We start from the raw sequence: 143,672 nt of genomic DNA on the forward strand, positions 1-143,672 counted from the left end.
CGGCGAGAGAGCGAGCTGCAGTGGCCACGGCCTGCTCTCTTGCTGCGGCCGCCCCTGTGCAGCCGGCGCCGGCAGAGACAAGGGGCGTGGCTGTGGCGCCACCGCCACCACTGCAGCCCTTGTCGCTGCTGGCGCTGGCTGCACAGGAGTGGCCATGGTGAGAGAGCGGGCCGCGACAGCCACAGTGGCAGCAGTGAGAGCAGTGTGCTCTTGCAACCGCTGCCTGCTTTCTCTCTGCCACCGCCACCACCTGCTCTCGTGGCACGGGAGTGCACCCCACACCCAGGGGTGCACCGTGCCACTCCGGGAGGGGGCATTCCAGGGAGCACACCCCCTGCTGGCCAGGTAAGTGGGCATGGGGGGAGGGGGGATTGGGGGATCCCCCGGCCCAAGCGGGGGGATGGCAACCCTAGGTTCAGCACACAGGAGCACTCTAGGGCCCATCGAGCTGCCCTACCAACGTTCCTGATCATCAGGGCTGAGAAAGGTTGCACAGGCAGGTCAGGCATTCCTGCCTCCACCACACACCAAACGGGGCTGGAAAGAACTGCCAGACAGGCCGACTATTCCCGCCACCACCATGGTCTGATAGGGGCTGGGGAGGGGTGTGCTGGCGGGCCTGGCTTTCCCGCTGCTGCTGTAGCCTGATTAGGGCTGGAGAGGGGTGCACTGGTTGACTGGGTATTCCCATCGCTGCTATGGCCTGATTGGGGCTGGTTGGCATCCTAGAATTATCTGACTTTCTCACTTCTAATGTAGAGTTCAAGTTGGAAGGGATGCAAAACATTTTATCTGCAAAGTGCCGAACAAAATGGTCACAGCAGGCCTCCAAGCAGCCCACCTCCTCCAGCAGGCTAGATTTCAAAAGGCCTCTGAGCATTCGGAACAGCTCCTCTCACCTACCTTGTGTGTGGTGGTGGTGAAGTGTGGTTTCTTTGCCACCATCATCACCACAGAGTAAGCTTCAAAATGAGCTTTTGCTCAAGTCTTCTCAGATTTGTTCTGAGTCTTCCTCTGCTGTCACTCTTGCCATCTCTCTTATCTTTTCATTGCTCACAGCCCATCAGTAAACCAAGGGGCTGTCTTGGCTCAGACCCAAGAGAGATGGGAGCCATCATGTCAAGCTCCCAGTCCCCTAGAAGAACCAGACTAGGGAGCTTCATCACCACCTGCGAGACCACCTCCGTCAGCTCAGGCAGGGTGATTGATGGGCACTGGGGTGGGCAGTACACTAAGAGAATCCCAGTCTGGCCTCTCAGTCCCAACATAATGCATGGACCCTCAAAGCCAGAAGTGTCCTGGATGGGTCACCATGCTAGGAGGACACGATCCTTATATGGAATACAGTGACACCACCTGCCTGCCAAACCTACACTGATGTGTCACTGAGAGCTGAATTAGACAAGACAAAATACAGAAGTCTATGCATGTGTTTATCATCATGTTTGTTCCTACCTGCCCATGTCTAGTCTGTCCATGGTGAGGATGTGCCCTGTAGCTCTACTCTGTGTGTCAGGTTCTAACAGGTGACCCTCCAGATACTTCACTGCATCAGACAAGCCTGTAGGAGTTAAAGCTCTTTATTACTGGATCAGTTTCATTACCCTAACAAGGCATTGACAGGAATAGTGATAAATGGCAAAGCATCAATTCTTATACTTTTCATTGGTGCTCATGTTCAGTATTTCCTTGGGTTCCTCTTCTCCGTCTCCATCCCCATCCTTCTCGGGGACTGGCTCCCCTTTTCTGAGGCTCAGCTTGAACAATTGACCCTTTTGGTGATCCCTTAATTCCATTCCCTTTCTGGCCGAAGCCATTTATGGGATCCATCCTTGGACCGTCATCACCAGCCAATGTCTGTAGTCAGTTGTCGAAGGCTTTCACGGCCGGAGAACGATGGTTGTTGTGGGTTTTCCGGGCTGTATTGCCGTGGTCTTGGCATTGTAGTTTCTGACGTTTCGCCAGCAGCTGTGGCTGGCATCTTCAGAGGTGTAGCACCAAAAGACAGAGATCTCTCAGTGTCACAGTGTGGAAAAGATGTGGCAGGTCATTTATATCTACTCAGGAGGTGTGGGACTGAGCTGAGTCATCCTGTAAGAGTTTCCCAGGGTGTGGGAACCAAGGAAAAACAACCAAGGAAAAACAGTCTCCTGCAGGAAAAGTGTTTTTGCCATATATCAAAGGAATTACTGATCAGATGGGAAAGCTTATGAAAAAGCATAACCTCCAAGCGGTATTCAGACCCACCCGAAAAATACAACAGATGCTACGATCAGCAAAAGACAGTAGAGACCCCCTCACCTCTGCAGGAGTATACCGTATACCCTGCAGCTGTGGACAAGTTTACATCGGGACCACAAAGCGTAGCATCCAGACAAGAATAAAAGAACATGAAAGACACTGCAGACTTGGACAACCTGAAAAATCAGCAGTGGCTGAACATAGCCTAACTCAAACAGGGCACAGTATCTTATTCCAGGACACCAAAATACTGGACAACACTTCCAACTACTTTGTCAGACTGCACAGGGAAGCCATTGAAATTCACAAGCATAAGGAAAACTTCAACAGGAAAGAAGAAACCTTAAGAATGAACAGAGCATGGTTTCCAGTTCTGAACAACACCAGGCTAACAAAACACTCCACACCCGACAATAGCCCTGCAGAGAAGATTAGCACATCAAGCACCAATCCATATGCAAAAGAACCTCCTCAGGATACAGTGAAGCCTCCCGCCATTAGCATTCCACACCCTGGGAAACTCTTACAGGATGACTCAGCTCAACCCCACCCCTCCTGAGTAGATACAAATGACCTGCCACATCTTTTCCACACTGTGACACTGAGAGATCTCTATCTTTTGGTGTTACACCTCTGAAGATGCCAGCCACAGCTGCTGGCGAAACGTCAGGAACTACAATGCCAAGACCATGGCAATACAGCCCGGAAAACCCACAACAACCATCTGTAGTCAGTTCCTCTCTTAGGTATCACCCCGGCCCGAATTGGTGCCGCTGCACCGAGCCCATGCTTTTCTGTGGGGTCTTTGAGTGGTTCCTTAGTGTTCCCAGGAGTGCCGCTGCACTTAGCCCACGCTCCTCCACGGGGTCTTTGAGTGGTTCCTTAGTGTTCCCAGAAGCTCTGGTGTCCTCTCCTTCTGCTGCCATAGCACAAGTAGTAGGAACTCTCAGATACTCAGGGTCCGAGGGGATCAGTGATTCCTGTCAAAATGTCAGGTTCTGATGGGTGACCCTCCGGACACGTCACTGCATCAGACCAGGCAGTATGAGTAAAAGGTCTTTATTACTGGGTCACAGTTTCATGACTCTAACAAGGCATTGACAGGAATGCTGATACATGGCAAAGCATCAGTTCTTATACTTCCTCTCTCTCCCCTCTTCCTTTTCCCAAGCTGGGGACCGTTAGTTTTGGTGCAGAGCTTTCAGGCGGGAAGAGCAGTGTCAGACCTGTTTGTGAGAAGAGTTCTTCAAGGCCAGCTCTTCTCAGACACAGCAGAAAGGCATAACATAAATGATACGGCATCAGCAGAGAGCACTGACTAGTTGAGCTTTACACTACGTTCCTCTCCCCCCAATACAAGCAATGCAGTTGAACCATAGCCCCCCATTCAGGTAGCCATTTCAGCCTACAACAAGTCATGGCAGACATCTACTGAGCATGTCTGACAGTCTTACTCGGGATTGGTTGTGAACTAGAAAGTTTAAAGGTTATTGGTGGAGTTTAGGTTACCAGGTTGATGGGGAAAGTTAGAAAAAGAGAAGGAGATTGATGGATGTTAGAGGATTCCTGGGATTACAGCTTGAGACAGAAAAGCTTAGAAGTGCCAGTTAAGGGTAGATTGATGTGGGTAGGGGTTTTTGATCCAGATTGGATGCCGGCAGAGAAAATAAACTGAATGACATTGGATTCTTTGGTACTAATTGCATACCCAAAGAAAGACATGGGAAGGGGATATAAAAGGATCTTCCATGAAGATTGGTATACTTACATGTCAGGATTCGATAGCCAATAGATTCTTGCATGTAGTGAGGACTACAAAGGGAACCAAATGATTAAGACATAACTGTGGTTGTTGTGGATTTTCCGGGCTGTATAGCCGTGGTCTTGGCATTGTAGTTCCTGACGTTTCGCCAGCAGCTGTGGTTGGCATCTTCAGAGGTGTAGCACCAAAAGACAGAGATCTCTCAGTGTCACAGTGTGGAAAAGATGTTGGCAGGTCATTTATATCTACTCAGGAGGGTTGGGGTTGGGCTGAGTCATCCTGTAAGAGTTTCCCAGGGTGTGGAATGCTAATGGCGGGAGGCTTCACTGTATCCTGAGGAGGTTCTTTTGCATATGGATTGGGGCTTGATATGCTAATCTTCTCTGCAGGGCTATTGTCAGGTATAGAGTGTTTTGTTAGCCTGGTGTTTTTCAGGACTGGAAACCATGCTCTATTTAAAGGACTATAGCTGGACTGAGTTTCCATCAAACCTAGCAGTTTATTTGTGTACTGCACCGACTGTAGATATTTGTGTGTTGAGGAATTCTGTGCATGAATGAATTTGTAACATTGCTTAAAGAAGTAAGAGGCACTTGCACTTTGTAAATCAAGTATTTATTAATAAGAGAGGCTTTGCACGTTGAGTGTTGTTGTTTCCTGCAGGGAACTTTCCCTTCTTTGCTTCAACCCGTTTAAATGTTAACAGCATGCCCAAGGATTATAGAAAGAAGAACCAGGTCTAGAAAGAGGACAAGTTCACAAAGATGTCAAGAAGCAAATAGGGGTTTATTTGCTGACTCATCTGTAGCCCAAACAGAGGCGCAGGGTGGCACAACTGAACTCATTCAATGTCGATAGAATGGACCTCGAAGTCATCATCCACTTTGATGTAGTCGATGTGGTTCAGCTTTAGCGGGCTTTTGAAATCAAACACCTTGCCGTCAGGGTATTCACTTTCACTTCGTCGGCTTTTATGGTGAAAGTGATCTGAGGAGGAGAGATCAAGGCATTAGCTGATTGCAGTTTTCTTGGGGAAAAGAGATACATACCCTCCAGATGGGGAGGACTCGGCCTCACTGGCAGTGCAGTTTATGGAAGGCAGTGACCAGGCCACACACAGTCCTACCTTGGGAGCATCCATATGCCTGGGGTCTTTATGGAGAGGGGTCTCATATCCCCTAAGTGGGAAGCTATGGTGGCGTATCTTTCCCAGGACTCTGTGGGAGAAGGCCATATTCTACCAGCATTTTACAACCAGAGCCTAACCTGGGTGACCTAGGCTAGCCTGACCTTGTCAAATCTTGGAAACTAAGCAGGGTTGGCCCAGGTTAGTACTTGGATGGGAGATCATCAAGGAAGTCCAGGGCTGCTATGAAGAGGCAGGCAATGGCAAACCACCTCCATTAGTCTCTTGCCTTGAAAACCCCAGCAGGGGTCGCCATGAGTCAGCTGTGACTTGATGACCCTTTCCACCTCTACCAAGAGCTGGCAATGTGATTTCTGAGGGAATGAGGGACATGGTTCACATCACAGGTTTTCACATTTTCTGCCTCAGTTCCCCAGCCTGACTTTCATTCCATCAGGGCCAAGCTAGAAGTGACGAATTTACACTCGAATGGCAAGTGAACAGACTCACGTGTATTCCTCCCTGTTCACTTGCGCTCCACGTGATTGAGTAGAGCACAAGTGGAGTGCAAGTGAACAGGTAGGAATACACGTGAGTCTGTTCACTTGCCATTCGAGTGTAATTCGTCACTTCTAGCTTGGCCCTCTGTCACACGTCAGCTGTGGGGAACTCAATCCCCAAACGCAAGAAATTCTGATTCAGAGTGGGGCATTTGTGCAAGGAGTAAAGTGCCTTTTACCCGGCCCTCCCCCCACTTTTCCAGACCCCAAACAGCCACCATGGGGGGGGCATTTCTTGCCCTTGCCTACATGCCCCTTCCTCCCATGTGCCGTGGTCCCAATCCAGATCAGGCCCACACATGATTGGGAATGGTTACAAGCAGGGCAACTGCTGACTGAAAGAGAGCTGCAGGAGAAGAGGGCCACACCAAAGACAGAACGAAGGAATAAAACAAAACAAAGGTGCAGCGGGAAAAGAATTTCCCCCCCATTATACTGCTCCTTTCATCTATGCTTCCCCCCACTCCTGTGAGAGATAGATAACAGTTCAAAGCTCTCATGTAAGCCTTGAGGGACCTGACCAGTGCATTTCCCCCCCTGAAATGCTGTGGGAATTGCTTGAGAGTATTATACAGGTTAGTTTTATATGCATTTTTACATAAGAACATAAGAGTAGCCATCTTGGATCAGGCCAATGGCCCAGCCATTCGTTGGACTTTGTGTCACACAGTGGCCAAAAACCAGGTGTCCTCAGGAGGTCTGCCAGTGGGGAAGGAACGCTAGAAGCCCTCCCACTGATTGCCCCCCCCCAAACACCAAGAATACAGAGCATCACTGCCCTAGACAGAGAGTTCCATCTGTACCTTGTGGCTAAGAGCCACTGATGGACCTCTGCTCCATATGTTTACCCAGTCCCCTCTTGCTTGAAGCTGCCACCACCTCCTGAGGCAGTGAATTCCATGTGTTAATCATCCTTTGGGTGAAGAAGTACGTCCTTGTATCTATTTTAAACTTAGTTTAGAAGTGCTGTGTGCCAATTCACCCCGAGAAGATGGCTGCTCTGAAGGTGGACTCTATGACATTATACCCTACAAACCTCTCCCTCCTCCAAATCTCCAGCAGTTTCCCAATCTATGGCATGTAACTCTAGCACTCACTGAATGTGCCATGCCCAAGGACACCCCCCCCCCCCATTTTTGGAGCCAGCCATCACGGCTTTTCCCTCAAGTCCTTTCCATTTTCCACTCACCCTGGTGACTTCTCCTTGCTTGAAGGGGAAGTGATAATCCCGCATCTCCTCACCCCACCCTCCATCCTTCCTGGAGTTATACACAATCAACCCTTCAGTAAAGCGAGGGTTAAAGTGAATCAAGGAGGTCAAGTAATCTTTGCCCAGGTTGATGGCAAATCTAAGAGGAAAGGATACAAAGACAGCACGTTTAGGCTTCTGGGTTAATATAACAATTCAAGCTAATGCTCTGTTTTTTTGTCTATTGGTAGTCTGTGCCCCCTTCACTTCAGAAGTGTAGTTGCACAAGGCAACAATAAGCATTTAGTGTTCAGACACAGCCTTAGAGGTGGGTGGGAATGTGGTTGGTATTGTAAGTAAGCCAGCCTGCTGGGCTCCTGTCTTCTGGAATAGTCAGGAGGAAGAGACCACAGATGAGCTTGGAGTTAAAGCACTGGGAAACCTGGTGGAAAGATGGCAATCTTACTGGGGGCTAAAGCAGGGGCAGAGGAAGGAAGGAAGGGAAGGAAGGGAAGGGAAGGAAGTGTGGTTTCTGCCTTAGATGACTGGAAGAAGTCCCTGGCCATGCCCCATAGACCATTTTTGGTTCCAGTGCATTTCAGATGTTTTACGCGACTAATATGGGAAACTTCCTAATATGGAAGACAGAACCCAGCCCATTTCTAAAACCTGCCCAGGACACAGATATGCCCAGTTTTCACCCACCAATACAAACCTCTTAGCTCCTGGTGCCACCCTTCCCTGCACAGTGATCGAATCATCCACATGGAGCTTCTTCAAGTTGCTGATAATCAGTTCCTGAAGGAGAGGGAAAGCAGGAGCATTATTGGTAGGTGGGTGCTCTCTAGCCTGTGGACAACTTGCCTACACCCATTTCTCTAGGAGAAAGGTTAAAGATTTCTGGCCCCAGAAACACCATCAACCAAAGAGGGACCTTCTCCATCCAACTATGCAAGCAGATGTCATCCTGCAAAATGTGACATCAGATATAAAAGCCTTTTAGTGCTCAGGGTGCTGCAAGGCCATTGTCCCCCCCCCCAAGACATCTGCTAATGAACTGTTGTAGATAAGTCATGCTAGTCCTTTAGCGAGGAGCATAGAGGACAAGCTGTGCCCCACCCCAGATAGAGGAAGAGGGCCAGCTCCTCAGCAATCCCCTCATGTGAGACAACCAGCAATCTTCTGGAGTAATTCAAGACTTCCATTTTGTCTCAGAAATGAAATTCTGGTAGTATAGCTATTGAGATGCACTACATGAAAACACACAACACTGGAGGCAGAAGTACTGTTACTAGCTTTGTCCAGTACTTCTGCAAGGATCTGTCTAGGAAGTTTCACTACAGCAGCAGACTTACTTTGGCCATAGCAGATGAAGGCTGCAATTCTTCTGAAAACCTTTACCTAGAAGGAAGCACCACTGAATCAAATAAGAGCCAAGCTACAAGTGACGCCTGACACAGGTTGGACACTTGTCAGCTTCCCTCAAGTTTTGATGGGAAATGTAGGCATCCTGGTTTTACAGCTTGGCTCTCCATTACAGCTGCAAGACCAGGATGCCTACATTCCCCATCAAAACTTGAGGGAAACTGACAAGTATCCAACCTGTGTCAGGCGTCACTTGTAGCCTGGCTCTAAGGCTTCCGTCTGAGGAAATATGCTTTGAATTCCATTCACTCTCTAAGTACTGCTTCAGAGTTGCCCATCTACCATTCACCCACCGACAAGCATTTCAGCTCTAATAACCCATTCCAGTTAACCACTCAAGAAAGGTTACAGTGCACTATTGACATCTAACAGTTCAAATACACTAAGTTATCAGTCAAGGACTATCCCTACAGGCCATCACCTAGACTTTCGCTCTACAGACAACTTACGTTTGCCATTGCTAAATCTGTAGAACTTTTCCTTAGGACTGCTAAGGCTTGACAAGGCAGCTTCCAGCAGATACCCTGCAATGATGCTTGATTGGGCTGTCTGAACTTCAAATTGAGGCCTGGAGCCCGCCCTTTCTCTTCCCCAACCAATCAGACATGAGGTTGTGAAATCTTTTTTTTTTCAAAATTTTTTATTGGATTAGATTATAATATTATTCAAAACATACATTACCCCCTTATAGATCTTTTTCTAACCCCCTCCCTTTCCTCCCCCCTTTTTGTTGACTTCCAACAGTTTTCCAACCCTAAGTCTATCTTATTATTTAATTACGTAATATCTCATATATCCTATTATACACACATTTAATACTCTTTTCTCTAAGCTTATTTAATCTCTACTAAAAATACTCTATAATATAAATTTCCCTTTGGATGCCTCAATTAAACCACATATCCTACATAAAATAATACTGGCATAATAATATATATTAGCAATCAAGATATTAAAAGATATAACATTGTATTCATTTTACTTTCCAATCACCTATGTTCTTTGCTTTCCACCATCATCCTAACTCTAATATTAGCTTAGACTCTAATACTCTATTACTCATCCATCTTTTACTATTTATGTTCTAGGCTTCTTTTAAATCTATAAGGTAATTGTTATATTCAAATATCTCTTACATACACTTTACTTAAACTATATATTGTAAATAATATCTAACTATCTTAATCTTATATATCCATAGTGAAACATCCATTATAGGGATGTGCGTTTCGGCATTCAGAATGCCGAAAGAATGCCGAAATAAAAGTGTTTCGGCTTCTTTCGGGGAATGCCGAAACGTTTCGGGGAATGCCGAAACGTTTCGGGTAGCCGAAAAAAAAAAGCCGAAACGTTTCGGGATTCTTTCGGCTTTCTTTCGGCTTTTCAATGGGAAAATGCCTCCGTCTTCCCGGACGTCTGGGGGAGGCATTTTCCCACCGAATAAGCCCAAAATTGGTGGGGACCTTCCTCTAACCCTTCTCTAACAACCACCCAAGTTTCAGACAGATTGGACTTTGGGGGGCCATGTTATGGCCCCCCAAAGCAGGTCCCCCCATCCTCCCATAAGAAAGCGAAGGAGCAGCATATTGTTAGCATGCTGCTGCTAATCTTTCTTCATTATTTCCTATGGGGAAAAAATGAAGAGGCAGGCTTCCTTTGCCAGGGGTGGCATTTTGCATGCAAAATGCCCCCTCACCCTCAGGAGCCCTTCTCCCACCCCTCCTCCCACCCCCCACCAAGGCTCAGCCTGCTCCCACTTGGGGGGGCCATTTCATGGCCTCCCCAAGTAGGTGCTCTAATCTCTACCACTGACAGCTGGGGGAGGCTTGTGTTGCCAGGGGTGGCATTTTGCATGCAAAATGCCCCCAAGCCCTCAGGGGCCCTTCTCCCACCCTTCCCCCCACCCCCCACCCAGGCTCAGACTGCTCCCACTTGGGGGGGCCATTTCATGGCCTCCCCAAGTAGGTGCTCTTTTCTCTACCACTGACAGCTGGGGAAGGCTTGTCTTGCCAGGGGTGGCATTTTGCATACAAAATGCCCCCCAGCCCTCTGGGGCCCTTCTCTCACCCTTCCTCCCACCCCCCACCAAGGCTCAGACTGCTCCTACTTGGGGGGGGCATTTCATGGCCTCCCCAAGTAGGTCCTCTCAGCCCCTAAAGTCCACCCCTTACAGCCCCACACAAACCCAATTCCCCCCCAGCTGCCACACACAGACCCAAATCCCCACATTAGCCCCTCACAGACCCAAATCCACCCCCACCTGCCCCACACCCATAACCACAGGAACAGGCTGGCAAAGGCCAGCCCTCTCCCTTTGTTCCCTATGCTGGGAACTTCTAAACTCTCTTTCCCTGGGCAATTCTGCACAGCCCAGGGGTGCCACAATGGTGGGCACACTTCTGAGTGCCAGCTGGTCCCTGTGAAAGAGCACCTGAACCACAGACACCCTCCCTCAAATTCCCCCACCACCTACAGAGATGGCTGGCCAGCCAGCCCCATTGTTCCCTATGATGGGAACCAACTGCACAACAAAGAATAAAACAAGAACAACACAAAATAAAGTTTTTAAAAAATTATTTTCTCCCTTCCAAAGTACAAGTAGGCAAAGCATTATGACACATTACACCAGCAGTCCCCCACACAGAAAAATTAAAACAAAACTCACTTAACATCAGAGAATCACAAAGCATGATTCCTGTCAAAAACACTTTATTTCTTGAACAGCTTTAGGTTACACAGCAGGGGGGAACACCAAAGGGCATGGCAGCACTATCTTACACAAAAATAACACAACTCACTTAACATCAGAGAATCACAAAAACACAATTCCTGGCAAAAACACTTTATTTCTTGAACAGCTTTAGGTTACACAGCAGGGGGGAACACCAAAGGGCATGGCAGCACTATCTTACACAAAAATAACACAACTCACTTAACATCAGAGAATCACAAAAACACAATTCCTGGCAAAAACACTTTATTTCTTGAACAGCTTTAGGTTACACAGTAGGAGGGCACAACAGGGCATGATAGCAATGTACTACAAAAAATGATACAACCCACTTCACTGTTTTTGACAGCAATTGTGTTTGTGTGATTCTCTGATGTGAAGTGAGTTGTGTTATTTTTGTGTAGTACACTGCTTTCCTGCTCTGTGGTGCCTTCCTACTGCAGTTACAGAAATAAAGTGCTGTAACCTAAAGGTTACAGAACCTTTAGGTTCTGTAACCTAAAGCAGTTACAGAAATAAAGTGCTTTTGACAGCAATTTTTTGGGGTGATTCTTTAATGTGAAGTGAGTTGTGTTATTTTTGTGTAAGATACTGCTTCCATGCCCTTTGGTGTCCCCCCCCTGCTGTGTAGCCTAAAGCTGTTCAAGAAATAAAGTGTTTTTGACAGGAATTGTGCTTTTGTGATTCTCTGATGTTAAGTGAGTTGTGTTATTTTTGAGTAAGATAGTGCTGCCATGCCCTTTGGTGTTCCCCCCTGCTGTGTAACCTAAAGCTGTTCAAGAAATAAAGTGTTTTTGACAGGAATCGTGTTTTGTGATTCTCTGATGTTAAGTGAGTTGTGTTATTTTTGTGTAAGATAGTGCTGCCATGCCCTTTGGTGTTCCCCCCTGCTGTGTAACCTAAAGCTGTTCAAGAAATAAAGTGTTTTTGACAGGAATCGTGATTTGTGATTCTCTGATGTTAAGTGAGTTTTGTTTTAATTTTTCTGTGTGGGGGACTGCTGGTGTAATGTGTCATAATGCTTTGCCTACTTGTACTTTGGAAGGGAGAAAATAATTTTTTTAAAACTTTATTTTGTGTTGTTCTTGTTTTATTCTTTGTTGTGCAGTTGGTTCCCATCATAGGGAACAATGGGGCTGGCTGGCCAGCCATCTCTGTAGGTGGTGGGGGAATTTGAGGGAGGGTGTCTGTGGTTCAGGTGCTCTTTCACAGGGACTAGCTGGCACTCAGAAGTGTGCCCACCATTGTGGCACCCCTGGGCTGTGCAGAATTGCCCAGGGAAAGAGAGTTTAGAAGTTCCCAGCATAGGGAACAAAGGGAGAGGGCTGGCCTTTGCCAGCCTGTTCCTGTGGTTATGGGTGTGGGGCAGGTGGGGGTGGATTTGGGTCTGTGAGGGGCTAATGTGGGGATTTGGGTCTGTGTGTGGCAGCTGGGGGGGAATTGGGTTTGTGTGGGGCTGTAAGGGGTGGACTTTAGGGGCTGAGAGGACCTACTTGGGGAGGCCATGAAATGCCCCCCCCAAGTGGGAGCAGTCTGAGCCTTGGTGGGGGGTGGGAGGAAGGGTGGGAGAAGGGCCCCAGAGGGCTGGGGGGCATTTTGTATGCAAAATGCCACCCCTGGCAAGACAAGCCTCTCCCAGCTGTCAGTGGTAGAGATGAGAGCAGAGCACCTACTTGGGGAGGCCATGAAATGCCCCCCCCAAGTGGGAGCAGGCTGAACCTTGGTGGGGGGTGGGAGGAGGGGTGGGAGAAGGGCCCCAGAGGGTTGGGGGGCATTTTGCATGCAAAATGCCACCCCTGGCAACACAAGCCTCCCCCAGCTGTCAGCGGTAGAGATTAGAGCACCTACTTGGGGAGGCCATGAAATGGCCCCCCCAAGTGGGAGCAGGCTGAGCCTTGGTGGGGGGTGGGAGGAGGGGTGGGAGAAGGGCCCCTGAGGGTGAGGGGGCATTTTGCATGCAAAATGCCACCCCTGGCAAAGGAAGCCTGCTTCTTCATTTTTTCCCCATAGGAAATAATGAAGAAAGATTAGCAGCAGCATGCTAACAATATGCTGCTCCTTCGCTTTCTTATGGGAGGATGGGGGGACCTGCTTTGGGGGGCCATAACATGGCCCCCCAAAGTTCAATCTGTCTGAAACTTGGGTGGTTGTTAGAGAAGGGTTAGAGGAAGGTCCCCACCAATTTTGGGCTTATTCGGTGGGAAAATGCCTCCTCCTGGCGTCCTGGAAGACGGAGGCATTTTCCCTTAGAAAAAAGCTGAAAGAATGCCGAAATAATGCCGAAAGAATCCCGAAAGCCGAAAGCCGAAAGAGATTCTTGTTTCGGCTTTCGGCTTTAACGATAGAGAATCTTCTTTCGGCTTTCTACTTTCGGCTATAGCCGAAAATTTTTGGCTTGCACACCCCTAATCCATTATTTAGTACTCTATAGTTTTTGATTTTATCATAACTCCATTAATAGCTTAGATTTTTATAATTAAATTCCCCCCTCGGTAAAGTCACTTCTCTCTTCTTCTGTTACATTTCAATAATTCTCGAACTGCCACAGTTCTCCTTTCACGTCCCATTTTTTTTCTAAATATTGTTTCAATTTCTCCCAGTCTACGTTATACTGTCCTGGATCAAGATCTTTAAGTTTTCTGGTCATTTTATCCATCTCAGCCATGTACAACAATTTATACATCCAATCTTCTATAGTTGGTATTTCTTGTACTTTCCACTTCTGCGCATACAAGAGTCTCGCTGCTGTAATCATGTAAAATAACAATGTTCTATACTGTGTTGGAATACCTTCCATTCCCAAGTTTAGTAGCAACAATTCTGGGATCTTATTTATTTGGGTTTGCAAAACCTCATTAATTACTTCAATTATATCTCCCCAGTATTGCTTCGCTACCTCACAAGTCCACCACATATGATATAGTGATCCTTCATGTTTTTTACATTTCCAGCATTTATTTGACATGTTAATATTTCCTAATGCAATTTTCTTTGGTGTCAAATACCAACGATAAATCATTTTATAGACATTCTCTTTAATACTTGTACAAGCCGTAGTCTTCAGAGTCGTTTTCCACAAATATTCCCACGCCTCCATTGTTATTTCTTTATTAAAGTTTATAGCCCACTTCACCATCTGTACTTTTACTGTCTCATCTTCTATAAACCATTTTAAAAGTACTTTATAAATCCTTGAGATTTCCTTTTTACCTTCTTGTAAAATTACCTCTTCTAGTTCTGAGTTCTCCGTTCTTATTCCTCCTTTCAAGCAATCCGAATTGTAAAGATCTCTGATCTGTCTATATTGAAACCAACTGTAACATGAAGACAACTCCTCCTCTGTTTTAATTCTCAATTTTGAAGATTCTACTCGAGTTATCTCCTTATAGGTTAAGCATTGCTGCTCATTATCGACAGTCCTCGGATCTATTACTTCATATGGAACCACCCAAGAAGGAATTCCGTCCTGTAGGTAATTTCTATACTTCTTCCAAATTGTGAAGAGGCTTCTTTGAATATAATGATGTAGAAACATAGAGTCTGCTTTTACTTTGTCATACCACAAGTACACATGCCATCCAAATATTTTTTTATGTCCCTCCAAAGCCAGCAATTTGCGATTCTTCAGTGTCATCCATTCTTTTATCCATGCCAAACATATTGCTTCATAATATAGTCTTAGATTGGGCAGTTGCAATCCACCTCTCTCTTTAGCATCCTGTAATAATTAGCTTCTCTCCAAGTATCGGGGACTTCCTGGTCTTGCATAACTCCATTAATCACCTCTTTCAGGAAAGGCACGAGTTCATTAGCCATTACCTTATAAAATTTAGCTGTTAGTCCATCCGGACCTGGTGCCTTTCCTAATTTTGTTAGCTGAATTGCCTCTTTTATTTCCTCTTCCGTCACTTCCCTATTCAATTTTTCTCTCCAACCTTCAGAAATTGCAGGGAGCTTCATCTTTTCCAAATAGCTCATTATAAAGTCTTTGTTCACTTCCTTTTTTTGATACAGCTTTGCATAAAATTTGAAAAATGCTCTACTAATGGCTGCTTGTTCCAAATGTGTCTTATTTTCCTCACAAATTTTATTTATGGTTGTATTGTCGAAGGCTTTCACGGCCGGAGAACGATGGTTGTTGGGGGTTTTCCGGGCTGTATTGCCGTGGTCTTGGCATTGTAGTTCCTGACGTTTCGCCAGCAGCTGTGGCTGGCATCTTCAGAGGTGTAGCACCAAAAGACAGAGATCTCTCAGTGTCACAGTGTGGAAAAGATGTAGGTCATTTGTATCTACTCAGGAGGGGTGGGGTTGAGCTGAGTCATTCTGTAAGAGTTTCCCAGGGTGTGGAATGCTAATGGCGGGAGGCTTCACTGTATCCTGAGGAGGTTCTTTTGCATATGGATTGGTGCTTGATGTGCTAATCTTGTCTGCAGGGCTATTGTCGGGTATAGAGTGTTTTGTTAGCCTGGTGTTTTTCAGAACTGGAAACCATGCTCTGTTCATTCTTAAGGTTTCTTCTTTCCTGTTGAAGTTTTGCTTATGCTTGTGAATTTCAATGGCTTCCCTGTGCAGTCTGACAAAGTAGTTGGAAGTGTTCCACTTCCAAAATACTGGACAACACTTCCAACTACTTTGTCAGACTGCACAGGGAAGCCATTGAAATTCACAAGCATAAGCAAAACTTCAACAGGAAAGAAGAAACATTAAGAATGAACAGAGCATGGGCTCCAGTTCTGAAAAACACCAGGCCAACAAAACACTCCACACCCGACAATAGCCCTGCAGAGAAGATTAGCACATCAAGCACCAATCCATATGCAAAAGAACCTCCTCAGGATACAGTGAAGCCTCCCGCCATTAGCATTCCACACCCTGGGAAACTCTTACAGAATGACTCAGCTCAACCCCACCCCTCCTGAGTAGATACAAATGACCTACATCTTTTCCACACTGTGACACTGAGAGATCTCTGTCTTTTGGTGCTACACCTCTGAAGATGCCAGCCACAGCTGCTGGCGAAACGTCAGGAACTACAATGCCAAGACCACGGCAATACAGCCCGGAAAACCCCCAACAACCATTTATTTATGGTTCTCTTCTCTTTTCTTTTCTTTAATTGCCACGCCAAATATTTCCCAGGTTTATTTGCACCCTCAAACGACCTCTGATTCATTCTCTTGTGGTTCCATTCCAATTCTTTATTATTCATTGCCGTCAATTGTTCTTGTAGGATTTTAATATCCTGATATATCTTCTTTTTCCCTGGTCTCTTCTTAAGTTGTATCTCTTTGGCTTTTATTTTCTCCATAATCTCTAACCTCTTCTTCTCTTTTTCTTTTCTAGCTCTTGCATTTAAGTCCATTAGTATGCCTCTGGTCACTGCTTTATAAGTGTCCCATACCTTATTAGTCGAAACTTCCCTGTTCATATTATGTTGTATAAAGAATTTGGTCTCCCTTCGCAACAACTCAATGTTGTTTTCTTCTTGCAAAAGATCTTCATTTATTCTCCATCCTTTTCTTTTATTTCTTTTCCCAAATCTCCACATGATTGGGTTGTGATCTGAGCCTACCATGGGCATTATTTGCACCTCTTTAGTCCATAACGCTAAGTCTTTGGAGGCCCAGATCATGTCAATTCTTGATAAAGTAGAATGTCTTGCAGAATAAAATGTATATTGTCTAGATTTGGGATTCTGTCTCCTCCACACGTCTTCTAAAGTCTCTTGTTCCTTTATTACAAAAACGGATTTTGGTAGTAGTCCTCTTTTCTTTTGTGCAGTTCCAGATTTCTTATCTTCCTCCAAATTAGTAACTCCATTGAAGTCTCCAGCTAAAATTATCTGGTCATAAGATAGTCCATCAAATTGTTTACTCAAGTCCTCAAAAATTTTTTCTTTTGCTCCATTAGGTGCATATATTCCAATCACCAACAGCTTTTTTAAATTCCACATAATTTCCACTGCTAAATATCTAGCTTCTGCATCACTCACTACTAATTTAGGCTGTAATTCTTCTTTTATATACAGCACCACGCCTTTTTTCTTTTTTTTTGAAGCAGCCACAAATTCACTTCCCAATTTTGCACACTTTAAATATTTTGTATCTTGCTTTTTAATATGGGTTTCTTGCAAACACACAATGTCACATTTTTGTTTTAATAGCCAGTGGAAAATATTTTTTCTCTTGTTAGGAGAGTTAAGTCCATTTACATTCCAAGATATTATTTTGCACTCCATACTCATAATCTTGTTGTTGGTAAGTCCTTTACATTGTCCCTAATAAACTTTTCCATCTCCAATTCAGATCTGATGCGCTTTTTAACTCCTCCAAATTCGAAGGACAGCCCTTCTGGTATTTCCCATCTGTATCTTATCTTCATGTCCTTCAAGATCTGAACCAAGTCTTTATATTTTTTCCGTTCCAACAGCATCAATCTGGGCAATTCCTTCATAATAATCACCGCCTTGCCGTCAACCTTCAATGGATCCTGAAATTGTTTACTCACAATCATTTCTCTTATATTTCTAGTCGTGAATTGCACAATCATATCTCTTGGTAATTTCCTCTGGGTCGCGAATCTTGAGTTTATTCTGTATACCACATCTAGGAAAGCCGCAATTTCATCTTCCTCTTTCCCCAGGTATCCAGCCAAAACTTCTATAATCTGTTCTTGGGCAGATTTTCCCTCAATTTCCGGCAAAGCATGAAATCTCAGTTTTCTCCATATGTTTACTTTCTGCTACAACTATTCTGCCTCTCATCTCCCTCATCTCAGTTCGTTGTGTGTCTGCTACAGTGTCCATTGCATTTTCTACTACATTAACCCTTTGCTGTGTGGCTTGCAGTTCATTTTGTATTTTTTCCATACCTTTCGTCAGTTCCGCCAATTCCTTCTTAAGTGTCTCTTTAAACTCCTTCGCCATCACCTGTATCATATCTTTAACTTCTTTATTTCCTTCTGAAACTTTTTTATCTAGACTTTCAATTGCTGCTTGCCACTCCTTTTTTGACATCGTGGGGCTGGCTTTACCTCGCTCCCACGAGTCCGCTCTTTTCCTTAACTCCGTGGCGTTTAACTTTGTGTCCTTTTACTTTTAAAAGTCCCACATTTAATTTATTTCTTAAAAAACACCTTTACACAGTCCAAAATGTCGGGCGTCTTTTCTCAATGGTTATTTCAACTCTACTTTCAATCCAAGATGGCCTACTTCCTCTTCTGCTGAAGCCACGACCTTTCCCTTCTTCAAAATGGCGTTCTTCTGCTTCCTGTCTCATAGAAAGGGCCGCTTCTCTCCAGCTTCTCTATCGTTCTGACGTACTTCCTGTTCCTCTGCCCCACACAGCAGTTCTTGCGATGATGAGGCTTTCCCACAGTCCACTATCTCTTTCTTCCCGCAGGTATGTAAACAATTATCAACTTTCTCTGCTAACTTCGTTATACATAGTCCTTTTAAAAAAAAAAAAATCTTGCCGGAGTTTCCCCTCGTTACAGTCAACCTGCGGCAGTTTTTAAAATCACTTTAATACTTTGCTTCTTAAAGTACTCAGTCCCGTTTCAAGAGATAGTAATCTTTACCTTCTTAGTCATTTTCTCGGGTTGTAATCACTGTTTCAATATTCAATTCACTTCAAATCCCCTTGTCTCTGTATGAAGCTTGGGTATGAGGGTCTTATGCCAACCGAATTGGCTCCAAGACTGCTGCAGAGATCTTGGCAAAACCTCTCTTCGGGTGGGACCTCAAAGGACAAGAGGGAGTCCGTTGCGTAGGACCCCCCCTCGCCCGAGATCAACGCGCCCTCAGGTTCTTGAGCGTTCTACGCCTGTTCTCCGCCTGAGAACAGTTGGCTACGGGCAAATCCTCGCCCCTCTAGCCTCCAAAACAGCAGCCTGGACAGCTCAGCTCTTAGAGCTGCATTAGACCTTCATGGATTCCAAGCCGGAAGTCATGAGGTTGTGAAATCTTTACGAGAACCTCATCAGAAACACTTTGGTTTTCCACCTTACAAACACAAGCCAGTGTTGCAATAGTTAAATAACACATTTATTGCATTGCGATTTCCCTCTCCATCTACTCTATATTATGTTAACAATAACCAGGTGCACAGAAAAACAAGGCAATTTCTTTGAGAAGGGACAGCATTGTCATTGATAGCAAAGTTCCACAGAAGTCTTTTCTGAGAGTTGTAGACTTAAACAGCAGCATAATCAAAAAGGGTCCAGTAGCACCTTTAAGACTAACCAATTTTATTGTAGCATAAGCTTTCCGGAATCACAGTTCTCTTCGTCAGATGCACAGCAGCATGACTCTACAAAGTAAAGGATGAAAGTCCAGGGCACAGAGCCGAGGGAATGGATGGAGACCTGTGACAGAGACAGAACTGACTATTCCAGAAAGAGAGAGAAGACATTTTTTCACAGTCACTGTTGATCCAACAAGAAATGCATACGCTCATTATGTGGCAAACATAGAAAAAGTATGTGCAAAATTCTTCCAGTTTTCTGCTGAGTTACCACCTTTGTCTTTCTGCCTCCAGAGTTTTATCCCACTTATTGGGGGAAACTTGCTCTAAAGCAGACACATGGCAAGTAAGAGTCTCCTTGACTGTTTCAAAGCAGTACATTAATCACTAAACCTCAAGGTGGTATGATGATGTTATCTAAAATGCTAACAACCAAATGGCCCTGACACTGGATACTTAAATCTGGAGCTTTGAGCCATGAACGGTCAAGACAGATCTTCCCACATACCTAAAAAATGCCCCAGGTATGCAGAAAAATCTGAAATCTAAAAAAAATGCATTGGGTGGTTAAAATAAAACTCCAAATGATAAAAGGAGTGCCTGAAGCTTTAATCAGTGGATATAGCTAGGCAGCCATAACAGTTTAGCCAGTATACCAACTTGATTTCTATCAGGAAAAGGTGGGGGCAGGGCCATTTCCAGGGCTGTTTTAGCCTTTAAGGGAGGACTAGGGCTGCCAGGACGGGGGCATCTCTGGGGCAGCTGAACAGCAGGGTCACTGCCAGTGGGGCACGACTTCACTTCCAGGAGTGACATCTTCATGCTGGATGAAGGAATGCTCCTGTGATTCTTAAAGAATTGGCCCTGTGCAAAGTGCATGAAGATCTTGAAAATGATGAGTACCGGGTAAGGGGACCTGGCACCTCTAGGGAGGACACATTGAGGCCAGTTCTTGAAGCAACCACCACGCCACTTGATACTACATCACTTGCATGATTCACCCAGACCTGGCTGCTTGTTACTGTTCATCAGCAGCCCTTCCTCCAAAACCAGTGGTTCGAGTTTCAGAGCAGGATCCAGGAGACCCAGGTTCTAATCAGCACTCTGCTGTGGAAGCTCAGTGGCAGACTTTGATCCAGTCAAACACTCTCAACCTAACCCACCTCTCTGGGTTGTTGTGAGGAAATTGCAGGGCTTTTCAGGTCCAGAACTCTCTCTGGGATTCTGCCCTCAAGCAAGCCCCAGAGACTGGCCAGCCAATCAGAGATGCTGAGTAGAGGGGGAGTGACCGCCTCAGTTTAAATGGAGAGCAGAGATACATTTCTCTTTGGACAGGGATATCCAGAGCTTTTAAATTATTCTCAACTAGAAACAAAGCCCGTTGTGGGAAAAAATACAACGGGCTCTAGAAAGGGAGAGCAGGCAGACAAGTATTCCCTCCTCCTCCGTCACTGATCCCGGCCAGTGAAGGAGGGGGGTAGGCATTGCCACCTGCTCCGCACCTGATCTCAGCAACGTGAAGAGGTGGTGGGCTTTGCTGCCTGTTGCATGCCTGATAGAGGTTGGGTAAAGGGGGACAGGCATTGCCACCTGCTCCACTTCTGATCCCAGCTGGGTGAAGGGGGTGGGCATTCCACCTGCTCTGCTCCTAATGCCAGTTGTGATAAGGAGAGTGGTGGTAATTACCACCTGCTTCACTCCTAATACCAGCTGGGTTAAGGTGGGGAGTGGGCATTGCCATCTGCTCTCCTAATAACAGCTGAGTTAAGGTGGGGGTGTGCATTGCCGCTTGCTCTGCTCCTAATACCAGCTGGATTAAGGCAGGGGCGGGCATTGCCACCTGCTCTGCTCCTGATCTCAGCTGGCTGAAAGGGGCGGGTATTGCCACCTGCTCCGCTACTAATATCAAGACCAGGGAACCACAACTATGTATAAATTTTTGTTAATCAATTTTTGAAGTGCAAAAGTGCAAAAGTGCCAATGTGAATAAATACAAAAAGATAGTTACAATATAAATACAAAATACAAAATACAAAATTACAGAGTCCATCCATGTATATCACATAAAATCCTGAATAAATATTCAAAATATTCAAAATATTCAAATATTCAAATCCTGAATATTCAAATACTCATACACAATGGTGTATGATTATTTGTTTGTTACAATATATTTTTATGCTTGCAGTGTGTCCGGTCTGAACTGTTTTATGCCCAGGATGAAGTGAGTTTTTACTCACAAAACGGGTTAATGAAAAATTGCCTGCATACTCCCGTCGGTGATTTTTGATGTATTAATTCAAGTTGTTGGACTGTGAAAGAAATAACATCTTGCACTATTCCCCACCTACTGGCTTTTCTATTACTGCTGGCATCTTGCACTTTAAATGTGTTGAAAGAGCTCTACGGACTTTGAATATTTATTCAGGATTTTATGTGATATACATGGATGGACTCTGTAATGTTGTATTTATATTGTAACTATCTTTTTGTATTTATTCACATTGGCACTTTTGTACTTTTGCACTTCAAAAATTGATTAACAAAAATTTATACATAGTTGTGGTTCCCTGGTCTTGTTGTTCTCCTCTGGTTTCATATCAGGGTTGCCCGTTGTTTTCCTCCGCTACTAATATCAGCTGGGTTAATGTGGGGGGTGGGAATTGCCACATGCTCCACTTCTAATACCAGCTGGTTTAAGGTGGAAGACGAGCATTGCCACCTGCTCCGCTATTAATACCATCTGGCTGAAGGGGGCAAGCATTGCCACCTTCTCCGCTATTAATACCAGCTGGGTTAAGGTGGTGGTGGATGTTGCCACCTGTTCCACTCCTAATACCAGCTGGCTGAAGGGGGGGCAGGCATTGCTACCTCCTCTGCTCCTGATATCAGCTGGGTTATGGTGGGGGGTGGGCATTGCCCCCTGCTCCACACCTAATATCAGCAGGGTTAAGTTGCAGGGAGGGCATTGCCACTTGCTCTGCTCTTGTTCCTGGCCTGGGCTTCTCACCACAGCATGTTCTCTGGAGTGATATGGTGAGTTACCTGGGCTTTCCTCTGCGGCATCGCCCTCTGGTGGTGCACCAGGGTATAAAGTGAGTTGTTTGAAACACGTTTACTGAATTATCAGGGATTAGGAACGGTGGATAAGAAACTGGAACCAGCTTAGTCGCTTCTCAGTTCCCAGTTTCTTATTTGCCATTCCTAGTTCCTTATTCGTAAATGCAAACACAATTATTAAGGAAAATTGAAAAGCTCTGCACTCCAAAATAAATTTTGGAGCAGCACATATCATATACCTCCATATTCAGGGACACTGCCCTCCAAGTGGACCTATGCTGGGTCCTGCTCCAAAGCCCAGTTCTTGTGGTGTTCACTCTTTCAAAATAGGGTGCCCCAGAACAAATGCACAGGCAGAAAGGGGGGAAGCTGCACCTAAAACAATCTTTGGATCACCCTGAATCACACAGCCACAATCTGCAGAGATTGTCCCCTACAGGAAGACATGCACTGGTGCCAGTCCAGATGTTGGTTCTGGCATAAAGAGCTGTTTGGGCTCTCTTGTCAGGTGTTGTTTGCATCTGTCATATTCAGACTGAAGCTTGGGACTGGATGTTATGGTTGTTCTGGCCTACGCTGTAAGAGGTTAATAAGAGTTAGTAACTTTGTCTCTCAACCCCACAATGTGAAAGTATGTTTGTTATCTCATATAGACTCTGCATAACTTTAAATCCTGCTGCTGTTTCCTGCATAGATGTTTACCAATGGATTTAGCCATCCTTTAGGAAAGGGAGGGGTAGCAAAGAGGGAGTTTTAGCCTTTAATATATATGCCTAATACCTGCTTGTACCCTCATTCCTGGCAATGAATAAGTATGAACCAGTATGATCCTGGTTAGAGGTGGGCATGGTCCAGAAAACAGACCTAAATTAGACATGGTCCTACCCGATTTTTGGTTCACTAACACACAGTTTGTGGGACTCACTATTCATGAACTTTGGTCAATTTGGGCTGGTCCATCAGTCCGTGGTCCATGAGTCCAGACTAGAGATGGGCACGATCTGCATTACGATCGAAAAAAACCCACGATAATGGCAATCGCACGATCATGACATGGCGGATTGTTGTCTTCCATGGCGAACGATCCAGCGGTCGGGAGGGGGTTGGACCGGGGCTGGATCGGGGCGATGGTGATAGGATCGGGAAGCCAGACATTCAGGCACCAGTAATCTATTCCCCTGGCAACGGAGCCAGGGGAATTCCTGAGCTCTGTTTGCCCTCCTTCTGTCACGGAGGTTTCATGCTGCACACGGAGGTTTCATACTGCAGCTTGAGGTTAACTTTTTAGCAAAAGAAATTTAAGGCAAGAAACTTGATAATATTTCCCCTAGGGAGGAAAAACAAACAGTTGTGAGTGAAAAGGTGGCTTCCTGAGAAAAATATAAGCAAAGTGATTGGGAGAGGAAGGGGTTAAGAGAGAGAGAAAACAAAAACCCCTGGCTTTGAGAGCGGCTATCAGCTGAAGCTGTTTTGCGCTCCTCTCCTCCTGAGTTCATTCAGTGCGTTGAAAGAGTTAATACTGAAAAGAGATCTCTCTCTCCTCCTGGCTTCTCAGCCCAGTGCCTGCATCCCTTTTGCAAGAAGTTAAGAAGGAGAAGAGGGAGAAGTTAATGTGCAAAAGAAAATACAGCCGTCTTTAAACTCTCAGCTGGTGGAACTCTAATTAGACAGGTGGTACAAATGATTTGGCTTTTTCATGACTAGAAGGGTAATACTTGGTAAATAGAGGGCTCAGAGGAGCTGAGCGGGAGTGTTTGCACGTGCCCAGCGCCCGCCACTGATCCACGGATCGGGAAACGGGAGATGCTCGGCACGAATCGTTAATTTGGGATCGGCGCCAGCACCAATCCACGATCAGCTTGATCATTAATTTTTTGGAGATCGTGCCCACCTCTAGTCCAGACATCCTGGCGCTGATCTGTCAATTCCCTAGGCAATGGAGGGGATGTCCGCAGACCTTTTGCAGCCCAGAAGTGACATCATCATATGGTCCCAGGAGCACATGCACGCACTTCGTGCTTACATATGGTGACAGGGTCACCACCTCCTGCCAGGAGTTGCCCCAAGTGCTGGCAAATAAGTTCTACCACCTCTTTCCCTAGAAAAAAAAGCCTTGCTTGTAAGTGCTTAATTGTCTGATACAAAATATGCTGGCAGATATATAATCACAAAGCAAAATCATATACAATATACAGAAAATATTATCTCCACAATGGCAATCTTCAGTCTTCAGTACTTGTGTTGATGAACACACGTGTGCTAAAATCGAATGTGCGTAGGTCGTGTGATCATTAAAACAAGTACTTGTCAGATAGGCCTTTAGCATATCTGCCATGTATCAGGTGTGTTGTGATAGTATTGTGTCTCTGAGTAAAACCAGTATTCTGTTGCTTTGTTGCAAACTACTTATCTTCCAGACAAGGTGTTTTGGTTACCAGTTCCTGCTGAAGCCTGGGAACCCGACCTTGGAATTAACGCAGAGACTGAGCAGAGCTCCTCTCTCCCCCCCTTCCCTTCTTCCCAGGCAATGCGCGCCAAAACCTCCATCGGCCTCTCCTTCCCACTGGGGGTGGGGGTGGAGACAGTGACCTATAATTGATCTTGCTTTACTACCTTTAGGCATTCCAGTCAATTCCATTGTTACAGCTTCTTGAACTGATATCTTTCCTTAAAAAAATAATCTTTAACTCATACACCACAGTGATGCAGTGAAGTGATTGGCGAAGTACCTGGCAAGACTTGACAGTACTGAAGACTGGCGACTGACATTATGGAGAAATATGGCCTGCATATTTTGTGCCAGACAATTAAGCACTGTTACAAGTAAATTTTGTATTGTGTTTCATTAGTCCATAGCACGGTGTTATTTTGTGTTTGCAATGAAACTCTTCTTTCTTAATTTCATGCCCTTGCTGGGATTTATTTGGTAATATTTTCATTTGTCATTTCATAATGCAAGTGCTATTATTAGTGAGGTCTTCCTCTTGCAGTAATTTCTCCTGAATTTCGGGATACTGTTAAAATCTTCTATCATGTCATTGCCACCAGGAAAACCACAAAGTTTAGCAATATGGTGTGGCTATGCCTCCCACTCCTCTACTGGTTCTGATACCCTTTGGTTAATTTACGTTGAATGGAGTCCTTTCTTCTGGGTGTTCAGTATGCCTCGCTGTGAACAGAACTGGGGGTTTCTTTCTATCTTCTTTAGGCATTTTGCCAGCAGCAATCCAGGCCTTGCAGAGATCTTTGCCTTCTTGTTCATCACTGATTTGAAACTGTGGCTTCTTCCTGCAGCCAAGTTCTCTTTTCTCAGGTACACTGGAGGAAACCTGGTCAATCCAGCCCCAACATTCCCATACTTCCATAGCTCCCTCAGCACAGGCCACTATGAGAAGCCATCTCAGACCCCCTCCAGCCAGCATGACCTAAGCCTTGCTCAAGATAAACTGAAGTCACATGCTAGGACCAAAATCATGGGGCATACTTAGAGTACGGAATCTTGCACTTTGGGATTTTTTGTTTTTAATTTTTTAAAAATTTATTCGTGCAAAGCAAAGAAAAGGGGGAAAGTGGAAAGAAGAAACAATAACCACAGGGAAAAAACCCCAGTTAAACAATGATGGTGAATCTATACATAAGTGTCTATAAAAGGTCTCCAAATATCTAAAAATAAGTCCATTTGCAGGTCATCTATATGTGATACATTCAAATGTTGATACGTTAAGGTTTTCAATCCAATCAGCTATTCCTTAGGATCACTCAAAAAGTTCATAGGATCCAGCTTCAAGTATAGGTCCAAGGGCTTTCCTTAGGAGCAGCAACCGACGCATGTTTAAATGTAGTTTGAATGAGAGTTTCTGAATATTGAAAATAACGTCGGTGAGATAACTATCTTTGAAAAAGACCCTGAAACGGGACCCCCCAAATGAACCGGTCTGCCCGTTAGATGGGGAAAAAATTCCAACCTGCATGTACTTGGACCTATACTTGAAGCTGGATCCTATGAACTTTTTGAGTGATCCTAAGGAATATTAATGGACTTTAAAAGTATCAACTATTTATAGAGAGTATCATCATTGCTTTGCACTAGCACTTTATGTATAGGTCTATATATGAAGACTGTGTGTATTGACATATATTGAATGGCAAATTAAACTATGCAATAACAATAAGAATATTTTTGCAGTTGTTATAAGTGTTTATTTCATTAGGTTGTCACAATTATTGTTTTCCTTTGCTATGTTAGTCTGTAGTAGCAAAATAGAAGAGTCCAGTAGCACCTTTAAGACTAACCAACCTTACAGTAGCATAAGCTTTCGAGAACCACAGCTCTCTTTGTCAGATGCAGTTTCATGTAGGTGTTGGGGGAGAGTTGCCTGGTCCCCCAGGGACCAAACCCAAACCAGGGAGCAGAGGCTTGGGAGGTGGAGGGAAGCAGGTATATAACTCCTGTACATGTGTTTTGCACACACGTGCTCCCGAGCTCCCCTGTTGTGCTGGAAATGGCATCATTCTGAAAACAGATTCATTAAAAATTGCCTGCTTGGAGGTATATTTTTTAAAATTTTTATTTTTTAAAAGCATTGAAGAGATACAGAAAAAATGGGGGAGACGTACAAAAAATTAAATTTAAGAAAATATAGAAAATACACGTTACAAGGATTATTAGAATGCTACAGCCATATAACATTTTTCAGGTATGCAATATAGATGAATTAATAAAATATTTCCTCTTTCCTTCCTAATCACTTCTCTCTCAGATCACCAATATTAAACTATATAATCAAATTAATCCATAATGAAATTTATTCATCATTAACTATTGCAAATTATAAAATATTTAACATTCTATACAAAAATGTTATTACTACATTGCTATAATAACATCTCTGTATTTTATAATTGTTGATTTAATAAAGAACCAATACATTTTCAAATAGGTTATCATACATCTTGTTGAAGGCTTTCTCAGCCGGAGAATGATGGTTGTTGTGGATTTTCTGGGCTGTATCGCCATGGTCTTGGCATTGTAGTTCCTGACGTTTCGTCAGCAGCTGTGACTGGCATCTTCAGAGGTGTAGCACGGAAAGACAGAGATCTCTCAGTGTCACAGTGTGGAGAAGATGTTAGCAGGTAATTTATATCTACTCAGGAAGGTGGGTTTGGGCTGAGTCATCCTGTAAGAGTTTCCCAGGGTATGGCATGCTAATGGAATGCTAATACTTCACTGTATCCTGAGGAGGTACTTTTGCATATGGATTCTTTTGCATATGGATTATACATCTTCTCCACAGTTTGACACTGAGAGATCCCTGTCTTTTAGTGCTACACCTCTGAAGATGCCAGCCACAGCTGCTGGTGAAACATCAGGAACTACAATGTCAAGACCACAGCCATACAGCCCGGAAAATCCACAACAACTATCATACATCTATTTATAGAATACCATGTCATATTAAAATTATTAATGTTAATTACTCTGGGTGTAAACAGTATTGAATAACATGCAACTTACATCAGAACAGACTTAATGTTGCTGTGTTGCACTGGTTGGAGTGCTCTCCTGCTCGGGCACCGCTCTGTCTCTGCCACCCTACTACTGCTTTGCCAGCCAGTTTCCTGTCATAGTTTGCACCTTCTGCCACTCACCTTTTTGGGTGCCCTTTGTTGTTGTATGCAGGCATGTGTGTAGCATAATTGAGGAAAAACTGCTGTGGATTGATGTTTTAGAGGGAGGGTTGATGTAGTTTTTGGTTAAGAGTGAAAATAACTGTCCCAGAGACCCGTTTCCCCAACTCCTCTTAAACAGTGTGCATATGCACAGCTGCCAAACACTTGCCTCGATACTGTTCTCAAAGCATTCTTCAAGATTTGTAAAAAATGAACCCCATTGCTGTGTGTGCTCAAACTTTGTGGGCTGATGGTTTAGAGAAAAGACTGTGTTCTGTGAAATTATGACAAAATTAAGTGCCAGTTTGGTGTTGAGGCCCAGTTTGGTGTAGTGGTTAAGAGCACGGGACTCGAATCTGGAGAGCCGGGTTTGATTCCCCACTCCTCCACGAAGCCAGCTGGGTGACCTTGGGCGAGTCACAGTTCTCTGGAGCTCTCTCAGCCCCACCCACCTCACAGGGTGATTGTTGTGGGGTAATAATAACACTTTGTAAACCGCTCTGAGTGGGCATTAAGTTGTCCTGAAGGGCGGTATATAAATCGAATGTTATTATGTTATTATTATTAAAAAGAGTTTCCCCTAAGAGAGGAAGCCTTCATTGCAAAGAACAGATCCAAAACTCATAATAACAAAAAAAATCCCACATGTATTAGACCCAAACTGGCAACGCCCCACATGGAAAAAAACAATAACAATTCATACTTTGTTTAGAAACACCAGATTCAAAACTAAAATTGAAATTTTCTCAGTGCACACTCTGGCTCATGGGTTCCCTTAATGTAGCAAAAAGTTCTCAATTCCAAGGAGCAGTAAAAAGTTTAAATGAAGGTGCCATCTACTGGCTAACATTGGAATTGCAGGGAAACCATGAAAGATTTTATGATGTGCTCATATCAGGTGATACATGTTCTTAGACCTCTTTTTTACTTTGGTGAAATATGATGATGGTATTTAGTTATGTTGTGGTACCTCTTTCCATTTTATATGTTTACAAATCAATACGATGCAAAACCAAATTATTCAAAAAGGCTTTTTACTCAGATAGGAGGGATGTATTGTAGGGAGGGGGTCTCAGATGCTTCACTAATGAGTTAGGGACCATAGACTTCATCACTATATTGCCTTATGTCCTATCTGTTGCTTTAAATATATGCTCGGCTCCTATGAGCTACCTGTGCTTCATGCTGTCTAAAGTCAGTCCTAGAATTGCTTATGTTCTCTTTCAGAATTTCTTCCACTCTGTATTGGATTCTTACTAATGGTATGTCTTTGTGAACTTGTGTTTATGAACCCTATGGCATTATTTATGGAAGCATCCATGATATTGACTGTACTCATCTTACACTGTGTGATCTGCCTTGAGTCTCAGTGAGAAAGGCGGACTATAAATGACATAAATAAATTAAATAAATAAATTAAGAAGACGAAGAGGGGGACTTGCAAGGGCTTGCGAGGGATGGAGCGGAAATCATATTCATCTCTTGCCAAGTTCTATTCCCCCCTTCTGGCCCCAAATCCTTCCTCCCTTGCCTCCTCCTCCTCCTCCTGTTAGGGAACCTCTAGCACATAGCTACATGTCAAAAAACCTACCCAGATGTCAATTCTATTTTTTCTTTTTATTTACTTACTTATTTATAGCCCTCCTTCTCCCTGGGGCTCAAGGCAGATTACCCAATGTAAGTCAAATGCAAACAGTCCAATGGGACATCCGATAAACAATGCAACAGGATTTGGATTTGTAGAAATCTGCCACCACCTAGAAATCTGAAGCTGTCCTCTGCTTGGGTAGATGGTCTCCTCAGGAATCAGTTGCTTGGCAAGCGGGCCTATGAAGAAGCTGGAGGCTCGGGTCCCAGAGATGGATCACAATAAGCTTGCAATAAGTGAACCGGTTGGTCCAGCACTGAAGCTCTGCCAAGCCTCAGGCCAAGTAGGCTCAGCGGTATCTGCCACCAGGTGTTGGGGCCCGGGAGACCCTGCTCTGCTCTGGCCATGGTCCTGAAAGGAAGTCTCGCCGCCAGAGTCCTGAGTCTGACCTGAGTCTGCAGGGAGATGGCGTGCAGCCAGCCTTGCACTTTGCCTTCTCGGAGCCACTTCTGCCTGGGTCCTTAACCCTTTACCCGAGAAACTTTCTCAACTGTTTTGTTATACTGGCTTCTGCCTGGCTCCAGCTTAGGGACAGAATGCCGAGCTTCAGAAAAGAGACAGCAGTGAGCACGTTTACAAATAATTGCTCTACATTCAACCAAAGCTGTTATCAGGGCTACTTCCACACACATTGGATAATGCACCTTCAATGCTCTTTAGCGATCATTTGGAACTGGGTTTTTTGTGTGTGAAACAAAAAACCCACTTCCAAAGCATTGCTAAAGTGCATTGAAAGTGCATTATCCAACGTGTGTGGAAACAGCCCAGGAGACTGACATTAATATCAGAGTCTAGCAACATCACAAAAGGCACCACCGGAATCAAACTCCCTCCCAGTCCACATAATTCTCTCTTTCCTGCTCTGACCTGGAGAACATCGAGCAGAGGAAGGCTTGTCGGGCCCTCCTGTCTGAGGGGATGGTGCTGGGACCTTCCGTATACAACATGTGCCCTCTGTCCCTAAGCTTTTGATCCTTTACTACTGGGGCGCACACCACTTAACCTGTGCCCTAGGGAGCCTGCTGCTCCATCCCGATTGCTTGTGTAACCCTTGGTCCACTAGAGGGGGGAAAGGGGGCAATTTTCCTGGAGAGATTGGAGGGCCTGAAACTGTAGGAAGAAGCACTCTCACCTCAGGAGTACTCCTTTCTATGAATATCCTATATTAATATTTTAGATGTGAGAATTTCTTATACTCATTACTGGAAGGGAGGATTGTGTTCATATTAATTGGCTGTTACATGAATAATTTTCCCTGAGAGATTCCAGGGCCTGAAACTGGAGGGAGAAACACTCTCACCTCAGGAGGAGCACTTCTTTCTATGAACACTTTCTATTAATATTTTAAAAACTCCTGTAAAGAACAGAAGACACCGAATGCAAGGCATGGCTACAAGTTAGTGCATTTTCAAGGGACTGGCTAGACAGAAAGACTGAGACCTGGGTCTGCTTGAATACAACATGCATGATTTGTTACATGACTGTTATTGTATATGCTTAACGACAGTTCCAAATAAGATTTTTTTCCAAGTGGGTTCATTGTTATTTTTATAAATGCAAGTGTTTTAAATTAGATATATATATTTATTCGATGTTGCACCTTGTACTAAACAGGTTACACTTGCTTGCAGTTAGATTGAGACTTGTCCTTAAAAACCACCTTTGGGTGATTTTAGGTGGTTAGCCATGTTGGTCTGCAGTGGAACAGCAGGATTTATGTCCAGGGGCACCTTAGGGACCAGATTTTCAGGCTGTTAAGCATTTGAGAGTCTTATCTCTCTTCTTCAGACACCTCTCTAAAGAAGAAAGCTCTGACTCTTGGATCTTACACTGAAAAAAAAACTAGTCGGTCTCTAAGGTGCCTCGGGACTCAAATCCTGCTGTTCCCCTTTGGGTGCTGTCTCCTGATGTACCACACAGGGGCAGCCATCTCGCAGATTTTTAAAAACAAGAGCTACATTTTATTTTATTTTTAAAAAACATCAGTTTCCCCCACATTTTTATAAGGCTTACAGAATATGCTGCTTCACCTCATCCTGATAGTCACCTAAAGTATAATAGACAGTTGTAGCTTATTCTTTTGCCTTTCCAATGAGCCATAGCATGAAGAAATTCATTTTGATATGCCACAGGTAGGTACATGAGAATGGATCCATGTGTTGTGTGGTAATTCAGCGTAACTGCATAATAGACAACTTTGTGTTATTGCAAAGGGACATCTTTGTGAGTTCAGCTACTGTTCAAAATGCACACATTTTCATTTTCAGATCTTTCATCATCATCATTTAATGAATTTTATTTTCTAAGGGACTGTATATCACAGGGGTGGCCAAGCTGTGGCTCAGGATACCCAGAGGTCTCTGAGTATCGCTGTGGCCATACATTTTCTTTAGTCTAGTTTATTTCCCTCCCTCCCTTTCTCCCTTTCATCCTTTCTTTCCATGCCTTTCCCTCCCTTTTCCTTTTTTCCTTCCTTCCTTCTTTCTTTCCATGTCTTTCACATTTTCAGTAAATAAATTGGGGTTGCCAGGTCTGACTTAGGAAATATCTGGGGACTTTGAGGGTGAAGGCTAGCAAGGATGTGACATCACTTTTGTGATGTCACTTCCAAGTCAAAGGTCAGGTGATGACTCTTCCCAAGCTCCACCCCTTCCAATGATGTCACTTCCAGCATACTGCACCCAAACCCCACCCCTTCCTGTGATGTCACTTTCAGGACACTCCCCCAAACCCACCTCCTCATCTGAAGTCACTTCAATGTATCATGTCTTGCGGCTCTCAAACATCTGACGTTTATTCTATGTGGCTCTTACATTAACTAAGTTTGGCCACCCCTGGCCTAAGATGTAATTGGCAGAAGGATACACCACCCACAATTCTTCATTATCAGAGCAGGATTTGAACGTGGGTCTTCCTGCTTTACTTAAATGCTATCCACTAAAAGAAAAAGCTCATATGCTTTGGAGTAATTATCCCCCCCTTGCTATTTCTAGCTTGTCTGTTTGCTACACTTCAATAGGTTTACCTGTGGGTTTATGCTGAGGTAAGGCCCATTATGTTCTACGGGGCAGTTCAAGGCCTGTCGCAAGCCTCACATACGTCTTCTTAGTGCTGATCTCAATGCATTCAGTACACAGTGGAGAAAAGAGTGTGAGGTGCAGCAGCCAAGGAATAGCTTGGTAAAACTTGCAGCTAAACTGGCATTTGAATGATAATAGCATGCAAAAGGATTCTAGAAAGAAGAAGAATGACAAGAAAGAGGCCAGGCTCACGCAGTGGTCAATGCTGGTTTATTGGCAGACTCATCTGCAGCCGGAAGAGAGGCACAGGCTGGCACAACTGAACTCATTGCGTGCGGTCAGGGTACTGCTGGAAGTCGCCATCCACTGCCACATATTTGTTAACGTGCCGTCTTACTGGGCTGCTGAATCGAAACTGAGTGTGGTCAGGTAATTCTACGGTCACAATGGTGTTATTGTCTCTCCCCTCAAGGAAGAAAGTGATCTGAGGAGAAGAGATCGAGGCGTTAGCTGACTGCAGTTTTCAGGGGAAGATAAATATGTCCCACCTGCTCTAGATGTGGAGGACCCAGTCTCACTGGCTGGGTAGTTTATTGAAGGCAATGACCAGACCTCACACAGTCCTGCCTCAGGAGCATCCATGTTTCTGGGCTCTTTATCTGGAGGGGTCTCTGCTCATATCTCCTCAGTGGGAAGCTACGGCAGCCTATCCCAGCATTCTGTAGGCAAAGACCGCTCCCTAACCAGCATTTTACAACCAGCTGTTTGGCCCAGGCTAGCCTGATGTTGTCAGATCTTGGAATCTCAGCAGGGTTGGCCCTGATTAGGACATGGATGGGAGATCATCAACGAAGGCCATGGTCGCTGAACAGAGGCAGGCAAAGGCAAACCACCTCCGCTAGCCTCTTGCCTTGAAAAACCAGCAGGGGTCGGCCATACGTCACCTGAGACTTGACAGACTTTTTTGCCTCTGCTGAGAGCTGGCAACGTGATTCCTGAGGGACTGAAGGCCAAGCTACACGTCACAGGTTTTTCGCAGGTTGCGTCTCAGAGCCAAGCTGCAAGAGACGAGTTACACAAGGACAAGCACGTGAAGAGAGTTGCAATGCTAGCCAGGAGGCTGAGTTTTAAAAGAGATTGGGAGGCTTTGTCAAGTTCCTCTCTCTACAGAGCCAGGGAAGAGCTCTGAGAGGGTTTGTCCATTTCCTCTTTGCCTCCTAGTACAGAGGTGAAACTGACAGACCCTTCCACAGGCAAAGAGGAAATTGACAAATGCTCTCAGGCGCCATCTCTTTTAAAACACAGCTTTCTGGCTAGCATTGCACTCTCTTCATGCGCTTGCTCTGTGTAATTCGTCTCTTATAGCTCGGAATGCCATGCTGGAAGGCACAGCACACACCCACATGCTCCGGAGCACCCCCACGTTCCTGCGTCATGCTGTGGGATGAGTGTGTGAAAACTGGGTCGGTTTTCACACAATCAGAACCAGGCCCCACCCATTATCTCCACGTCATGGCAGGAATGGCACAGGGCACTCTAGAGCTGGCTTTGTATGCAGACGAGATAAGACCCTCCGCCCCTCATATGACTAGCGTTGCCAGGTCCCTCTACCCTCCCACCCCAAATGAACCGGGGGACGTCACTTCTGGGAGTGTTCCTGACATGCTTGCCAGTGGTGATCGGTAGACAAGGGGGCAAATCCCCAGGAGTTTGCCCACCACTGTTGGGCACCTGGAAACCGTACATGTGACTCCCTCCCATGCCTCTCCCACCCCCTGGCTTGGCATTAGGGTTGCCAGGTCCAGCTTGTTGCATTCCTGGAGATTTGGGGGGTAGAGTGTGGAGAAGACAGGGTTTGGAGAAGGGGGGGGCCTCAGTGGGTTATAATTTCATACAGCCCACCCTCCAAATCAGCCTTTGTTTGTTGTCTGTTAGTTTGTCTGTTTGTTTGTCTGTTTGTTTATTCCACCCTCCCCGCATCAGCAGGCTCAGGGCGGATTACAACTAAAATTTAAATTACATATTACAATGTATACGATTTAAAACCATTAAATATTTAAATACCATAATTAAAATGCTTATATATAAACACAGCGGCACAATGATCTAGCCGACCACCTTTTTAGCCATCTCCAGAGCATTTCGGCAGGGAAATATGTGGGAGATGGAGGGTGTCACTAGTAGGGAGGGCATATGTTGTATTCCCCCGGCTAGGAGGCACCACCTTGCATCAACCAAATGCCTGGTGGAACAGCTCTGTCTTACAGGCCTGGTGGAAAGATAACAAATCCCTCTCGGTCCTGGTCTCATTAGACAGAGTGTTCCACCAGGCTGGGGCCAGGACTGAAAAGGCCCTGGCCCTAGTCGTTGCCAGGCAGGCATCCCTGGGACCAGGGATCTTTAATAGATGTTTATCACTGGAACAAAGAGTCCTCTTGGATTCATATGGGGAGACGTGGTCCCACAGATACGCCGATCCCAGACCGCATAGGGCTTTATAGTTTAATACCAGAACCTTGAACCTGATTTGGTACTCCACCGGCAACCAGTGCTGCTGATGCAGTACCGGTGTTATATGCACACACATTGGCGTTCTGGTGATGACTCACGCCACCGCATTTTCTACCAGCTGTAACCACCGGATCAGGTTCAGGAGAAGCCCAGTGTTGAGTGTGTTACAGTAGTCTAGCCTAGATATGACCATTGCCTGGACCACTGTAGTCAAGTCGTGGGACAAGAGATAAGGGGCAAGCTGCCTGGTCTGTCAGAGATAGAAAAAAGTTCTGGCAACTGCGGTGACCTGGTCCTCCATCGCCAAGGAGGAATCCAGGATCACCCCCAGGCTCCTAACTCTCAGAGCTAGTGTAAGCACCACCCCATCGAATGTAGGAAGCCGGGGTCTCGAATCCATGTTTCTGCGACCCAAGTACAGGGTCTCCATCTTCGCCAGGTTTAATTTCAGCCAACTTTGCCTCAACCATCCAGCCACAGCTTCAAAAGCACACTCCAGAACATCTGGAGCCGATCTAGGCCAGCCGTCCAACAACAGATACAGCTGGGTGTCGTCCGCATATTGATGACACCCAAGCCCAAAACTTTGCACCAACTGGGCGAGAGGGAGCATATAGATATTAAATAATAAGGGGGAGAGTATCATCCCCTGCGGCACACCACATATTAGTGGCCTACGGGATGATAACTTCTCCCCCAGCGCCACCCTCCGTCCCCGATCATGAAAAAAAGAGACTAGCCACTGTAGCACCGTCCCCTGAACCTCCACATTGGTGAGGCGGTGGGTCAGAAGATTGTAATCAACCGTACCAAAGCTGCTGAAAGATCTAATAAAATCAGCGGTGCCGATCCGCTTCAATCCAGATACCTGTGAAGATCATCCATGAGGGCAATCAGCAATGTCTCCACCCTGTGTCCTGGGCGAAAACCGGACTGGAAGGGATCTAGGGCTGAGGTCTCCTTCAGGAAACTCTGCAGTTGTTTCTCCACCACCCGCTCAATCACCTTACCTAGAACCGGGAGGTTCAAGACCAGGTGGTAGTTGAGCAGGTCGGCGGAGTCTAGAATGGTTTCTTTAAAAGGGGCCGCACCACAGCCTCCTTAGTGCCATGGGAAACACCCCAGAGCCCAGGGACAGGTTGACAATGGCCTCCAAAGAATCCCGTAATCTGTCGACACTGGCTTTTACCAGCCATGACGGACACAAGTCCAGAAGGCATGTGGTAGGCCTCACCACCTGCAGAATCTGTCCCCCCCTTCCCCAGAAAGAGGCCTGACATGATCGAATATCTGCCCCGAAGACAGCCAAGGGGCCTCTAGTTGACGTACTGTATTAACTGTGGCTAGTAAGTCGTGGAAGAGAGAAGATTTTATCAGCAAAAAAGCTCGCAAAAGCCTGACACCTTATCGCCAAATTCCAATTTTGATGGTCTCCACCTGAGTGGGAGACCAATGAACGTACCACATTAAACAATTTAGCCCGGCGTGAGCTAGCCAATGCATAATATTCCTTCTTCACAGCTTTCACTGCCATCTCATAGGATTGCACATGCAACCTATAAGATGTTCTTGCTTCCTCGTCACGAGATCGCCACCACATGCGCTCAAGTCGTTTTCTCCAGAACAACTTATCTCTGTCATCTGGAGATCAGTTGTAATTCTGGGAGATCTCCAGCCATCATCTGGAGGCTGGTAACAAGGGTTCCCGTGAACGTGAGCTCCTGCGCTACGGTGCAGGAATTGTCACAACTCAGTGCAGAGCTGAGAAGCCTCAGCGCACGGAAGGCGCTGGGCGTTGGAGGAGGCACCGCCGCAGGCACCCACGTGTCCTTTCCCCAGCCCCCCACCAGGCTTGGGGGGAAAAGCCGCAGCAGACACCTGCGTGTCCTTTCCCCAGCCCCTCGCAAGGCGCTGGAGGAGGCACCGCAGCAGTCGCCCTCGTGGCCTTTCCTTGGCCCCTCACTGGGCTCTGGAAGAGGAGCCGTGGCAGGCGCCTGCACAGCCTTTCAACAGCCCCTCACTGGGCTCTGGAGGAGGCACTGCAGCAGCCACCTGCACGGCCTTTCTCCGGCCCCTCGCCAGGCTTGGGGAGAAAGAGCCACGGCAGGCACCCAGGCAGCCTCTCCCCAGCCCGTCGCCAGGCTCTGGAGGAGGCACCGCAGCAGGTGCCCACGGCCTTTCCCTGGCCCCTCACCGCTCTAGGGGAAGAGCCAAGGCAGGCGCCCGTGCAGCCTTTCCCAGGCCCGTTGCCAGGCTCTGGAAGAAGAGCCATGGCGGGCACCTGCACGGCCTTTCCCCAGCCCCTTGCCAGGCTCTGGGGGAAGAGCTGTGGCAGGCACCCGCACAGCCTTTCCCAGGCCCCTCGTTGGGCTCTGGAGGAGGCGCTGCAGCAGCCGCCGACACGGCCTTTCCCCAGCCCCTCAGAGGAAAGAGCTGTGGCAGGCATCCACGCGGCCTTACCCAGGCCCGTTGCTGGGTATGGAAGAGAAGCCACGGTGGGCATCCCCAAGGCCTTTTGCCAGCCCACCAACCAGCCCACCGAGCAGCCTCTCTGGCCAAGTGCAGGTGCTGGAGGAGGAGGAGGAGATGGCGGTGGTGTTTCACACTCCTAGGGTTGCCAGCTCCAGGTAGGGAAATACTCTTTTTGTGTGTGTGTGTAAATTCATGACTAAGGACATCTATTTCACATGCACAGAGAACATTGACTCCCTCGTCACAAGGACTTGCATGGCAAGGAAAATTCATGGCAGAGCTAGGGCCTGAGTCTGGGAATTTTACAGGGGCTGGTAAGACAGGCTGTCCTCTAGTTAAATTACTCCATGGGGAGTGGGGAGCTGCGGCCTCAGTTTTACCCGTATTTTTGTACATCAATGGCATTCTGCTTATATCTTCAGGGGAGAATAGATCATTGCAATACAGTGTAATAAAACAGAATGGCAAGCAAGGAGAAGGCAGGACTTCAGTGCTGACTTTACGCTATATGACTTGATTTCATTTCAAAGATTCCATGACCAGAACTCACAAAGAGAAAAGGAAAGAGTTTCAAAGCCATGAAGCGTCTAAGGTGACTAAAGGCCAGTTCTAGGCTGTTCCAATGAGCAGCTCTCAGCTGGAAGCTACATAGGTGCTCCCCCTGCAACTTCAGCCAGCTTCCTTCTTCTTTCTGCAGACCTGGCCACAGAAGAGACAGGAAATGCCAATCGACAGAGCAGAGGTAGAGGGTGTCAGGTTCAGAATGCTATATAGTATACCTTTACTTAACCGACTCCATATTTAATCCTCTCAGTGTTTAAGTGCTCTCTTCACAGGTGCCAAGGTTCCCAGGCAGCTATCTCACAGAGGAGAATTGTTTTGGCTACTGATGTTCCACCAAGAACCAGCCTTGGGAAACTCTTGCTCTCCCTACTTCAAAGGCGTTGTTTTGAGAACTGTGGGGGGAGGATGGGCCTGCTGTGATCTGTTACTTTGTACCTCATGCTTTGCCTGTCATTGGTAACAATGCATATGTACCATCCTGAATATTGCATTCAGGCCAGTGGACTATAATGAACTATTTCTTCAGTAAAAGCCTTTTGGAAACAACGGACTGTTGTCTGATTGCAGAAGGTAGTCTGGAGTAAGGACATTATCTAGCCACAGTTCTGACATTTTGTTACCAATCACAGGCAAAGCATGAGGTACAATGGTATCTGCAATGCCTCCACCTACGACCCAAGCAAACCAACCCCCAAGCCTCCCGAGAGGAACTACACCACGAGTCATCCCCGGGACGGGCACGCTGAGGCCGCGCGGGGGTACGGCTCCTCTCCAACCCAGCTCTCCTCAACCATCTCCGTTACGGCCGGCTCCCATTCCTCTCCTACCTGCGCCTCGAGGCCCACCGCAGGAGCGGCTGGCACCATTACGGCCAGCGCCATTACAGCCTGCACCTAGAGGACCTCCCCAACCGATCCCAGGAGTACCTCCACTGCATCAACCTCAGCCTGCACCTAGAGGACCTCCCTAACCGATTCCGGGAGCACCTCCACCGCATCAACCTCAACCTTACCCACAGCAACCTCTGCCGCAGCAACCGCCAACACCGAGATAACCTCCTTTACAACTCGCCCCACTCGATGTCTACCCGATGCCAGCACCAGCCCCCAGGCAAGATCTTCCCATGGGTTGGGTCAAACTGGACGCTACGTTTGATGGAGACTCTTCCAAATTGGGATTCTTCCTTGTTCAAGTAGTACAATTTTTCAATCGATGGGGCCATCTATTCGGGAGTGAAGCCAGTCAAATCGAGCATCTGGGATCACGTCTCCAAGGCAAGGCAGCTGACTGGTATGTAGGACTTTATGAGATTGGGGCCCCCGAGTTGGATACACTCCAAGGGCTAGTGGATGCCATTCGAGCCCAATATGAGGACCCCCTAGAAGAAACTAGAGCCCGAACTGAGTTACAGGCTATTAGGCAAGGCGGCATGTCGGCTAGAGACTATGCTACTAAATTCCGACAACTTGCTGCCAAATGCCCAAGGTGTGAAGAATCCACCAAGATCATTTTATTCAAACAGGGCTTAAATCCCAAATTGTTGGATAGAGCTCTCATGCAAGATAACCCTCCTACGCTGTTAGGGTGGATCCAATTAACCTGCGAAGTAGAAAACCGCTTGCTGGAAGTTCGGTTGGTGGAACAACACCAACAACCCACGGGCCAAAGACACTCCTCCACTCCTGCCAGAGGAAGTCGGGGGACTGGATACGCTACTCGTGGAGCAAGAGACGCTAGATGGCAACAAGGGCTGTGTCTGCAGTGTGGCCAAAGTGGTCATTTTGCGGCGCAATGCCCATACCGGCCTGTGCTCCAACTAAGACGTCCAGCCCCCGCAACCTACCCGGCGCCACCGCGCCCTACGCCAGCTCCCAGAACAGGGAGAGGTAGAGGAGCTCCGCGAAAAAACCCACCCGAGAGAGGATTAGAACTGGATGAAGTTATGGAATTTGATCCAACCGCCCTAACGGGGGGGGGGAGAATCCAGAGAGTCCCTCTTCGGGAAACGAAATGGATCTGTCATAAAAGGACCCAAACGGCAGGTCAAACCTCAGTCAGGTCCGGTCTTGAACCGACCGCACGGGTCCATACTCTTCATACCAGTAACTTTGGTGAACCCTGACAAAAAAATGCACATCCGTGTACAAGCCCTAATAGACTCGGGCTGCTCCAGGGACATTATTGCACCAGCCCTAGTAAATGGCCTAGTACTTCCAGTGAAAGAATTGGAAATACCTGTCATTTTTGAGCAAATGGATGGCACTAACATGAATCCAGTCACCACTGAAACCACTCCGATCATAACAGGCATGGGGCATCATTGGGAAGTAAGATCATTCGTTATTAGTGCCACTGCCAAATACCCCTTGATCCTGGGAAGCCGGTGGTTGTGCGATCACAACCCCTACATCAACTGGGCAGAGGGAAGCATCACGTTCACCCATGAATCTTGCAAAAATCATTGTTGTAACCAAAACTGGGGAAAAAACCCTACCATCACTGAGCCGGCTCTCCTCACCCAGGAAGAAATCAACCAAATACCTAAGCAATATAGAGTGTACACCCAAGCCTTTACAGAAGAGGAGGCTAATACTTTACCTCCTCACAGGAGGACAGACTGTGCCGTGGAAATTCTGCCGGGCGCTGCACTGCCCAAAGGGCGGCTATATCCTATGAGTCCTAACGAGAGGGAAGAGCTCCGTAAGTTCATTGACCTCAATCTTCAAAGAGGATTCATCTGTCCTGCTAACAGCCCCCATGCCACGCCAGTTCTCTTCGTCAAAAAGAAGGACGGGGGTTTAAGACTGTGCACCGATTTTCGGGGACTTAACGCTGTCTCTTCCAGCAACGCTTACCCCATCCCGCTCATCAAAGATCTACTCAACGTCGTGGCTCAAGGTAAGGTCTTTACGAAATTAGATTTAAAAGACGCTTACTTCCATGTTCGTATCAGAGAGGGGGATGAATGGAAAACCGCTTTTAACACGCCCCTCGGCCAGTATGAATATCTGGTTATGCCATTTGGCCTGGCTGGGGCCCCCTCGGTGTTCATGTCCATGATCAATGAAGTACTGCATGAATTCTTATATAAAGGGGTCGTGGTGTACCTAGATGATGTGTTAATCTATTCAGAGACTGAAGAGGAACACGTGGACCTTGTAAAAAAGGTCTTAACCACCCTTATGAACAACAAACTGCCCATTAAGCTCTCCAAATGCAAGTTCCACAAAACAGAACTCACATACTTAGGCTACTGCATTTCCCAAGAGGGCTTGAAAATGGATCCCGGCAAAATTCAAGCAGTCCTGAATTGGCAAACCCCAGCGACCCGCAAAGAACTACAATCCTTTTTGGGCTTTGCCAACTTTTATAGGGAATTTATTGCTAATTTTGCTCAAATTACACTCCCCCTAACCGAACTGTTAAAAACCAAAGACAAGGGGGAACAAGCCAAGAAACCAAAAGCAAGGTTGTCTTGGACACCTGAATGCCAAAGGGCATTCGATCACCTCAAAACGCAGTTTATTTCGGAACCCGTTCTACAACACCCCGATGAAAACCGCCCCTTCATAGTGCAAGTCGACGCCAGCGATACTGCCATTGGGGGTGTACTGCTGCAGCGGGGGGAGGACGGGAAGCTCAAACCCTGCGCCTTCCTTTCTAGAAAGTTTTCAGAAGCTGAAAGGAATTGGAATGTTTGGGGAAAAGAGGCCTTTGCCGTAAAGGCTGCTCTCACCACATGGAGACATTGGCTAGAAGGAGCCTGTCACCCGTTCGAAGTGTGGACGGACCACAAAAATTTAGAGGCCCTACGCAGCCCCCGTAGACTTAACGCCAAGCAACTACGATGGGCGGAATACTTCTCCAAGTTCAATTTCACATTAAACTTTTTGCCGGGCAAAACTAACTTTCTGGCAGACGCTCTATCACGCATGCCCCAGCACAAAAGCAGAAGGGAGGAAACAATTGACACAGTCTTTTCGCCTACGCAATTAGGAGGCGTGGTAACCACACGCAGCCGCACAACCCAACCCCACCAACCCGATCAGGAATGGAGGCAAAAGCTGAAAGCTGAAGTGGATAAGGAGGGGGGGGGACGTGCCCAAAGACAAGCTGCAACAATCCGATCAAGGGGAATGGCTTTGGGGAGACCGCTTTTATGTACCCAGAAGTTTAAGAAAAGAAGTCTTGCAATGCTGTCACGATGCCCCCACAGCAGGGCACTACGGATACTTGAAAACGCTGCACTTAGTGCAACGACAATTTTGGTGGCCAGGCATGCGCAAAGACATTTCCCAATATGTAGCATCTTGTCCTATCTGTCTCAGCGCCAAATCCCGAAAGGGCAAACCCCCAGGACTCTTACAGCCTTTAGAAACGCCTAATCGACCATGGGAAATAATCTCTATGGACTTTATCACTGACTTACCCCCCTCAAAGGGGCACACTTGCATTTTAGTCGTGGTCGATTTGTTCTCCAAGCAAGCTCATTTTATACCTTGCACCACTATATCTTCCGCTAAAAAACTAGCCGACATCTTTATAAAAAACATTGTAAAAATACATTCTTTTCCCTCAAAGGTGATTTCGGATCGCGGCGGACAATTCGTTGCCAACTTCTGGCGGGAGCTTTTGCAACTACTGGGCATTGAACAAGGATTAAGTTCAAGCCATCATCCAGAAACCGACGGATAGTCGGAAAAGACTAATCAGATATTAGAACAATTTCTACGTTGTTATATAAATTTCCAACAGGATAATTGGTTTGATTTACTCCCCTTAGCAGAGTTCTCCTACAACAACAGTGTACACGCTTCCACTGGAGAAACTCCCTTTAAAGTCGTCTACGGCTTCCACTTCAAACCCTTCCCGTTTGAAGCGCTCCCCCCTCCTACTGCCGTTTCCAAAGACGTCTCTGAATGGTGGGGGGAAGCAGCTCAACAATGGACTCAAATAAGAAAACACCTTGTCAAAGCCAAGCAGGATTACAAAAAATACGCCGACCGCCACCGTGTGGCGGAATGGGATTTACAACCAGGAGATCTCGTCTATCTTTCTACAAAGAATCTGAAAGTAACCCAAACCAGCCGCAAGCTAGCATTAAAGTTCCTAGGACCTTTTCCCGTTCGCAAAGTAATCAACAAAGTGACTGTTGCCTTAGATTTACCAAAGAACTTACGCCATGTCCATGATACCTTCCATGTCAGCTTGCTTAAAATGGCTCCCCCTGCAGACCAGTGGCACATCCGTGCCCCTCCAATCCCGACCTTAATAGACGATCAAACCCACTATGAAGTTCAACAAATATTAGACTCCAAAATAAAAAGAAATCAGCTGTTTTACCTCATTAGATGGAAGGACTTTGATTCTGGGTTTGATGAGTGGGTGAATTCTGTACATGGTCATGCTCCTAGATTGGTTAACGCCTTCCACTCTCGCTACCCACATAAACCTGGGGGGGGGACGTCTTATGGGGGGCAGAATGTCAGGTTCAGAATGCTGTATAGTATACCTTTGCTTAACCGACTCCATATTTAATCCTCTCAGTGTTTAAGTGCTCTCTTCACAGGTGCCAAGGTTCCCAGGCAGCTATCTCACAGAAGAGAATTGTTTTGGCTACCGATGTTCCACCAAGAACCAGCCTTGGGAAACTCTCGCTCTCCTTGTTCTGGTGGCTGTTGCGGCCACTGTTGAATAGGGCCCTCCAGACGAGGCAGAAGACTTTGCAGGTTAGACAAACTTTGGCTGATGTCTGGTAGACCAGCTGGCCGTTCACGACCTCTATCCCCCGCCACGAGCACTGATAGCAGGTGAACGGCGTTTGCTAAACTCTCTTGCATGCTTGCTAGTCTGTTCTCCAACACTTGCACTCTATCTGTGGTTTCCTCTTCTTGTTCAGTATACTCCATAGCTCCGGTAGTCTGCGAGGTCTGCAATGGTATCTCCTACCCATCACATTCTGCCCATCACATTCTGTTTAGGATTTGCTTGTGGGCAAAGAGGAACCCTTACTGAAGCTCATCTGCCTGATGTTGCCCAAAGAAAACTCTGGCAATACACTGATGCCTGTGGAAAGAAATGGTGTCTGAGCCATTTGCAGGCATGCTTCACAACACCTTTTTATATAAAACATAGAAGGGAATAGCCAGAGAGTGAGTGCACTGCAGGGCTGGATGATGCACAATTCTTCTTCTCTGTAGATCCAGAGGAGTCAGCCATGTTAGTCTGTAGTTGCAAAATAGTAAAGAGTCCAGTAGCATCTTTAAGACTAACCAACTTTATTGAGGCATAAGCTTTTGAGAACCACATGCCTAAGTGGGTGTCATCAACATATTGATGGCACCCAATACCAATGCCTCAGGCAACCTACATCAAAAGTCTTTTAATCAAATGGATTCTGGTTTTCGAAAAGGCGCGCTCACAACTTGCAAGTTGCTGCTCACAAATTGGATTTCTGGCTCACAACACTGCACCGCTTAGAGGGAACATTGCTGGTAACCCTACTTGGCCCCCAAGAGACCTAGCAATCCTTTCCAGATGACAGAGATCAGTATCCCTGGAGAAAATAGCTGCTTGGTAGGCCGGACTCTATGGCACTTGACCCTGCTGAGGCCCCTCCCCTCCCCTCACCAAACTCCTCCCTCCCCAGGCTCCACCCCCCAATCTCCAGGAGTTTCCCAACCTGCTTTTGGCAAATCTGGCACCCGCTGAGTGAGCCTTGCCCAAGGACACCTCCCCTCAGGTTCAGAGGCAGCCATCACAGCTTCTCCCTCACGTCCTCTCCATCTTCTACTCACCTGGACTTCTTGTCCCTCGTGGAAAGGGCATGAAGGACATGTCCGCTCCGGACCACACTTTCCGTCTTTTTTGTAATGGCACTTAATAATCCCATTAGCTAAGTCAGGCTTAAAGCAAATATACAAGTTTGAGGCATCCTGGCCCAGGCTGATGGCAAAGCTACGAGGAAAGGATGAGACAACACAGTTAGGCCTCTGATTTAACAGGAGCAGAAATATAGCAAATCAAGCGAACCCTCTCGTTTTCCTTCTATTTCGGGTCTGTGCCCCCTGCAGTTCAGAAGTGTAAGTGCACCAGGCAACAGTAGGCATACAGTGTCCAGGCACAGCCTTAGTGGAGGGTGGTGGTCCTGTCCGTATTGCAAATAAGCCTGCCTGCTGGGCTCCTGGGTCTTCTGGAGTAGTCAGGAGGAAGAAACCACAAATGAGGCTGGAGTTCAAGCACTGGGAAAGCAGAGGGAAAGATGGCAACCTTACTGGGGGCTGAAGCAAAGGGGAGGGAAGGAAGGAAGGAAGGAAGGAAGGAAGGAAGGAAGGAAGGAAGGAAGGAAGAGTGGTTTGTGCTTTGGATTGATACTGGGGGAGTTCACTGGCCAGGCCCCATAGACTGGTTTTTGTTCCAGTGCATTTCAGATGTGTTAAGCAACTAACAAGGGAGACAGGACAGGGAGCATTTCTAAACCCTGCCCAGGACACACATGTACCCTGTTTTCACCGGCCAATACAAACCTCTTGGCTTTTGCTGCCACCTTTCCCTTCACAATGATAGACTCATCCACAAGGAAGCGCTCCAGTTGGGTCATCTTCCATATCCGAATGGGACGGGAAGCAGCAGCATTATTAGATGGACACTGTCTAGCCTGTAGACAAATCAGTAACACACACACACCCATTTTATACAAAAAAGGTTAAAGATTTCTAACCCAAGAAACACCATCACTCAAAGAAGCACCCTCTCCACCCATCTGTGCAATCAGATGCCATGCCCCCAAATGCTACACCTTTTAGTCCTTAGAGGGCTGCAAGACAATTGTTTATTTTCCCACAAAGAACTGTTTGTGGGAAATGAACTGTTACAGATAAGTCTGGGGTAGCCCTTTAGCAGAGAGCATAGAAAACACGATGTGCCCCTCTGCACAGAAACGGAGGGACATCTCTCCAAGAATACCCCCGGGGGGGGCAGGCACTGCCAGCTGCTCTGCTCCTGATCCCACTTAGGTGATGATGGAGGGTGGGCATTGCCACCTGCTCTGCTCCTAATGCCAGGTGGGTGAAGGCAGGGGGGGAAGGCATTTCCCCCTGACCCATGCCACAATGGACTCAGGCTCTGTGCACCTGATGAGCTGGGGGCGGGGCATTGCCAGCTGCTCTGCCTCTGATCTCAGCCGTGTGAAGAGAGGAAGGCATTGCAATCTGCTCCGCGCCTGATTCTGGCAGAGTGAAGGGGGGCAGCCATTGCCACCTGCTCCACTATTGATCCCAACTGGGTGAAGGGGGTGGGCATTGCCTCTTGCTCGTCACCTGATCCCACCTGGGTAAAGGCGGGCAGGTGTTGCTTCCTCCTCCGTGCCTCATCCTGGCTGGGAGAAGACAGGAGTCAGGCATTGCTGCCTCCTCTGCTCCCGAACCTGGCCGGGTGAAGAGGGGTTGGACATTGCCTCCTGCTAAGTGCCTGATCCCACAACCAAATAGGAAGCTCTCCCAGTTAGATTGAGCAAAAATAAATAGTGGATACCCACAGCTGAAAGTGGATACTATAACACAATTCTTAAAGTTGTTTTTTATAATTGATCCCAGCTCGGTGAAGATGGATGGTGGGCATCTCCACGTGCTTTGTGTCTGATCTAGGGATGTGCGTTTCGGCATTCAGAATGCCGAAAGAATGCCGAAACAAAAGTGTTTCGGCTTCTTTCGGGGAATGCCGAAACGTTTCGGGTAGCCGAAAGAAAAAAGCCGAAACGTTTCGGGATTCTTTCGGCTTTCTTTCGGCTTTTCAATGGGAAAATGCCTCCGTCTTTCCGGACATCTGGGGGAGGCATTTTCCCACCGAATAAGCCCAAAATTGGTGGGGACCTTCCTCTAACCCTTCTCTAACAACCACCCAAGTTTCAGACAGATTGGACTTTGGGGGCCATGTTATGGCCCCCCAAAGCAGGTCCCCCCATCCTCCCATAAGAAAGCGAAGGAGCAGCATATTGTTAGCATGCTGCTGCTAATCTTCTTCATTATTTCCTATGGGGAAAAAAATGAAGAAGCAGGCTTCCTTTGCCAGGGGTGGCATTTTGCATGCAAAATGCCCCCTCACCCTCAGGGGCCCTTCTCCCACCCCTCCTCCCACCCCCCACCAAGGCTCAGCCTGCTCCCACTTGGGGGGGGGATTTCATGGCCTCCCCAAGTAGGTGCTCTAATCTCTACAACTGACAGCTGGGGGAGGCTTGTGTTGCCAGGGGTGGCATTTTGCATGCAAAATGCCCCCAAGCCCTCAGGGGCCCTTCTCCCACCCTTCCCCCCACCCCCCACCCAGGCTCAGACTGCTCCCACTTGGGGGGGCCATTTCATGGCCTCCCCAAGTAGGTGCTCTTTTCTCTACCACTGACAGCTGGGGAAGGCTTGTCTTGCCAGGGGTGGCATTTTGCATGCAAAATGCCCCCCAGCCCTCTGGGGCCCTTCTCTCACCCTTCCTCCCACCCCCCACCAAGGCTCAGACTGCTCCTACTTGGGGGGGGCATTTCATGGCCTCCCCAAGTAGGTCCTCTCAGCCCCTAAAGTCCACCCCTTACAGCCCCACACAAACCCAATTCCCCCCCAGCTGCCACACACAGACCCAAATCCCCACATTAGCCCCTCACAGACCCAAATCCACCCCCACCTGCCCCACACCCATAACCCCAGGAACAGGCTGGCAAAGGCCAGCCCTCTCCCTTTGTTCCCTATGCTGGGAACTTCTAAACTCTCTTTCCCTGGGCAATTCTGCACAGCCCAGGGGTGCCACAATGGGGGGCACACTTCTGAGTGCCAGCTGGTCCCTGTGAAAGAGCACCTGAACCACAGACACCCTCCCTCAAATTCCCCCACCACCTACAGAGATGGCTGGCCAGCCAGCCCCATTGTTCCCTATGATGGGAACCAACTGCACAACAAAGAATAAAACAAAAACAACACAAAATAAAGTTTTAAAAAAATTATTTTCTCCCTTCCAAAGTACAAGTAGGCAAAGCATTATGACACATTACACCAGCAGTCCCCCACACAGAAAAATTAAAACAAAACTCACTTAACATCAGAGAATCACAAAACACGATTCCTGTCAAAAACACTTTATTTCTTGAACAGCTTTAGGTTATACAGCAGGGGGGAACACCAAAGGGCATGGCAGCACTATCTTACACAAAAATAACACAACTCACTTAACATCAGAGAATCACAAAAGCACAATTCCTGGCAAAAACACTTTATTTCTTGAACAGCTTTAGGTTACACAGTAGGAGGGCACAACAGGGCATGATAGCAATGTACTACAAAAAATGATACAACCCACTTCACCGTTTTTGACAGCAATTGTGTTTGTGTGATTCTCTGATGTGAAGTGGGTTGTGTTATTTTTGTGTAGTACACTGCTTTCCTGCTCTGTGGTGCCTTCCTACTGTGTAACCTAAAGCAGTTACAGAAATAAAGTGCTTTTGACAGCAATTTTTTGGGGTGATTCTTTAATGTGAAGTGAGTTGTGTTATTTTTGTGTAAGATACTGCTTCCATGCCCTTTGGTGTTCCCCCCCTGCTGTGTAGCCTAAAGCTGTTCAAGAAATAAAGGGTTTTTGACAGGAATTGTGCTTTTGTGATTCTCTGATGTTAAGTGAGTTGTGTTATTTTTGTGTAAGATAGTGCTGCCATGCCCTTTGGTGTTCCCCCCTGCTGTGTAACCTAAAGCTGTTCAAGAAATAAAGTGTTTTTGACAGGAATCGTGATTTGTGATTCTCTGATGTTAAGTGAGTTTTGTTTTAATTTTTCTGTGTGGGGGACTGCTGGTGTAATGTGTCATAATGCTTTGCCTACTTGTACTTTGGAAGGGAGAAAATAATTTTTTTAAAACTTTATTTTGTGTTGTTCTTGTTTTATTCTTTGTTGTGCAGTTGGTTCCCATCATAGGGAACAATGGGGCTGGCTGGCCAGCCATCTCTGTAGGTGGTGGGGGAATTTGAGGGAGGGTGTCTGTGGTTCAGGTGCTCTTTCACAGGGACCAGCTGGCACTCAGAAGTGTGCCCACCATTGTGGCACCCCTGGGCTGTGCAGAATTGCCCAGGGAAAGAGAGTTTAGAAGTTCCCAGCATAGGGAACAAAGGGAGAGGGCTGGCCTTTGCCAGCCTGTTCCTGGGGTTATGGGTGTGGGGCAGGTGGGGGTGGATTTGGGTCTGTGAGGGGCTAATGTGGGGATTTGGGTCTGTGTGTGGCAGCTGGGGGGGAATTGGGTTTGTGTGGGGCTGTAAGGGGTGGACTTTAGTGGGAGCAGTCTGAGCCTTGGTGGGGGGTGGGAGGAAGGGTGGGAGAAGGGCCCCAGAGGGCTGGGGGGCATTTTGCGTGCAAAATGCCACCCCTGGCAAGACAAGCCTCTCCCAGCTGTCAGTGGTAGAGATGAGAGCAGAGCACCTACTTGGGGAGGCCATGAAATGCCCCCCCAAGTGGGAGCAGGCTGAGCCTTGGTGGGGGGTGGGAGGAGGGGTGGGAGAAGGGCCCCAGACGGTTGGGGGACATTTTGCATGCAAAATGCCACCCCTGGCAACACAAGCCTCCCCCAGCTGTCAGTGGTAGAGATTAGAGCACCTACTTGGGGAGGCCATGAAATCCCCCCCCCAAGTGGGAGCAGGCTGAGCCTTGGTGGGGGGTGGGAGGAGGGGTGGGAGACGGGCCCCTGAGGGTAAGGGGGCATTTTGCATGCAAAATGCCACCCCTGGCAAAGGAAGCCTGCCTCTTCATTTTTTCCCCATAGGAAATAATGAAGAAAGATTAGCAGCAGCATGCTAACAATATGCTGCTCCTTCGCTTTCTTATGGGAGGATGGGGGGACCTGCTTTGGGGGACCATAACATGGCCCCCCAAAGTCCAATCTGTCTGAAACTTGGGTGGTTGTTAGAGAAGGGTTAGAGGAAGGTCCCCACCAATTTTGGGCTTATTCGGTGGGAAAATGCCTCCTCCAGGCGTCCTGGAAGACGGAGGCATTTTCCCATAGAAAAAAGCCGAAAGAATGCCGAAATAATGCCGAAAGAATCCCGAAAGCCGAAAGCCGAAAGAGATTCTTGTTTCGGCTTTCGGCTTTAACGATAGAGAATCTTCTTTCGGCTTTCTACTTTCGGCTATAGCCGAAAATTTTTGGCTTGCACACCCCTAGTCTGATCCCAGCTGGGTGAAGGTGGGGGGTGGGCATTGCCATCTGCTCCGCTCCTGATTCCAGCTGGGTGATGGCAGCAGGCAGGAATCATCACCTGCTTCGAGTTTGATCTCAACTGGGTGAAGGTGGTGGGTGGGCTTTGCTACCTGCTCCATTCCTGATCCCATTTGGTTATGGCGGCGGGGGGGGGAGGGGAGAGGCATTGCCATCTGTACTGCTGCTGATTCCAGATGAATGAAGTTGGGGCAGGCATTTCCACCTGCTCCGCTTCTGATCCCAATTGTGGCAAGGTGGGGTGTGGGCATTGCCACCTGCTCCACGCCTGCTCCCAGCCTGGCCTTCCCGCTGAGACATGCTCTCAGAGGGGTGGGATACCTCATCTGGGCTTTCCTCCACAACAGCGCCCTCTGGAGGCATACCAGGTTAGGAAGTGAGTTGTCTAGAACACAGTTAGTCTTCTACATAGTAGGATTACACTAGGTCAACGCAGCTACCCAGCTGAAGCAAACAGGCTAGGATGTTTCACTATCAGAGCAGACTGTCACTTTGGGCATAACCAGTAGCTATGGACATAGCCAAAATCCAGTAACACTTATAAGACTAACAAAATTTGTGGTAAGGTATGAGCTTTCATGAGTCACAGCTCACTTCTTCAGATACAATTATTGCAATAGCAACTGATAACGAAGCTCAAGACAATGCATCCACCTGGACTGAATTGAAACATTGGCTTCCTGTCTCATTACCAATGCTAATTTCTCCACACCTACTGCCCCTCTGCATGCCCCCACCCTATTCAATAACACTTGCCATTGTCATTCACTGACTATTATCATTCTACTTCTGCAATCACTCCACTCTTCAAGATATAAGGACAGATGGACTCACGTACTAGCTGTGTAAGCAGCCAGCCTGACCTCCACCATATTTAATAGCTACTCCATAGCTACTTTGTTTTATAAAATCACAAGATCCCTGGATTAAATGCAGTTTGATTTGAAGCAAGAGAATTCCAGCCAGCATTGCTGAAGCCAGGCATGAATGAAATGCCACTTGCAAATGCAGAGTGGCCCGAGGTGATTAGTTTACTATCCTCTCAGCTCCTGATGGAGTCAGAGCAAGAAAGGTCTCTCTGCATCACCCTCTTTAACACATTCCTTTCCCCTTCTTCTGTGATGAAATCCCCAGCCCAAGATTGAGTAGAAATCAATTACCACCAATAAGATTTATAATTCATTCCTGGGAAGGTGCATTCCTCCAACTAAATACATCAAGTCAGCTCAGGGAGTGTCATTTGCAAATTGCCTCTTTTGTGAGACAGCAAGAGAGATTTTACATTTTCTTTTACACACCCTGGCAGCACCAATCAAGAAGTAATCAAACCTTTGTAATTCTCAGGAACTGACCATTGGGGCCTTTTTTCCAACAGCTGAGGAGGCTTCCCAGCCTCAGGGCATGTTTTTCCCTATAAGAACTGGGGCTTCAGCCCCTTTCAAACTGTGCATGCTGTGCCTCCAGATCTCTGTGTTGTAACCTTGGGGTCACTTCCCTAAGCCTCAGTCTCCTGGCCGAGAACGTGGGATGTTTGAAGTTACTCTCGTCCTCTGTGGACTACCCTACTTGCCTGGATAGGTAAGTATACTTCCCCTCCCTCTATTCCAAATCTCTGGAAAACTTCCTAGGACTCTGTGTGTGTGTATGTGTGTGTGTGTATTGAACTATTTTATTGCTCCTGTGTGGGCATGTTTCCTCTTTAAATAAAATTACTCTTTGACCTTGAAACACCAAGTCTCGTCTGCTACCTTGGGGGAAAGGACCTCGCAAAGACTGGTGGAGATTTTCTCGTTATTACCCCTCTCATATAGGGGTCTTCCTTGCCACGAATTCCCCCCACTTCCTTGCAAGCAGACCCATTTCCGGTTACAGCTGTACCTGAAGAAGTGAGCCATGGCTCACAAATCTCCTGCCCTACCACAAATGTTGTTAGTCTTATAGGCACTACTGGACTCTTGCTCTTTTCTACTGCTACAGTCAGAATAAAATGGCTACCCATCTTGATCTATCTCTTTGATCATAGCAGATTAAGGCTATCATCCTTTTGAAAATGTTTGCCTAGAATGAAGCACCACTGCATGAAGTAGGCCTTCCTTCTGAGAAAACGTGCTCTGAATTCCATTAGCTCTCTAGATCAACTCAAGCCTGAATTCTCCAAAGAAGCTAAAATAATGAGACTGAGGCTATCATACCTTGGTCACAGCGTGAGAAGACAAGACTTTCTGGAAAAGACAATAATGCTAAGAAAAATAGAAGGCAGTAGGAAAAGAGGAAGACCTACAATATGACTGACATAATAAAAGATGCCACATCCTCCAGTTTGCAGGATCAGAGCAAGTCTGTTAATAATAGAACATTTTGGACATTTCATTCATGGGGTCATCATAAGTCCAAAGCACGTAACACAAAGACACACACAGAGCTCTCTAGGCACTGCTTCAGAGTTGCCCAGCTACTATTCCTTCCACTGATAAGCATTTTGATTCTAACAACCCATTCCACCCAAGCACTGAACAGAACAATCATCCAGTGCACAACAGACAATCATCAGTTCAAATACACTAAGCTATCTGTCAAAGAACATCCCTACACACCATGGCCTAGACCGTCCCTCCACAGACAACTTACATTTGCCATTGGTGAGTCTGTAGACCTTCCACTTGGGATTGCTAAGGCTTGGCAAGGCAGCTTCCAACAGATACGCTGCAATGACGCTTGATTGGGCTGTCTGAACTTTAAATAGAGGCCTGGAGCCCGCCCTTTCTCTTTCCCAACCAATCAGACACAAGGTTGTGAAATCTTTAAGAGAACTTTATCAGAAACACTTTGGCTTTCCACCTTACAAACGCAAGCCAGTGTTGCAATAGCTGAATAATAAACCCGTTTCATTGTGAGTTCCCTCTGTATGATGTTGACCATTAGCTGGTACCAGTTGTGAAATAATGAAAGAAAGCTGGGCTCCACCAGAACTGATCTTCTGTGGAAATGTGGAATCTTTTACTGGGGAGGTATTCAGGTTTATATTTTCTTTTAATCTGTAATATTTTGATGATTACTTGTAAGTCAACTTGAGCCAAAAGGAAAAGCAAGGTATAAATGTGTGTATTATGTGCCATCAAGTCCCCTCCAACCCATGGCGACCCTGTGAATGAAAGACCTCCAAAATGTCCTGTCAATAACAGTCTTGCTCAGATGTTGGAACCCAGAAGACGTGGCTTCCTTTATTGACTCAAGCCATCTCATTTTGGGTCTTCCTCTTTTCCTTCTGCCTTCCACTTTTCCTAGCATTATTGACTTTTCCAAATAACCTCGTCTTCTCATAAATAGTTTTAATAATTAATAAACAATTTCATTAATTAATAAAATCTGAGAAAGACTCAAACAGCATTTATCACTGTATTAGAAACAAAGCCCATTGTAGCAAAAAACACAATGGGCTCTAGAAAGGGGGGGGGGCTGGGCTGGGCATTTCCTCCTCCCCAGCAACCCGATCTGGTTTGGGGGAAGGAAGGCAGGGCAGCAGTGCTGGTCATTGCTCCCTTCCTAGAGCCCTAATCTGGGATGGGGGAAGGAGGGTAGGGCAGTGGGGCTAGGCATTGCTCCCTCCCTAGAGCCCCTATCTGGGGGTGGGGAGGGTGGCCTGGATGGGTATTTCCCCTCCTTAGTGCCCTGATCTGGGGTGCAGGAAGGAAGACAGGGTGGCCTGATGGCATAGTTCACTCTCCAGTACCGCAATGTGAGGGGTGGCACCAGGTGCCCTGACGGGCTCCTACACCTGGCAGTGACCACAGCGGACGGAAAGCGTGCAAGGGGAGTGGTGACTCCAGCTTGTCCAACCAACAGCCACCCAGATTAGGGCTGCTGCAGGTGAGGAGCGCGCAAGGGAAGTGGCTCCAGATCCTGCGCCCGGCAATGACTTGTTCCAGCCCCACATTAGCACATCAAGCACCAATCCATATGCAAAAGAACCTCCTCAGGATACAGTGAAGCCTCCCGCCATTAGCATTCCACACCCTGGGAAACGCTTACAGGATGACTCAGCTCAACCCCACCCCTCCTGAGTAGATACAAATGACCTGCCAACATCTTTTCCACACTGTGACACTGAGAGATCTCTGTCTTTTGGTGCTACACCTCTGAAGATGCCAGCCACAGCTGCTGGCGAAACATCAGGAACTACAATGCCAAGACCACGGCAATACAGCCCGGAAAACCCACAACAACCAATGTGGGTCATGTCGGTGGCCACCAGGCCTGGTGGGCTGGGGGAGGTGGAGGTGGGCCCCCTCCCCTCTAGGGGGAGGGGGGTTTGGCTGCTCACCGGCAGCACCCCCATGTGCCCACCTGCTGGGCATCCCAGAGGCTACTTTCCGCCAAGTCCGGAAGGTGGGTCAGATCAGCAGATGCCGGGCCTGACAAGCTGGGGAAGGCAGAGGTGGGCCACCTCCCCTCTAGGGGGCGGGCTATGTGGTCTCTCACCGGCGGTACCCCCTATGTGCCCACCTGCCAGGCTTCCCAGAGGCTACTTTCCGCCAAGGTATGAATGTGGGTTATGTTGACGGCCGCCAGGCCTGGTGGGCTCGGGGAGGGGGTGGTGGGCTGCCTCCCCTCTAGGGGCCGGGGGTGTGGCTGCTCACTGGTGGCACCCCCCATGCGCCCACCTGCCAGGTTTAACTCAGACCACGTCCTTCTCTCTTTCAGGACCCTGCAACTTCTTTCACCAGGTATCAAAGACCAGTAAATAGCCCTGATGTTATGTTGTGTCAAAAAGCGGGAAAGGAGTTGTGTGGTACCTTCAACAGATGTATTGAAACTCAGCTTCTCCATTTTGAAGGCGGAGCTGAGCGTCACACACCCTCTTCCTGAAGGGTCTACATTTCTCCGGAGTAAAGGGGAAACAAAAGACAGGAGCAGGACGAGTCATACCCAGATGGAGCCTGATGCTGTCTGGAAGCTTCGTACACTGCAGACGCTTCCTGTGTTCAGTGCGGGGTGGGGGTGGGGATTCCTGGGGTGGAAACAGCCTAAGATGTAATTGGCACAAGGACACACCACCCACAGTGCTTCTTTAGCAGAGCAGGATTTGAACTTGGGTCTTCCTGCTTTACTTGAATGCCATCCACTAAAAGAAAAAGCTCTTCTGCTTTGGAGTAATTATCCCTCCCTTGCGATTTCTAGCTTGTCTGTTTGCTACACTTCAATAGGTTTACCTGTGGGTTTACGCAGAGGTAAGGCCCATTATGTTCTATGGGGCAGTTCAAGGACTGTCGCAAGCCTCAAGTACGTCTTCTTAGTGCTGATCTCAATGCACTCAGTCTGCATCTCGCAGAGAAGCCTTTCCCTGAGCTTTGATAACAAAGACAATCCCGTCCCTTATCAAAGAATCTGCTGATGCCCCAAAATTGCAGGACTGGCTCAAGCATTTCAAAGCAGTGAGAAATTAGCTAGTTTTATATTCTGTTTGAGCTTTGTGATTGGAAATGCATGTCCGTTGTACGTGAGCTACCGTTCTCTTCACTGTTTTGCAGATGGTCAATTAATTGTAAGCTGTTGGATCCACCGAGAGCTTCAGGCCCAGCAATTTTGATGGTTTTTGATTGTTGACACCAATGCAGGCCAATATAATAACACATGCTCTTGAAGTCTTTCCCAAGTTTTATTAGTTAATGGAACTATTTATATTCCCCTTTTCTTTTTGGCTCAAGTTGACTGTAATCATCACAATGTTACCGATTAAAAGAAAATAAAAACCTGATCACCTCCCTCCTAAAACATTCCATAGTTTTCCAGAAGATGGGTTCTGGGCGAGCCCAGCTTTGTTCCATTATTTCTCAACTGGTACCACGCAATGGTCAGCATCATTCAGAGGAAACTCACAACGCAACGGGTTTGTTATTCAGCTATTGTAGCTATTGCAACACTGGCTTGTAAGGTGGAAAACCAAAGTTTTCTGATGTTCTCTTAAAGATTTCACAACCTCATGTTTGATTGGTTGGGGAAGAGAAAGGGCGGGCTCCAGGCCTCTATTTAAAGTTCAGACAGCCCAATCAGGCCTCATTGCGGGATATCTGTTGGAAGCTGCCTTGTCAAGCCTCAGCAATCCCAAGCGGAAGATCTGCAGACTCACCAATGGCAAACGTAAGTTGTCTGTGGAGGGGGGGCGGGTCTAGGCTACGGCATATAGGGATGGTCTTTGACAGATAGTTTAGTGTGTTTGTGATTGTCAATTGTGCCCTGGATGTTTGTTCTGTTCAGTGGTTGGGTGGGATGGGTTGTTAGAATTAAAATGCTTGTCAGCGGAAGGAAGAGTAGCTGGGCAACTCTGAAGCAGTGCCTAGAGAGCTCTCTCTCTCTCTCTCTTTGTGTGTTATGTGCAGGCTCATAGTAGCCCTATGAATGAAAGACCACCGAAACATCCCATCATTAACAGACTTGCTCAGATCTTGCAAACTGGAGGACGTGACCTCTTTTACTGAATGAAGCCATCTCATTTTAGATCTTCCTCTCTTCCTACTGCCTTCCACTTTTCCTAGCATTATTGTCTTTTCCAGAGAGTCTTCTCTTCTCATGCTGTGACCAAAGAATAATAGCCTCAGTCTCATCATATTCGCTTCTAGGGAGAATTCAGGTTGGATTTGAACTCATGGAGTTCAGAGTACGTTTCCTCAGAAGGAAGTCCTGCTTCATTCAGTGTTTTTCTAGGCAAACGTTTTCAAAAGAATTGCAGCCTTGGTCTGCTATGGCCAAAGTGATAGATCAAAATGGACAGCCATGTTAGTCTGTCTGTAGCACGAGAAAATAGCAAGAGTCCAGTAGCACCTATAAGACTAACAAAATTGGTGGTAAGGTATGAGCTTTCATGACCCACTGCAAGAAGGCAATGTCTCTATTCATACCAGGTGGATGCTTTGTCTTGAGCTTCGTTATCAGTTGCAATTGCAATAGCTGTATCTGAAGCTGCGACTCATGAAAGCTCATAACTTACCACAAATTTTGTTAGCCTTATAGGTGCTACTGAACTCCGGCTATGTCGAGAGCTACTGGCTGTGTCCAAAGTAACAGTCTGCTCCTGTAGTGAAATATCCTAGATCGATTGTTTCAGCTGGATAGCTACATTGGTCTAGAGCAGCAGCAGCAGCAGCAGCAACAACAACAACAGTTTATATACTGCCCTTAAGGACAACTTAACACCCACTCAGAGCGGTTTACAAAGTATGTGAGGTGGTTGGAGCTGAAAGAGCTCTGGAAGCCCTATGAGGTGGGTGGGACTGAGAGAGCTAGAAGCTGTGACTGACCCAAGGTCAGCTGGGACAGCCGGCTTGCTGCGTGGGCAGGGGCGACTCAGGAGCATGCGCGCACGCACATGCAACAGCCTGACTACGGTTGCCCTGGGTGCTGGTTTCCCCGATCCCGATTTCGGACCGGAAACATGACTTGATCGGTTAGAATCGGGAACCTGCGTTCAGCGGCAGCCCAGATCCATGATCGGCTTAATCGTGATTTATTTTTGGATTGTGCCCATGTCTACTCTTCACCACTACACCAAACTGGCTCGAGGAGCAAAAGTCAGGTTTGGTAGCATCTAGTTTGTCTTTAAGATGCTCCTGGACTCGAACTTGCTTTCCTAGCCAGATTGTTACAGAAGACCTGGACAAAGCCAACAAGGGTATTTTCTCTGCCTCCCTTGTTGACTGTTTTCAAGTAGTAGAGCTCAATACCCATACCACCTCAATGTCTTTCTGAGACAAAATGAAGTCCTGTATTACTACAGAAGATTGCTGGCAGCCTTGTGTGTGTGTGTGGGGGGGGGGGGTATTGTTGGAGAGATGACCCTCTGTTTCTGTGTAGGGGGCACATCTTGTTCGCTCTGCTCCCTGCTTAAAGGGCTAGCCCAGACTTATCTGTAGCAGTTCATTAGCAGATGTTTGTGGGGAAAATAAACAATTGCCTTGCAGCACTCGAAGGACCAAAAGGTGTAGCGTTTTGTGGCATGGTATCTGCATGCACAGATGGGTGGAGGGGGTCCTTTTTTGGCTGAAGGTGTTTCTTGGGTTAAATAGAAAAGAGTCCAGTAGCACCTTTAAGACGAACCAACTTTCCTGTAGCATAAGCTTTCGAGAATCGCAGTTCTCTTCGTCAGATGCATCCTCTGGATCTATTCCTTGGGATCTGTTTCTTGTGTCAGAAATCTTTATCCTTTTCTCTAGTGAAACGTGTGTGTGTGTGTGTTACTGATTTGTCCACAGGCTACAAAGCATCCATCTGATAACGCTGCTGCTTCCAATCTCATTTGGATACGGAACGCGAACCAACTGGAGAGCTTCCCTGTGCATGGTTCTTTTGATGTGCGGGGGAAGGTGGCACCAAAAGCCAAGAGGTTTGTATTGGTGGGTGAAGACAGGGTACATGTGTGTCCTGGGCAGGGTTTAGAAATGCTCCCTGTCCCGTCTCCCTTATTAATTGCTTAACACATCTGAAATGCACTGGAACAAAATCCAGTCTATGGGCATGGCCAGTGGCCTCCTCCAGTATCCATCCAAAGCACAAACCACTCTTCCTTCCTTCCTTCCTTCCTTCCTTCCTTCCTTCCTTCCTTCCTTCCTTCCTTCCTTCCTTCCTTCCTTGCTTCCTTCCTTGCTTCCTTAGCCTCCAGTACGGTTGCCATCTTTCCCTCAGCTTTCCCAGTGATTGAACTCCAGCCTCATCTGTGGTCTCTTTCTCCTGATTACACCAGAAGACCCAGGAGCCCAGCAGGCAGGCTTATTTGCAGTACGGACAGGACCACCACCCTCCACTAAGGCTGTATCTGCACACTGTATGCTTATTGCTGCCTGGTGCACTTACACTTCTGAACTGAAGGGGGCACAGACCCCAAATAGATGGGAAAACGAGAGGGTTTGCTTGATCTGCTATATTTCTGCTGATGTTAAATGAGAGGCCTAACTGGGTTGTCTCATCCTTTCCTCTTAGCTTTGCCATCAGCCTGGGTGCAAATGCCTCAAACTTGAATATTTGCTTTAAGCCTGATTTAACTAAAAGGATTTTTACATGCAATTACAAAAAAGATGGAAAGTATGGTCAAGAGATGATTGGTCGTTCATGCCCTTTCCACGAGGGAAAAGAAGTCGAGGTGAGTAGAAGATGGAGAGGACGTGAGGGGGAAGCCATGACGGCTGGCTCTGAAACTGAGGGGAGGTGTCCTTGGGCAAGGCACACTCAGCGGGCACCAGAGTTGCCAAAAACAGGCTGGGAAACTCCTGGAGATTGATGGGGTGGAGCCTGGGGAGGGTGGGGTTTGATGAGGGGAGGGGCCTCAGCAGCATCCAATGCCATAGAGTCCAGCCTGTCAAGCGGCCATTTTCTCCAGGGCAGATCGTGAGAAAGTGGGGCACTATTTTTAAGATGCGGGGAAATGGCCAATGTCTTGGCTCCTTCTCCAGAGACCTTCTACTAGAGGTCTGTGTGTGCAAAAGCCCCATTTCCTTGACAACCTTCTTCCTGAAATGGCAACAGAGGACTGAGTGACTTCTCTTCCTTGACTGGCCTTGGCTGCTCTCTTGCCAGGGTCCATCTTGGCTTGTGTCAGGGAGGGAGTCGCTGAGGTGAATGACAGAGGACCCGCACAGCCTCGGTTCTTTGCCTCTGCAACTGAGTTCCCAGCCCTCTCTTTCAGGCAGAGCAAAAGAACAATGGTGAAGTGGGGAAAGGAATAGTTTTATTCTGTTATGCTGCCTCTACGCATTTTGCATGCGCTTCTTGAAGGGGATCTATAAAAATATAAATAATATTTTGTCATTAAAACAATAATTTCACAACATGGTAAAAATTCATAGTAAAAGATGCTAAGATTGTGAAAAGTGCTTAAATGCGTACAGAACCACCAACATTTGTACACCATGCACCTGTGGTGTGGCCCTCTTCTCCTGTAGACTTCTTACAGTCAGCCGTTTCCCTGCTAGGCACCATTCCCAACCATGTGTAGGCCTGATTTCGTGGCCACCAAAGAAGAGGCATGTTGACCATCACTACATGTGTGGGTGCACAACAGGGAACGCTCCCCGTGTGGGGCTGCTTGGGGTCTGGAAAACTGAGGGGAGGGCAAGGCTGAAGGCACGTCACCCCATGCACAGATGTCCCACTTTGAATCAGAATCAGAACTCCATGTGTTTAGGGATCGAGTTTCCAGCAGAGATCTCATAGCTGGGGTGTGACTGAATGAATGAAAGTCAGGCTGGCCAACTGAGAGCCAAGCTACAAGAGTTGAATTACACAGTGCACGCACGTGAAGAGAGTTGCAGTGCTAGCCGGGAAGCTGAGCTTTAAAAGAAATCGGGAAGCTTTGTCAATTTCCTCTCTCTACAGAGCCAGGAAAGATCAGTTTGTCACTTTCCTCTTTGCCTCTGGAGAGTCCTGTCCTTTGACCTCTGTTCTAGGCCCCGAAGATGAAATTGACAAACCCTCTCAGAGCTCTTCCCTGGCTCTGGAGAGAGAGGAAATCGACAAAGCCTCCCAAATCTCTTTTAAAACTCAGCCTCCCAGCTAGCATTGCAACGCTCTTCACATGCTTGCCCTTGTGTAATTCGTCTCTTGTAGCTTGGCTCTGAGACGCAATCCGTGAAAACCTATGATGTGTAGCTTGGCCTTCATTCCCTCAGGAATCATGTTGCCAGCTCCCTGCAGAGGCAAAAAAGTCTGTGGTGATATACGGCCGACCCCTGCTTGTTTTTCAAGGCAAGAGGCTAGCGGAGCTGGCTTGCCTTTGCCTGCCTCAGTTCACCGACTATGGCCTTCGTTGATGATCTCCCATCCATGTCCTAACCAAGGCCAACCCTGCTGAGATTCCAGGATCTGACAACATCAGGCTAGCCTGGGCCGAACAGGCCAGGCTCTTAGCTGGTTGTAAAATCCTGGTTAGGGAGTGGTCTTTGCCCACAGAATGCTGGGATAGGCTGCCGTAGCTTCCCACTGAGGAGATATGAGAAGAGACCCCTCTAGATAAAGAGTCCAGATACATGGCTGCTCCTGAGGCAGGACTGTGTGAGGTCTGGTCATTGCCTTCTATAAACTACCCAGCCAGTCAGATTGAGTCCTCCACATCTGGAGCAGATAGGCCATCTTTATCTTCCCCTGAAAGCTGAAGTCAGCTAACACCCCGATCTCTTCTCCTCAGATCCGTTTCTCCCTTGAAGCGACAAATAGTGGCTCCATTGTTACCGTGTTCTTGCCTGACCACACTCATTTTCGATTCAGCAACCCAGTAGGAGTGAACTTGTACAAATACGTGGCAGTGGATGGAGACTTTCAGCGCTTCTCTGTCTTTGCGAAATGAGCTCAGTCCGGCCAGCCTGTGCCTCTCTTCTGGCTGCAGATGAGTCTGCCAATAAACCAGCATTTGCTTCTTGACCACTGCGTGAGCCTGGCCTCTTTCTTGTCACGCTTCTTCTTTCTAGAATAATAATACTAGGAAAAGTGGAAGGCAGTAGGAAAAGGAAAAGCAAGGTATAAATGTGTGTGTTATGTGCCATCAAGTCCCCTCCAACCCATGGTGACCCTGTTATACACAAACTTGTGCCTTAGGTGTCCCTCTCACCAATCACAATAAGAGACACACACACCACGGAGTCCTGTAGAATGAAGCAATATATGATTGTTTAATTTAAACAATGGAGGAGCCCATTTTCACAGGAGTAGGTGGTCTCCTTGTGTCCGGAGCTCATCAAAATTACAATAGAAGCACAGGCAATTAATACTTTCAGATAATCATAACAATATTACAATATTCTAATATTTGATATCTTACTGGCTCGTAACATATCTAGGGTCAGTTCTGATTTGAAGATGCAATTCTGGGCTGGCCCCTCTATTTGGGGGAATTCCAGTCTTCACAGTTTTTTTCCCTCTTCCCTCATTTTGGAAGGACACTGTCTAACCTTTTACCTACTTTCTTCTGGGCATAATACTTTCAAGGGCGCCAATGAGTCTCAATCTGGTGCCTTGATATCTTCTGATAACTGAAATCTGTGGATAGGAAGGGATGTTTTCCTATTCGTGCCTTTTTCCCCAGTTTCTTCTCAGCTTTAAGGAAGATAATACCACAGGTGGCCAAAACCAGCTTGCTGCATCAAATCAGTTTTCTACAAAAGGCTCTCTGGTACTGAAATCTATTGGAATCTATAGAATAATATAACATATAATATGTGCAGCCCTAAAAGCAGTATATCAGTTCTTACAGAGTTTCAAGTCTTCTTGTTTCAAGTGTCAAATTCTTACAGGTTACACTACAAGTACTACTTTGGCTCCTGAGCATAGAAAAAGTGCAAAGCATGTAATACTGAAAAAGCATAGGTTTAGTATATAAAAATAAGTATATAAAAAACCTCCAAATCTATATCCATCAACCCTGTGAATGACAGACCTCCAAAATGTCCTGTCAATAACAAGTCTTGCTCAGATGTTGGAACCCAGAAGACGTGGCTTCCTTTATTGACTCAAGCCATCTCATTTTGGGTCTTCCCCTTTTCCTTCTGCCTTCCACTTTTCCTAGCATTATTGACTTTTCCAGATAACCTCATCTTCTCATAAATAGTTTTAATAATTAATAAACAATTTCATTAATTAATAAAATCTGAGAAAGACTCAAACAGCATTTATCACTGTATTAGAAACAAAGCCCATTGTAGCAAAAAACACATTGGGCTCTAGAAAGGGCGGGGGTGGGTGGGCATTTCCCCCTCCCCAGCAACCTGATCTGGGTTGGGGGAAGGAAGGCAGGGCAGTGGTGCTGGTCATTGCTCCCTCCCTAGAGCCCTAATCTGGGATGGGGGAAGGAGGGTAGGGCAGTGGGGCTAGGCATTGCTCCCTCCCTAGAGCCCCTATCTGGGGGTGGGGAGGGTGGCCTGGATGGGTATTTCCCCTCCTTAGCGCCCTGATCTGGGGTGCAGGAAGGAAGACAGGGCGGCCTGATGGCATAGTTCACTCTCCAGTACCGCAATGTGAGGGGTGGCACCAGGTGCCCTGACGGGCTCCTACACCTGGCAGTGACCACAGCGGACGGAAAGCGTGCAAGGGGAGTGGTGACTCCAGCTTGTCCAACCAACAGCCACCCAGATTGGGGCCACTGTGGGAGAGGAGTGCGCAAGGGAAGTGGCTCCAGATCCTGCGCCCAGCAATGACTTGTTCCAGCCCCGCTGGCCAATGGAGCGACTCCCCTCTTCTCCCGCTAAGGGCACACTAACATGCCTGTGCTGTGGAATCCCAGTGAGTCATCGGAAACCCGCTTACAGAATTACATAGTAGGACTGGCATGCAGCGGATGCCAAAAATCAAAAAGACACAGGAAGGATGGCTTCATTTCTTACATTGCTGGGCCCGAAGCTCTCCGTGGATCCAACAGCTTCCAATCACTGACAGCGTGCAAAACCATGAAGAGGGCTGCAGCTCTCATGCAATGGAGGTACATTTTCAATCACAACCTTCAAACTGAATATGAAAGTAGTTAATTTCTCACTGCTTTGGAATGTTTGAGCCAGTCCTGTTACTTTGGGGAAGCAAGAGATCCTTTGATAAGGGACGGGAATATCTTTGCTATCAAAGCCCAGGAAAAGGCTTCTCTGTGAGATGCAGATATAGAAACAGCTTCCGGGGTCTGCAAAGCAGAGGATGAGAATCCTGGGCACAGAGCAGACGGAAGAGATGGAGAGCTGAGACGGGGGACAGAACTGACTATTCCAGAAAGGGGGGGGGGATGTTCTTAGGGAGTTTTATTCTGCTTGGGAGTGAAACTTTCTTTTAAAACAGATCCACAGAAAACAAGAGACTCCTTGACTGTTCCAAATAGTGCATTAATTACTAAACCTAAAGGCTGCATTAAGATATTATCTTATACACTATTATTTATTTATTTATATATAGTCCACCTTTCTCACTGAGAACCCAATCTCTAAAGTCATCAACTAAGCTCTGGGAACATCTAACTCACTGCTGTTTCTTTGTAAAGTACCTGAAGAAACCAACCCAATTCTTTTGCTAAACCCCGACAGAACCCATTAAAGGTATTCAAACCTTTGCCATTCCCAGGAGATGACCTTTCAGGTCTTTTGTCCCGCGGTTGGAGTGCTCTGCATCCTCAGGGTTCATTTTTCCCTATAAAAACATGAGCTTTGCCCCACTCAAGGTGTGCACGCTTTTTCAGATCCAAGCACTGTACCCTTAGAGACTCCTTCCCTAAACCTCTCCTGGCCGAAAACGCTGGATGCTTGAAGCCTCCTTCCTCCATGGACTACCCTGCTTCCTGGATAGGTAATTATCACCCCAAACCCCTCAAATCCAGCATTTTTTTTCCTGGGAAAATAGGTGGCGGAACACTCAAGAGGGAAATGAGGAAGAATCACACGGGGTTCTTTGAAATAATATTATTTTCACGCCCTATTGCCAAGTATTTTCAAGAGGTGGCGGAACTCCGTTCCACCACGTTCTGGCTGAAAAAAAGCCCTGCTCAAATCTATCCCAATTTCACCACTGCTGTCCTAGAAGTATTGTGTGCTTGTGAGTTACTTCTTATGTGTGTGTGTGAGTTTTCTTCCTTAAATAAAAATTACTTCTGTTTTTGAAGAACCCATGTTTCGTCAGTTACCTTGGGGAGGGTCCCCCATTAAAATTGGTGGGAAGTCTCGCTTTCTTACTCGTCTCGCATAGCCTTCTCCTTGTCGCTAATTCCCCCCCTACTTGCAAGGAGACCCAGTCCGGTAACAACTCTGCTGTGGAAGCTCATTGGGTGGCTTTGAGCCAGTCACACACCCTCAGCCTAACCTACCTCTCAGGGCTGTTGAGAGGGACTTGCAGGTCGTTGGAGGTCCAGAACTGACTCTGGGCTCCGAACCAATCCTGGGGATTCTGTCCTAAAGCAATCCCCAGAGACTGGCCTGCCAATCAGAGACCCTGACTGAAGGGGGAGTGACTTCCTCAATTTAAACAAAGAGCAGTGATATGTTTCCCTTTGGACAGGGATATCCGGAGCTTGTCAGTTCTTCTCATATTTAAGAGGCTGAAAATGGTTCCCAGCTCCTTAATTGCATTTCCTAATTCCTTATTTGTGAATTCAACCACAAATATTGAGGATAATTTAAAAACTCTGCATCCCACAATAAGGTTTGAACATCCACATATTACACCATCCCACACATTCAGAACACTCTGCCCTTCAAGTGGACGTATGCAGTTTCCTGGTCCAAAGCCCGGTTCTTGTGCGAACTGCTCCAAAGTGGAGTGCCCATGGGACAAATGCATGTGCAGAAACTGGGGGATGCTGCACCCCAAAAGAATCTTTGGACCACCCCCAAATAATAACTCTCCAGGCTCCAGAGACTGTCCCGTACAAGAAGACATGCACTGGTGCCCAGTGCATTTTTGAGGTTTGATGGCTCATAACACCACCTTTTTTTGGAGTAATACCATAAAATTATATATCAATGGAAAGATAACTTAATCAAGAATGTAATGCAACAAAGTTTGTTCAATTATCTGTATTCTATCAAATGTTATAGCCAAATGACCAGGAAAAGGAAGCACAACTTGCTTAGGTTGATATGAAGTAGCTTTCCTTCATTTGAATGTAGCCAATGAGCATGAGTCTTTAGAGAGCCAATCAGGTGTCATCTTGTTTTGGCAATGAGCCAATCAGGTCACAGTAGGATTCGGCTATTGATGTCATGTATCGGAGCTGAAAGGAGGTCATTTGTCAGTGTGTTATGTGATTGCTATCAAGTTGGTTTGTTTGTTTTGTGTTCTTTCATTTAGTGAGCTTATAAAACATAATAATTAAATAAAAAAATAAAACTAATTAAAGAAATGGCACAAAGAGTTGACTGGTCACCCAGAAAGCAATGTAAAATAGTACTATTAAGTGAACAAGGCTACAGTTATGAAGAAATTAGAAGAAAAATTGGTGGAAACTTAACCAAAGGTGGCATTTCTAAATTTTTGAAGAAGTATAAGGCAACTCAGTCCCTACAAAACCAGACTGATAAAGGCAGGAAAAGGTGCACACAAGCAAGGGATGATAGAAGAATTGAGAGACTGAGGGCCAAGCTACGCATGACGAATGACACTTGAACGGCAAGTGGATTGAGTGGAGGGCAAGTGAACAGGGAGAAATACACTTGCCGTTCAAGTGTCATTCATCATGTGTAGCATAGCCCTGAGCCTAGGGCCGTTTCCAGATTGCTTACCTTCACGCGGGACGTCGCGCCTCGTTGTGGGGAAAATGCGAAATATCGTGTTTCCTCGCACGAGTTTTGCACGACATCGCGCAAAACTCGCGTGAGGAAACGCGATATTTCGCATTTTCCCCGCAACGATGTGCGACATCCCGCGTGAAGGTAAGCAATCTGGAAACAGCCTAGGTGACAGAAGAAAATCATCGGGTGTATACAGAACGAAATGGCGCAATTCAATGTGAAGTTGAGTGCAAGGACTGTTCGGCACAGACTGGAGGAATTTGGTCTTAATGCTAGAATTCCATGAAAAAACCATTGTTATCTCTCAAACAAAGGTTGAAAAGATTAAACTGGGCTAAAACCCATGTTAACTGGACAGCGGAACAATGGGACAGTGTTATTTGGAGTGCTGAGACCAAAATCTCCCTGTTTGGTAGTGATGGCATAAAATACGTGAGGAGAAGAATCGGAGAAGATTTGCATCCTGATTGCATTACACCTACCGTGAAACACCCAGTTAGTGTTATGATATGGGGTTGTATGACATCAAAAGGTGTGGGCAGAATTTGTGTGATAAATGGCAATATAAATGCCCCAAAATACATACATGAAATACTTGAGCCCAAACTGAAGCCTTCCACACGTGATCTTTTCCAAGATAATGAAGCATTTATATTTCAACAAGATTCAGTTCCATGTCATGTGGCTGCTGTGTGCGAAAAGTGGTTTCAGGATAACCATATTCCACTGTTGGAATGGCCTGGGAATAGCCCAGACCTTAACCCCATCGAAAAGCTATGGAGCTGACTAAAGAAACTGGTTAGTGAGAAGCTATCCAACACTAAACCGCAATTAATAGAAGCAATAACTCAATCGTGGTTTCACATTATAACAGCTGCAGAACTAAAAAACTTGGTTCACTCCATGGGAAGGCGTTGTAAGGCCGTAATTAAAGCAAAAGTTTACCCAACTAAGTATTAACTGACATGGTGAGAATTGTTGTAGAACTCATTCTTTCTATGTGTTTCAATTTTCTTCTGTATAACTACTGTTCTAAAAAAAAATCCTTCATAAAAGTTATTGTATTACATTCTTGATTATCTTTCCATTGATATATAATTTTATGGTATTACTCCAAAAAAAAGTGGTGTTATGATGAGCCATCAAACCTCAAAAATATACTTTTTCCAAAAGGTTTCCACAATTTTGGCCACTAGTGTATCTATGTTGAATTGCATCCTGTTCACAACCTCCCACTTCTCCAGAGTATTCTGGTCTTGTTGAATTTTAACTCTATCTTCTTGGGTGTTTGCCACTCCTCCCAATTTGGTATCATCAGCAAATTTAATAAGTAGCCCGTTTACCCCTTTATCCAGATCATTGATAAAAAGTTTGAAAACTACCAGGCCCAAAACCGAGCCCGGGGGCACCCCACTGGACACCTCCCTCCAATCTGATGAAATGCCATTGACCACCACTATTTGGGCGCAGTCCTCTAACCAGTTCCCTATCCACTGAACTGTCCTATATTCCAGTCTGCAGTCTTCCAGTTTACCCATTAGAATGTCATGGGGAACCTTATCAAAAGCAATACTGAAATCCAGGTAAATCACATCAACAGAGTTCCCACGATCCAGTAAGCTTGTCACTCGATCAAAGAAGGAAACTAGGTTGGTCTGACAAGATCTATGGGGGACAAAACCATGTTGACTTCCCCAGATCACTAAGCCCGCCTGCCCACCAACGTGCTGCTCTGGAGCACTGGGTATGCTCAAGCAACAAGGCTGGGCCATGGTATGGAGTAGACATGGGCATGAACGGGGGGAAAGAATAAACACGTTGTTCGTTGTTCATTGCCGTCAACGAAAATGAACACACAGTAATGAACATGTCTCATTAACGAACATGTTCGGCGTTCGTTGTTCGTGGGGGCCAGAATGGCACCCTGTTGGCTTTAGAGAGCCCTTATTCACAGGGAATGTTCAGCAGGCTGTCCTCCAGCCATCACCCAAGCTTGGTCAAGATTGCAAATCTTGAAGTTATACATTCCCAAATCCAACACCCCCAGGAAACTCCCATTCGATACAATTGGAGCCACCAGTTGACTTTGGCCCCGTTTGCAAGCGGTGGACCACCCCCCATGTGCCCACCTGCCAGGTTGCTGAATCCCAGAGTCTGCTTTCTGCCAAGGCATTAATGTGGGTCATGTCGGTGGCCACCAGGCCTGGTGGGCTGGGGGTGGTGGGCCCCCTCCCCTCTAGGGGGTGGGGGGGTTGGCTGCTCACCGGCAGCATCCCCATGTGCCCACCCGCTGGGCCTCCCAGAGGCTACATTCCGCCAAGTCCGGAAGGTGGGTCAGATCAGCGGATGCCGGGCCTGACGAGCTGGGGAAGGCAGAGGTGGGCCACCTCCCCTCTAGGGGGTGGGCTATGTGGCCTCTCACCGGTGGTATCCCCTATGTGCCCACCTGCCAGGTTTAACTCAGACCACGTCCTTCTCTCTTTCAGGACCCTGCAACTTCTTTCACCAGGTATCAAAGACCAGTAAATAGCCCTGATGTTATGTTGTGTCAAAAAGCGGGAAAGGAGTTGTGTGGTACCTTCAACAGATGTATTGAAACTCAGCTTCTCCATTTTGAAGGCGGAGCTGAGCGTCACACACCCTCTTCCTGAAGGGTCTACATTTCTCCGGAGTAAAGGGGAAGCAAAAGACAGGAGCAGGACGAGTCATACCCAGATTGAGCCTGATGCTGTCTGGAAGCTCCCTACACTGCAGGCACTTCCTGTGGTCAGTGCGGGGTGGGGGTGGGGATTTCTGGTGCTGAAACAGCCTAAGATGTAATTGGCACAAGGACACACCACCCACAGTGCTTCTTTAGCAGAGCAGGATTTGAACTTGGGTCTTCCTGCTTTACTTGAATGCCATCCACTAAAAGAAAAAGCTCTTCTGCTTTGGAGTAATTATCCCTCCCTGGTGATTTCTAGCTTGTCTGTTTGCTAGATTTCAATAGGTTTACCTGTTGGTTTACGTAGAGGTAAGGCCCATTATGTTCTACGGGGCAGTTCAAGGACTGTCGCAAGCCTCACGTACGTCTTCTTAACGCTGATCTCAGCGTACTCAGTACACAGTGGAGAAAAGAGTGTGAGGTGTAGCGGCCAAGGAATAGCTTGGTAAAACTTGCAGCTAAACTATTATTTGAATGATAATAGCATGCAAAAGGATTCTAGAAAGAAGAAGCGTGACAAGAAAGAGGCCAGGCTCACGCAGTGGTCATTGCTGGTTTATTGGCAGACTCATCTGCAGCCGGAAGAGAGGCACGGGCTGGCACAACTGAACTCATTACGAGCGGTCAGGATAGTGCTGAAAGTCTCCATCCACTGCCACGTATTTGTAATAGTTCACTCCTACTGGGTTGCTGAATCGAAAATGAGTGTGGTCAGGCAAGAACACAGTAACAATGGAGCCACTGTCTGTCGCCTCGAGGGAGAAATGGATCTGAGGAGAACAGATCGAGGCGTTAGCTGACATCAGTTTTCAGGAGAAGATAAGTACGTCCCCCCCCCCGCTACAGATGTGGAGGACTCAATCTGACTGGCTGGGTAGTTTATAGAAGGCAATGACCAGACCTCACACAGTCCTGCCTCAGGAGCAGCCATGTATCTGGGCTCTTTATCTAGAGGGGTCTCTGCTCATATCTCCTCAGTGGGAAGCCTATCCCAGCATGCTGTGGGCAAAGACCACTTCTTAACCAGTATTTTACAACTAGCTGTTTGGCCCAGGCTAGCCTGATGTTGTCAGATCTTGGAATCTCAGCAGGTTTGGCCCTGGTTAGGACATGGATGGGAGATCATCAACGAAGACCAGGTTCGCTGAACTGAGGCAGGCAAAGGCAAACCAGCTCCGCTAGCCTCTTGCCTTGAAAAACCAGCAGGGGTCAGCCGTAAATCACCACAGACTTTCTGCCTCACAGAGAGCTGGCAATGTGATTCCTGAGGGAATGAAGGCCAAGCTACATGTCACAGGTTTTCACGGGTTTTGTCTCAGAGCCAAACTACAAGATATGAATTTCGCAAGGCCAAGCATGTGAAGAGCGTTGTAATGCTAGCCGGGAGGCTGAGTTTTAAAAGATTGTGAGGCTTTGTCGATTTCCTCTCTCTACAGAGCCAGGGAAGAGCTCTGAGAGGGTTTGTCAATTTCATCTTTGGGGCCTAAAACAGAGATGAAACTGACAGGACCTTCCAGAGGCAAAGAGGAAATTGACAAACCCTCACAGGAACGATCTCTTTTAAAGCTCAGAGCCAAGCTATGCCTGACACAGGTTGGACACTTGTCAGCTTCCCTCAAGTTTTAATGGGAAACGTAGGCATCCTGGTCTTGCAGCTGCAATGGAGAGCCAAGCTGTAAAACCAGGGCGCCTACATTTCCCATCAAAACTTGAGAGAAGCTGACAAGTGTTCAACCTGTGTAAGGCATCACTTGTAGCTTGGCTCTCAGCTTCCCAGCTAGCACTGCAACTCTCTTCACATGCTTGCGCTGTGTAATTCATCTCTTGTAGCTTGGCTCTCAGTTGGCGAGCCAGACTTTCATTCATTCAGTCACACCTCAGCTATGAGATCTCTGCTGGAAACTCGATCCCTAAACACATGGAGTTCTGATTCTGATTCAAAGTGGGTCATCTGTGCATGGGGTGACCTGCCTTCGGCCTTGCCCTCCCCTCAGTTTTCCAGACCCCAAGCAGCCCCACACGGGGAGCGTTCCCTGTTGTGCACCCACACATGTAGTGATGGTCAACATGCCTCTTCTTTGGTGGCCACGAAATCAGGCCTACACATGGTTGGGAATGGTGCCTAGCAGGGAAACGGCTGACTGTAAGAAGTCTACAGGAGAAGAGGGCCACACCACAGACAGAACAATGGATTTTTAAAGAACGGTACAGCAGGAAAAGAATGGTTTTCTTCCATTATGCGGCCCCTTTTGCCTCATGGGGGAGATAACAGTTCAAAGCTCTCATGTAACCCAGGAGGGAACCAAGCAGCACACTTCATTATGGCAACTGTGTGCTAGTGTTATACAGCTTAGTTTTATGTGCATTTTTCCAACTTGTAAAAGTCTAGGTGCATGGTGTACAAATGTTGGTGGTTCTGTACGCATTTAAGCACTTTTCACATATTTAGCATCTTTTACTATGATTTTTTACCATGTTGTGAAATTATTGTTTTAATGACAAAATATTATTTATATTTTTATAGATCCCCTTCAAAAAGCGCATGCAAAATGCGTAGAGGCAGCATAACAGAACAAAACTAGTCCTTTCCCCACTTGGCCATTGTTCTTTTGCTCTTTTGCTCTGCCTGAAAGAGAGGGCTGGGAACTCAGTTGCAGAGGCAAAGAACCGAGGCTGTGAGGGGTCCTCTGTCATTCACCTCAGCGACTCCCTCCCTGACACAAGCCAAGATGGACCCTGGCAAGAGAGCAGCCAAGGCCAGTCAAGGAAGAGAAGTCACTCAGTCCTCTGTTGCCATTTCAGGAAGAAGGTTGTCAAGGAAATGGGGCTTTTGCACACACAGACCTCTAGTAGAAGGTCTCTGGAGAAGGAGCCAAGACATTGGCCATTTCCCCGCATCTTAAAAATAGTGCCCCACTTTCTCACGATCTGCCCTGGAGAAAATGGCCGCTTGACAGGCTGGACTCTATGGCATTGGATGCTGCTGAGGCCCCTCCCCTCATCAAACCCCACCCTCCCCAGGCTCCACCCCATCAATCTCCAGGAGTTTCCCAGCCTGTTTTTGGCAACTCTGGTGCCCGCTGAGTGTGCCTTGCCCAAGGACACCTCCCCTCAGTTTCAGAGCCAGCCGTCATGGCTTCCCCCTCACGTCCTCTCCATCTTCTACTCACCTCGACTTCTTTTCCCTCGTGGAAAGGGCATGAACGACCAATCATCTCTTGACCATACTTTCCATCTTTTTTGTAATTGCATGTAAAAATCCTTTTAGTTAAATCAGGCTTAAAGCAAATATTCAAGTTTGAGGCATTTGCACCCAGGCTGATGGCAAAGCTAAGAGGAAAGGATGAGACAACCCAGTTAGGCCTCTCATTTAACATCAGCAGAAATATAGCAGATCAAGCAAACCCTCTTGTTTTCCCATCTATTTGGGGTCTGTGCCCCCTTCAGTTCAGAAGTGTAAGTGCACCAGGCAGCAATAAGCATATTGTGTTCAGGCACAGCCTTAGTGGAGGGTGGTGGTCCTGTCCGTATTGCAAATAAGCCTGCCTGCTGGGCTCTTGGATCTTATGGAGTAGTCAGGAGGAAGAGAACACAGATGAGGCTGGAGTTCAATCACTGGGAAAGCTGAGGGAAAGATGGCAACCTTACTGGAGGCTAAGGAAGGAAGGAAGGAAGGAAGGAAGGAAGGAAGAGTGGTTTGTGCTTTGGATGGATACTGGAGGAGGCCACTGGCCATGCCCATAGACTGGTTTTTGTTCCAGTGCATTTCAGATGTGTTAAGCAACTAATAAGGGAGACAGGACAGGAAGCATTTCTAAACTCTGCCCAGGACACACATGTACCCTGTCTTCACCCACCAATACAAACCTCTTGGCTTTTGGTGCCACCCTCCCCCGCACATCAAAAGAACCATCCACATGGAAGCTCTCCAACTGGTTCGCGTTCCGTATCCAAATGAGATTGGAAGCAGCAGCGTTATCAGATGGATGCTTTGTAGCCTGTGGACAAATCAGTAACACACACACACGTTTCACTAGAGAAAAGGATAAAGATTTCTAACACAAGAAACAGATCTCAAGAAATAGATCCAGAGGATGCATCTGACGAAGAGAACTGCGATTCTCGAAAGCTTATGCTACAGGAAAGTTGGTTAGTCTTAGAGGTGCTACTGGACTCTTTTCTATTTAACCCAAGAAACTCCTTCAGCCAAAAAAGGACCCCCTCCACCCATCTGTGCATGCAGATAACATGCCACAAAACGCTACACCTTTTAGTCCTTCGAGTGCTGCAAGGCAATTGTTTATTTTCACACAAACATCTGCTAATGAACTGTTATAGATAAGCCTGGGCTAGCCCTTTAAGCAGGGAGCAGAGCGAACAAGATGTGCCCCCTACACAGAAACAGAGGGTCATCTCCCCCCCTCCACACACACACACACACAAGGCTGCCAACAACACCTAAGTAATTAAGAGCGGCGGAGCTCTAATCTGGAGAACGGTTTGATTCCCCTCCACTCCACGTGAAGCCAGCTGGGTGACCTTGGGCCAGTCACAGCTCTTCAGAGCTCTCTCAGCCCCACCCACCTCACATACTTTGTAAACCACTCTGAGTGGGTGTTAAGTTGTTCTTAAGTGCAGTATACTAGGAACAAAGCTCGTTGTGGGGAAAAATACAACGGGCTCTAGAAAGGGGAGAGCGGGCAGGCAAGCATTCCCGCCTCCTCCGTCACTGATCCCGGCTGATGAAGGAGGGGGGTGGGCATTGCCACCTGCTCTGCTCCTGATCCCTGCTGGCTGAAGGGGGGCAGCATTGCCACTTGCTCTACTCCTGATGCCAGCCTACTGAAGGGGGCAGCATTGCCAACCTAATTCCATCTGGGTTAAGGAGGGGGTGCCATTGCCACCTGTTACGCTCCTAATATCCACCATCTTAAGGTGGGTAATGGGCATTGCCACCTGCTCTGCTCCTAATACCAGCTGGCTGAAGGGGGGTGGGCATTGCCACCTGCTCTGCTCCTAATACCAGCTGGATTAAGGTGGAGAGTGGGCATTGCCATCTGCTTCACTTCTGATCCCAGCTGGCGGAAGGGAGGCGGGCATTGCCACCTGCTCCGCTACTAATACCAGCTGGGTTAATGTACTGGTGGGCATTGCCACCTGTTCCACTCCTAAAACCAGCTGGCTGAAGGGGGCCAAGCATTGCCACCTGCTCTGCTCGTAATATCAGCTGGGTTAAGGTGGGGGTGGGTGGGCATTGCCACCTGCTCCACATCTAATACCAACCGAGTTAAGGTGCAGGGAGGACATTGCCACCCGCTCTGCTCCTGTTCCTGCCCTGGGCTTCCCACCACGGCATGTTTTCTGAAGTGATATGGTGAGTTACCTGGGCTTTCCTCTGTGGCAGCTCCCTCTGGTGGTTCACCAGGATATAGAGTGAGTTGTCTGAAACACGCTTACTCAATTATATAGTAAGATTATTATTGCACTAGACCAATGTAGCTACCCAGCCGAAACAATCATTCTAGGATGTTTCACTACAGGAGCAGACTGTTACTTTGGGCATAGCCAGTAGCTCTGGACATAGCCCGAGTCCAGTAGCTCCTATAAGACTAGCAAAATTTGTGGTAGGGTATGGGCTTTCATGAGTCACAGTTCACTTCTTCAGATACAGCTATTGCAATTGCAACTGATAACGAAGCTCAAGACAAAGCATCCACCTGGGCTGAATAAAGACATTGCCTTCCTCTCTCATTACGAGTGCTAATTCCTCTACATCCACTACCCCTCTGCATACCCCCACATTATTCAATCAGGCCTGCCCTTGTCCATCACTGGCTATTATCATTCAGCTTCTGCAATCACTTCACTCTTCAAGAGATAATGAAAGATGGACTCACAAGCTAGCTGTATCTGAAGAAGTGAGCAGTGGTTCACGAAAGCTCATACCTTACCACCAATTTTGTTACTCTTATAGGTGCTACTGGACTCTTGGTCTTTTCTTGTGCTACAGACAGACTAACACAGCTACCCATCTTGATCTATCACTTTGGCCATAGCAGACCAAGGCTGCAATTCTTTTGAAAACGTTTGCCTAGAAAGAAAAAACACTGAATGAAGCAGGACTTCCTTCTGAGGAGTAGTGCTCTGAACTCCATGAGTTCAAATCCAACCTGAATTCTCCCTAGAAGCTGAAATGATGAGATTAAGAATATCATTCTTTGGTCACAGCATGAGAAGACAAGACTCTCTGGAAAAGACAATAATGCTAGGAAAAGTGGAAGGCAGTAGGAAAAGAGGAAGACCTACTACGATATGGTTGATTTAATAAAAGAAGTCACGTCCTCCAGTTTGCAGGATCTGAACAAGTCTGTTAATGATAGGACCTTTTGGACGTTTCATTCGTAAGGCCACCATAAGTCGAAAGCACGTTAACACAGAGACACACAGAGCTCTCTAGATACTGCTTGACAGTTGCCCAGCTACTATTCCTTCCACTGATAAGCATTTTAATTCCACCCATTCCACCCATCCAGTGAACAAACATCCAGTGCACAACAGACAATCAACAGTTCAAATACACTAAGCTATCTGTCAAAGAACATCCCTACACACCATGGCCTAGACCGCACCTCCACAGACAACTTACGTTTGCCATTGCTAAGTCTGTAGAACTTTCCCTTGGGAAGACAGCTTCCAACAGATACCCTTCAATGATGCCTTTTTAGGCTGTCTGAACTTTAAATAGAGGCCTGGAGCCCGCCCTTTCTCTTTCCCAACCAATCAGACACGAGGTTGTGAAATCTTTAAGAGAACTTCATCAGAAACACTTTGGATTTCCACCTTATAAACACAAGCCAGTGTTGCAATAGCTGAATAATAAACCCGTTGCATTGTGAGTTTCCTCTGAATGATTAGGTGGTACCAGTTGTGAACTAACGGAACAAAGCTGGGCCCCACCAGAACTGATCTTCTGTGGAAATGTGGAATCTTTTAGGGGGGAGGTGTTCAGGTTTTTATTTTCTTTTAATCTGTAATATTTTGATGATTACTTGTAAGTCAACTTGAGCCAAATGGAAAAGCGAGGTATAAATGAGTGTATTATGTGCCATCAAGTCCCCTCCAACCCATGGCAACCCTGTGATTGAAAAACCTCCAAACATCCCATCATTAATTGACTTGCTCAGATCCTGCAAACTGGAGAACGTGGCTTTTTTTATTTGAGTCCAGCCATCTCATTTTGGGTCTTCCTCTTTTCCTACTGCCTTCCATTTTTCCTAGCATTATTGACTTTTCCAGATAATCTTGTCTTCTCATAAATAGTTTTAGTAATTAATTAATAGTTTCATTAATTAATAAAAACTGAGAAAGACTCAAACAGCATTTATCAGTGTATTGGCATGCAGTGGGTGCCAACAGTCAAAAAGACATACGAAGGATGGCTTCATTTTATTTATATGGTGCTAATATATGCTTTAAATGAATGATATGTATTATTTATATTTTTAATGGCTACTGCTGATAAATTGTGTAGTGTGTTTTAAATTGTTGTGATCCGCGTGCAAAACTGTGAAGAGTGCTGCCGCTCTCATACAATGGAGCTACATTTTCAATCACAACCTTCAAACTGAACGTGAAACTAATTTCTCACTGCTTTGGAATGTCTGAGCCAGTCCTGCGATTTTGGGGCATCAACAGATCCTTTGATAAGGGACAGGATTGTCTTTGCTACCAAAGCCCAGGAAAAGGCTTCTCTGTGAGATGCAGACTTAGAAACAGCTTCCAGGGTCTGCAAAGCAGAGGATGAGAATCCTGGGCACAGAGCAGACGGAAGAGATGGAGAGCTGAGACGGGGGACAGAACTGACTATTCCAGAAAGAGAAGGGAGATGTTCTTAGGGACTTTTATCCCGTTTGTAGGCGAATTCTTGTTTTAAAAACCGACACATGGAAATCAAGAAGAGTCTCCTTGACTGTTCCAAAGTAGTGTATTCATAACTAAACTTCAAGGCTGTATTAAGGTATTATCTTATATACTAAAGATCAAGTAGCCCTGATCTGTGGATACTTAACTCTGGAGACTGGAGCTATGAACAGACGAGACAGATCTTCCAACACACCTTAAAAATTATCCCAGAGTTGCAGAAAAATCTGAAATCTAAAAAAAATACATTGTAGGGTTAAAATAAACCCACAAATGATAGAAGGAGCTCCCTTGGCTTTAACTAGATGCCCTCAGTGGATGTTGCTAGGCAGCCATAACAGTTCCACCAGTATTCCAGCCTTGGTTTCTGCCAGTAAAAGACAGGGGGTGCAGTTAGGGCCCTTTTCTAGGCAGTTTTGGCCTTTGAGAGAACTAGGGCTCCCAGTCCTCTGGTGGGGGCACAGGATCCCCTGCTCACAGCCTCTGCCCCCCTTACCTCCACTCATCTGGCCAGCAGGGGGAGGGGAAGGTGCAGAGAATGGGCCCGGGAAGCAAAATACTTCTGGGCAAGTCTGCAGCGGGTGCAATGCCGGCTGAGGGAGACCGCCACGGGAATGCTCCTGCAATTCTTAAAGAATCGGCCACATGCAGGAGCATTCTGGGGGCCGGCACAATGATGTTACTCCCAGAAGTGATGTCATCGTGTCAGCTCCAGAAGCATGCTTGTGCAAAGTATGCATGACCTTCAAAATGGTGAATACCGGGTCCTCCCCCTGTGAGCAGTCAGCCCCTGCCTCCATCATTTTAAGAGCTGCTTATGATATAAAAATCATAAGCCCCTTGAATCTAATGCGCCTTAATTCACATTAGAGATCCAGCTGGCTGAGCAAAGCGTTGCTGGACCCTGCCCAGGAGAATGAGTCGTGAATGGAATGTGAATGGAAGCCAAGGGACTGGGCGTGATTGGCTCCTGTCCCCTGCTCACTTAGGAATGTGCTTTCTTGACACCAAAAGTTTCATCCCTAGTATATTCCAATCTCCCCATTTTCCCTATTGATTAAATCTTATCCTGCCATCAAGGGCCGTCAATCAGCTCTGATATTAGAACTTCTTCCTGGGAACATGCAACCCAATCTCTGAAGTCATCAACTAAGCTCTGGGAACATCTAATTAACTGCTTTTTTCTTTTTAAAGTACCTGAAGAAACCAAGCGAACTCTTTTGCTACACCCCGATAGAACCCATCAAAGGTACTCAAACTTTTTTCATTCCCAGGAGATGACCTTTAAGGTCCTTTGTCCAAATGGCTGGAGTGCTCTCCAGCCTCAGGGTTTATTTGGCCCTATAAAACATGGGCTTTGCCCCACTCAAATTGTACACACTTCTTTGGATCTAAGCGCTGTACCCTTAGAGACTCCTTCCCTAAACCTCTCCTGGTTGAAAATGCTGGACACCTGAAGCCTTTGTAACCTCTATGAGGTTAATTGGGTTAGCCCAATGGGGTAGAGTCAGTTCTTGTGCTAACTGCTTGAAAGTGGAGTGCCCATGGAACAAATGCATGTGCAGAAACTGGGGGACGCTGCACCCCCAAAGAATCTTTGTTTTTTTTAAAAAAAACATTTTAATCGGATAGGTTGAAAAACGTAATCACTTCAATATCTCTTTCTCCTGCAAAATACATATTTCATCCCAACCCACCCTTCCCCTCCCCTCCCTTCTGACCCCCAACAGCACTTATACCCTTATCATAATATTCCCTCTAATTCTATTATTTCTCATACTCTTCTAAGGTAAAGTTACAGTCAATATAGAATTCAACAGATTACATAATGCTCGTCAAAAGTTATCCATGGACCACAGTTGGTCCTTTACATCCCAATTCTTTTCCAAATTATCTTTAATTTTTTTCCAATCCATCAAAAAACCATTTAAGCTTTGTTCTTTTAACTTTCTAGTTCGTTTGTCCATTTCCACCATGTACCGAAGTTTTTGTATCCATTCATCAACTTCTGGTATCTTATCCTGCTTCCAATATTGTGCATACAACAGTTTTGCAGCTATGATCATATACCATAATAGTGTTCTATCCTTCATATTTACAGTTTCCATTTTAAGTCCTAACAAAATCATTTCAGGATTTTTCTGCAAATTATACTTCAAAATTTTTAATATTTCAGCATGAATAGAAGACCAGAGGCTTGATGGCCAAGCTATAAGTGACAAAAGGCACAGATTGGACACTTGTCAGCTCCCCTCAAGTTTTGATGGGAAATGTAGGCATCCTGGTCTTGCAGCTTGGCACTCCGAGGGCTGTCCAATGGACTTTTCAACTGTCACTTGTCCAACATTCCGCCAAGCTGCCTACATTTCCCATCAAAACTTGAGGGAAGCTGACAAGTGTCCAACCTGTGCCTTTTGTCACATGTAGATCCACACAGAGGCAGGCTGCTGAGGAGGAGGCTGGTTATGGGGGACTTAATAATTTATATGCTCTGATCACCTTGAATAAGGTAATCAAATGCTATATATAAACAATAAGATTTAAAGTGGTGTTTGTGTTTTGTGTTTGGTTGGTGTTACTGGGATGATATTATTTTTGCAAGGCTGTAAATCTCCAACAAGAAGACAGTTGCTTCAAATCAATGAAAGAGGACTCACCAATTCATGAAATATTGAACTGTTTTACCTTTTCAAAAACATTGTCGATTTAAAGTTTTCTGTATGGTTGCATTTACGAGTTAGTTTTTTTTTAAAAAGTTGTATTTTATTAATTGGTAAAAAGTTTAAAAGAAAAAATTCTTTCTTAAAATTTGGTGAAAGTTGCTTCCTAAGCCCCATAGAACCCATGAAAAGAGAAGTCGCACCTTCCTCCTGCATGGACTACCCTGCTCCCCGGACAGGTAATTATCACCCCCAATCCCTCAAATCTATGCCAATTTCACTACTGCTTTCCTATGAATCTTGTGTGCTTGTGAGTTATTTCTTGTATGTGTGTGGGAGTTTTCCCCTTTAAATAAAAATGGTTTTCGAAGAACCTGTCTCTCTTCAGTTTCCTTGGGGAGGGAACCCTGTAAAAATTGGTTGGGGAGTCTCGCTTTCTTACCCCTCTCGCATAGCCTTCTCCTTGTCGCTAATTCTCCCCTACTTGCAAGGAAACCCATTCCGGTAACAACTCTGCTGTGGAAGCTCATTGGGGGTCTTTGAGCCAATCACACACTCTCAGCCTAACCTACCTCTCAGGGCTGTTGTGGGAGAATTGCAGATCTTTGGGGGTCCAGAACTGACTCTGGGCTCAGAACCAATCCTGGGAATTTTGTCCTCACGCAAGTGGGAGGGGAAATTCCACCTGTTCTGCTCCTAATACCAGCTGGGTTAAGGCAGGGGGAAGGCATTAGTGTCTACTCCACTCCTAATAGCAGCTGGGTTAAGGTGGGGGATGGGCATTGCCACCTGTTCTGCTCGTTATACCAGCTGAGTTAAGGTGAGAGAGGGCATTGCCACCTGCTCCGCACCTAATACCAGTTGTGTTTAGGCAGGGGAGGGCATTGCCACCTGCTCCACTCCTTATACCAGTTGAGTTACAGTGGGGATGGGCATTGCCACCTGCTCCGCTCCTTATACCAGTTGAGTTACGGTGGGGATGGGCATTGCCACCTGCTCTGCTCCTGATCCCAGCTGGCTGAAGAAGAGTGGGCAGTGCCATCTGCTCCGCTTGTATTACCAGCTGGGTTAAGATGGGGGATGGGCATTGCCACCTGCTCAACTCCTAATACCAGCTGGGTTAAGGTGGGGGGCAGACATTGCTAACTGCTTCACTCCTGATCCCAACTGGTTCAAAGGGGGGCAGGCAATGCCTGCTCCACTGCTGATACCAGCTGAGTTAAGGAGGGGGTTAGGTATTGCCACCTTCTCCGCTCCTAATACCAGCTATGTTAAGGCAGGGAGAGGGCATTGTCACCTGCTCTGCTCCTAGTACCAGCTGGGTCAAGGCGGGGGTGGGTGGGTATTGCCACCTGCTCTGGTCCTAATACCAGCTGGGTTAAGGCAGGGGGTGGGCATTGCCACCTGCTCCACTCTTAGTACCAGCTGGGTTAAGGTGGGGGGATGGGCATTGCCACCTGCTCTACTCCTAATACCAGCTGGGTTAAGGTGGGGAGAGGGCAATTGCCACCTGCTCTGCTCCTAATACCAACTGGGCTAATGCAGGGTGGGTGGGCATTGCCACCTGCTCTGCTCCTAATACCAACTGGGTTAATGTAGGGTGGGTGGGCATTGCAACCTGCTCTGCTCCTAATACCAGCTGGGTTAAGGTGGGGGGTGGGCATTGTCACCTACTCCACTCCTAATACCAGCTGGGTTAAGGTGGGGAGAGGGCAATCGCCAGCTGCTCTGCTCCTAATGCCATCTGGGTTAATGCAGGGTGGGTGGGCATTGCCACCTGCTCTGCTCTGCTCCTAATACCAGCTGTGTTATGGTGGGGACGCTGCACCCCAAAAGAATCTTTGGACCACCCCCAAATCAAAGATCTCCAGGCCCCAGAGACTGTCTCATACTAGACCTGCTCTGTTGGACAATCCACACACTGGTTGTGGCACCTCCAAAATCATGTTTGACTCAGGCAGATCCACAGATTCCATAGCCCATTTTTGCACGTGTTTGTTCTCGGGCACCTCACCTTTGGGGCAGAGCTTTAAAATTAGCCTCAACCTTTGTGAATGTGAATAAGGAATCAAGAACTAGAAACATCTTAAGTCTTATAAAGGAAATGAGATCTCTTATGGGCATCATAGCATCGTCAAGCTAAAGTAGGTCAGCCTGCCAGCTTCAAAATCTGACTCTTACTGTTGATCTGCAAGAGACCTGTGTCTGCCCATCTTTGTTGACTCTTATCTTTCAGCATCTGGGTGGGGGATTGACTCCTCCTGCTGCAGTCTGGTATTCCCAGACTTCTTTGGAAGCATCTGATATCATCTCCACCTCTTTTCTGAGTCCCTTTTGGTTTCTTCATACTTCTGTGGAAGTATGTGTTATCTCCACCTCTTCTGCTGCTACTTTTCTTGGTCCCTTTTGAGTTGTTTTTCACACTTCTCTGGAAATGTTTCAGTTCAGTTCAGTTCATAGAATCATAGAATCGTATTGTTAGAAGGGATCTCCAGGGCTATCTAGTAGAGATGGGCACGAATTGGAAAAAAACCCGAACTGTGCGGTTCGTGGTTCATTGCATTTTACGAACCACGAACTACAAACTTTCATGCACCTGCCCTGGTTCATGAACCGATTTGTTTGGTTTGTGAAAACATCACATCCAGATCAGCAAATCATCACTTGTCAGTCAGCAGAAGGTAACTTCCGGGTCAGCAGAAGGTCTGCAGGAAGTCCATCCTCTGTTGCCTAGGAAACTGATTGATCAGCGCCAGGGTGTCTGCAGTGAGGAACCAAAAGACAAACCAAATAGACCAGCCTGAAGTTCATGGAGGTTTGTCAGAAACGGGCTCTGATGAACTGCTGGTTCGCAAACCACGAACCGCTATCTCTACTATCTAGTCCAACCCCCTGCGCAGTGCAGGAAATTCACTGCTACTTTCCCCCTCACGCCCCCAATGACCCCTGCTCCATGCCCAGAAGATGGCAAAAAACCTTTAGGATCCCTAGCCAAACTTGTCTGGGGAAATTTGCTTCCGGCCCCGAAGTGGCGACCGGTATTACCTTGGGCATGTAAGAAGGGGCTTAAAGAATTAATTTAATCTAATTAATTAATTAAAAACATTGGTTTGCTGCCTTTCTACCCAAATAGAGTCTCCAAGATGGAGAACATAAAATCATTAAAAAATTCAAAGCAACATTTTAAACCATTTAAATTTCAAATTTAAAAAATGTAAAAAGATAATTTACTAAAAACACACAGACAACACCAAGAACTGGAAGAACAGCCAATAGTAATTATTGGGGTATGCCAAACAATACAGAAAAGCACTCACTGGTGGAAGACAATAATAGAGGGAGACAGATGGATCTCCCTGGGTAGGGAGTTCCAAAGTTTTGGTGCCATACCCAAGAAGGCCCTTTCTTGGGTTACAACCCATCTAGCCTCAGATGGCAGGTGCACCCAAACCAGGGCCTCTGAAGATGACCAGAGTGGACATGTAGGTTCATAGGACAGAAAACAGATCTTGAGGTACACTGGCCCCAAGCCATAGAGGGCACTGAAGGTAAATACCAGCACCTTGAATGGGGTCAAAAGCAAATTGGGAGCCAGTGTACATGGGACAAGACTGGAGCGAAATGGTCCCTACAACCAACTCCAGTCCACATTCTGGCTGCAACGTTCCGTACCAGCTGTTGTTCTGGATAGTCTCTAAGGGCAGCCCCATGTAGGATGCTTTGCAGTAATCTAATCTTGATGTTCAACTGTAATCCTGCTTTGGCACCTTCTCCCTTAATATTCCTACTATTTTCTGCCAGTAATGTAGTTTCATCTGCATATTGTTAATGTTCCTTCCAACAATTTTCACTCCACCTTCTTCTAGATCTAATCCATCTTTCCTTATGATATGCTCTGCATAGAGGTTGAACTTGTAGGGAGATTATATGCATCTTTGTTTGACACCTTTGCCAACTGGAAAACATTTGGTTTCTCCATATTCTGTCCTGACTGTAGCCTCTTGTCTAGAGTACAGATTGCGCATCAAAACAATCAGATGTTGTGGCACCCCCATTTCTTTTAAGACTCTTCATAGCTTTTCATGATCCACACAGTCAAAAGCTTTTCAGTAATCTATAAAAAACAGGCTGATTTTCTTCTGAAATTCCCTGGTATGTTAGCCATCATAAATTTGCAATGTGATCTCTGGTGCCTCTTCCTTTTCTGAATCCAGCTTGAATATCTGGCATTTCTTTTTTTTTAAAAAAAGGAATTTATAATTTATTAATAAAAATTGTACAACATGGTGTCAGCATTAATATCTGCTCAATACAAAAACTGACAATAACAAAATAAGTAACATGTACAGCCTCCTGAATTGCTTCCGACTGTCATCGTTGTTAAGTAAACACTGGACAGGCATTTAGGGAATTCCCAGACATTTAAAAAAAACAGATCTCAAAAGTATGGATTTCCTGGAACCATTTCTTGATCAACAAGATAATCCACCACTGGTAGCCAAATTTCTTGAAAAGATCTCTGATACGTTTCCAAATTTACATTTCTCATTTCATATATTGTTATCACCTGTACTCTGCTTTTGCAGCTGCAGCCCACCTTTTCACTCTGTTTTCTCCTTAAGAGCAACTAGTACCTTTCTTGGTGCATGCGTAATAGATTTCATATCTGATTTCAGCTTAACTTGGCATTGTCCTGGTAAACAGCCTAATCTTGGCAACACATCTGAGAACTGCTCTTTCGCTTTTTGCACAGCTAACTCTCTGTCTTCTGGGTTCATCAGTCTCAAACTCTTTTTCATGTTCAGTCCTTTATTGGCCTTCCAAACCAAAATTGATTTTGCATTTCTTTCTGCCACTATGCCAAAAGTACATAATCTTATTGTACTTGTTCCCTAGGATACATTTGCCCAACACGTTTAATGGATATCTCCCATATCCTGTCCAGGTTGCGAAACCAGCCTTTTCCAAATCTACATCTGATATCAGCTTGTGATATGCTTGGGCTGGTATACAGCTGACAGCAGCTCCTTTATCTAATTTGAACTCAATCACTTTCTTATTTTTCCTACTTTTATGCCCACCAATATTCCGTGTCCTCTCTCTGCTTGATTTGTGACTGATGCCAAAAATACTGCATCTGTGCTGCGATGTGTTTCCAGAGGTCCCTTTCCTTTCTGTATCTCTTCCTATTTCCTTAGGTTTTCCTTCTCTGCAGTCTACAGCTGTGCAACAGGATTTTTTTTGGTTTTGCATTTGTTGCACTTTTTACATTTTTTGCAGTATGTCTCAAATGCTGTGAACAGAACTGGGGGTTTCTGTCTCTCTTCTGCAGGTGTTTTGCCTCTAGCATTCCAGGCCTTGCACAGATCTCTGCCTTTTCGTTCATTGCTGATTTGAAACTGTCACAAATCAGTTCACTTGCCTTTGAAGTATCATTTACTTACTTACCTGGGAGCATGCATCAAATCGATATGGCAGGATCCATTTGGTTGCTGGTTTCAGTAGGCATGGAAAGAAACAAGATTTACAGGGAAAATAGCATACCATAGGAATGGTGCCCTATGTTGGAATAGGTGACTCAGCCTGCCTTTGGACACTGGGGGGCGCTGTATGTCTCTTTGAATGTAATGTATAAGTCTAGCAATTGGCCACTCTCTTGTCTAAGGTGGGAATGCCTACTCCTCTCTTGCCTCTGTGCCTCTTGGGAAATCTCTTTCTTCCCACATGGTCTTCCAAGGAGAAGGGTGTTAATCTTCTATGCTCCTCCTTGGAGCCCCTTGGAGCCAAGCTACAAGTGACGAATGACACTTGCCTGGCAAGTGAACAGACTCAGGGCCAAGCTACACATGACGAATGACACTTGAACAGCAAGTGTATTTCTCCCTGTTCACTTGCCCTCCACTCAATCCACTTGCCGTTCAAGTGTCATTCGTCATGTGTAGCTTGGCCCTCACGTGTATTCCTCTCTGTTCACTTGCTATTCACTTGCTCTCCATGTGATCAAGTGGAGGGCAAGCGGTGTGCAAGTGAACAGGGAGGAATACACGTGAGTCTGTCCACTTGCCAGGCAAGTGTCATTCGTCACTTGTAGCTCGGCTCTTTGTCTACATTCTCACACCAACAAAACAAGGGAGAGCCGAAGGCTCGAGGAAGCGCGCCAAAAAAGCAATAGACACCAATTTTTTTCGCGGTACATTCTGTCAGGGCTTGCCGCCGCTGCCGCTGGGTGTGGCACTGGGCGGTCTGCTCCTGACGTCATAGGGGGGCCAGGGATGCTGCAGGGCCCTGCTCTGTGAAAGGAGGGGCGGTATACCTCACCCAGACTCCCTCTCAGTCCACTCGCTGGCCTGCTCAACCTGGCCTGCTTACCTCCTGTGTCCTTCTTCATCCCTTCCTTCCAGAACTCTCCTCCAAACCTCCACTCTTGCATTTCACCGCTCTCACTCCACATTATCACTCCTTACTCACATCCACCACCCCAGGGCTCTTCCCAGCCAGCTTTTATAGGGCTTCCTTCTACTGTCCCACCCCTCTTCCAGCCCGGTCTTGGGCTGCACCAAGCAGTTGCAGCTGGGGTAGCTGATCTGGCCCCACTGACCAGCACCAGCTGTGCCTTGTTCCCTGGCTGCCCAGCCTCCCTGCCTTGGCTGATTGCTGAAGGCCTGTCCAGCTGCAGTCCCCTGGCTAGCAGCTCGGCCTCCCTGGCTGAGCTGATGGCTGAAGGTGGGTCCAGCTGCGGCTCCTTGGCTTGTTGCCCAGGGCTTCCTGCAGAGTGCCTCCAATAGCCCCACCTGGAGTGGCTTGGCTTTTGGCAACTCCTGGGCCAGGCTACTATTTTCTAGCTGGGGCGTGGCTTTGGGCTGTTGGGGCTGCTGCTGCTTCTCCTCCTTAGGTAAGGTCTTTGGGTGGGTGACTGCTGGGCCCCCAATCCCTCTGCCCTTGCCCCCTTCCGCCTTGCTTAGTCCCCTTTCCTTCCCCAGGGGAGTGGGACTCGCTGGCTTCTCTCTGTCTCCCCCTGACTCCTGAGGCCCTGGGCCTTTGCCCCTTGCCCCTGGCGCCGGCAGGTTCTGGCTCCATTTGCCCGTGGGAGGGGATGACCTGCTGTCCCCCGGCTGCCCCCTCTGCTTGCCAGTCAGACCGGTTGACCTACTGTCTGCTGGCTGACCAGTTGACCTGCTGGCTGCTGGCTGCCCCCTCTGTTTGCCCGTCAGCCCAGTTGACCTGCTGTTCCCTCTTGTCAAGTCTGGGGGCTGGGGCTCAGACCCCGGACACACCTCCCCGCTTGGCTTTGAGTTGTGGGGGTCTGGTTCAGCCTCGAACATGCGGGACATGAAGTCCGCGTCCACATGCCGTGCCCCCTGGCGGTATTTGACGGTGAATTGGAAGGGTAGGAGGGAGAGGTACCACCGCAGCACCCTGGGGTTGTGCGCCTTCATGCGATGGAGCCACTGCAGGGGTGCATGGTCTGTCAGCAGTACAAAGGGGTTGTTGGCCAGGTAGTACTGCAGGGCCCCCACTGCCCACTTGACCGCTAGGGCCTCCCGCTCCACCGTGGCATAGCGCTTCTCGGCGGGCTGGAGCTTCCGGCTTAGGAACAGAATCGGGACATCCACGCCATCCCGCTCCTGGGTCAGCACGGCCCCGAGGCCGGTGTCCGAGGCGTCCGTGGCCAGTGTGAAGGGCCGGTCAAAGTCTGGGTTCCATAGGGCAGTGGCATTGGAGAGGGCTGACCGCAGGTCCTTAAAAGCTGCCTCTAGTTCTGGGGTCCACCGGACTTGGTTGGGCAGCCCCTTCCTCAAGCTGTCTGTCAGGGGCGCCGCTCGGGAGGCAAAGTGGGGGATGAACCACCCGTAATACCCCAGTAGTCCTAGGAATCGCCGAACCTGCTTCTTGGTCTTGGGCTGTGGGGCGTCAGCTATTGAGGCCACCTTGTCCGGTGGTGGCCTGACTCGTCCTCCCCCGACCACAAAGCCCAGGTATTGGAGTTCCCGGAACCCCAGGTGGCTTTTCTTTGGGTTGGCCCGCAGTCCGGCCTGTTGAAGGGCTCTCAAGACTGACTCCAGGTGCTGGAGATGGGTGGGCCAGTCCGGGCTAAAGACAATGATGTCGTCAATGTAGGCCATTGCGTATGCCCGGCACTCGCCCAGCACCTGGTCCACTAGTCGCTGGAACGTGGCTGCTGCACCATGGAGACCGAAAGGCATTTTCTTAAATTGAAAAAGACCTTGGGGGGTGGCGAAGGCTGTTTTCTCCCGATCTTCAGGTCGCACGGGCACCTGCCAGTACCCCTTGGTTAAATCGAGAGCTGACAGGTAGCGAGCGGACCCCAGGTGATCCACCAGCACATCTGCTCGGGGCATGGGGTAGGCGTCAAACTTGGCCACCTTATTCAGCTCTCGGTAATCGACGCAGAAGCGGGTGGTCCCGTCCGGCTTGGGCACCAAGACTATTGGACTCCTCCAGGCACTCTGTGAGGGCTCAATCACCCCCAGCTGGAGCATCTCGTCCGTCTCCTTTTCCACCGCCTCCCACCGCTTTCTAGGGATGGGTCACCACGTAGCCCGAGCCGCCTGCCCTGGCTCGGTTGGGATGGCATGCTGTATCAGGCTGGTGCTACCTGGTCTGCGGGAGAAGACGCCTGGTACCCGGGCCCATAGAGCCTGTAGCTGGGCCCGCTGAGTTGGGTCGAGCTGGGGGTCCACCTTGGGCTCCTCGAATTCTGGGCCTTCTGTGGTCCACGGCAGCTCACTGGACGGGAGTTCCAGGGGGTCCTCCGCCAGCTGGCACTCCTCGCTGTCCCGCTCGTACCACCTCTTCAGCAGGTTCACGTGGAGCGTCTTCCTCTGGCGTCGACGAGGCCCACACTGGACCTCGTAGGTGGTAGGTCCTAGTACCTTTGTCACCACATAGGGGCCTCGCCAGGGGTCCCCCTCCTCCCTGGGAAAAACTGTGCGGTGGACGAGGACCTTCTCCCCCAGCTGGAAGGTTCTCTGTCGCGTACCCCGGTCGTACGCGGCCTTCTGGTGTGCCTGGGCGTGGGCCAGCCATCGGCCTGCTTCTGCTTGGAACTGCTGCACCCGCTCGCGGAGTTGGCTCACGTATTCCTGGACTGGGGGAGCTGGGGGGCTGGCTTGGGGGCCCCATTGCTCCACCAGGCGGGAGAGCATTCCTCGTGGCTTTCGCCCATACAGCAGTTCAAATGGGCTAAAGCCAGTGGAGGCCTGGGGGGTCTCTCGGAGGGCAAACATCAGGGGGTCGATATACAGGTCCCACTGGTGAGGTTTGTCATGCGTCATCTTTTTCAGGGCCTCCTTAACAGTCTGATTCAGGCGCTCTGCCAATCCATCTGTTTGGGGGTGGTAGGCAGAGGTGAACACCTGCCGGATCCCCAAGTTCTGACAGAGCTGACGCATGGCCTTTGCTCGGAAGGGCCCTCCCCGGTCTGTCAAGATTTCGCTGGGCAGCCCCACCATTGCGAACAGCTTGGACAACGCCTGGACCACCCCCGGGGTCTGCATAGTTTTCAAAGGAATGACCTCTGGGAAACGTGTGGCGTAGTCCACGATCACCAGGGCAAAACGGTAGCCCCGGGGTGTGCGTGGCAGTGGGCCGATAAAGTCCATCGCTATCCGCTGGAAGGGCACCCCCATCACTGGCAGCGGGGAAAGAGGGGCCTTTGGCGGGCGTCTCGCTGCCACCCTCTGGCAGGTGGGGCATGAGCGGCAGTATGCCTCCACGTCCGCATTCACCGAGGGCCAGAAGAAACGCTCGAGGATCTTCCTCAGGGTCTTGTGGTGCCCCAGGTGCCCGGCCCAAGCGTGCTCATGGGCGGTGCGGAGGACCTCCGACCGATAGCCTGCTGGCACAAGTAGTTGGCAGACCTCTCCCTGGCCATTCGGGGCACGAGCTATGCGAACCCAAACCCCTCCTTGCTTCTCGATGCGAGGGAGCCGTTGGGACCTCCGTTCATCCCGCACCTGCTCCTCCTCACGAGCGGCTGTCTCTCGCAAGCGCTGCAAGGACTCATCCGCCCCTTGAGCATCACGGAATGGGCGGTCTGCTGGGGGTCCAGCTGGGTCTTCAGTCCGTGGTTCTGCCCCTGGTCTGGTGGAGGGACCCTCTCCCGGGTCGTCGGCCTCCTCCACTTGCAGAGTGGTGGCAACTTGTGGGTCTGTCAATTCCCATGCCACCTCCCGCCGAGGCCTGGCGATCCCTGGGGCGTCTCTTCCCGATTTCTTCGCTGCCTGCTGGAGGAGCCTGAAGAACCCCGGGGCATCTCTTCCCAGCAGCATTGGCACAGGTAGGTGAGCTACCTGGGCAATTTCCATTTGGTGGCAGACCCCTAGGTACTCTACCGTGATTAGGGCCGTCGGGTACGGCTGGGTGCAGCCCATCACATCCGTCACCGGGATCTAGCGGTGCACTGGGGTGGCAGCTGGGAGGAGTTGGGGCCGAATTGCTGAGACTGCGCTCCCAGAGTCCAACAGGGCTTGTAGGATCAGCTGGCCTATCCTCACGGTGGCGCATAGACTCAGCACCTGCTTGCCAGGTGGTGGGTTACTTTCCCAAGCCAACGCACATACCACTGGTGAGGAGGCTGTGGGTGTGCAGGCTTGCATCCGCTGCTCCACGGCCTGCATTAGTTCTGCCTGAGCTGTTTGGAAGGCCGCCTCCAACTTCCTCCACATCCTGTCCAAGCATTCCTCCAGCCACAGTCTGAGGTCTGCTGGGGCTACGGCATTGGGATACATCCCTTCGACTGGCGCCTGCGTCGGAACGGCTTTCCCCGTACGGGCCACCAACTTGTCAGGGCTTGCCGCCGCTGCCGCTGGGTGTGGCACTGGGCGGTCTGCTCCTGACGTCATAGGGGGGCCAGGGATGCTGCAGGGCCCTGCTCTGTGAAAGGAGGGGTGGTATACCTCACCCAGACTCCCTCTCAGTCCACTCGCTGGCCTGCTCAACCTGGCCTGCTTACCTCCTGTGTCCTTCTTCATCCCCTCCTTCCAGAACTCTCCTCCAAACCTCCACTCTTGCATTGCACCGCTCTCACTCCACATTATCACTCCTTACTCACATCCACCACCCCAGGGCTCTTCCCAGCCAGCTTTTATAGGGCTTCCTTCTACTGTCCCACCCCTCTTCCAGCCCGGTCTTGGGCTGCACCAAGCAGTTGCAGCTGGGGTAGCTGATCTGGCCCCACTGACCAGCACCAGCTGTGCCTTGTTCCCTGGCTGCCCAGCCTCCCTGCCTTGGCTGATTGCTGAAGGCCTGTCCAGCTGCAGTCCCCTGGCTAGCAGCTCGGCCTCCCTGGCTGAGCTGATGGCTGAAGGTGGGTCCAGCTGCGGCTCCTTGGCTTGTTGCCCAGGGCTTCCTGCAGAGTGCCTCCAATAGCCCCACCTGGAGTGGCTTGGCTTTTGGCAACTCCTGGGCCAGGCTACTATTTTCTAGCTGGGGCGTGGCTTTGGGCTGTTGGGGCTGCTGCTGCTTCTCCTCCTTAGGTAAGGTCTTTGGGTGGGTGACTGCTGGGCCCCCAATCCCTCTGCCCTTGCCCCCTTCTGCCTTGCTTAGTCCCCTTTCCTTCCCCAGGGGAGTGGGACTCGCTGGCTTCTCTCTGTCTCCCCCTGACTCCTGAGGCCCTGGGCCTTTGCCCCTTGCCCCTGGCACTGACAGGTTCTGGCCCCATTTGCCCATGGGAGGGGATGACCTGCTGTCCCCCGGCTGTCCCCTCTGTTTGCCCGTCAGCCTGGTTGACCTGCTGTTCCCTCTTGTCAAGTCTGGGGGCTGGGGCTCAGACCCCGGACACATTCTCACACCTACAACCTTGCTGCCTTCTTTTTCAGACCGTGGTATTAGACTAGGGAATGTAGCTCTTTAGATTATGATCTTTCCTCTTCTAATACAAGATATTGCTATGAAAGAAATCTGCTACAATAAAACTGTAAATTGTATCTTTCTATGATTTTATCTGAAGATTAATTAATGCATGTTTTAAGGGTTTAAACGCTTCTGCCTAAATGACTCTGCTATGTTACTCTGCTATGTTACTCTGCTATGTTAGTAAACTAAACCAAACAAAAAAATATATTCTCAATACCCTACCCAACAGCCTTCACTGAGATTTATTGCAAGTATGAGCAAAGAACTGTAAGCAAACAACTATTTATTTGTCCCATTGGATTGTATGTAAATTTTCTATTTACAATATTGTCACACATTTATTTATTTATTTATTTATTTATTGTCCACATTTCTCATTGGGACTCAAGGCAGATTACATAGTATGAGATTAGTACATTTCCGTACATTGTCAAGGACATTTGCATAAACAATGCCGTAGGGTAAATAAATAGAAGTTTACAGAGACAGAGCATTAGCAAGGATCCAATACAGGGTTGAAGAATTGCCGAAACAGAACATAATCGATTCTAGGACTGACATTAGACAACATGAAGCACAGGTAGTTTACAGAAGAACATATTTAAAGCAACCGATAATATGTAAGGCAACATAGTGGTGAAGTCTATGGTTCCTAATGCATTAACAAAGCATATGAGACCCCCCTCCCTACAATACCACCCTCCTAGATGAGAAACAAGCCTTTCTGGATAATTTGGTTTTGCATCGTTTGTGGAAAGCTAGGAGCGTGGGGGCTCTCCTGACCTCCTCAGGCAGGCCGTTCCACAGGGTAGGGGCCACCACAGAGAAAGCCCGTGTACAGGCTGCTATATAGAGACTGTTTACACTTGATTAACTGTTTATCCACGTGGGATTATTATCCCAATGGTCTTAACGCACAACTGGGCAGATGCTTGATTGTTCTCCCAACTTCTTGATTAAGCTATGCTGGGGAGTAGAGGGAGTCTGGCCAACTTATTATCCTTCCTTATTGTCCCGGTATGGACGAATAGGTGCAGGGGAGCCCCGGAGTCTGAATTGGTCCTTGATTAACATTTCTGTAGAGCTTCCAGGCAGGTGGCTACTCCCAGCCCGGAGAACCCAGGGCAGCCTCTGCCTAGTCCAAGGACCTCATTTTGATATTAAGCCAACTGATTTGCCCAGGCCAGAGAGTCTTCTGAAAGGGCAAATATTAGGGGTTTCTGTTGGAGAATCTGGTTGGTCTTTCAGGTGCTACTGGACTGAATCTTGGGTTCAGGTTAGAACTTTTGAATCTGATTGGAAGGTTTAAGTTTTAGGGTAGTGGAAGGTCAAAAGAAGTCCAAATATGGGCAGGGTTATGAACAGAACACAGGGGGAGGGGTATGTCATACAACACCTGGAGACTAAGTTAAAAATATGGGGAAAAGTCAACCTGGAATGGTTAGCTTACCTGCCTAGAATACGTGCTTGGGCTAACTTAACAAATGACGGGGCAGATGCTTGATGGCTCTTCTGACCTCTTGATTAAGCTATGCAGGGGAGTGGAGGAGGTCTGGCCTACTTGGGGGACTTTTTAAAATTATCCTTCCTTATTGTCCCCATATGGAGAAAAGGGTGCCGGGCATCCCTGGAATCTAAGGGGACCTCTTGATTAACATTTCTGTGTCACTTCAAGGCAGGTGGCTACTCCCAACTCGGATGGCCCATGGGCAGCTTCTGCCTAGTCCAAGGACCTCGTTTTGATATTAAACCATATTGGTTTGATATTAAGCCATACGTTTATCCAGGCCCAAGAGGCTTCTGAAAGGGCAAATATTAGGGGTTCCTGTCAGCAAACCTGTTATGGAATATTGTAGCTCTAGAGAGGGAGAATTTGACACACGCAACCAAGAGAGAGAATTAACATTGACTAATGCTGCTGTCCAGGGGCATGTCGGCCACCAGTACGTGAGTGGGTACACAATAGGGCAAGCAACGCTCCTTGTGTGAGGGTTTGGAATATGGAAAACTGGGGGTATGGCAGGGCCGAAGGCACATCACTCCATGCACAAATGCCACACTGAAACAGAATCAGAAGTCCATGGGTTTGAGGATTGTGTTCCCAGCAGGGACCTCACAGCTGACATGTGACTGCCTGAATGAAAGTGACGAATGACACTTGCCTGGCAAGTGAACAGACTCACGTGTCTTCCTCCCTGCTCACTTGCCATTCACTTGCATTTTACTTGATCAAGTGGAGAGCAAGTGAATGGCAAGTGAACAGGGAGGAATACACATGAGTCTGTTCACTTGCCAGGCCAGTGTCATTCATCACTTGTAGCTTGGCTCTGTGGGCCAAGCTACAAGTTATGAATGAATGACACTTGAACGGCAAGTGTATTTCTCCCTGTTCACTTGCCCTCCACTCAATCCACTTGCCCTTCAAGTGTAATTCATCACTTGTAGCTCGGCCCTGAGATGCAACCTGTGAAAACCTGTGACATGTACCTTGTTCCTCATTCCCTCAGGAATCACATGGCCAGTTGTTGGCAGAGGCAAAAAGGGCTGTCAAGTCACAGCTGGCTTATGGCCGACCTCTGCTGGGGTGTTCAAAGCAAGAGACTAGCAGAGGAGGTGGTTTGCCATTGCCTGCCTGTGAAGAACGACCTTGATCTTCCATGGCTGAGCCTGTTTAGCTTCCAAGAGCTAACACAATCAGGCTAGCCTGAGCCATTCGGGTCAGGCTCTTCGCTGGTTGTAAAATGCTGGTTGGGGACTAGCCTTTGCCCAGAGAATCCTGGGAAAGAGAGGCTGCCGTAGCTTCCCACTGAGGAGACATGACCAGAGACCCCCCTACATAAAGAGCCCAGACATGGGGATGCTCCTCGGGCAGGACTGTGTGTGGCCTGGTCTCTGCCTTCTATAAACTGCCCGGCCAGTGAGGCCGTGTCCTGCACATCTTGCCTTGCCTAATGCCTTGATCTCTCCTCCTCAGATCACTTTCACCTTTGAGCCGGCAAGCAGTGGCACCGATGTGACGGTGAAGAGTGGCGACACTCAGTCTAAGTTCACCAGCCCAGTAAACCTGGGCTACATAGGATACATGAAAGCGGAAGGAGATTTCAAGTTCTCCTCTGCCCTCTTGGAGTGAGTTCAGTTGTGCCAGCCCGTGCCTCCCTTCTGGCTGCAGATGAGTCTGCCAATAAACCAGCATTTGCTTCTTGACCACTACGTGAACCTGGCCTCTTTCTTGTCACGCTTCTTCTTTCTGGAATCCTTTTACATAATGTTATCATTCAAATACTGGTTTTGGTGCAAGTTTTACCAAGCTATTCCTTGGCTTGCAGCTCCTCCGCTGCTGCACCTCACACTCTTTTTTTCCCACTGTGTACTGAGTGAATTGAGATCAGCACAAAGAAAACAGGTAGTGGTGTGCAAATGAGCCAGTCAGCCCCATGAGATCTAGTGACACGCACCCAAAAACTTCTTGAAGTGTCAGTATTTAAAATGGAGCCTGGAACACATTTTCACATTTAGATGGACATTTTATTTATTTATTTATTTATTTATTTACTTATTTATTTTGTAGTCCACGTTTACTGATGCAAATCATTCTCCAACATGGACACAGGATGGGAAGTGCTGCTTATGCTGAGATTCTGCCTGTCGCACAACTGTTCCTGGCACGAGACCCTTGCCCAGGAATCAATGGGAAAGCCATCGAGAAGGGGATGGGACCAAATGGAAGCAAGAGAGAGGAGCCCGGGGGAGTTCCCAGGGATGAAAAGCCCAAAGATGAGAGGCAGCCGGGAGGCAGAAGGTTTATTGGCACATGCAAGGACTAGCCTGGGAGTTTGAGCAATGGGAGAGGAAGCCCAGACAGAAAGACATTCCTAGTAGGAAAGCAAACTACCTATTACCTAAAGACAGGAATAAACAGGTGGATTAGAATTGTGGCCACAAGAGGGAGCCATTGCCACTTCCTAAAAGACCATTTATGATCTCAGGGTTGTACACAGTTACAGTTTTAAAGCTTACAAAGCATGGTATCATAGGGTTTCCAACTCCAGCCAGGAAAATTCCTGGAGACTTGGGGGTGGAGTCTGGGGAGGGACCTCAGCAGGATCTAATGCTGTAGAGTTCACCCTCCTGGCCATGTCTTTCCTCTGAGTGAACTGATCTCTGTAGTCTGGAGATCAGCTGTAATTCTGGGATACCTCCAGCCCTACCTGGCGGTGGGTAAGCCCAATCATGACCCATCCCAGAGACAGACAAAATTTCCAATGAATTCGTCAGTAGAGCATTTTAAATTGGTTTGATAGGATTTGGATCTTCAAAAGAATTCTTCACAGCCTCACCAAAGTATGGTTTGGAAGGAAATGTGTCAGAAACCAGAATTCTTAAATAGATATGAAACCAGTACATATATTTGTAGTACAATCATGCCCTACAGGGCATGGCACAGATTTTCAGCCAGGCTCTTTGCCACCAACAGGGCAGCAGAAACATCTGTATGCCCAACGCGACAAGAGATAAGAGACCCAGTAATAAAATAGATTTTGGCACAAAGATGGAGAGATAAGACCCCGTGTAAGATCCCATCCATGTCCAGACCCCACCCTCCATAGATAGTTGCCTAAAAACCAGATAAGAACACCAAGATCCCCACCCCACCCCCAACTTTTGGAATTTCTGCTGCAGAAGAATGGAAAGGGGTTGTTTTTTTTTTGTGACTGAGGACTGCAGCAGAATATGTTCCTGGGTCCAAAACATCCCAAGCATTAGTCGACAAACCAAAGGAAGGGACACAGACCAAAAGAACATTCATGGGAGGTTGGAAGTGGGGGGGAATGGGCAGGTATTGTTGGTTCATAAAATTGGACCAAAGCCTGCAAGTAGCTCCTGCAATCTCATCAAGCTTTGCCTACTCAAATTTAAATTTTTCCTTTAGAAACTATCTTCTTTAAAGGACTGAAGAAGAAAGTGCCAGCTAAGCAAATCATAGAATCACAGAGTTGGAAGTGACCTCTAGGGTCATCTAGTCCAACCCCCTGCACAATGCAGAAAATTCACAACTACCTCCCCCACCTCACACACCCCCTGTGATCCTTGCTCCATGCCCAGAAAATGGCAAAATACCTCCAGGATCCCTAACCGAACTGGCCTGGGGGAAATTGCTACCTGACCCCAAACTGGCGATCAGCATTACCCTGGGCATGTAAGAACAGGCCACGAGATCTAAGCCCTGATGTAACCCTTCCTGTCCTCCCTCTCATGATCTGCCCAGGTTCACAGAATCAGCATTGCTGTCCAATGGCCATCTAGCCTCTGCTTAAAAACCTCCAAAGAAGGAGAGCCCACCACCTCCCGATGAAGCCTGTTCCATGGAGGGACCGCTCTGTCAGGAAGTACTTCTAAATGTTTAGCTGAAAACTCTTTTGATTTAATTTCCACCAGTTGGTTCTGGTCTGACCTTCTGGGGCAACAGAAAACAATTCCACGCCATCCTCTATATGACAGCCCTTCAAGTACTTAAAGATGGTTATCCTATTGCCTCTCAGTTGTCTCCTCTACAGGCTAAACCTACCCAGCTCCTTCAGCCTTTCATCATAGGACTTGGTCTCCAAACCCCTCACCATCTTCGTTACCCTCCTCTGGACATGTTCTAGCTTGTTTATATATCCTTCTGAAATTGTGGTGCCCAAAACTGAAGACAGTGCTCCAGGGGAGGTCTAACCAGAGCGGAGTAGAGTGATATCATCACTTCACGTGATCTGGACGCTACTGATGATACAGCCCAAAACCGCATTTGCTTTTTTAGCTGCCATGTCACACTGCTGACTCATGTTCAGTGTATTTCACTGAACATGTTGGGCAGAGCTAACGCCGTCAGCATCCCTTGGGCTGGTTTGAAATCTGCAAAACAAGAGACTTTGGGTATATTGGCATTACGATCATAGAGAGATTTCCACTTATTGGGATCCTGCGATGGATCAATTCTTCTGGGCCTGCAAAAGAGAAAAAGGAAACATAAAACAAAGATTTAAATTGATGGACTTAGATTTATGTAGCAGTACTTGCAAAGAAATGAGTTTATACTGATTGAACGATTTATTGGGTCTGTAATTATTTGTTGAGTGATCTATTTATTACTATTTATTACACTATGACACTTTTGTCACTTGTGATTGCAACAGCTGATGATTATCGATTGTGACTGTCAATTATATTCCCTGGTAGGGTGATACCCTTATATTGGTGGAGTTTTTCCCAAGGGAAACTCATTTTTGTTGTGCACAGTAAGTGAAAGCCAAACCAATTAAACAAAGCAACTCAAACTGAAGCACCCCCCCACACTCAAGTCAAGCCCAACAACACACATCCCACTCAAGCCAAACAAAGCACCCCCCCATAGCAAAAAAAAATCAGCAAGCAAACAAAATGAACACAGCAAGGTAACCCCCCAAACAAAAGCAGCAAAAATTAAATAGAACATTTAAAATGCAAAGAAAAAATGCCCATCCCTTCCAACTCACTAAGACAACCCCCCCCCACAAAAGATTTAAAAAATCCTGTGAGTCTAGTGACTCTCAAACCAGGTGCAGTCAGTCAGGTCCAGTTGGGTCCGGCAGGAAAATTACCAGCAGCAAGGAGTCCCAGCAGTCCAGCCATCACAGCCCAGAGTTCCGAGAGAGAGGCAACACCAGGCACTTGCTCTCCAGCAACACCAGGCCACAGCAACGGAGGCTTACAAACAGGGAAGCCTCCAATTTAAATCCATGTAGCGTTTTTTAAAAGGCATACTCCTTCCAGAGAATCCCCATTGGCCAGGGAAGGAGAGCTGCTGCAGGGATTGGCCACTTTCACGGTCCCCCTCCCTTTCCTGATCCCCCTCCTTCCTCCCCCTTCTGCCTCTCACTCACTGCAACCCCCTCCCACCGAGTGAAAAAAAAAAACCACAGGAAGTACCTTCTCTTGCTGTTCCTTTGCAAAGGAATAAGACAACCGTGCTGCCACGGCTCCTCCTGACGTTTGTTGAATTTTACAAAATAAATTCAGCAAAATTCAATCCGGTATTGCTGAACTGCTTTGGCAATACTGGATCAGATTCGGCAATACTGAATTTTACCGAATTGGATAAAAGTTGGTATTTTTAGCCGAATACCGAATCTGAATCCTGAACCTGAATCCCAAACCCGAATCAGATTTTCAGAGTATGAGCTTTTGAGAGTCAATTGGGCCTATATAAGGTAGCCCCTCTAGGGAGAACTCATTGGGGCCAGGCCCAGAAGCAACCACCCTACTTGGTACCACATGACTTGCATGACTCACCTGGGCCCGGCTGCTTGCTACTGTTCAAAATGCCAAGAGTAGAAAAAGCTACATGTGAAGGATACAATTAACCGTATAAAAAAATTAAGTGTTTTACTTATAGTGAGACTGGAAAGTCATGCCACCATTCACTGTCCTCCTTATGGAAATGTAAGAAAGAAAACTCTGTCAAATAGTAAGCTTTTAAACTTTTGTGTATTTATAACATACTAGCAACAACGCCCGTTGTGGGGAAAAAATACAATGGTCTCTAGAAAGGGGAGGGTGGCCAGGCAAGCATTCCCTCCTCCTCTGTCACTGATCCTGGCCGGTGAAGGAGGAGGGTGGGCATTGCCACCTGCTCCATGCCTGCTCCATGCTCCATGCCTGCTCCATGCCTGATACATACAAGGCTTCTTTCTTAATGTCATACACTTCTTGGGAATTTATTTTGTAATGTTTTTGCTTGTCATCATTTAATAACACACGTGTTGTTTTTAGTGACGTCTTCTTGGAGTAGTAATTTCTGCTGAATTTTTTTTCAGTTGGATCCCATTAAAATCCTGTCTTTTACCATGTCATCGTCTTCAGGAAAACCACAATCTTTAGCAATAAGGCGCAGCTATGGCCCCCACTCCTCTGCTGCTTCAACTTCTGCTATCCTTTGGTTAATTTACGTTGGATGGAGTCCTTTCTTCTGGGTGTGCAGCATGCCTCAAACACTGTGAACAGAACTGGGGGTGGGGGTCTTTCTCTCTTCTGCAGGCATTTTGCCGCTAGCATTCCAGACCTTGCAGAGGTCTCTTCCTTTTTTTCATCGCTGATTTGAAACTGTGCAGCTTTCTGTACATCAGTTCACTGCCTGCTTCTAGGCCTGCAAATATCCATCCCTTGGCTTCCCCCTGCTGGGCCCAATTCTCAGCAACGTTCCCATGCTCAGAGTCCATAGGGGAGCTTGCCTGCTGCTGAATGCCCCGCTGTCCAGTCCACTTTTCAGTCCGTCTTTACTTCTGACACCAGGTTATGCATGTTGTCCCTTGCAAGGAAGTGTGCACCACGAGGCCTCAGTATTAACAGCAACGTCTTTATCTAGCCATTCTGTACGTAGCCTTCACTGAGAGTAAGTACTCTTATTGCCCCCTCTTGTCCACCAATAAACTACACTTCTAACATATTTCTCACCAAAGCGTGGTCTGAAAAGATGAGGTAGTCTCACTACAACCCAAATCTGAGATATTCAGGGGTATTGGGATGTGGCTACCTTATATAGGCCCAATTGACTCTCAAAAGCTCATACCCTGGAAATCTGGTCGGTCTTTAAGGTGCCTCAGCTCCCCATCTGTATTGTGGGGATAATAACAACACTAACTTGTTCACCGCTCTGTGTGAGACACTAATCTGTCTAGAAGAGTAGGATATAAGCGCCGTTGTTGTTGTTGTTGTTATTCCTGGAGATCTCCAGCTGCCACCTGGAGGCTGGCATCCCTAGGGGCAGGGCTTAGAACCTGCCAAGCCCCACCCCCTAATGGCCATATATTAAACCGAAAACACGTGAGCAGTAGGGTAGACAGTCTGCCAGCTAAGAAGGTCTGCTGCTCTGCAAATTCTTAGCAATCCATTCTCCCATCAATCCATCATCACTATACCTTATGCAAGACCGGCCAGTCGCCATTCCAGTCCCCAAACCAGGAAGGCCAGGCACCCACGGGCAAAGCAGCTGACTGTACATCTTGGAAGGCTCCCCACAGTCACAAAGGGTAACAGCCAGTGCTTGCACAAACTCTGCATGCATCCCTCGATCCTAGTGGAATTGGTCTGAAGAAGTGAGCTGTGCATCATGAAAGCTAATACTGAAATGTTAGTCTTTAAGTTGCCCCTGGACTATTGTTTTATTTCATCGTCTCTGGCTGTCCTTGCAATGCAGATGAGTCGGTGTGGAAGGAGCTCTCTGAAGAAGGACATCCATCGTATGGCTAGTGTCAGACTGGGATCAAGAAAAGACAAAAACCTTCTCATAATTGATGGTTGTTGTGGGTTTTCCGGGCTGTATTGCCGTGGTCTTGGCATTGTTCCTGACGTTTCGCCAGCAGCTGTGGCTGGCATCTTCAGAGGTGTAGCACCCAAAAAACAGAGATCTCTCAGTGTCACAGTGTGGAAAAGATGTTGGCAGGTCATTTGTATCTACTCAGGAAGGTGGGTGTGGGCTGAGTCATCCTGTAAGAGTTTCCCAGGGTGTGGAATGCTAATGGCGGGACGCTTCACTGTATCCTGAGGAGGTTCTTTTGCATATGGATTGGGGCTTCAAGCACCCTGGGAAACTCTTACAGGATGACTCAGCCCAACCCCAACCCTCCTGAGTAGATACAAATGACCTGCCAACATCTTTTCCACACTGTGACACTGAGAGATCTCTGTCTTTTGGTGGTACACCTCTGAAGATGCCAGCCACAGCTGCTGGCGAAACATCAGGAACTACAATGCCAAGACCACGGCAATACAGCCTGGAAAACCCACAACAACCATCGTTCTCCGGCCGTGAAAGCCTTCGACAATACTTCTCATAATTCATTGGATTGAAGACCTTATAAACTTATCAGCATTTGAAAATATTGCACATAGACAGCAGTCGTGTATGGACTTATTTTTAAATATTTGGAAACCTTTTATAGAAGCCTATGTATAGATTTGCTAATAGTGTTTTTATAACCAGAATTGGGGGAGGGTGTCTATTTTTAATTTTTTTTTTCATTTTACACAAATCATTTTTTTTAAAGACTGGGACAAAGGAGACCCGGGTTCAAACCCCAGTCAGCCTCTGAGCTTCCTGGATAAGTGGACTAGGCTTGTCCTACCCCATGGGGTTGTTGTGCATTGAAAGTGGGCCGAGCTCCCTATGAACCAGCTTGAGTTTCTATGCGGAAAGGCAGAGAGGTCAGTGGGTGCAATAGGAAAAGTCACAGGGAAATAAGTGTGAAATAAGTAAAAGTTTTATTTAAAAATACAATAAAAATCGACACAGTATACTGGAACGTCCTGCCGTTGCTTGGACCAGCTCCTGGGGAAGGAAGAAAAGCAGCAAATTATTCCAGCTAACTAGTCTGTGAAATTCAGAAACGTAGCGTTTTAGCATGCAAAAAACTGGGCTTCAAAAGGTATGTTCTGTGGCCCCAGATTAGTAACAGAATGCTGAGTTCTAGAAAAGAGACCCCAGTGCATACGTTAACAAATACTTGCTGTACGTTCAACTGAAGCCTTGACTCTTGTGAGCCTGACATTAATGCAGCTACATGCGTCACACAAGATGGCAGTGTCGCAATCTGTGCCGGGGGTAGCTCTTGGCTAGCCAATGCGTTCATGAACAAAGCATTGCGCCTCAGCATCTTTTGTAAGATGGGAAATTGCCTTATAACGAACCCTTTCCCAGTCCGTATAAGCCAGTATTGCCTGCTCTGACTGGTACAGTGTCCAGCAGAGAAAGATCTTTTCCATCCCTCCTGTCTGGTGGGATGGTGCTGAGACCTTTTGCTTGCAACATGGACATTCCACCTCTAAGGTGTTGCCTCTCCCTTTGGGAAGTGATCATTGCTACCGCGGTGCACACCATTTCACATGTGCCCTAAAGGTCCTGCTGCTCTATACACTTGTGGTTGGCCAAGGTGTAATGTTAAAAGCCGTTGCCACTGGCAATGCCCCTTTGGGTGCAATCTCCCCATCTGCCACACGGGGGCAGCCATCTGCCAGATTTTTAGAAACAATAGCTACCGAATAGGGATGTGCGTTTCGGCATTCAGAATGCCGAAAGAATGCCGAAACAAAAGTGTTTCGGCTTCTTTCGGGGAATGCCGAAACGTTTCGGGGAATGCCGAAACGTTTCGGGTAGCCGAAAGAAAAAAGCCGAAACGTTTCGGGATTCTTTCGGCTTTCTTTCGGCTTTTCAATGGGAAAATGCCTCCGTCTTCCCGGACGTCTGGGGGAGGCATTTTCCCACCGAATAAGCCCAAAATTGGTGGGGACCTTCCTCTAACCCTTCTCTAACAACCACCCAAGTTTCAGACAGATTGGACTTTGGGGGGCCATGTTATGGCCCCCCAAAGCAGGTCCCCCCATCCTCCCATAAGAAAGCGAAGGAGCAGCATATTGTTAGCATGCGGCTGCTCATCTTCTTCATTATTTCCTATGGGGAAAAAATGAAGAAGCAGGCTTCCTTTGCCAGGGGTGGCATTTTGCATGCAAAATGCCCCCTCACCCTCAGGGGCCCTTCTCCCACCCCTCCTCCCACCCCCCACCAAGGCTCAGCCTGCTCCCACTTGGGGGGGGCCATTTCATGGCCTCCCCAAGTAGGTGCTCTAATCTCTACCACTGACAGCTGGGGGAGGCTTGTGTTGCCAGGGGTGGCATTTTGCATGCAAAATGCCCCCCAGCCCTCAGGGGCCCTTCTCCCACCCTTCCCCCCACCCCCCACCCAGGCTCAGACTGCTCCCACTTGGGGGGGGGCATTTCATGGCCTCCCCAAGTAGGTGCTCTTTTCTCTACCACTGACAGCTGGGGAAGGCTTGTCTTGCCAGGGGTGGCATTTTGCATGCAAAATGCCCCCCAGCCCTCTGGGGCCCTTCTCCCACCCTTCCTCCCACCCCCCACCAAGGCTCAGACTGCTCCCACTTGGGGGGGGCATTTCATGGCCTCCCCAAGTAGGTCCTCTCAACCCCTAAAGTCCACCCCTTACAGCCCCACACAAACCCAATTCCCCCCCAGCTGCCACACACAGACCCAAATCCCCACATTAGCCCCTCACAGACCCAAATCCACCCCCACCTGCCCCACACCCATAACCCCAGGAACAGGCTGGCAAAGGCCAGCCCTCTCCCTTTGTTCCCTATGCTGGGAACTTCTAAACTCTCTTTCCCTGGGCAATTCTGCACAGCCCAGGGGTGCCACAATGGTGGGCACACTTCTGAGTGCCAGCTGGTCCCTGTGAAAGAGCACCTGAACCACAGACACCCTCCCTCAAATTCCCCCACCACCTACAGAGATGGCTGGCCAGCCAGCCCCATTGTTCCCTATGATGGGAACCAACTGCACAAGAAAGAATAAAACAAGAACAACACAAAATAAAGTTTTAAATTTTTTTCTCCCTTCCAAAGTACAAGTAGGCAAAGCATTATGACACATTACACCAGCAGACCCCCACACAGAAAAATAACACAACTCACTTAACATCAGAGAATCACAAAGCATGATTCCTGTCAAAAACACTTTATTTCTTGAACAGCTTTAGGTTACACAGCAGGGGGGAACACCAAAGGGCATGGCAGCACTATCTTACACAAAAATAACACAACTCACTTAACATCAGAGAATCACAAAGCACGATTCCTGTCAAAAACACTTTATTTCTTGATCAGCTTTAGGTTACACAGCAGGGGGGAACACCAAAGGGCATGATAGCAATGTACTACAAAAAATAATACAACCCACTTCACCGTTTTTGACAGCAATTGTGTTTGTGTGATTCTCTGATGTGAAGTGAGTTGTGTTATTTTTGTGTAGTACACTGCTTTCCTGCTCTGTGGTGCCTTCCTACTGTGTAACCTAAAGCAGTTACAGAAATAAAGTGCTTTTGACAGCATTTTTTGGGGTGATTCTTTAATGTGAAGTGAGTTGTGTTATTTTTGTGTAAGATACTGCTTCCATGCCCTTTGGTGTTCCCCCCCTGCTGTGTAGCCTAAAGCTGTTCAAGAAATAAAGTGTTTTTGACAGGAATTGTGCTTTTGTGATTCTCTGATGTTAAGTGAGTTGTGTTATTTTTGTGTAAGATAGTGCTGCCATGCCCTTTGGTGTTCCCCCCTGCTGTGTAACCTAAAGCTGTTCAAGAAATAAAGTGTTTTTGACAGGAATCGTGCTTTGTGGTTCTCTGATGTTAAGTGAGTTGTGTTATTTTTCTGTGTGGGGGACTGCTGGTGTAATGTGTCGTAATGCTTTGCCTACTTGTACTTTGGAAGGGAGAAAAAAAAATTTAAAACTTTATTTTGTGTTGTTCTTGTTTTATTCTTTGTTGTGCAGTTGGTTCCCATCATAGGGAACAATGGGGCTGGCTGGCCAGCCATCTCTGTAGGTGGTGGGGGAATTTGAGGGAGGGTGTCTGTGGTTCAGGTGCTCTTTCACAGGGACCAGCTGGCACTCAGAAGTGTGCCCACCATTGTGGCACCCCTGGGCTGTGCAGAATTGCCCAGGGAAAGAGAGTTTAGAAGTTCCCAGCATAGGGAACAAAGGGAGAGGGCTGGCCTTTGCCAGCCTGTTCCTGGGGTTATGGGTGTGGGGCAGGTGGGGGTGGATTTGGGTCTGTGAGGGGCTAATGTGGGGATTTGGGTCTGTGTGTGGCAGCTGGGGGGGAATTGGGTTTGTGTGGGGCTGTAAGGGGTGGACTTTAGGGGCTGAGAGGACCTACTTGGGGAGGCCATGAAATGGCCCCCCCAAGTGGGAGCAGTCTGAGCCTTGGTGGGGGGTGGGAGGAAGGGTGGGAGAAGGGCCCCAGAGGGCTGGGGGGCATTTTGCATGCAAAATGCCACCCCTGGCAAGACAAGCCTCTCCCAGCTGTCAGTGGTAGAGATGAGAGCAGAGCACCTACTTGGGGAGGCCATGAAATGCCCCCCCCAAGTGGGAGCAGGCTGAGCCTTGGTGGGGGTGGGAGGAGGGGTGGGAGAAGGGCCCCAGAGGGCTGGGGGGCATTTTGCATGCAAAATGCCACCCCTGGCAAGACAAGCCTCCCCCAGCTGTCAGTGGTAGAGATGAGAGCAGAGCACCTACTTGGGGAGGCCATGAAATGGCCCCCCCAAGTGAGAGCAGGCTGAGCCTTGGTGGGGGGTGGGAGGAGGGGTGGGAGAAGGGTCCCTGAGGGTAAGGGGGCATTTTGCATGCAAAATGCCACCCCTGGCAAAGGAAGCCTGCCTCTTCATTTTTTCCCCATAGGAAATAATGAAGAAAGATGAGCAGCAGCATGCTAACAATATGCTGCTCCTTCGCTTTCTTATGGGAGGATGGGGGACCTGCTTTGAGGGGCCATAACATGGCCCCCCAAAGTCCAATCTGTCTGAAACTTGGGTGGTTGTCAGAGAAGGGTTAGAGGAAGGTCCCCACCAATTTTGGGCTTATTCGGTGGGAAAATGCCTCCTCCAGGCGTCCTGGAAGACGGAGGCATTTTCCCATAGAAAAAAGCCGAAAGAATGCCGAAATAATGCCGAAAGAATCCCGAAAGCCGAAAGCCGAAAGAGATTCTTGTTTCGGCTTTCGGCTTTAACGATAGAGAATCTTCTTTCGGCTTTCTACTTTCGGCTATAGCCGAAAATTTTTGGCTTGCACACCCCTACTACCGAATACTTATTTTTAATAAAAGACCAGCCAAAATGAGCACAAGAAAATGTGCAAGCTTCCATGTCCACCAGAACACTTCATTTTTAAAAAGGAAAAGAAGAAAGATGATCCAGGAGCACTCGAAATCTTGCACATGATGGGCAGATCCCAACGTTAAGCAGCCCACGCAGAGGGCATGTGGCTGCCGCCAGGACTTTGGATCAGGCGTGCCATAGGGGCCCTTTTCAGGTTGGAAGGCGGTGAGAGGGACTCAAGCCCCCTCCTCTGCCATTTTCCTAATCAAAAATGGCCCCAGGAGCTGCTATCAGCTCCAACAGAGAAACTTATGTACACTGATGGCTGTATGGAAGATTCCCCCAAAGGGGCAAAACAGCAACTCCCTGGTATATTTAGGTATGGGAAATAGCAGAAGGGAGAAAGGCTTAAACCCAATTTCCCTATACATTTATTTATTCATTTTTATTTATATTCCACTTTTTGCCCCTAGGGGGACCCAAAGTCATTTACAACATTTTCTTCTCCACTTTAGCGTCATAACCACCCTGTAGAAATTAACATATGTCGTACGCAACAACGAGAATCTCTCTCTCAAATCGTCTTTCTTCGAAAAGAGGTGGCCCTTCTTTGAATTTATTGCTAGTAAAGATACGTCTCCTCCGAATGACTTATACAAGACAATTCTTGATAGTTAATCACTCCATCTGTTAGTATGTATAGTTAAGACTCTTCTAAGTGTATCTTATCGTTGCTGTTGTTACTCCATGATTTTACTGTTATTGTTCAACTTATTATTGTTTCTTCTGTAGTTGTAGTTATGTTTCTTAATAATAATATTTTTTTTAAAAAAATAACCACCCTGTAGAGGCAGGTTGGACTGAGAGTATGCAACTGGCCCAAGGTAATCCAGCCAGCTTCTAGGGCAAAGCAGATCCTAGTCTGACAATGTAACCACTTTCCCACTCTGGGGTCCCAATCCGAATAGGGGTCCCAATTCTGAGGTCCCAATTCTCACACTTTGTAACCCAGCATAGAACTCAAGGCACACCTCTGTTGACAGCCGACATGTCCATCACATGTTATGTACGAATCATCCCAATGTATTTTTGGTTGTTATTTTGGTTGATCTGAATAAAAGGTATTACGTGGCTTTTGACTTTGGATTTTGCTTTGGGCCAGCTTAGGTACCTCCGCCCTTTAAGAATTTTAGGTAGTAAACGCGTCAGATTTGAGGAAGGGGCAGTTAAGCGGAAGTGAGGTGATACAGACCGTCCATCGAGGCCAAAGGCCGTGGCTTCTGCTCTGGTTCCGAGGTTCTCCTGCCATTCGCATTCTGCAGATAAAGAAAGCAGAGCTGAGAAGTAAACTGTTTGTCTGTCTGTCTGTCTGTCTGTCTGTCTGTCTGTCTGTCTGTCTGTCTGTCTGTCTGTCTGTCTGTCTGTCTGTCTGTCTGTCTGTCTGTCTGTCTGTCTGTCTGTCTGTTTGTTTGTCTGTCTTATGCACTGCCCTTCCCACGAGCAGACTCAGGGCGGCTTCCAACAATATCCCAATAAAACTACAATAAAAAACATTAAAACCACTTAATCTAGATAATATGATAAAAAGATTCAGGCGCCTCTGAACAAATCAGGCTACTATAAAATCACTACAGGCCACGGGCACCGCCAAGGTGTAAACATCTGAGGAAATGAGATATAAGATTTTCTACATCAACAAAGGACTTACCTGTTGGATATTTTTTGGATATCCTTGGATTTGTCGTGTTGTGACTATTGGGGTAAACTGTGTGATTTTCATTCTGTGCTGAGTGTATCGGGATTGTATATCTGTACTAAGATACGTAAGTAGACATGGGCATGAACCAAAAAAAAATTAATGAACTGGCGGTTCATGCTGACAACGAACCCGAAATTGCGAACCGTAATGAACATTTCCCGTTACCAAACCGGTTCATGGTTTGTGGGGGGCGGAATGGCCCCCGTTGGACTAATAATACTGTGTGAGCCCTCAGCCGAGGTACTCACTGAGCTTGGCCCCAGGGCCAGACAGCAGCCCTGAAACCAGAGGAGATAGATCCCTGTCCCAAAAATCCAAGCTCAATTATACTCTGTCTCTCTCCCCAAAGGCTAGCAAGTAGCAAGCGACAGCTCTGTCCCACTCCACTGCTCGCCGAAAGTGAAAGCCAGCCTGGGAGCCCAGTGCTTTTTATAAGCCGAGGTCACATAGAGCTACGCAGGAGGGCTGTGGTTGGCCGTCGAGACTGCCTGTCAGGGTTCGCAGGGATGAGATTGGAGTGCCCGTGGCTACAGAACACCCCTCTCCCCCTCCCTCCCCCCACTTGTCTTCTCCCATGTAACCAATTGTAACCAATTTGCAGCTCCGTGGTTGGAACGAAGACCTGCCGATCAAGATAAGCTGGGCTTCAATTTGGGTTTCCAGGGCAACAGAAGGAGTGCAGACAGAGTTCAGGCATTCCCCCAGCTCCGTTTCCAAGGGAATTGATTGATGGTGCCTGACTGTCTGGCTTCACAAACCACGGGCGAACACAATGAACCAGGCTTCCAACAAACACTGGTTCATTGGCCAGGGATGATCACGAACCACCGGATCGCGATCAGACGATTGGGCAGTTTGTGGGTTTTTTCAGTTCGTAATGTTGTTCGTGCCCATGTCTATACGTAACATATGTATGGTTCTAAAAGTTTAGCACTTGGGCACTTTCATTTTGATAAATGATTCCCTTTACTAGTATTGGTGAGTAGTGCATTTGTATTTATATTTCTCCCAGTAAGGTTCTCCTTTCCTACTGTGCATTTGCACAACTGGGAGAGCCATCCTGTTATTGTTATAGGCTTGTGTATCTTGGCAATTCTAGGAAATTGCAGACCCACACAATCCAATCTCTCACTCTGCCACGCAAGCTTGCTGGGTGACTTTCAGCCAGTCACACACCTTACGCCTAAATAAAAAAATAAATAATGTCGGGCAAAGATTTTTATATATATATATATCTTCCCCAGGGCTTTTTTTCAGCTGGAACGCAGTGGAACGGAATTCTGGCACCTCTTGAAAATGGTCACATGGCTAGTGGCCCCGCCCCCTGATCTCCAGACAGAGGGGAGTTGAGATTGCCCTCCGTGCCAAGCGGCACGGAGGGCAATCTAAACTCCCCTCTGTCTGGAGATCAGGAGGCAGGGCCACCAGCCATGTGACCATTTTCACCTAGGGCAATTTAAACTTTAAAAAATTCCCCCCTTGTTCCACTGACCCAAAGTGACGTCATTGTACGCTCCTGGGAGCATGCGTGCACTTTGTGCGTGTCCATGTGGTACCAGGGGCACCACCCACAGCAAGAGTTGTCCCCTGTGCTGGCAACCCACTGAGTTCCGCCACCTCTTTTCCCAGAAAAAAAGCCCTGATCTTCCCTACAGATTCAGTCTGGTTTGCCAGGCATTCCTGTTTCTACTTGTCACATGCCGCGTTGCTCTTCCTGGCTTGCATTCTTTATTTTTTAATTCCATATATTTTGTGGGGAGAGTTATTTTTTCATCTTCTTAATGTGTTGTGCGCCGCTGCAAGAGCCCTTTCGGGGGAACAGCAGGATAATGGCGCTAGAAGTAGTTTGGAGTGGAGGGGGAGGACTAAGGGATTCTTCCAGCGATGTCCCCCCCCATTTACCATCTGCAAGGCCAAAGGGCAAAGCAGAAGCAGCCAGCCACCCCACCCTCCCCAATTTCACCAAGAACCCTTTTCCTGAGTACCTTTTAAAATTATATTGCAATGGAGATTCGGATCACGGCAAGCCACTTGGGCTGCAAAATGTGCAGCTGCTGCTGGTATTGTCACTAACAGAAACGACAGCAAATTCTCACCTTTTCCAACCTCAGATTCCCAAAAGGCAGTGTTGGCTTAAGGGGAACAAAACAGACAGAGGTGTCTCTGGCTTTGGTATGCCCCCAGGTGTGCCTTTCTCCCCTCCAAGGATATTCACCTGCAAAGGCAGCCTTGAACTTCCCAGTGCTCAGGGAAGGGAGACTGAAAGAGGACAACCGGAGGGCTGAGCGCGAGGCACATCTCTGTGTTGCCAGCTGAACTGAACTGCAGCGTGTGGGGTCCTCGTCTTCCTCCTCTGGCGACGCAAGAGGGCTGCTTCTCTTCCTGCTTCGGTTTGAGCAACTGTGGCTCTGGTTCTGTCTGGCTGCAGCCACGGGCACCCGGGGGGCTGTGCATTGCAGTCAAGCATGCCTGAGACTTTCACCCAAGCCAGGAGTGAAATCAGGCCGGGCGGAACGGCCCAGATGGTCTCTTCTTGATACTGCTGAAAACAATCCGGTGGGAGACAGGCGAGGCAGGGTTCCATCTGTGGGTTAGCGCCGGATCCGACACATCCCACCGTCCTCTTTCAGAGACACCTTCATGCCTGTCCTGGCTTCCAAATTGGTGCAGAGGGATCGGACCTCTCAGTAAGGCGGACGAGGTCCCGCAGACATCCTGGACCATACGAGTGGCTTGTATGGCACTCAGGCGGACAGAAGGATCCGGATCGCCCCAGAGTTTCTGAAGAGCTACAACAGGGAAAAATCAAATCCATAAAGGGGAACAAACTCTTCCCTCTAATTTTTTTCTCCTGCTTAACAGAAAGGAATCTTGAGAAAATGAATATATAACACCATGCTCCTAAGTCAAGTTTGCTTCTTGCAATTTGACTTTATTTCTTCTGCAACACTCCCAATTATTGATATTCCTGGATTTAGGGGCTGGTGTGTGCGTGTAATAATATCGAAACTGGCAAACTGATCATTATCGTTCACAAAACGTGCACCCCTTGCTCAAAATCTGAGCAACTCACACTTAAATTCATTACACACTTGCCAATCAGTTGCTAGCTTCTCAGGGCCAAGCTACACATGACGAATGACACTTGAACGGCAAGTGTATTTCTCCCTGTTCACTTGCCCTCCACTCAATCCACTTGCCGTTCAAGTGTCATTCGTCATGTGTAGCTTGGCCCTTAGTTTTATTTCTGGCCAGATTAGACCATCAGATAATTATTTAGGATTTCTGTACACTGCCTCTCCAGATAGCTGCTTGAGGGGGCTAACAATGAAGGATAAAACAATTAAAATACAAATGAAAACAGTAACTCAATAAAATACGTCAATAAAACTAATCCCACCAGTGACAAAAAAACCCATTCCAGTCTACAGTTAGCAGCCCATAAAACTACCCAAACCTCGACAGCATCAAAAGGACCCTACAACAGTCACAAAAGCATGAAGCAGGCAAGAGGCAGCACGGTGTAATGGTTAGATTGTTGGTCTAGCTTCTGGGAGATCCAGGTTCGAATCGCTATTCTGCCATAGAAGCTTGCTAAGTGGCCTTGGGCCAGTTACACACTCTCAGCCTAACCTACCTGACAGGGTTGTTGTGTGATAACATAAAGGAAAGAACTGCTTTAGGTTTCCGTTGTGGATAAAAGTGGGTCATACAGGAAATTAAAAAATAAATATAGGGTAAGAGCTGGCCTTTGTGGTGCATTCCCTAGTTACATCAAGATAAAATTACTGCCCTCCATAGGGCTGCCCTCGAGAAATGTTCGGAAACTTCAATGACTGCAAAATTCTGCAGGCAGGATGCTGATCGGAGCAGGTTGTAGGGACCGTATCACTCCAGTCTTGGCCCATCTACACTGGCTAGTGCTGACCTTGGGCAACTCCACACACCATTGGTGCATCCTGGCATTGCGCTAAATGTTTCAGAAATCGCACTAGAAAGACACTATACTTCCGGGTGTTTAGCGAACATTTAATACAACATCAGGATGCGCCAAGGGCGTGTGGATTTGCCACTTTAAAGCTCTACATGGTTTCAGCCCAACATATCTGAAGGGCTGCTTACTCCTTTAAGAACCCACTATGCTCATCTTCCAAGGCCCTATTTCCAAGGCCCTTCCAAGGCCTCCACTATTCTGGGAACTTGCCAACCTCCTGGTGGAGCCTGAAGATCGCCCAAAATTACAACTGATCTCCAGACTAGAGAGCAGTTCCTCTGGAGAAAATGGCTGCTTTGGAGGGTGGGCTCTGGCATTACACACTGGTGAGATCTTTCCCCTCCCCAAACCTCACTCCGAACCTTTCCCGAGATCAACCTGCAAATCTCCAGGAATTTCTGAGCCAGAGTTGGCAACCCTAGGATGAGTGGATGTCCAGGAGAGCAGAACTGAGAGAAGACATTCTTTCAAGAAGAGATCCGCCCCTTTTTCTTATTAGAAGATAGGAGTGTTATTTATTGGGATGGTTTTCACCCTGACCTTCTACTAATAATAAAAGGGCACAACAACAAAAAATACTAAGTTCAAAATATGCAAAAATCAGCAGCATTAAAAGTGCAGAAAACAGTAAAAGCAACAGTGAAGAATCTCAATCCAGAACTGCAGAATAAAATCACAAATAAAATCAGTGATAAGCAAAGAAGTTTTAAAAAGATTTTTAGAAGATCCGCCAAGTGCAGCCAACGACTACCAAAAGCCCTTTGGAAAAATACAAGCTTTTCTTTACAGATCGCTGGAAGGCCAAGAATGAAGGGATAAGATATTTCCTGAAGCAGGGAGTTCCAAGGATTGCTGACAAAGCCCTGTTCATCAGGAGAGCAGTGGTGGATTTCGGCAGGACCATATGGGCAGAGGCCTTGATCTCAGGCCGTTTCGGAGTTGAAAGTACACCACCACTGCTGTGAATTGGGCTCAGAGACCAATGGACAGCCAGAGTTGTTGAGAAATATGGAGTTGGATTTGCTTTCCTCTGGTGGAAGGAGTCTTCCCCTGATTGCACTGGAGGGAAACTCAGCAGAAGGGATCCGTAAAACCCAGCTCACAATCTCCACGGCAGAGCCCGTTTTGCACCAGCTAAAATGTCCAAAGCAGCTGGATGTGACCGTCTTCTAGGCACACGTACCTGGGGACGGATCTACTCGTGTCCAGTGCTTCCTGGCCCCACATCCCATGATATTTCCCTGCCCCACCCCCACCCCGATCCCCTTACTGTGGCTGCGGCAACTGATGGGCTTACTTACAGAGAAATATCAAGTCCTTCTTTTCTTGTGTGATCACAACCGGCTCGGCACATTGGGCGACGCAGCCTGGAAGAAAGGAATTGGGTCAGTACCTGCCACGAAGCGCTTCTGTCCATGCCATTACCACTAGTGAAGAACTTGGTGTGGACAGGCAGACAGTAGATGCTGTGAGACCCGGGTTCAAGGGCCACCTGAAATGAAGATTTATTTCTTCTGCAAAGGAAACAGGCGCCTTCCTATCTACCTGGCACAGGGCTGGGGTAGCCACAGAAAAAGCAGGCAATGGCAGGAGACCCCTTTGCAGGGGTTAGTAAGACCAGTGAGCGCAGCTGCCCTTGGGAGAGACGGTCCTTCAAGGAGACGGTCCTCTGGGCAGGCACGTGTCACCCTTGGCCTCACTGTCCATCTTGCACATTTTTATCCCGCCCTTCCTCCAGGAAGCAGCATGCATGGTTCTCTCCTCCCAGTCTTCCGGGCATCTTCTGGGGAGCATTTCCACGTACTTCCTAAACACCCTGAGCCAGTCCAAGGCTGCCAGGATGATGGAAACCATCAGGACCAAGGCCCCAGGAATCAGCCAGCAGGAGGACCGAGGGATCTGTCTCTGTCTCTGTCTCTGTCTCTGTCTCTGTCTCTCTCTGCCTGCCTATCTAAAATGATTGTAAGCCTCTTCCTTTCTGTCTGTCTAAAATGATTGTAAGCCTCTTTGGGTCACTGCTGGAGAGAAAGGCAAGCTATGAATCAAGTAAGTAAGAGCAGAACCACAAGTGACAAAAGGCACAGGTTGGACACTAGCCAGCTTCCCTCAAGTTCTGATGGGAAATGTAGGCAGCTTGACAGAATGTTGGACAAGTGACCGTTGAAAAGTCCGTTGGGCAGCAGTCGGAGAGCCAAGCTGCAAGACCAGGACACCTACATTTCCCATCAAAACTTGAGGGAAGCTGACAAGTGTCCAACCTGTGCCTTTTGTCACTTGTGGTTCTGCTCTAATAAATACAATAAATATACCACCTTTCTTAAAATAAGCACTAGGGACAATCAAAAGCGTGGTCAGCAGTGGCACCAACACCCTGGAATAAGAACCCTCCTGTTCAGTTCGGCTCTCCCGCTGCGGAAGGCACGGGGCACTCTGGACACGGTGCAAGAGCGTCTCCCTGGCGGTTTCTCTTTTAATGCAGCCACGTCAGGGAGCGGGGCGGGGGGGGCAGCTCTGGATTTGAGCAGTGCCAGGGAGTAGCGGTATCCCTCCCCACAACTTTTCCCAGGTGAAATTTGCATCCTCCAAGGTGCCTTTCTCCGCACTGGGGAAAAAGGTATGAGGACCCGGTATCTTTTGCTCAGTTGAGAAAAGCTTCCTGATACGGTGGGGGATTTTGAGGAGGAAAATGGCCTACAGAGAAAAGAGACAGAAATGCTCAGGAGGCTTTCTGCATGACTGGCTTGGCCCACAACGCTTCAGGCAATTCTCATCCTATCCATGTCTTTCTTCTTTGCCATCTCAGGTACTTGTGGGTTGCTGTTGCCCTGCTGAGGGCCAAATTACAAGTGACAGTGGCCAAGGGTCCATCCCATGGTTGCCGAAGCCATTTTAAAAGTAGTTGTAGTTCTTTAAAAATTGCCATGGGGGCCGGATGAATGTGGCACTGGGTGAGAACAGGGCTTCCGGGGCCACAACACACATGATCTGGACTGGGACCCTGCAGTAATTTTTTTTAAAGACTTACAACCAATGTTCCCTCTAAGCTTTGCAGTATTGTGAGCTAAAAATCTACTTTGTGAGCCGAAACAACAACTTTTATTAAAGTTTTGAGTGCACCTCCTTTAAAAAAAAAATTACAATAAAATTGTTTTGATTACAACCAAAACAATTTAACAATAAAAACCATTAGGTGAAAGGGCCACAAAAATCAGAGTATACTTTGGTATAAAAATGGCTATGTCCATGCTGGTTACAAAGGGGTAGTTGTATTAGTCTATTGCTACAAAATAAAGGAGACACGCAATGGCACCTTAAAGACTAGCATGCTTATTTCAAGATGAGCTTTTGTGAGTCAGTGCTTACTTCTTCAGCCTCCTTCTGCACCAAGGCCAAGTTAAATGATGCCTTCACCATGGTGGCGGCTGAGACGCTACCTCCTCTCCTCATCTCTCTGGGGCTGAGGGGATCCTAGCGATTTCAGGCTGCATAGGTCAGGCCAGACCTGATCACTCAGCTCTGCTCTGTTCCCCAGCAAGAGAGCCAGCAGTGGCTGGAGGCGCTCTCTGGCACCACCCTGGGGGCCAAACCAGCCACAGCCAGGAAGGGAGGAGAGAAGTGGGATGAGGCTCCGTCCCTGCTCCATCCCTGTAGGGCCCACCTGCAGATGCTGGCTGACTGGGAGGGTGGGGCCACCCGAGGGTTAGTATCTGTGAGCTACATCTGAGAAGCTGTGAGCGGAGGAGTCAGAATCTGTGAGCGATTGCTGACGTGCTCACATTAGCGGGAACACTGCCTACAACTGCTTTAAAATAGCCTCAGTAACCACAGGATAGATCCGTAGCAGCTGTCTCTTGTGGTTTGGCCCTGAAGGCCTCCGTAGCCGATTTTCCTTTCCTTACCAATAAAGATGGCCGCCGCCCTCCGGATTGAGACTTGTGGGCACTGAAGGTGGCCCAGGCACTGGAGCAAGATGGCGGGGATGGTCTTGACCTTCCACGACTAGGAAGACAAAGAGAGATCGAAGGCGTGAGATGTAGGGAATTTCCAACAAGGAGGAAGGGTCCTTACCCAGATGCTGTTGCTGGCGGGTGTTCAATGGGAACAATGCCCCCCTCATCACTGGGACAGAGATATCTTAGCATAAGAGATTCTCCTTCACCCCTTTTGCACACTGGATGAGGGTTCTGGTGGTGAACTTGTGATGGAGTGGGCTGGATTTTTTCCTGTCTTTCCCAATCCAGTAGATGTAATAATGATGGTAGATCTTTGTGCTTAAATCAAGATCTGCTCCAATCATGTTGAAAAAATGAGGCAAGGAAGAGTCCATTTTTAACAGCAAAACGGGGGACGGGTAGAAGATGCTGAAGCCCTCTTCCACTCATAGTTTCCCCCACACACACACACACACACACTGCAGAATGAGGTCAAGTCCAGCATAGATTGTGTTGTCTTTGGCTGTTTCCACACGCTCTTAAAGGGACAGCCCACTCACGGAACACTGGCCACATCTACGTTTGCAAAACATCTGCAGCCTGTCTGGCTTCCGTTTTTTCAGCGCCTTTTCTGTGACTGCAGAAAGTGGTGCTGAAAAAATGGAAGCCCAACAGCCTGCAACTGTTTTGCAAAAAGAGACATCTGGATTCCTGGGAAACAGCCACCAGTGTTCGGTGAGTGGGCCGTCCCTTTAAGGATATGTGGAAACAGCCTTTGTGAAAAGCTACTGGGGTAGGGGAATGAATAGTGGTACCAAATGCTAGGGTTCTGGTCACCCTAGGGGCTCTGAAAGTTGGGCAACATGCCATTGTGGAATAGTGAAAGCTTACCTGTCCTAAGCAAGCATCTTAATATGAGTTCTCCTGCATGCAAGAAGCGGCCCAGAGAAATTCCATGTCTAGGGCTCTATGGTGGCTCTTAGCAGTACTGAGTTCGGGGCAGCTCAAGATTCAAACAAGGTGCACCACAGCTCACTGCCGCATCTTCTCACACCACTAAAATCTGGATTTGGGGGGTTATCATTCCAGTTGGGGCAACTGGTCTGGGCCAGTTTCCTTGCAGGGCACCTGATGTTTCAGGTGAATTATTCTGCCAATTGGGGTTGGCAACCCCTGAAATCTGAGGCCAGAATCCTCGAAAGGATGGATCTAAAACCTAAAATTTGGAACCCACACTGAACACAAAAATGTCTTGGAGAACAAAAAAAAACGAAGCCTTGGGCAAGAAACGGCGGCAGTGTTCGTGATTCTGGAGTCCTGGGGAGAAGGTTCGGGATGCCTGAGCCCCACAAGGGGTGAGCATGAGGGACGAGGGAGTGGCCTGAGCCCCAAACAGGCCAGGCAGTAGCGGTGACGGGCAGGTGCTCTTCTTTTTCCTTCCCGTCATTCATTGATGGGCCGGGGCCATGGTAGGGCTGTCAGGCCCCCTGGTGGGGGGGATCCACCCTCTGCCCTCTCACCATTCACCTGGCTAGGGGGGGAGGTGGGAGAACAGACCTCTCGGGCATATTCCTGCACTTCACAGCGAGCTGATTTGGGCCCCAAATTGGCTCGCTGTGAAGTGCAGGAGCATTCACGGACCCTGTGTGATGACGTCACTTCCCGGAAGTGATGTCATCCTGCTGTCCTGGCAATGTGCATGCATGAACAAGAAAGGTGAGTGCCGGGTCCTCCACTACCACTTGTTGGATGAGGGGACCTGGCCACCCTAGGCAATGGGAAGTCAAGAATCCCCCAGCATAGGGCCCAGAGCAGCTGCCCCGATGGCTCCTCGGCTAAGGTTGCCCCTGGCAAGAAACATGAATTGCATTGCTGGAATCCAAAGTGTAAAATCCTTGATCTAGATCTGGCGGGGGGGGGGGCATTTCAATTTCTCTTCCACCTGCCCAAGTGAAGGACATGGCAAACATACCCAACGTACTTTTGCAAGATGGCGGAGGATGACTTACAATTTGCCGGCAAATCTGCTCTGCAATCTGAGGGTGGTCGTGCCAAGCCTTCTTGCTGGTGACCTTCTTTGGAAGTGCCCACCCCAGAAACCGGAAGCACCTGGCCAGGGCTTCCTGGCTTGCCTGCAGGGTGGAATAAAAAGAGGCTCAGTCCCGAGGTGGGCACCAGGACACCCTGAGTGGAAAGCTTCGGGGACGGCCTTCGCAGTCAGCATCTCCAACCTTCCTGTCCCAGTAAAACTGCAGATTGTAAGCACCCAGGGGCAGAGACCCAAGTTATTTTGCCTGTTGTTTAAACACTCTTTACAGCACCTTGTATGCAGAAAGAACCGTCAATAAATCATGGTGCTTGACTTGGAACAAAAAAACGGAAAAACATGCATTTCAGTGCCAAGGCTCAATGCGGAAACAATCCTACTATATAAAAGGCTAAGCGTATTCAAGACAACTCACTTCCTAGCCTGGTGCACCACCAGAGGGCGCTGCTGTGGAGGGAAGCCCAGATGAGGCAGCCAGACCTCCAGAAAGCGTGCCATGGCGGAAAGCCCAGACTGGGATCAGGCATGGAGCAGGTGGCAATGCCCATCCCCTGCCTTCACCCGGCTGGGATCAGGAGGGGAGCAGGTAGCAATGCCCGCCCTCAGCCCTCACCCAGCTGGGATCAGGAGCAGAGCAGGTGGCAATGCCCTCCAACCCTTTACTCATCTGGGATCAGGCATGGAGCAGGGGGCAATACCTACCCTCCACCTTCATCCAGCTAGGATCAGGAGTGGAACAGATGGCAATGCCCATCTCCTCCGCCTTCATCCAGCTGGGATTAGAAGTGGAATAGGTGGCAATGCCCATCTCCTCTTCACCCAGCTCAGTTCAGGAGCAAAGCAGGTGGCAATGTCCGCACCTCATTCACCTGGCCAGGATCAAGCATAGAGCAAGTGGCAATGCCTGCCCTCCCTTCACTCATTCGGGATCAGGTCCAGAGGAGATGTCCATGCCCGCCCCCCCCCTTCCTCCAGCCAGGATCAGTGACGGAACAGGAGGAAATGTCTGCTTGCCTGCCCTCCCTTTTCTAGAGCATGTCGTATTTTTTCCCACACTGGGCTTTGTTGCTAGTAAGATTATTCAGTTTTGCATCATTTGCAGAAAGCCAAGAGCAAAGACTCTCATAGGTTGATTCTGCACTCATTGGATAATGCACTTCCAATCCTCTTTATAGATCATTTGGAACGGATTTTTTTGTGTGCGAAAGAAAAAATCCACCTCAAACGATTGATAAAGTGCATTGAAAGTGCATTATCCAACATCTGCGGAATCAGCCTATGAGAGTCTTTGCTCTTGGCTTTCCACAACCGATGCAAAACTGAATTATTCAAAAAGGCTTTTTTACTCAGGAGGGCAGTATTGTAGGGAGGGAGTCTCGGATGTTTCGCCAATGAGTTGGGAACCAAGAGTTCCACCATTATGTTGCTTTACATATTATCTGTTGCTTTGAATATGTGCTCCTATATACTACTGTATGCTTCATGTTTTTTCAATGTCAGTCCTAGAACTGATTATGTTCTGTTTCAGCAATCCTTCAACCCTGTATTGGATCCTTGCTAATGCTATGTCTCTATAAACTTGTATTCATCTACCCTATGACAGCGTTTATGGAAATGTCCTTGACACTGTATGGAAATGCCTGCCCTTGTCCTTGCCACTGATTGTACTAATCTCATCAGGGCTTTTTTTCTGGGAAAAGAGGTGGTGGAACTCAGTGGTGGAACTCAGGACCACTCAATGACATCACTTTGGGTCAGCTGGAACAAGGGGGGAATTTTTTAAAGTTTAAATCACCCTCGGCGAAAATGGTCACATGGCCAGTGGCGTAACCCCCTGATCTCCAAACAGCCGCACAGCACGGAGGGCAATATAAACTCCCCTCTGTCTGAAGATCAGGGGGCGGGGCCACCGGCCATGTGACCATTTTCAAGAGGTGCCAGAACTCTGTTCCAGCCCATTCCAGCTGGAAAAAAGCCCTGGATCTCACCCTATGTAATCCACCTTGAGTCTCAGTGAGGAAGGTGGACTATAAATGACATACATACATACATAAAATGACCCTTTCTTACCTGCCCAGGGTAATGCTGATTGCCACTTTAGGGTCAGGGCACAGAACAGCAGCAGTCACTGGGGTGGGGTGGGGGGCTGTGAATTTCCTGCACTGTGAAGGGGAGTGGACTAGATGACCCTTAGGCTCCCTTCCAGCTCTACGTTTCTATGCCCTCTCCCCGATTGCTCATTAGAAATACCTATGGGCAGGCTTGAGGACTAGAAACAGGTACAACCAATGCTCAGGAAGCCGAATTCTGCCCATTGCCATCAAAGCAATACTAAAAATGCTCTGCTTCTGTACGTCCTTCTAATGTTGGGTTTACACCCTGAAGAACCTGCCTGATTCTGCAAATCCAGCAGAAGGAAGGGTGGGTAGCAGGACTCACCTTCACCACCTCGGGGTCCTCGTCTTGCAGGTGAAGCAGCAATGGGACCAGACTCTGGCTCACCTGCTCCTGAATGAGGTACTTCTCCTTCTTCTTCACCACATTGGGCAGCTCGGCAAAAAGGGTGATGGCCGAATTGCGTGCCTTGGGGTCTGCCTGCAAATAAGAAAAGCCAAAACAGAAGTGGTCTTGAGGGGGTCTGGTGGTCAAGAACAGAATGGGAAGCAACACATCAGTGGCTTCAATAGGAAGAACAACCAGGCTTGGCCAGCAAGTGGCCACCTGCTCCTGTTGCCGTCACTGACCATTACTGACCAACACTGACCCCTACATTTAGCCCTCACTGATCAAGAAAACCCCAAACAGAAGCAGTGTTGAGGGAGCAACTCACCAACGGCTGCAATGGGAAGAACAACCAGGCTTGGCCAGCAAATGACCAGCTGCTCCTGCTGCTGTTGGATTGTCACTGACCAACACTGACCCCTTCATTTTGCCCTCACTTATCAACACCCGGCCCCCACCGACCAACCCAAACTGCATGAAGCAGATGATCACTATCATCTCAGCAAGATCCAGCAAGGTGTGTTTCGACTCTGCCTACATGCTCCAAGATGGAAGTTTCCAAAATCCGCGTGCTCAAACTGGCATCTCTGCTGTAAGTCAATGGAGCGGGGGGGCATCTATTCTCTGAGTCCTGGGCTTATTCACATGACACGAGGCTGCCTTATACTGAATCAGACCATCAGTCCATCAAGGTCAAAATTGTCTACTCTGACTGGCAGCTGCTCTCCAGGGTCACGGGTCAAAGTTTTTCACGTCGCCTACATCTGATCCTTTTTTAGGTGGAGATGCTAGGAACTGAACCTGACGCCTTCCGCCTGCCAACCAGATGCTCAGCCCTTGAACCACAGCCCCTCTGCAGTTGGGTGTGCGAGGTGTGCATTGCTGGTTGCAACACCCTCATTTACCTAACTTCCGTGCCCTAACTTTTGCGCCTTCTCCTGGCCTCACCTCTGCACCTAAAGGGTTAATACAAGGGAAAGGACGTGATGCTCTAAACTGGAATAACACGGATGATGAAATGGACATCCAGCCCGGCTGACCCGCGGGACCCCTGGGACCTTGGAAGCAGGGACGAGGGTGCGATGGGATGCAGCCAACAGGGAACCAGAAAGTCCTGGGGCTGAAGGCACCCCCCACGATGGAACGACCCACGTCTTACCATGTTGAACAAAGGAAGCAGCTTCTCGGCGAGGCTGACCATATCGTTCCTGTGCATGAACTTCAAGAGGTTCTGGATGGCAATGATGCCCTCGGTGACCACTCTGCTCTCCGTCTCCTCCAAGCTCATGAGGAGTACAGGCAACAGGGCCTTGACTTCTTCCACCTGCAAACAGGAAACAGCCAAGCGCTGGCCTTGTTTTGTTTTTTTTTTCTTCATTCGCTGCTTGATGGCTTGGGCAGGGGGAGGGAAAAGGTTAGAGAGACTCCTGGGAGGAGAGGCCTCTCAGTTACGGTTGCCAGCCTCCAGGCGGTGGCTGGAGATCTCCCGGAATTACAACTGATCTCCAGCCAGAGAGATCAGTTCACTGGGAGAAAATGGCGGCTTTAGAGCGTAGAGTCTAAGGCTTTATGCCCTGCTGAGGTCCCTCCCCTCTTCAAACCCCACTTTCTCCAGGCCCCACTCCCAAATATTCAGGAATTTCCCAACCTGGAGCTGGCAACCCTACCAGTGGTTATTAGCCATGATAACTAATGGGTCCTCCATGTTCAGAAGTAGTGTACCTTGGAATAACGGAAGCTTGGAATAAACAGCCAGGGAATAGCTACTGCACACAGGCCCTGCTTCTGAGTTCCCCCGAAGCATCTGGCAGGCGGTTGTTGGAAACTGAGCCACTCATGGGCTTAAATTTGGGTAACTGGGGAAGGTAGCTATTTCTGGGTTCCGGGCTGCTACGAGCCAGCCAAACCCCTGCAGTGAATGACTGCCCTCTTCACGGGGTCATCCAGGCAGTTGTTTGGGTAGCTTGGCCGGAGAAATGCTCCGAAGGGAATGGGCTTGAGTGGCTTTGCAGGCTTTGGCACAAAATTCCAATGAATATTAGAATAGTCAATAGGATTGCCAACTAGGGTTGCCAGCTCCAACTTGGGAAATTCCTGGAGATCTGGGGGGTGAAACCTGGAGAAACCTGGAGAAAGTGGGGTTTGGGGAGGGAAAAGACCTTGGCATGGCATAGTTCCATAGAGTCCACCCCCCAAAGTAGCCATTTTCTCCAGGTGAACTAATCTCTGTGGCATGGAGACCAGCTGTAATTCTGAGATATCCCCAGGCACTACCTGGAGGCTGGCAACCCTTCTGCCAACCCCCAGGTAGGACCTGGTGATCACCCAGAATTACAACTGATCTCCAGCCTACAGGGATAAGTTGCCCTGGGGAAAAAATGGCAGCTTTGGAAGATGGACTATGGCATTATACCCTGCTTAGGTCCCTCTCCTCTTTTCCCCAAACCCCACCCTTCCCAGACTCCACCCCCCAATTCTCCAGGAATCTCCAGGAATTTCCAAACCTGGAGCTGGCAACCCTAATAATCATTATCGATGTAACTAGACCCCGAGCTTAACTATAGACTCAATATATGAAAAATTCAAACAAGAAGGTTGGAAGCGGCTTTCTCACCTTCTCCGGATGGATGGCCAGGATGCCGAGCCCGCGCAGGCCAAGAGAGCGGACGTCGGGGCTGGGATGTCGGGTCCATTCTTCAAGGATATCAAAGATCTGGTCTTCCGGGAGGTGGTCGATCTCTTGGTAATGGAGCAACTGAAGAACAGAACCATCTGCCACGGCTCGCTGGCTGACCATCTTGGTGGGCTCATGCAAACCTAACCCATTTCAAGGGGCCTCGATAGTGCCCCTTAAAATGGGATCTCCCCCCCCTTTTAAAATTCCTTTGTTAAGACAGAATATTTGCTAGCCAAGGAGAGAGTTTGCGAATTAACCTCGGGGAAACGGTGCATACAGAAATAATACATTTCAGTAATGTCGGTGAAATCGGCTTTGACGACTTGTATATCTTTCCGTTAATAAAGGAATTGATTGAATTTAAATCCATTTGCGTGCTGCCAAAGCTGCAGGATAACTTCCATTTTGAGATGCTAGAAGATGTACATAGAGGGTTTACGATTTAATATATGGCAGCTACCAGAGGGGGCCAAACCACTCTTTATGTTATGGATCTTCGATCAGATATCAAATAAAACTGGTAAAGACAACTTGGGGGTTGGGGGAGTTAAACACTTCTCATGTAGGGTTGCCACTTCCAGGATGGGAAATTCCTGAAGATTTTTTGGGTGGAGGCTGGTGAGGGAAGGGACTTCAGCAGGGTATGATGCCAAAGAGTCCACCTTCTGGGGAACTGACGGCTGTCGTCTGTTGTAATTCTGGGAAATCTCCAGGCCCCACCTGGAGAGTGGCAAGCCTGCTTCCATGCCGTTTTCCTGCTAGAAAGCCCCACTGCCAGCTGCTCTAATCCCATTAGGGGGAAAGATACATATGAAGCTGCCTTCCAATGGAAGCAGACAGAATGGAAGTTCGTCTGGCTCATTGTCTACTTTGAGGGACGAGCACCTTGAATGTTGCAAGATGTTTGAGTTTTGGTCCTGTCTGACTGAGCCCTGGATAGTAGGTCTTGAGAAAGACTTTTCTGTGTTCACCATAATGTGAAAAGGGCAGAGTCGTGCAGCCTCATTTTGCCTTGGGGCTGTGCAGGGAAGGGAGAGAAGTGCCTAACCCATCAACATCCATTTGTTTTTGCTATTTGAAATTGGGCTTCTCTATGCGTGTAGCATATTAAAGGGGAAAGAGGCACGTTTATTTGCTGTATCCTTCATACATCTATTCACTGCTTTGTTGACCCTAAGCTGGGCAGAAAGGTGGCAGAAAATATTTTCTTTTAAAAATGCTAATGCATCAGCAAGGGAGCCTGTTTCAAAGGGAGCAAGTTGGATTAAACACCATCCTCTTTTCCCTGCATGGCCTAAGGTCTCTTTGAGCTTTGGTACCTGTGCTGGAGGCACCAGGAATTGAACCTGGTACCTTCTGCACACCAATCAAGTGCTCTATTGCTTAGCCAGAGGCCCTCCCTAGTAAGGATTGTGTTGGTTGTTGTGGGTTTTCCGGGCTGTATTGCCGTGGTCTTGGCATTGTAGTTCCTGTGACACTGAGAGATCTCTGTCTTTTGGTGCTACACCTCTGAAGATGCCAGCCACAACTGCTGGCAAAACGTCAGGAACTACAATGCCAAGACCACGGCAATACAGCCCGGAAAACCCACAACAACCATCGTTCTCCGGCCGTGAAAGCCTTCGACAATACAAGGATTGTGTTGTTTGTGATGCAGTCTTTATACTGCTCCTCTTCCACTCTACATGTCAAATTGCATGTCATGATATGGGGCTCTGTCATGGGATCTCCTACGGGGTGAAAGCAAGCTGCTATAGGACAGTATCGAGTACTGGCTAGAAAGTGGCCAAAGCGGAACCTCCCATCTTCTTTCCTCTGGGATGGACAGGACCAGTAAGGAAGATCAACAACGGGACAGAGGAAAAATATGTCCTGTTCCTTTAAAATAACATACTTTGTAAACCATGCTGAGTGGGCATTAAGTTGTCCTGAAGGGCAGTATATAAATCAAATGTTGTTGTTGCTATTAAAAGAGGCAGGAATGGGCTGTTGGGGAGGAGACCCTGGCTCAATGGGAAAGTCTCTGCTTGGCTGGCAGGTTCAGTCCCAGTATCTCCAGTTAAAAAGACCCAGCAATAGGTGATGTGAAAGATTTCAGCCCAAAACCTGGAGAGCCACTGTGAGTCTGAGTAGACAATACAGACCCAGATGGAACAACGGTCTGATTCAGTGTAAGGCAGCTTATCTGACATTTAATAACGAAAAGCAGTTATGCCCTCCCCCAAATCAGCTTGGGGCTAGGGAGGGGATACGCTCCTCTTTGTTTTTTCTGCAACAGACTAACATCGAGCAAGATTCGATCCCAGGGCACCTTGAATACCAACAAGATTTTAAGGGTTTAACCTTTTGAGAGTCAAAGCTCCTTTCGTCAGTAGACTCAAATCTTGCTGTTCTAACGCAGACCGACAGAGATACCCACCTAGCCACAGAGCCTGTTTTCTAGCAACAGTGTTTGTTTTTTTAAAAAAAAATACGGCCCTAGAAAACCCAGGAATGCTGAGCTTCCCGCGATGACAGCTCCCTCCAGAAGGGCGGGCGGGCTCCCTCTGAAGCACTTTTTATCCTGGTGTTCCTGCACAGGCGCACCAGCATAAAAGTGTGTCGTCAGAAACACGGTTTCCCTTTTATACAGAAAGACTGACTCTCTTATTTGTCGCTGTGATACCCTGTAACTGAAGAATAGCTCTGTGGAACCAGAAAGCTTAGTCCTATCTGTTTGTTTACAGTGTGTACTAATTACTACAAAACAGCAATGGGGGGGGCAGCAAGTTGAATAGCTCGATAAGGTGTAGATAAGACCCAACCTAGGCATCCCTTCACAAGCTCTGTGTGTCAGGAAATAACAGTCTCTTACCTCTACAAAGAAAGCGATGGCAGTCGGTGTGGCTTTCTCACAGCATTTGTGGAGGAGAGAGAATAATAAGTCCAGGATCCTTGTGATCTCAGGGCAAGCGAAATGTAGCATGGCTCTGTTGTGTTGCAAAACAAAAGAGAACGTTCGGGCCTCCGCCAAGGGAAGAGCACAGCCTACCGGCGTGGGCTCTCGGACACCCTCTTCTCTCCCTTTCCTCTGAACCGTCGGCTTTGTCCTAAACGGCTATGCGGCTATTTCAAATGTGCACAGCACATTGCAGAACATTAGAAGCCAAGTGGCTTCTGGCTGGCCAGTGGCCTTGTAAGCTGCATTGGATGGAGACGAGCACTTCTAGAAAGGCTTGTCCGTGACAATTCATGGCGTGGGGTGTATTGACAGGGTGTTTGTTGTTGTGGGGATAATAACATAATAATAATAACATACTTTGTAAACTGCTCTGAGTGGGTGTTAAGTCGTCCTGAAGGGCGGTATATATATCAAATGTTGTTGTTGTTGTTTCACTCCCAATGCATACTCAGAGCCCTTTCTGGGCAGAGAAGGGTGTGAAACACACTTTCCTACAAACCTTCCTGCTCTCTAAGCGTGCCTTGAGTATTATTTCTAATAGAAAGGCAAGACAAATCCCTTGGCTAAATAAAGATGATCTACTAGGGGGATAGGGTTGCCAGCTCCAGGTTGGTAGATTCCTGGAGTTTTGGCATTGACAGGACCCTGTGTGCCAAGAGTGAAAGCAAAACAGATTTCTAACCAGCACCATTTCTCAGGGGACTCAGAGCACAAAATGGGAAGTACCACTTTGGATACTTTCTTACCGCTAGACTACTGGCCTATACAGGTTTACTTTCACTCCCAATGCGTGCTCAGAGCCCTTTCTGGGCAGAGAAGGGAGTGAAACACACTTCCCTACAAACCTTCCTGCTCTCTTAGAGTGCCGTGAGTATTATTTATAATAGAAAGGCAGGATAGAAATCCCCTGGCAAAATAAAGATAATATATTCGCAGGATAAGGTTGCCAGCTCCAGGTTGGTAGATTCCTGGAGATTTGGGGCTGGAGTCTTGGGAAGACATGAGTGGGGAGGGGAACTCAGCAGGGTATAATGCCATAGAGCCCACCTTCCAAAGCTGCCATTTTCCTCCACTATACCCCCCTGGGGTCCCCACCTCCTCAAACTCCCACATCTCCAGGATCCATCTCCAAATCTCCAGGAATTTCCCAAACCAAAGATGGCAACCCTGGGCTGCTGGGTGGTCTTAGATGCCTCTTCCCACAGCTAGTTTGTTGATTTTATGGTGAACTGTTGTTTTATGAATTGTTTTAATATCTGTATTATATTTTTATAACTGCTGTACCTTGCCCTGAGCTCGCTTGCGGGAAGGGCAGGTTAGAAATATTATTATTATTATTATTATTATTATTATTATTATTATTATTAGATAATAGCCTAAACTGCAAAAATGTAGCAAAACAACCAGTGCAATCAATATGCATATTCTTTCAGCTTGGCACAGAATTTGGAAACAAAGAACCTACAGTGGTTTGATCTAGAAGACCCACCCTTGCTTCCAGTGCACCGTACAGCTAGCAGTAACGAGTACTAAAACACAACTCTTTATCAAAAATATATACTTATTAATCGTATAAGCAATCTGTAAACCACTCAATAAGTAGTGGTAAGCTTGAGCAACACATCAGCAAGTCCCCAAAGTCCAAAAGTCTATCACGTGTCGCAAATTCTTCCTTCCTCTTCTAATCTGTAGGAGTCCCTGGCCAACTCCCGGGCAGGAGAACGCTCAGTGGGAACGCAAGACGTGCTGGAGCAAAACACAACAGCCCACGCTCAACAGGGCGCAAGCTGAAATCTTGTTTCGGGAACTTCTTTCTCAAGAGCATGAAGGGCCGATATTAATACAGTTCCAAAGAAATGTGTGGCTTCTCTTCTCTGATCCCAATTGGGCGACCCAGATATCAGGTGAACTGCAGTTTGCCCCTTGTTGCTTTACAGTTGTTGGCACAGAATTTGGGCATGGTGGAGGAAGCATGATTGCCCTTTTTGAACCTCAGCATGCAGTCACAGCCATGGCCCTAACTGTACCTAATATGTTCCTTCCTGGGTGCCTGGTTATGGAGGGCAGGGGCATGGATTCTCACATCGGCAATGGTTGGACTCTCACCTGGCCAACAGCGTCACTCCCTGGAGCTGGTCTTGGATGCTCTGCAACATGGCCCAGCCCTTCTCCTTCTCCATGAGCGTGGCCTCGTAGCGGCATCCCATCCGGATGAGGAGCAGCTTGATTGTCTCTGCCGCAAAGCTGAAGACACAGAGAAGCCTCATTCATTTCCCCTTTGCTAATTGCATGGATAGCCCAGGTGAGCCTGATCTCATCAGATCTCAGAAGCTAAGCAGGGTCGGCCTTGGTTAGTAGTTGGATGGGAGACCTCCGGCGAAGACCAGGGTTGCAGAGGCAGGCAATGGGTAAACTACCTCTGTTAGTCTCTTGCCCTGAAAACCTCACCAGGGGTTGCCATAAGTTAGCTATGACTTGATGGCACTCTCCACTCCAATTGCTTGGAAGGACCCTGTAAGTCCAACCATTGGACCTTCTAGCAAGCCAGTGTGATATGTGCCACTGGGACTAACTCGGGAGGCCTGAGATCGAATCCTCACTCATCCTCTGGCTCCATCAACACTTTATGAAGCCCTCACATTTGGGGGGGAAACAACATGAGAACTTTGTATCACACATGTAATGGGAGTTTTGTGTCTCTTGATGCACACCGGCTCTTTTCTCTTTGCGACCACAGCACACCGGGAGAAGCGGTTTTAGCTTCCACCACCACCTGGCACTGTTTTACCTCCTCAAACTTCCCCATGGAGTCTCATTGGCTTAATTGTGAACTTAGATGTAACCACATAAGTAAAGTGCCTCCATGGGGCAGTTTGAAGATCTGGCGACAATGAAGGTAGCGTGTGTGGGTTTGCTAAATCTGCTTCTCCTTGAGTGGTGTGACTGCAAAGAGAAATGAGTTGGTGTGTACTTCTGGAAGGTCCAAAACTCCCATCGCTTGCGAGATACAAAGTTCCCGTGTTGTTCCCCACAAACATGAGGAATTCAGAGCCTCATTGGGTTACTTTAGACTGCTTACTCTCTCTTTCTCTCCCTCTTTATTTATTTTTTATTATTTATTTATGTCATTTGTAGTCCACCTTTCTCACTGGGACTCAAGGTGGATTACACAGAGTGAGATTAGTACCGTCAGTACCAATGACATTTCCATAAACAATGCCATAGGGTAAATAAACACAAGTTTACAAAGATATAGCATCAGCAAGGATCTAATACAGAGTTGAAGAAATGCTGAAACAGAATATAGTCAATTCTAGGACTGACATTAGACAACATGAAGCACAAGTAGCTCATAGAAGAACATATTTAAGACAACGGGAAGTACATAAGGCAACATAGTGGTGAAGTCTACGGTCCCTAACTCATTAGCGAAGCATCTGAAACCCCATTCCTACAACTCAGCTCGCAGGGTTGTTGTGGAAATAAATTAAGGAAGAAAGAAGCACGGGAACTCCCTGATTTCCTTGGAGGACGGGTGAGATGGAACGGTGATTAATAGTTCAGTATTGACTTGATGGACAGCAGCTGGCCAAGGGACCTTATCTGGCACCTGTGAATCTTTAGCCTGAGATACAAAGAATGAATGGTGAGACCCGGGGGGGGGGGGAAGAGGGCTAGAACTCTCAAGAGGGAAATGAGGAAGAAACACACGGGATTCTTTGAAATCATATTATTTTCAAGCACTATTGCCGAGTATTTTCAAGAGGTGCCGGAACTCCATTCCCCCGCATTCCCCCTGAAAAAAAGCCCTGGCGAGACCTACTCTGTGGACCAAGCAGGGGCTCTGCCTCTGGACTGTGGCCCCTCCCGAGAAGGACATAGGAGCTGCCTTCCTGGATCACACCCAGGGATCCAGGATGTGATCCAGGCAGAAACGGTGGACAGAGTGATGATGTGGTTGGTAGCACACGGCCAGTTCCTGATTCTCTTGCCTTTTAATACCCTGCAATGCAGTCTCTGGTTATTTTTAAACATTTTGGAAGTGCAAAGAAGAAGTGAAATCAGGACATTTTAATTAATTGGCTAACTACGTGAAGAACTGGATGGAGAAGAAACATGAGTGCATAGAGTTTTTTGTTTGTTTCCTTGCAGGAGCGGGCATTTTCTAATTACTGTTTCTGTTGGTTCTCCAGATGCAATGCACTGAAATAGTGAGTGCGACAGATCACTTTTAAAAACGGTTCCGTGAAGCTAGCTGAAAATTATAGCCTGAATGTCATAGCACAGTGGGTAAAGCTGCCTGAATTTGACTAGACTGTTCCATATTTGAAGAAGTGGGGGGGTGAAAGCATGGGGTTTGGGGCAGACTTTGCCAAAGGTTCACATATTTGCAAAATGCATGGGGGGAAGTATTTCTGCGCACATCTGCAACTAAGCGTGGGGAGCACATCCAGGAAAGGAGATAGGCAGGCAGGATTCTTTGGTTGGTTTTCTGGGGGAAACTGTGCTCAGGACTAGAGATGGGCACGAATCAAATTATGACCCCAAAAAATGCACAAACCAGGCCGGTTCGTGCTTTGCGAACCAGTGGTTCGTGGAAGCTTGTTTCCACGAACTTCCACAAACTGGTCTACTGGTTCGTTTGGGTTGTATTAAAGGGCAAGTTTAAATGGCCATTTCCCCAGGGAAATGGCCATATAGACTTTTTCTGCAGCTTGCAAGAAGCAGGTCCCTTTAAACTATCAGCTGGCAGGCGGGGAGGATTCCCCCCCTTGCTGCCTGCCAGCTGAAAGTTGAAAGGGACCTGCCGCTTGCAAGAGGAAGGGTCTTTTAAACTTCCCTCTGCCGCCTCCCTGCAGGCCTGTGTGGTGGCAGAGGAAGCCGAAAACAGCTTTCTCGCCCCTTGCGGGAGGAGGGGGAGGACGCCATGGGCCCGCAGGGTAGGGCTGGAGCTGGGGGGTGAGGGTGGGGCTGGGGGCTGGGGTTTGGGCAGTTTAAAGGTCCCTGCCACTTGCAAGGACCTTTAAACTGTCAGCTGGCAGACGGTGAGGGGGGATCCCACCTTGCTGCCTGCCAGCTTATAGTTTAAAGGGACCTGCCACTTGCAAGGCAGGAAAGGGCCCTTTCCCTGCCACTGCTAAGTGGCCAAGAAGGGGCATTTAAACCCCATGAACCACGAACCATGAACTGGTTTATGAACTTGCCCCAGTTCGTGCCAGTTCGTGGTTCGTGAAAACCCACGAACCACGAACCTCATGGTTCGGTTTTTTGTGGTTCGTGCCCATCTCTACTCAGGACTATATCACCTGCTTTGCTGTGGGGACAGCCACTGAAGGATTGTAATTAAAACACAGTTATTTTTGCCTTCCATCTGATCATGAAAGAAGAACTCGACAGTGACACCAAAAGATCCTATTTTATTTATGTTTTTAGAATATTTTTATCCCACCTACCTGGTGAGACTGCCTCCCCGCCCACATTGCTTCCGGAGAGAATTTGTATCTGGTACAGCTTCTGCCTGCATGCTGAAGTAGAGTTCCACAAGGAGCGCTATCAGAAGCTCCGGGTAAAGTCGCTGGATGGATTTCTTGCACTCGGGCACAGAGATCACATCATACATCGCCTGTGTTATCTGGTAGGGAGGATTTATTCATTTATTGACTTTGTTTATAGTCTACCTTTACTGCTGAGACTCATCGAGGACGACTACGGTTTATAAAACAGTGCACTCAAACAGCATAAGACAGCCAAAGGACAATGTAATCGGCCTATGTTTACAGAAATAGAGAACAATATAGACAACCATCTAGAGCTGCCAGGCATGGGAGGCAGGGACAAGGGGGGGGCATAGCTGACTGTGTGAAATAACTTGCATGAAAAGCAGGAAGTGATGTCACACCTCTCTAGGAATTACTGGAAATGCTATGGTTTCTTGCGATTCCTAGAGAGGATTGAATCACTTCCTGATTTCCCCCTGGAAATTACATCAGTCCAAAAGCCATTTTCCAGCAAGGGCCTGGGAACCCTGCAGCTGTCTAAAGCAAGGTGTACCCTAAGCAATACAGAAAGTAGATTACAAGGTAACAAAAATTCATTAAAGGTAGGTGTTACCTGCAATAATCATTGCAGCGGGGTACAATTCCATTATAAATGTGCCCTCTTGGACTGCTCCGTTCTCCTACAGTTCTAATTTCTTTTTAAAATAGCCCCCTTAAACATTAGATTGCGGTTCATGACCTGCCAGTAAAGATCTGTTAAGCTCTGTCTTAGTGCCCCCACCTTCCAAGGTGAGGGGGGTGGCAGCTAGAGGCAGGGCATTTTCTCTGGTGGCAATCTGCTTTTGGAATACCCTCCTCCTCCTTGAGGTTTGCCTCCAGGGTTCCCAGATGCCAGCTAGTGGTGGATCAACTCCTGGCAGTCTGCCCTCCTTCAAGCTGCCCTGGATGCCCTGTGGCTAAGGCCACTCACCCATGGTCAAGGGTGAAGGGCTCCTCACAAGCTTGAGGGATCTTTGTGGGTCATGGACGCCGTATCCAGTTGCTTTGGTCTAACTGGGACCCGGAGCTGTCTTTTCTTTAAAGAGGAGGAGGGCACCTGGAGCGGAGACTCACCGTGATGGACATGGAGGAGGTCTGCTGCTCGCTGTGCTGGTGTTTCTGCAGCCTGGCCAGTAAGTTCTCCAGGAGTTGTTCTTCAACCACTTCCTTGGTGGAGAGGGAGTGCCACAGCTCCGATGCATTGCTGCAGAAGGAGGGAGGTCAGGGGTTACGTGAAAGGCCAGGCAGCTTGCAGAGTAAGGCAGCACGATTTGCCCGCCTGTGGCAGTGTGGGGGGAAAGAACCAACTCCGATGTCAGCTGCAACCCTACGTCACTTCTGGGGAAAACCAGCTTTTTTACCATAGAGTTTTATCATAGAGATTACCATAGAGTTTCTGGCAATTCCTAGAGCAACTCTACATCACTTCCAGGTTTTCACAGGAAGTGACAGGGATAGAGTTAATGTTAGGTGTCCTCAACCTGCTCCCTCCCAACCCTCCTCCTGGTCGCCAGACTTGGCCTGGCAATCCTATTGCAGACTCTGCAGCTGCTGCCACTCAAGGCCTGCTTCTCAAGTTTCCCTGCAATGCCCCTGATTTTTAAAGCTTTCTCTCAAGACAATACATTTTTAAAATTTATTTGTAGTCCGTCTTTCTCACTGAGACCCAAGGTAGATTACACAGTGCAAGTCAATACGAACAGAAACTAAGACATTCAATGCACAAATATAATAGGGCAAGGGTTGCAGTAATTTGAAAACAAGCATAAACAGAGATGAAACAGTTATTATTAAAACAAACATGACATCTTTAACAACCCAGAAAGCAGCCAGGAGAAGCATATCTACATCAGTACTCAGTACCCAGTAGTATAGTCTACAGTCTCTCTGAGCCATTTCTTACAGCCACAGCCCTATTACCTGAGTAAAATAGCCCTCCTGAATAATTTGGTTTTGCACAATTTGCGAAAAGCGAGGAGATTGAGAGTTTTCCTGGCCTTCTCAGACAAGCCATTCCGTAAGGTGGGGGCTACCACAGAGAAAGCCCATGTACAGGGAGCTGTTTTGTCCAATATAACTGAAGACAACAATAATCATGCATAAGGAAGAACTTTGTAAGAGTGGAAGAAAGGGCAACAGAAAATTAACAGTAGTGGACTTGGGTGGGGTGTTCTCCATGTTTCTATGTACGATCTCGCATTAAATCGGGGCCACTGGAAGGTTGCGTGTAAACATGTCCTTTTCAGATAGGCTCAGTTTTCTGTGGCATACAGTCCTTAAGTAGTGGAAAAGAGCAAGAGTCCAGTAGCAACTATAAGACTCACAAAATTTGTGGTAGGGTAGGAGCTTTCGTGAGCCACAGCTCACTTCTTCAGATAGCGCTAGAATGTGAGTCCATCTGTCCTTATATCTTGGAGAGTGGAGTGATTGCAGAAGCTAAATGATAACAGACAGTGAATGACAAAGGCAGGCGTGATTGAATAGGGTGGGGTATGCAGAGGGGTGGTGGGTGTGGAGAAATCAGCATCAGTAATGAGACAGGAAGCCTAAGTCTCCATTCAATCCAGGTGGATGCATTGTCTTGAGCTTTGTTATCAGTTGCAATTCAGCAGTCTCTTTCTAATCTTCCTTTGAAATTCCTCTGTAGGAGAACTTAAGTCCTTAAGTTGCAAGGATCGAAAGCAAGAGCAATCCTGACAGTTGGCTGTCCAGCCTATGCTTGAGGACCTCTAGCAAGGGAGAGACCCACCACCTGCATGTTTGTTTTTCATTATTGAACGGTTCTCCCCTTAGCAAGTTTGTCCTAATGGACCTTTCTGAAAATTAAGGCAGTTAGATCCAGTCCTGCTTTGGGGAGCAGCAGCCCTCCAGGTATTTGAAGAAAGCAATGATCTCTTCCCTTGGTAGAGATCCCAGGGGCCCACTGGTGGTGGGCAATCTCCCAGTGGTTTATAAACAGCAGAAAATTTTCAGCTGCCTGGAGGTTGCTCACCACTGGTGGGCACCCTGGGAACACACATGGTGTGCGAGGTCCCAGCGGGCATGACCACATCACTTCAGGAAGTGACATCGTTGCACTGGCTGCAGAGAACTCCTGCACTTCATTTGGGGCAAAAATCAGCCCCAAATGGGCTGATGCTCAAAGAATCAGCCTGGCGCAGGGTGTGGGAGCGCTCCCGTGGCCAGCATGAGGATGCTACAAGCCCTGGAAGCGCACGTGTGCTTTGGGTGTACGCAAAATATAACACAGAGAAGACACAAAGTAAGTGCCAGGCCCTCTCCCCTCCCACTAGGAGGGTATAGGGACTAGACATGGGCACGGACAGAAAAACAAACAAACATGGTGTTTGTTGTTGGTTGCCATCCACAAACAACGAACATTAACGAACATGATCTGTTCATGAACACATTCGTTGTTTGTTGTTCATGGGGGCCAGCAGGCTCTCCTCCAGCCATCAAGATCCCTACCACACCACTCCCAGAAACACTACCTGAGCAGGCAGCAGGAAAGGCACCAGTAATAAATAATAGCTTGGCCCAGAGCCAGGCAGCAGGCCTGGAACTTGAAGAGGTAGATCCCTATCCCACAACACACAAAGAAAATTCAAGCTCCAATGCTCTCTCCCTGTCTCTCTCTCAAAATGCCAACAGCAACTGTCTCTCCCTCACTGTCTGCAAAACCAGAGCTGGGAGCCCCCCTCCCCCCAGGTCTTTTCCTCTTGTAACAAATTTGGAGCTCCAGTCCACACTTGGAAGGAAGACCTGCCTATCAAGCTAAATTGAGCTTATATTGGGCTTTCCAGGGCAACCGCTGGAGTTCAGACAGAGTTCAGACAATCCCTGCCTGAGTTGCCAAGGGAATTGATTGCAGGTGCCAGACTGTCTGGCTTGATGAACAGCAACGAACGAGGCTTGCAACGACCACCTGTTCGTTTAGAATGGGGTCTCATGAACAGCTTGTTCATGAACAGCAGATTGGGCTGTTTGTGGCTTTTTTTAGTTCGTGTTGCTGTTTGTGCCCGTTTCTAATAGGGACCTGGCAACCCTATAACCCTTGGCCTTCTCTTCTCCAGGCTAAATATATGGAGCTCCTTCAAGCTTTCTCCAAACGATCTGCCAGGGCTTTTTTTCTGGGAAAAGAGGTGGTGGAACTCTCAAGAGGGAAATGAGGGGAACTGATGTCTTTCTGGCAATCAGGGGGCAGGGCCACCAGACACATGAGTATTTTCAAGAGGTGCCGGAAGTCGGTTCCACTGAGTTCTGGCTGAAAAGAAGCCCTGCCACTCATTATCTTCATTATTCTCCTCCGCACCGGTTCCCATTTATCTACAGTTTTCTCAAAACGCAGTGCCCAGAATGAGGTCTGAGGAAGGATCTTGGTACCTGTCTGGTGGGAAGGAATGCTCCAAAAGACTGGAGATCACTGTGTCCAAATGTTTACTCTTGCTGGCCAAAAAGCCCACCAGTTTCATCACCAATCTCCTGGCACTTGGTCGGCGGATCAAGTCCAAGCGGCTGCAGATCCCGTCCATAATGTCAGACACCTGGAAGGAGGACGGGAAACCAATTAGAAGAGAGAAGACAACTGGCTCCAACTGTCTCGGTGAACATTGCTGTCACCCGCTGGAGAGGATTTATTTTTCTTTCCATTTTTAAAATTAATTGTAATATTAATAGTACAAAATATGCAACTTACAACTTATAACATATTTGCAGATATACCTTGCGTTATACATTTTGATGCTGATTATTGCCAACCAAAACTGTGAGTAATCTTTAGTAACAGTAGTTCCAACTCTAAGATATAGCGATATATATGCTTCGGAAATTGCACCTCTTCATTATTAATATATACAAAAAAGGGCCAACATTTTTCATTAAATTTAGTTGGCCTTGAGGACATGGTATCTCTTTACAAACTGCCTGTGATTTTTTCAATAATAAATTGATCAGCTGTTGTTTTAATGTAGGGGGTGCTTGATTATTCCAGTGCGAGGCAATAAGCGACTTTGCTATTACCCACTGGAGAGGATTTATTGATGTTATTTATAGTCCACCTTTCTCCCTTAGACTCTAGGTGGATCATATAGTACTTAAGGGAGAAGTTATGGTTCAGTGGGAGGATGCATACTTTGCATGTGGAAGGTTGCAGGTGCAGTCCCTGGTACCTGAATGTTAAAGAACACTCTCTGGCAGAGGTGATGCGGTGATACACTTTTCTCTCCCAACGTGCACAAGAATTGTGATCCCTCAGAACAGAGAGTTTTAATAAAGACTTACGCCATGGAGTTTCTCTACACAAGACATCTGACACATGAAGAACACGTGTCGGGAGATGCAATGGTAGCTGGGAAGGGTCATTTGAAAAGACAGAGCCGACGGCAGGGCAAAGGCTTTCTATACACTGGAGCTGTGTGAAGGGGCTGTGAAATGCCAGCCCATTATCACCTCTCCAGGTTCAAACCTGGCTCTGGAAGGCAGCTCCAGCCCATTTCCATTCCTCGCTGCCCTCTGGTTGCAATCCCACACAGTTTTAGACTGGAGAGGTGAAACTGACAGAGCCTTCAGGAGGCGAAAATGAACAATCCCTCTGAGGAGTGATCTCTGCCAACTCTGTCTTTTAAAACTACACTTCCTGGCTAACATTGCGTCTCCCTACACTTGACCAACACGCGCCAAGGCGTCGTGTGTAGAGAGACTCATGCAAAACCCACTTCATAGGTTCATACGACTGCCACCCAAAGCATGAATCCACACAGCCTGTATGATTCTCTGTTCTTCGTGGAATTTTGTTGCAGAAGTCTTGCCTCGGGAGTTGAAGGTTCCTCACCTTTTCGATTTCGGCCCCACAGTTCCGTGCCATGCTGGCCAGCAGGCCCTCTGTGGTGGAGATACTGCTGCAGTGCTCCGTCAGGCCATCCAAAGCGGTCAGGATAAAATCGGTTCTCTCTCTGGGGCTGAAGTAGACCCCAAAGACCTGGAGCGCGAGACCAGGCAGGCAGAAAGACAGACAGACAAAGGGAGAGTCTCAGCGGCACTGACACATTTTGTTTATTTTTCATTTTGGTGATATATATTCTTCCTTTCCAGCTCAAGAACTGCCCTCAGTAAAATATAATTTCAACTGTAAAATCCTAAAGATAAGAGATTTTTAAAAAACTAGCAATGAATTTGCAATTTTAAAACAGGATGTGAATTTTTTTTAAAGGACACCTGAAATAACAACGACCATGGCCTTAACTGGCTTTGAAAAGTCTGCATTGTGGACCTAAAGACGGCATGTGGTAGGGAGCGCCAAAGAGCTGGCGAGCTGGAACAGATGCCCAAATGAACATCATTCGTTCCTTAGATTCACCTTTTCATTCAACCACTGCTTCCAATGCAGGAGGAATTCCTATTGTTGGCCAAACAGCTAGAACACCCACTGAAACATATATTCTTATCTTTCATCTCTGGGAAATGGTTGCAGTGGGACTGGGCTGCCTGAGTCCACCTGACAAGGGCCGTTTCCACACGGCTTACCATTGTTCGTAAGGACCTGGAACATCGCGCAAAAAACGCGGAAGATTGCGTTTTCTTGCACGAGAAAACACAATCTTCCGCGTTATTTGCGCGATGTTCCGGGTCCTTATGAACAACGGTAAGCCGTGTGGAAATGGCCAATGTGACACATCTTTGTACAAGAGTTAGTGCAAAGTGCTTCCAGGGATCCTCACCTCTGCTGGAGTTGCCAGCTCCAGGTTGGGAAATTCCTGGAGATTTGGGGGGTGGAACCTGGAGAGGTTTGGAGAAGGGAGGAGCCTCGGAAGGGTATAATGCCATAGAGTCCACCCTCCAAAGCCACTGTTTTGTCCAGGGGAACTGATCTCTATGGCCCAAAGGGCTGTCAGGTTCAGGTTGGGAAATTCCTGGAAATTTCAGGGGTGGAGCCTGGAGAGGGTGGGGTCTGTGGAGGGGAGGGGCCCCAGTGGAGTAGAATGCCACAGAATTCACCCTTCAGAGCAGCCATTTTTGCCAGGGGAACTGGTCTCTGTTGCCAGGAGATCAGTTGTAATTCCAGGAGATCTCCAGCTAACAACTGGAGACTGGCAACCTTACAGCCTTAGGCAGTGTGTTCCAATGGAATCCATGGCACCAAGCATGCCTTTATTAGGCGCAGGTTCTCACATGCTTGGATACATCTGGTAGTGACAGCAAGATGTGTGCATGTGGAGGGGCATCCAAGTATGGAAGAAACATCATAAATCAGACACCAAAGCGGGGAGGATTTCATTGGACTCAGGGGCAATTTGCCAGGTGGCCTGTTCCAACCGTCAGGCCCCAAATGATCAAATGATGAGAACATCAAATGTGCGTGCATGAAATGGCCCAGCAGAGCGAGTGTTTATTCTGAGAAATGCATTGCCAAATAGTGGCTTCTATATCCATATCCATCACCAGACTGTGTCAGGCAGATGGTGTAGTACTCAAACAGTGCAATTATATTTAGAGTGACTCCAGTCTAAGCCCATTGATTTGATGTGCGCATTGATGTACGCACTGATGTGTGCATCTCCCACAGGGATCAATATTTGGACCAGTACTATTTAATTTGCTCCTAGGTGAACTGGATTGGGGTGTGAGCCACAAAGTGGCAAAGTCTGCTGAGACCTCAAGGGAACCCAATGAAATAATTGAGCAATAGTTTGAAACAGGGCTTTTTTTCTGGGAAAAGAGGTGGTGGAACTCAGTGGTGGAACTCAGGACCGCACAATGACATCACTTTGGGTCAGCTGGAACAAGGGGGGAGTTTTTTAAAGTTTAAATCGCCCTCGGCGAAAATGGTCACATGGCCGGTGGCCCCGCCCCCTGCTCTCCAGAGAGAGGGGAGTTTAGATTGCCCTCTTGTCTGGAGACCAGGGGGCAGGGCCACCAGCCATGTGACCATTTTCAAGAGGTGCCAGAACTCCGTTCCAGCTGAAAAAAAGCCCTGGACTGAAGAAAGATTTAAATAAAGTATTCCACTGTCCTAGTCACCAGTTTGGAGGCAAGACCTGGCAACAACAGGTCCCACAGCAAGGGTTCTCAGATTACAGTCCAAAGCCAAAGTCCAGGGTCAGGTAACAATTCAGAAGCAAAGTCCAAAAGCATTTCAATGTAAACGTCTGGGGTCAAGTAACATATTCTAAAATCTAGGTCCAGGAAGAGCCCATCGTTCAGGCTGCAAGGGTCCAAGAGTTTAGCATCGAGTATCTCATAGACTCATCAACAGAGCTGCAGACTGCACTGGCTCTAGCCTCACTTATATAGGGAGTTTTCTCTACAGGTGAGGCTGGGTTCCCTGTTAGGCTCCTTTCTACAAGTTGTGTCATCTCCAAGCTGGGCCACCTCCTCTCCTTCTGGGAAGTATTCTTGTAATGACTTAGGTCTTTCCTGGCACTTCCTCAGCAGGGGAAAGGTCCATTGATTTCAACGGCCTTAGACTGGAGTCAGTCTGCATGGCATTGCACTGAGAGTGTCACAGAACGATCTGTGAGAACTGGATTCAGGTTCCTGCACGGCCATGAAGTTTGCCAGGGGTCCTTGGACCGATGATGACTATCAGCCTAACCTGCCTAACAGGATTGTTGTAAAGATAAAGTGGGGGGAAGGGAATGGAGACTGATGTTTGCTTCCCTGAGCTAATCGGAGGAAGGTCAGGATAAAAATGGACAAGCGTAAGGGCTGCTGGCTGGGCTCACTCCTCGGTTACAGCCAGGCAGCCTCCGATTACCTCTGCGACTCGGGACGGGTTTTTGAGAAACACCAGCGGATTCCAAGATTCCAGGAATTCCTTGTGCTTCCTCTTGATGATTTCCGAATGGAATTTCTTCTCGTCCAGTTTCGCAACTGCAACACACAGAAATGCAAACGTCATCCCATCTTTAAGTATGAAATCTGCGAGGGGGGACCGTGTCCGGTCTCAGCAGAGGGTGCCAGATTCTTGGCTCGTGGCCCTCTCTCAGGCCTCTGACAACAAGAACGGGGTTCAATAGCACACAGCTCCGCTTTTCCTTCTTGTTATTGATTTGTTTTTATTTATTTATTTTTATTTTACTTCACTTGTACCCCACTTTTCTCCCCAATGGATCTCAAAGCAACTTACATCATTCTCCTGTCCTCCATTTTTAACTTGCAGAAACCTTGTGAGGTGGAAGAACCAGGAAAAAAACGAACCGTGCTGTTCGTGGTTCATCGTGTTTCACAAACCACAAACTTTCACAAACTTGCCCCAGTTTGTGAACCAGTTCGTTTGGTTTGTGAAAAATGTCACTTCCGGGTCAGCAAAACGTCACTTCCGGGTCAGCAGAAGATCTGCAGAACGACCAACTCGTCCATTGCCTAGAAAACTGATTGATCGGTGCCAGGCTGTCTGCAGTGACAAACCGAAAAACAAACCAAATGAACCCGCCTAAAGTTTGTGGCAGTTCATCAGCAATGGGCTCTGACGAACTGCCGGTTCATGAACCACAAACTGACATGGTTCGTGCCAAACTTTGGTTCATATTTTGGTTCGTGCCTGACTCTACTGATAAAGGTGCTGGCATTAGCAATAATAGCAAAATTTCCTTCACTGATCAGAGAGAAGACAAGTTTGTTTGTTGGAGAAGAGAAACCCCTTATTTAATTTTTACATGAAACAGACAGTAATGATTTGATGACTTGTGGATTTATGGAATAAGGAATTTGGACATTAGGAAAAAGAAAACATTTATTTTTAACACAGAGTAAGAGAAAATTTGAAAATACTAATATTTGTTACAGAGAAAATCGGAAGCTTCCTTTTAGTTTATGTAGTTTTTCTTTAGCCTTTGTTTTTTATTTTGTTTGTATGGTTTGTTATGTTCGTTAACTAGTTTTTGTGTAATTGTATCTTTATATATTTTTTTTCTTTTTTATTATATAAAACTCCTAATAAAAGAAAAAAACCTTGTCAGGTGAGTTAGGCTGTGGCCGTTTCCAGACGGCCCCCCGCCTCGCGAAACGTCGCGCGTCATCGCGCGTCGTTGCGCAGAAAACGCGAAATATCACGTTTTCTTGCGCGAGTTTTGCGCGATGTCGTGCAAAACTCGCGCGAGAAAACGCGATATTTTGCGTTTTCTGCGCAACGACGCGCGACGACGCGCGACGTTTCGCGAGGCGGGGGGCCGTCTGGAAACGGCCTGTGTGTGGGTGACTGGCCCAAAATCACCCAGAATGTTTGAATGGAAGAGGGGGGATTTGAACTCTCTAACTACACCACACTGGCTCTTCCGAGTAGTGTTTAGACCAGTACCAGAGAGATCTGAATTCAAAACCCTGTAGCTCTCCAGGTGACCCTGGGCCAGGCATTCTCTCTCAGCCCAGCCCACTCCACAAGGTTGCTGTGAGGGTAAACTGAAAGAGGGGAAAATAAAGTTGCCAACTCCAGGTTGGAAATTCCTGGAGATTTGGGTTGTGGAACTGGAATGAGCAGGTTTAGGGAATGGAGGAACTTCAGTCAGCGATAATATCAGAGTCCACCCTCCAAAGCAGCTACTTCTTCCAGGGGAACTGATCTCTAAGGGCTGGAGATGACTTGTTATTCTGAAAAACCTCCAGTCCTCACCTGAAGGTTGGCAACTTTAGGAGGACAACCATGTTTACTCCCTTTTGCTCCTCTGAGAAAGGGTGGGCTAAAAATTAGAATGGTATCCAACCAGCCTTTTCCTCCTGTCCAGCCCTTAAGCAGTGCATCTCCGAGTGAATCTCAGTTCCTAAATCTGCTAAGCCCCACAGCCTGTTTCCGCCCCTCCCCTACTTCTGCCGTAACTCACAAGACAAGGGAACGAGTCTTCCAAGTCCGTCAATGGGGCCAGGATTCTTTTCCTCACTTAGGCCACTCTTGCAGAGAGCCAACTGTCTCGACATATAATCTGATCTATTTCAGCGCTTGTTCCCATTGATAGATGTGAATGTTGTAAATTTACCAGCTGAAGTCCAATTTGTCGGTCATTTGCCAGTTGATGCTGAAGGTCTCATAGAGGCGCCAGCCAGCATCCATTACTGCTTTCTGGGCATTAACATCCTTTCTTTGGGATGACTGGCAATAATAGTAATAATAACATTCGATTTATATACCACCCTTCAGGGCAACTTAATGCCCACTTAGAGCGGTTTACAAAGCGTGTCATTATTATCCCTACAACACCCTGTGAGGTGGGTGGGGCTGAGAGAGCTCCAAGAGAGCTGTGACTGACCCAAGGTCACCCAGCTGGCTTCAAGCGGAGGAGGGGGGAATCAAACCTGGCTCTCCAGATTAGAGTCCTGCCGCTCTTAACCACTACACCAAATTGGCTCTCGTGTACAAAGAGTACATCTCCTCAAACCTGTTTTGTGCTGTTGCTGTGAGGTTAGATGAGGCCTCAAAGAAGCAAGAGGAAGATCTGGTGTCTCGTGTCTATAGTAAAATATGAATGGCAGGCTTACGCAGCCTCAGTTTCCCTCCTGGCCACAAGAGGAAGCCAGAGGAGGTTTAATCTCCAACCTCCACTCAGAGCCGAACTACACGAGATGAGTTACAAGAGTTCTACACGTGTCTGCTTACCTCAAGGTTTGATGGGAAGTGTAGGCGTCCTTGCAGCTTTAAGTGTAACATTTACAGAGCAGCAGGGAGGGGAGTGCAGGCATCGGGCTCTTCCCAGGCACCCCCCTTCCCCTCTGCTGGGTGTGGGGGGGGTTGGGGCCCCTCTACTGCTCCCCCTTCCCCACACAGTAGATAGG

At 47.6% G+C, this 143,672-nt stretch overlaps 3 protein-coding genes across 3 annotated transcripts; all 3 read right to left on the minus strand.

The window, feature by feature from the left end:
* Window positions 1–4,844: 4,844 nt before the first annotated feature.
* On the minus strand, window positions 4,845–8,242 carry LOC129326351 (galectin-1-like). The gene is made up of 4 exons (XM_054974506.1): window positions 8,234–8,242; window positions 7,594–7,676; window positions 6,932–7,038; window positions 4,845–4,990 (listed from the first exon to the last, which is right to left on the minus strand). Exons 1-4 carry the CDS (start codon window positions 8,240–8,242, stop codon window positions 4,845–4,847), a joined length of 345 nt encoding a protein of 114 aa, XP_054830481.1.
* Window positions 8,243–32,928: 24,686 nt separating this feature from the next.
* On the minus strand, window positions 32,929–53,119 carry LOC129325516 (galectin-1-like). Its single transcript, XM_054973219.1, has 4 exons — window positions 53,084–53,119; window positions 45,749–45,879; window positions 45,020–45,179; window positions 32,929–33,159 (listed from the first exon to the last, which is right to left on the minus strand). Exons 1-4 carry the CDS (start codon window positions 53,090–53,092, stop codon window positions 33,001–33,003), a joined length of 459 nt encoding a protein of 152 aa, XP_054829194.1. The 5' UTR covers window positions 53,093–53,119; the 3' UTR covers window positions 32,929–33,000.
* A 16,835-nt stretch (window positions 53,120–69,954) lies between these two features.
* Window positions 69,955–76,086, minus strand: LOC129325514 (galectin-1-like). The gene is made up of 4 exons (XM_054973218.1): window positions 76,041–76,086; window positions 73,262–73,392; window positions 72,565–72,724; window positions 69,955–70,164 (listed from the first exon to the last, which is right to left on the minus strand). The coding sequence occupies exons 1-4, from the start codon at window positions 76,047–76,049 to the stop codon at window positions 70,009–70,011; spliced, it is 456 nt and encodes a 151-aa protein (XP_054829193.1). The 5' UTR covers window positions 76,050–76,086; the 3' UTR covers window positions 69,955–70,008.
* Between the last annotated feature and the right edge of the window lie 67,586 nt (window positions 76,087–143,672).

This window comes from Eublepharis macularius, chromosome 3 (assembly GCF_028583425.1).
Source record: "Eublepharis macularius isolate TG4126 chromosome 3, MPM_Emac_v1.0, whole genome shotgun sequence".
NCBI classification, from domain to species: domain Eukaryota; kingdom Metazoa; phylum Chordata; class Lepidosauria; order Squamata; family Eublepharidae; genus Eublepharis; species Eublepharis macularius.

Coding starts and splice junctions, on each gene's coding strand:
- LOC129325516 (XM_054973219.1), bottom strand. Junction 45,180..45,748: donor GTGGCAGCAAAAGCCAAGAG/GTTTGTATTGGC, acceptor CTTTCCTCGTAG/CTTTGCCATCAGCCTGGGCC. Junction 33,160..45,019: donor ACGAGGGACAAGAAGTCCAG/GTGAGTAGAAGA, acceptor TCTTCTCCTCAG/ATCACTTTCTTCCTTGAGGG.
- LOC129325514 (XM_054973218.1), bottom strand. Junction 72,725..73,261: donor GTGGCACCAAAAGCCAAGAG/GTTTGTATTGGT, acceptor CTTTCCTCTTAG/CTTTGCCATCAGCCTGGGTG. Junction 70,165..72,564: donor ACGAGGGAAAAGAAGTCGAG/GTGAGTAGAAGA, acceptor TGTTCTCCTCAG/ATCCATTTCTCCCTCGAGGC.
- LOC129326351 (XM_054974506.1), bottom strand. Junction 7,039..7,593: donor GTGGCACCAGGAGCTAAGAG/GTTTGTATTGGT, acceptor CTTTCCTCTTAG/ATTTGCCATCAACCTGGGCA. Junction 4,991..6,931: donor CAGGAAGGATGGAGGGTGGG/GTGAGGAGATGC, acceptor TCTCCTCCTCAG/ATCACTTTCACCATAAAAGC.